The sequence below is a fragment of the Rhopilema esculentum genome, chromosome 10, assembly GCF_057945365.1.
Source record: "Rhopilema esculentum isolate cy_ngs chromosome 10, ASM5794536v1, whole genome shotgun sequence".
Taxonomy (NCBI): domain Eukaryota; kingdom Metazoa; phylum Cnidaria; class Scyphozoa; order Rhizostomeae; family Rhizostomatidae; genus Rhopilema; species Rhopilema esculentum.
In genome coordinates, this window is record NC_142824.1 from 8,263,106 (window position 1) to 8,380,664 (window position 117,559).

Genomic DNA, 117,559 nt, shown 5'->3' on the forward strand with positions numbered 1-117,559 from the left:
ATTTTTTCAAAATATGAGCTTTAAATTCATCATCCGTCTCATTTTTTTCAGATAACACATTGAAGCTCAAAACAAAACTTTCAAGTAAATAAAGAAAGGTATGTATATCACATTGATTATATTTAACTGAATAATTTGTTTCATAACTTTCAAATTTCTGAAATTCTCTACAGGTTCCATGTCATGAGTTTTTTCAAAAAATGTCCTGGTTCGATTTTTTCAAAATATGAGCTAGAAATTCATCGAAAACACTTCGAATGTTGTTCGGAACGTCAATTCACTTATTTCAGGTTGTTTTGAGTCAAAAAAATTTTTTTCACAATTTTCAGATTTTTGAACTTTTTTTACATGTCCGGGGTCATGAGTTTTTTCAAAAAATGACCTGGTTCGATTTTTTCAAAAAATGCGCTAGAAATTCATCGAAAGCATTTCAAATGTTGTTCGGAACATCAATTCACGTATTTCAGGTTGTTTTGAGTCAAAAAAAATTTTTTCAAAATTTTCAGATTTTTTAACTTTTTTACAGGTCCGGGGTCATGAGTTTTTTCAAAAAATGACCTGGTTCGATTTTTTCAAAATATGAGCTAGAAATTCATCGAAAACACTTCGAATGTTGTTCGGAACGTCAATTCACTTATTTCAGGTTGTTTCGAGGCAAAAAAAATTTTTCAAAATTTTCAGATTTTTGAACTTTTTTACAGGTCCGGGGTCATGAGTTTTTTCAAACAATGACCTGGCTCGATTTTTTCAAAACATGAGCTAGAAATTCATCGAAAACACTTCGAATGTTGTTCGGAACGTAAATTCATGTATTTCAGGTTGTTTCGAGTCAAAAAGAATTTTTTCAAAATTTTCAGATTTTTGAACTTTTTTTACAGGTCCGGGGTCATGAGTTTTTTCAAAAAATGACCTGGTTCGATTTTTTCAAAAAATGCGCTAGAAATTCATGGAAAGCACTTCAAATGTTGTTCGGAACATCAATTCACGTATTTCAGGTTGTTTTGAGTCAAAAAAAAATTTTTCAAAATTTTCAGATTTTTTAACTTTTTTACAGGTCCGGGGTCATGAGTTTTTTCAAAAAATGACCTGGTTCGATTTTTTCAAAATATGAGCTAGAAATTCATCGAAAACACTTCGAATGTTGTTCGGAACGTCAATTCACTTATTTCAGGTTGTTTCGAGGCAAAAAAAATTTTTCAAAATTTTCAGATTTTTGAACTTTTTTACAGGTCCGGGGTCATGAGTTTTTTCAAACAATGACCTGGCTCGATTTTTTCAAAACATGAGCTAGAAATTCATCGAAAACACTTCGAATGTTGTTCGGAACGTAAATTCATGTATTTCAGGTTGTTTTGAGTCAAAAAAAATTTTTTCAAAATTTTCAGATTTTTTAACTTTTTTACAGGTCCGGGGTCATGAGTTTTTTCAAAAAATGACCTGGTTCGATTTTTTCAAAATATGAGCTAGAAATTCATCCAAAACACTTCGAATGTTGTTCGGAACGTCAATTCACTTATTTCAGGTTGTTTCGAGGCAAAAAAAAATTTTCAAAATTTTCAGATTTTTGAACTTTTTTACAGGTCCGGGGTCATGAGTTTTTTCAAACAATGACCTGGCTCGATTTTTTCAAAACATGAGCTAGAAATTCATCGAAAACACTTCGAATGTTGTTCGGAACGTAAATTCATGTATTTCAGGTTGTTTGGAGTCAAAAAGAATTTTTTGAAAATTTTCAGATTTTTGAACTTTTTTACAGGTCCGGGGTCATGAGTTTTTTCAAAAAATGACTTGTTCCATTTTTCCAAAATATAAGCTAGAAATTCATCGAAAACACTTCGAATATTGTTCGGAACGTAAATTCACGTCTTTCAGGTTGTTTCGAGTCAAAAAATTTTTTTTCAAAATTTTCAGATTTTTGAACTTTTTTACAGGTGCGGGGTCATGAGTTTTTTCAAAAAAGAACCTGGTTCGATTTTTTCAAAAAATGCGCTAGAAATTCATCGAAAGCACTTCAAATGTTGTTCGGAACATCATTTCACGTATTTCAGGTTGTTTCGCGTCAAAAAAAATTTTTTGAAAATTTTCAGATTTTTGAACTTTTTTACAGGTCCGGGGTCATGAGTTTTTCCAAAAAATGACCTGGTTCGATTTTTTCAAAATATGAGCTAGAAATTCATCGAAAACACTTCAAATGTTGTTCGGAACATCAATTCACTTATTTCAGGTTGTTTCGAGGCAAAAAAAAATTTTCAAAATTTTCAGATTTTTGAACTTTTTTACAGGTCCGGGGTCATGAGTTTTTTCAAACAATGACCTGGCTCGATTTTTTCAAAACATGAGCTAGAAATTCATCGAAAACACTTCGAATGTTGTTCGGAACGTAAATTCATGTATTTCAGGTTGTTTTGAGTCAAAAAAAATTTTTTCAAAATTTTCAGATTTTTTAACTTTTTTACAGGTCCGGGGTCATGAGTTTTTTCAAAAAATGACCTGGTTCGATTTTTTCAAAATATGAGCTAGAAATTCATCGAAAACACTTCGAATATTGTTCGGAACGTAAATTCACGTCTTTCAGGTTGTTTCGAGTCAAAAAAATTTTTTTCAAAATTTTCAGATTTTTGAACTTTTTTACAGGTGCGGGGTCATGAGTTTTTTCAAAAAAGAACCTGGTTCGATTTTTTCAAAAAATGCGCTAGAAATTCATCGAAAGCACTTCAAATGTTGTTCGGAACATCATTTCACGTATTTCAGGTTGTTTCGCGTCAAAAAAAATTTTTTGAAAATTTTCAGATTTTTGAACTTTTTTACAGGTCCGGGGTCATGAGTTTTTCCAAAAAATGACCTGGTTCGATTTTTTCAAAATATGAGCTAGAAATTCATCGAAAACACTTCAAATGTTGTTCGGAACATCAATTCACTTATTTCAGGTTGTTTCGAGGCAAAAAAAATTTTTCAAAATTTTCAGATTTTTGAACTTTTTTACAGGTCCGGGGTCATGAGTTTTTTCAAACAATGACCTGGCTCGATTTTTTCAAAACATGAGCTAGAAATTCATCGAAAACACTTCGAATGTTGTTCGGAACGTAAATTCATGTATTTCAGGTTGTTTTGAGTCAAAAAAAATTTTTTCAAAATTTTCAGATTTTTTAACTTTTTTACAGGTCCGGGGTCATGAGTTTTTTCAAAAAATGACCTGGTTCGATTTTTTCAAAATATGAGCTAGAAATTCATCGAAAACACTTCGAATGTTGTTCGGAACGTCAATTCACTTATTTCAGGTTGTTTCGAGGCAAAAAAAATTTTTCAAAATTTTCAGATTTTTGAACTTTTTTACAGGTCCGGGGTCATGAGTTTTTTCAAACAATGACCTGGCTCGATTTTTTCAAAACATGAGCTAGAAATTCATCGAAAACACTTCGAATGTTGTTCGGAACGTAAATTCATGTATTTCAGGTTGTTTGGAGTCAAAAAGAATTTTTTGAAAATTTTCAGATTTTTGAACTTTTTTACAGGTCCGGGGTCATGAGTTTTTTCAAAAAATGACTTGTTCCATTTTTCCAAAATATAAGCTAGAAATTCATCGAAAACACTTCGAATATTGTTCGGAACGTAAATTCACGTCTTTCAGGTTGTTTCGAGTCAAAAAAATTTTTTTCAAAATTTTCAGATTTTTGAACTTTTTTACAGGTGCGGGGTCATGAGTTTTTTCAAAAAAGAACCTGGTTCGATTTTTTCAAAAAATGCGCTAGAAATTCATCGAAAGCACTTCAAATGTTGTTCGGAACATCATTTCACGTATTTCAGGTTGTTTCGCGTCAAAAAAAATTTTTTGAAAATTTTCAGATTTTTGAACTTTTTTACAGGTCCGGGGTCATGAGTTTTTCCAAAAAATGACCTGGTTCGATTTTTTCAAAATATGAGCTAGAAATTCATCGAAAACACTTCAAATGTTGTTCGGAACATCAATTCACTTATTTCAGGTTGTTTCGAGGCAAAAAAAATTTTTTCAAAATTTTCAGATTTTTGAACTTTTTTTACAGGTCCGGGGTCATGAGTTTTTTCAAAAAATGACCTTGTTCGATTTTTTCAAAATATGAGCTTTAAATTCATCATCCGTCTCATTTTTTTCAGATAACACATTGAAGCACAAAACAAAACTTTCAAGTAAATAAAGAAAGGTATGTATATCACATTGATTATATTTAACTAAATAATTTGTTTCAAAACTTTCAAATTTCTGAAATTCTCTACAGGTTCCATGTCATGAGTTTTTTCGAAAAAATGACCTTGTTCGATTTTTTCAAAATATAGCTAGAAATTCATCGAAAGCATTTCAAATGTTGTTCGGAACATCAATTCACGTATTTCAGGTTGTTTTGAGTCAAAAAAAATTTTTTCAAAATTTTCAGATTTTTTAACTTTTTTACAGGTCCGGGGTCATGAGTTTTTTCAAAAAATGACCTGGTTCGATTTTTTCAAAATATGAGCTAGAAATTCATCGAAAACACTTCGAATGTTGTTCGGAACGTCAATTCACTTATTTCAGGTTGTTTCGAGGCAAAAAAAATTTTTCAAAATTTTCAGATTTTTGAACTTTTTTACAGGTCCGGGGTCATGAGTTTTTTCAAACAATGACCTGGCTCGATTTTTTCAAAACATGAGCTAGAAATTCATCGAAAACACTTCGAATGTTGTTCGGAACGTAAATTCATGTATTTCAGGTTGTTTCGACTCAAAAGGAACTTTTTGAAAATTTTCAGATTTTTGAACTTTTTTACAGGTCCGGGGTCATGAGTTTTTCCAAAAAATGACCTGGTTCGATTTTTTCAAAATATGAGCTAGAAATTCATCGAAAACACTTCAAATGTTGTTCGGAACATCAATTCACTTATTTCAGGTTGTTTCGAGGCAAAAAAATTTTTTTCAAAATTTTCAGATTTTTGAACTTTTTTTACAGGTCCGGGGTCATGAGTTTTTTCAAAAAATGACCTGGTTCGATTTTTTCAAAAAATGCGCTAGAAATTCATTGAAAGCACTTCAAATGTTGTTCGGAACATCAATTCACGTATTTCAGGTTGTTTTGAGTCAAAAAAAAATTTTTCAAAATTTTCAGATTTTTTAACTTTTTTACAGGTCCGGGGTCATGAGTTTTTTCAAAAAATGACCTGGTTCGATTTTTTCAAAATATGAGCTAGAAATTCATCGAAAACACTTCGAATGTTGTTCGGAACGTCAATTCACTTATTTCAGGTTGTTTCGAGTCAAAAAAATTTTTTTCAAAATTTTCAGATTTTTGAACTTTTTTACAGGTGCGGGGTCATGAGTTTTTTCAAAAAAGAACCTGGTTCGATTTTTTCAAAAAATGCGCTAGAAATTCATCGAAAGCACTTCAAATGTTGTTCGGAACATCATTTCACGTATTTCAGGTTGTTTTGCGTCAAAAAAAATTTTTTGAAAATTTTCAGATTTTTGAACTTTTTTACAGGTCCGGGGTCATGAGTTTTTCCAAAAAATGACCTGGTTCGATTTTTTCAAAATATGAGCTAGAAATTCATCGAAAACACTTCAAATGTTGTTCGGAACATCAATTCACTTATTTCAGGTTGTTTCGAGGCAAAAAAAATTTTTTCAAAATTTTCAGATTTTTGAACTTTTTTTACAGGTCCGGGGTCATGAGTTTTTTCAAAAAATGACCTTGTTCGATTTTTTCAAAATATGAGCTTTAAATTCATCATCCGTCTCATTTTTTTCAGATAACACATTGAAGCTCAAAACAAAACTTTCAAGTAAATAAAGAAAGGTATGTATATCACATTGATTATATTTAACTAAATAATTTGTTTCAAAACTTTCAAATTTCTGAAATTCTCTACAGGTTCCATGTCATGAGTTTTTTCGAAAAAATGACCTTGTTCGATTTTTTCAAAATATGAGCTAGAAATTCATCGAAAACACTTCGAATGTTGTTCGGAACGTAAATTCACGTATTTCAGGTTGTTTCGAGTCAAAAAAATTTTTTTCAAAATTTTCAGATTTTTGAACTTTTTTACAGGTCCGGGGTCATGAGTTTTTTCAAAAAATGACCTGGTTCGATTTTTTCAAAATATGGGCTAGAAATTCATCGAAAACACTTCGAATATTGTTCAGAACGTAAATTCACGTATTTGAGGTTGTTTCGCGTCAAAAAAAATTTTTTGAAAATTTTCAGATTTTTGAACTTTTTTACAGGTCATGAGTTTTTTCAAAAAATGACCTGGTTCGATTTTTTCAAAATATGAGCTAGAAATTCATCGAAAACACTTCGAATGTTGTTCGGAACGTCAATTCACTTATTTCAGGTTGTTTCGAGGCAAAAAAAATTTTTCAAAATTTTCAGATTTTTGAACTTTTTTTACAGGTCGGGGGTCATGAGTTTTTCAAAAAATGACCTTGTTCGATTTTTTCAAAATATGAGCTTTAAATTCATCATCCGTCTCATTTTTTTCAGATAACACATTGAAGCTCAAAACAAAACTTTCAAGTAAATAAAGAAAGGTATGTATATCACATTGATTATATTTAACTGAATAATTTGTTTCATAACTTTCAAATTTCTGAAATTCTCTACAGGTTCCATGTCATGAGTTTTTTCAAAAAATGTCCTGGTTCGATTTTTTCAAAATATGAGCTAGAAATTCATCGAAAACACTTCGAATGTTGTTCGGAACGTCAATTCACTTATTTCAGGTTGTTTTGAGTCAAAAAAATTTTTTTCACAATTTTCAGATTTTTGAACTTTTTTTACATGTCCGGGGTCATGAGTTTTTTCAAAAAATGACCTGGTTCGATTTTTTCAAAAAATGCGCTAGAAATTCATCGAAAGCATTTCAAATGTTGTTCGGAACATCAATTCACGTATTTCAGGTTGTTTTGAGTCAAAAAAAATTTTTTCAAAATTTTCAGATTTTTTAACTTTTTTACAGGTCCGGGGTCATGAGTTTTTTCAAAAAATGACCTGGTTCGATTTTTTCAAAATATGAGCTAGAAATTCATCGAAAACACTTCGAATGTTGTTCGGAACGTCAATTCACTATTTTCAGGTTGTTTCGAGGCAAAAAAAATTTTTCAAAATTTTCAGATTTTTGAACTTTTTTACAGGTCCGGGGTCATGAGTTTTTTCAAACAATGACCTGGCTCGATTTTTTCAAAACATGAGCTAGAAATTCATCGAAAACACTTCGAATGTTGTTCGGAACGTAAATTCATGTATTTCAGGTTGTTTCGAGTCAAAAAGAATTTTTTGAAAATTTTCAGATTTTTGAACTTTTTTACAGGTCCGGGGTCATGAGTTTTTCCAAAAAATGACCTGGTTCGATTTTTTCAAAATATGAGCTAGAAATTCATCGAAAACACTTCAAATGTTGTTCGGAACATCAATTCACTTATTTCAGGTTGTTTCGAGGCAAAAAAATTTTTTTCAAAATTTTCAGATTTTTGAACTTTTTTTACAGGTCCGGGGTCATGAGGTTTTCAAAAAATGACCTGGTTCGATTTTTTCAAAAAATGCGCTAGAAATTCATTGAAAGCACTTCAAATGTTGTTCGGAACATCAATTCACGTATTTCAGGTTGTTTTGAGTCAAAAAAAAATTTTTCAAAATTTTCAGATTTTTTAACTTTTTTACAGGTCCGGGGTCATGAGTTTTTTCAAAAAATGACCTGGTTCGATTTTTTCAAAATATGAGCTAGAAATTCATCGAAAACACTTCGAATGTTGTTCGGAACGTCAATTCACTTATTTCAGGTTGTTTCGAGGCAAAAAAAATTTTTCAAAATTTTCAGATTTTTGAACTTTTTTACAGGTCCGGGGTCATGAGTTTTTTCAAACAATGACCTGGCTCGATTTTTTCAAAACATGAGCTAGAAATTCATCGAAAACACTTCGAATGTTGTTCGGAACGTAAATTCATGTATTTCAGGTTGTTTCGAGTCAAAAAGAATTTTTTGAAAATTTTCAGATTTTTGAACTTTTTTACAGGTCCGGGGTCATGAGTTTTTTCAAAAAATGACTTGTTCGATTTTTCCAAAATATAAGCTAGAAATTCATCGAAAACACTTCGAATGTTGTTCGGAACGTAAATTCACGTCTTTCAGGTTGTTTCGAGTCAAAAAAATTTTTTTCAAAATTTTCAGATTTTTGAACTTTTTTACAGGTGCGGGGTCATGAGTTTTTCCAAAAAATAACCTGGTTCGATTTTTTCAAAAAATGCGCTAGAAATTCATCGAAAGCACTTCAGATGTTGTTCGGAACATCAATTCACTTATTTCAGGTTGTTTCGAGGCAAAAAAAATTTTTTCAAAATTTTCAGATTTTTGAACTTTTTTTACAGGTCCAGGGTGATGAGTTTTTTCAAAAAATGACCTTGTTCGATTTTTTCAAATTATGAGCTTTAAATTCATCATCCGTCTCATTTTTTTCAGATAACACATTGAAGCTCAAAACAAAACTTTCAAGTAAATAAAGAAAGGTATGTATATCACATTGATTATATTTAACTAAATAATTTGTTTCAAAACTTTCAAATTTCTGAAATTCTCTACAGGTTCCATGTCATGAGTTTTTTCGAAAAAATGATCTTGTTCGATTTTTTCAAAATATGAGCTAGAAATTCATCGAAAACACTTCGAATGTTGTTCGGAACATCAATTCACGTATTTGAGGTTGTTTCGCGTCAAAAAAAAATTTTTGAAAATTTTCAGATTTTTGAACTTTTTTTACAGGTCCGGGGTCATGAGTTTTTTCAAAAAATGACTTGTTCGATTTTTCCAAAATATAAGCTAGAAATTCATCGAAAACACTTCGAATATTGTTCGGAACGTAAATTCACGTATTTCAGGTTGTTTCGCGTCAAAAAAAATTTTTTGAAAATTTTCAGATTTTTGAACTTTTTTTACAGGTCCGGGGTCATGAGTTTTTTCAAAAAATGACTTGCTCGATTTTTTCAAAATATGAGCTAGAAATTCATCGAAAACACTTCGAATGTTGTTCGGAACATCAATTCACGTATTTCAGGTTGTTTCGAGTCAAAAAGAATTTTTTGAAACTTTTCAGATTTTTGAACTTTTTTACAGGTCCGGGGTCATGAGTTTTTTCAAAAAGTGACTTGTTCGATTTTTCCAAAATATGAGCTAGAAATTCATCGGCAACACTTCAAATATGGTACGGAACCTAATTTCACGTATATCAGGTTGTTTCGAGTTCAAAAAAGTTTTTGAAAATTTTCAGATTTTTGAACTTTTTTACAGGTCCCGGGTCATGAGTTTTTCAGAAAATGACCTGGTTCAATTTTTCCAAAATATGAGCTAGAAATTCGTTGAAAACACTTGAAATGTTGTTCGGAACGTAAATTTACGTATTTCTGCTTGTTTAGAGTTAAACATATCTTTCTTCAATTTTTTAGATTTTTGAACTTTTTTACACGTCTGGGGTCATGAGTTTTTTCAAAAATGACCTTGTTCGATTTTTCCAAAATATGAGCTAGAAATTCATCGGCAACACTTCAAATATTGTACGGAACCTAATTTCACGTATATCAGGTTGTTTCGAGTTAAAAAAAGTTTTTCAAAATTTTCAGACTTTTGAACTTTTTTACAGGTCCGGGGTCATGAGTTTTTTCAGAAAATGACCTTGTTCGATATTTCCGAAATATGAGCTACAAATTCATCGAAAGCACTTCAAATGTTTTTCGGAACCTATTTTTAAGTATATCAGGATGTTTCAAGTCAAAAAAAATTTTCCTTAATTTTCAGATTTTTGATCTTTCTTACAGGTCCAGGGTTATGAGTTTTTTCAAAAAATGACATTGTTCGATTTTTCCAAAATATGAGCTAGAAATTCGTCAAAAACCCTTCAAATGTTGTTCGGAACGTAAATTTACGTATTTCAGGTTGTTTCAAGTAAAAAAAAAATGTCAAAATTTTCAGATTTTTGAACTTTTTTACAGGTTCGGGGTCATGAATTTTTTAAAAAAATGCCCTTGTTTGAACATTCCAAATTACGAGCTCGAAATTCATCATCCGTCTCATTTTTTTCAGATAACACATTGAAGCTCAAAACAAAACTTTCAAGTAAATAAAGAAAGGCATGTATATCACATTGATTATGTTTAACTAAATAATTTTTTTCAAAATTTTCAAATTTCTGAAATTCTCTGCAGGTTTCAGGTCATGAATTTTTTAAGAAAATGACCTTGTTCAATTTTTTCAAAATATAAGCTAGAAATTCGTCCAAAGCACTTAAAATGTTGTTCGGAACGTAAGTTCACGTATTTCAGCTTGTTTCGAATTAAACATATCTTTCTTAAATTTTTGAGATTTTTGAACTTTTTTACAGGTCTGGGGTCATGAGTCTTTTCAGAAAATGACCTTCTTCGATTTTTCCAAAATATGAGCTAGAAATTCATCGGCAACACTTCAAATATTGTACGGAACCTAATTTCACGTATATCAGGTTGTTTCGAGTTAAAAAAAGTTTTTCAAAATTTTCAGATTTTTGAACTTTTTTACAGGTCCGGGGTCATGAGTTTTTTCAGAAAATGACCTTGTTCGATTTTTCCAAAATATGAGCTAGAAATTCATCGGCAACACTTCAAATGTTGTTCAGAACGTAAGTTCACGTATTTCAGCTTGTTTCGAGTTAAACATATCTTTCTTAAATTTTTGAGATTTTTTAACTTTTTTACAGGTCTGGGGTCATGAGTTTTTTCAGAAAATTACCTTGTTCAATTTTTTCAAAATATAAGCTAGAAATTCGTCGGAGCACTTAAAATGTTGTTCGGAACGTAAATTCACGTATTTCAGCTTGTTTCGAATTAAACATATCTTTCTTAAATTTTTGAGATTTTTGAACTTTTTTACAGGTCTGGGGTCATGAGTTCTTTCAAAAATGACCTTGTGCGATTTTTCCAAAATATGAGCTAGAAATTCATCGGCAACACTTCAAATATTGTACGGAACCTAATTTCACGTATATCACGTTGTTTCGAGTTAAAAAATGTTTTTCAAAATTTTCAGACTTTTGAACTTTTTTACAGGTCCGGGGTCATGAGTTTTTTCAGAAAATGACCTTGTTCGATATTTCCGAAATATGAGCTAGAAATTCATCGAAAGCACTTCAAATGTTTTTCGGAACCTATTTTTAAGTATATCAGGATGTTTCAAGTCAAAAAAAATTTTCCTTAATTTTCAGATTTTTGATCTTTCTTACAGGTCCAGGGTTATGAGTTTTTTCAAAAAATGACATTGTTCGATTTTTCCAAAATATGAGCTAGAAATTCGTCAAAAACCCTTCAAATGTTGTTCGGAACGTAAATTTACGTATTTCAGGTTGTTTCAAGTAAAAAAAAAATGTCAAAATTTTCAGATTTTTGAACTTTTTTACAGGTTCGGGGTCATGAATTTTTTAAAAAAATGCCCTTGTTTGAACATTCCAAATTACGAGCTCGAAATTCATCATCCGTCTCATTTTTTTCAGATAACACATTGAAGCTCAAAACAAAACTTTCAAGTAAATAAAGAAAGGCATGTATATCACATTGATTATGTTTAACTAAATAATTTTTTTCAAAATTTTCAAATTTCTGAAATTCTCTGCAGGTTTCAGGTCATGAATTTTTTAAGAAAATGACCTTGTTCAATTTTTTCAAAATATAAGCTAGAAATTCGTCCAAAGCACTTAAAATGTTGTTCGGAACGTAAGTTCACGTATTTCAGCTTGTTTCGAATTAAACATATCTTTCTTAAATTTTTGAGATTTTTGAACTTTTTTACAGGTCTGGGGTCATGAGTCTTTTCAGAAAATGACCTTCTTCGATTTTTCCAAAATATGAGCTAGAAATTCATCGGCAACACTTCAAATATTGTACGGAACCTAATTTCACGTATATCAGGTTGTTTCGAGTTAAAAAAAGTTTTTCAAAATTTTCAGATTTTTGAACTTTTTTACAGGTCCGGGGTCATGAGTTTTTTCAGAAAATGACCTTCTTCGATTTTTCCAAAATATGAGCTAGAAATTCATCGGCAACACTTCAAATATTGTACGGAACCTATTTTCACGTATATCAGGTTGTTTCGAGTTAAAAAAAGTTTTTCAAAATCTTCAGATTTTGGAACTTTTTTGCAGGTTCGGGGTCATGAGTTTTTTCAAAAAATGACTTTGTTCGATTTTTTCAAAATATGAGCTTTAAATTCATCATCCGTCTCAGTTTTTTCAGATAACACATTGAAGCTCGAAAAAACTGTCAAGTAAATAAAGAAAGGTATGTATATCACATTGATTATATCTAACTAACTAATTTTTTTCAAAATTTTCAAATTTCTGAAATTCTCTACAGGTTTCAGGTCATCAGTTTTTCCAAAAAATGACCTTGTTCAATTTTTTCAAAATATAAGCTAGAAATTCATCGAAAGCACTTCAAATGTTGTTCAGAACGTAAGTTCACGTATTTCAGCTTGTTTCGAGTTAAACATATCTTTCTTAAATTTTTGAGATTTTTTAACTTTTTTACAGGTCTGGGGTCATGAGTTTTTTCAGAAAATTACCTTGTTCAATTTTTTCAAAATATAAGCTAGAAATTCGTCGGAGCACTTAAAATGTTGTTCGGAACGTAAATTCACGTATTTCAGCTTGTTTCGAATTAAACATATCTTTCTTAAATTTTTGAGATTTTTGAACTTTTTTACAGGTCTGGGGTCATGAGTTTTTTCAAAAATGACCTTGTGCGATTTTTCCAAAATATGAGCTAGAAATTCATCGGCAACACTTCAAATATTGTACGGAACCTAATTTCACGTATATCACGTTGTTTCGAGTTAAAAAATGTTTTTCAAAATTTTCAGACTTTTGAACTTTTTTACAGGTCCGGGGTCATGAGTTTTTTCAGAAAATGACCTTGTTCGATATTTCCGAAATATGAGCTAGAAATTCATCGAAAGCACTTCAAATGTTTTTCGGAACCTATTTTTAAGTATATCAGGATGTTTCAAGTCAAAAAAAATTTTCCTTAATTTTCAGATTTTTGATCTTTCTTACAGGTCCAGGGTTATGAGTTTTTTCAAAAAATGACATTGTTCGATTTTTCCAAAATATGAGCTAGAAATTCGTCAAAAACCCTTCAAATGTTGTTCGGAACGTAAATTTACGTATTTCAGGTTGTTTCAAGTAAAAAAAAAATGTCAAAATTTTCAGGTTTTTGAACTTTTTTACAGGTTCGGGGTCATGAATTTTTTAAAAAAATGCCCTTGTTTGAACATTCCAAATTACGAGCTCGAAATTCATCATCCGTCTCATTTTTTTCAGATAACACATTGAAGCTCAAAACAAAACTTTCAAGTAAATAAAGAAAGGCATGTATATCACATTGATTATGTTTAACTAAATAATTTTTTTCAAAATTTTCAAATTTCTGAAATTCTCTGCAGGTTTCAGGTCATGAATTTTTTAAGAAAATGACCTCGTTTGAACATTCCAAAATACGAGCTCGAAATTCATCATCCGTCTCTTTTTTTCAGATAACACATTGAAGCTCAAAACAAAACTTTCAAGTTAATAAAGAAAGGTCTGTATATCACATTGATTATATTTAACTAAATAATTTTTTTCAAAATTTTCAAGTTTCTGAAATTCTCTACAGGCTTCAGGTCATGAATTTTTTCAGAAAATGACCCTGTTTGATTGTTCCAAAATATGAGCTAGAAATTCATCGAAAACATTTCAAAGGTTGTTCGGAACGTATTTCCATGTTTTTCAGGTTGTTTCGAGTCAAGAAAAAATTTGCGTGCGTCACTAGCCCCAGACCTCGTTTGCAACACCATAGGTGCAAATAATCCCCTAAAACAGGTATTTCCTAGCACCAAAATGAAAATCTATCCGCACCAATAGACTCAACGATAATTTTTATGGCATAATGTTTATGATATGTAAAATTCATTCTTTTCACCAAATCGGTTCAGTGGGATTTTAACTATTTCAAGCTAAGTCACTCTTTTATAAATTTTAAAATTTAGAAAAATTTTTTACAGGTCTGGGATCATAGATTTTTCAGAAACGACTTTGTTCGATCTTTTCAAACTATGAGCTATAAATTCATCCAAAACACTTGAAGTAGTGTTTATAGCATATCATCTGGATTTTTAGATTGTTTTTGGTGGAAATTAATTTTTGTCAGAATTTTAAAATTTTGTAGTCTTTTTGAATGTGAAGGCTAAAAGCTTAGGTAACTTGAGCGATTTTTTTCAGACAGCACGTTGAAACTCAAAAGAATACCGTCAAGTAAATAAAGAAAGGTATTCATATCGCATTGATTATCTCTAACTAAGTAATTTTTTTCAAAATTTTAAAATTTCTGAAATTCTCTACAGGTTTCAGGTCATGGATTTTTTAATAAATGGCTTCGCTCGATTTTTCTTATGAAATTTGAAAATATGAGCTAGAAATTCATCGAGAACACTTCAAATATTTCACGTATTTCAGGTTGTTCTTTTAAAAAAAAAATTTCAAAATTTTTATTTTTTAGAAGTTTTTTTGAGACCTCTGAGGTCATAGATTTTTTCAAAAATAACTTGCTTCGTTTTTTCACAAATATCAACTAGAAATTGGTCGAAAGTCTTCCAATGGAGATTGGAACACAGTATTGAACGTTTCAGGTTGTTTCGAGTGAAGAAAACTTTTTGAAATTTTCAGATTTTTGATGGTTTTCACAAGTCGGGACTGATTTAGCTTTTCAAGAATGGTTTTGTTCGTTTTTCTTCAAAATATCAGCTGCGGATTCACCGAAAACACTTCAGTTGTGTTCGTTTCCTTACGAAGCATTTTTAAAGAAATTAATCAGATTTTTTTAAAAAAAAATTCTTAAACAATTTTCCAAGTATGAAAATTTCCAAATTTTTTTTCCAAATATTCACCCGTTTTTTTCAAAACTGACGATGACTCTTGAACTAACTTTCTTGTTTATTTTGATCATATGTAAAATATCAACAAGACTATTTAGTAAAGAAATTTCAAAAAAGCTGAAACTTTACTAGGCTTATTGCCCTTTTTATAAAATATTGACCCGACTAAAAGTGTGACTTTTTTCAAAAATTTGACTTGATTTTTGTTTGAACTAAATTTGATTATTGTTTGTAATGATTATATACAGAAAGTTAACCTCTTTTTAGTGGAAGAAAGTTCGAAAAAATTTTCTTAAATCACTAAACCCATGACTTTACTTTTTATCAAACAATATTGACCCGATTAAATGAACGACTTTTTCAAAATGTGGAATTTTAGACTAGAACTAAATTTGCTCCATTTTTCGTCTGACCATATATGAGAAAATAAGCCAGTTTTTTAAAATCAATTAAAAATATTAGATGAATTTATAAAGGCCATGGCCGTATTTTTGGCCGGAAATTCAAGTTGCTATAAATGTGCTGTTTTTTCGAAACTTTGAAGTTCATTCTTGTGTTAAATTGAGTTCTTGTTTGTTCTGATCATATTTAAGAAAATTAACCTGTTTTTAGCAAAGAAATTTGACAAAAGTATGATGACTTTACTAAGCTTAAGGCCTTACTTCTTTATCAAATATTGACCCGCCTAAAACTGCGGTTTCAAAAAAATTGGACTTCTACATTTGAACTAGATTTGTTTCTTGTTTATTCTGATCATGCATGAGGAAATTAACCTTTTTCTAGTAGAAAAAAGTTGTAAAAAAATTTAGCTAAATATACTAAGCCTATAGCCCTGTTTGTTTCTCAAATATTGAACTGACTAAAAGTGGAATTTTTAAAAATCACTTTTGAACTAATTTTATTTTTATTCATATTCATAATATACAAGAATATACAAGAAGAATTACCTCTTTTCAGTAGAAGAAGGTTCGAACAAATTGTCAAAATTTACTTAGCCTATGAACCTACTTTTTATTAGATATTGACCCGATTAAATAAAAGTATGATACTTACTAAGCTTATTGCCTTACTTTTTTAGAAAATATTGTTACGACTAATTTGGACTTTTGCATTTGAACTAAATTTGATTCTTGTTTATTTTGATTATACATAAGGAAATTAACCTCTTTCTAGTAGAAGAAAGTTGTAAAAAACTTTGGCTGATATACTAAGCCTATAACCCTACTTGTTTCTTAAATATTGAACTGACTAAGAGTGAAATTTTTTCAAAATCACTTTTGAACTAATTTTATCTTTATTCATCCTCATAATATACAAGAAAAATTGCCTCTTTTCAGTAGAAGAAGGTTCGAACAAATTTGCAAAATTTACTTAGCCTATGACCCTACTTTTTATCAAATATTGACCCGATTAAATAAAAGTATGATACTTACTAAGCTCGTGGCCTTACTTTTTTAGAAAATATTGTTACGACTTAAAACTGTGGTTTTTAAAAAATTGGACTTTTGCATTTGAACTAAATTTGATTCCTGTTTATTGAACTCTCACACTTGAGCTTAAATCATTCTTTTTTATTCTGTGAGATATGTGAGAAAACTGGCCAGTATTTTCGAAAACTTCTTTGAAAAATTTTGATGAATTTAATAAGCCTATGTATGGCCTTAATTCTTTGTCAAAGCAAATGACCCAAATAGAAATTTGTTATTTTCTTCAAATTTCTTGGCCTAAATTTTTCCTTGTTTATTCCGATCATATGTAAAAAAAATTTGTAGAAAACATAAATAAATTTCGAAAAAATTTAATGACTTTACTAAGCCTTTTGCTTCGAAGTTCATTCTTGAGGTAAATTTATTTCTTGTTTATTCAAATCATATTTAAGAGAATTAGCCAGATATTTTAGAAAGAAATTTCGTAAAAATTTGACGAATTTACTAAGGCTATGACTTAACTTTTTATCATAATTTGACCAAACTGAAATTGTTATTTTTCAAAAATTTGACTTTCACTCTTGATCTAAACTAAACCTTTTTATTATTTTGCATAATTCAGAGTCAAAATAGTATGTTTTAGAAGAAAAAGTTTCCAAAGAATTTAATGAAATTTTAAGTCTATTGATTTACATTTTTGTCAGAAAATCAATTTTCCTGAAAGTTAGAATTTTCAATTCCTACATTTGGAATTCAATCCTGTTTCAAGAAGTAAAAATTCCGGAAGAATCCTTTTTAGCCTTTTGCTTTACTTTTTTCTCAAAAATTGACCCGTTCGAAAAATTGATTTTTTTTCAAAGGTGCCTTTTTTTCAAGAATTCTATCCAAATCCTGCTTATTCTGATCATTTAAAAGAAAGTTTACCCCTTTTAAGAGGAAAATAACTTCCAAAAATTTTGATAAAAACTCAGGAAAGTTGTGATTTTTTCATATATTTCCGTTTTATTAAGAAGTTAATTAAATCCTTTTTTACTCCTTTCCTATCCTTTAAATCCTTTTTCCAAAAGAACGTGTTTTGGAAGAAAAATGTTTTGGGAAAATGTAGAAAAATGAATACCCAAACAATTCAACAGATTTGTAGCATCCTACCTGCATTACATGCACTTACTGGAAATGAATTTACAAGCAAGGTGAGAATGAACCAATCCGCCATGGTAAGTTGTCTGGACATAGACACTGGTAGCACAGGGGGCATGCCTCCCTTCTCAAAAACTCTGGTAAAAAGTCCCTCATAGAGTTACCCTTTTTTCCAACTGTATAGCCAAAAAGGTTTCCCTTAAATGGTTGGGTCCTTCTTAGATGGCTCTAAGAAGTGAGCAAAGAGAACAGTAAGTGACGTTTTCGAGTATTGACCTCAATTGTTTACGTGCTATGCTTTTGAAATATCAAAACGACGAGGGAGAGCAAATTGCTCTAGCGCCTAGGGGATAAAAATGTACTCAGCTTCATTAAATTATCGCTTCATTAATGTTGTTATTTAATTAATTTCCCTTTAATATTTATTTGCTCGGGAGATGAAAGCACTAAACTCGAGGAATCTTGGCCTAGCCCATACAGTAGAGTCAATAGGATGGGTACGAGCGACTATATTTTCTACTGCTGTGGAATTTGCGATTAAGTCTAAGAAAAAAAACGATTTTGAGACAACTGAGGCAAAATCAAAGATTTTCTGAAAACACAAGCACTCTGTTTCTCAAACATTTTAGGTTCCAACAGAGAGTTTGAATTACAAAGATTTGACTGTAGAAAAGGTGAACGAATCTGGCGATAGAACGCAGCCCTGTCGCGCCCCTCTGTGTATATCTACCCATACACCAAACTCACCCTGATGGCAGCATTTTGATCATAATACAAGTTCCTTATTAATATAAAATCTTTCCATCAATCTCGAACCTTTCTAGCAATTCCATCAGCTTCCCATGTTTCACACAGTCGAATGCTTTAAAATACCGATGTAAGATATATGTCTTCACTATTCGACAGATTTTCCTATTATCATTCTCAGGCACAGAATTGCGTTTCTTGTTCCCTATCTAGATTTTATGCAAATCTTTCCTCTGACATCCTTTCCCTCATTAGACCTGACCTGGTCTTTCAATGACACCTCTGGAGGGACCATTAGATCATTCTTTTGCAAAGTTTATAGTAAATTTAACGTTTAATAAATATGGCAAAATTTTACACATATACAAACATACATGGCGTCTTACAACCTGTGGGCCACATCCAGTCTTCTTGACGTTTCTGTCCGACCCGTGTTTGTGAGGTCAATCAGAACATGAAATTTTCTGTAAGTTTTTTTTCCACTTGCTCAAACCACAGTTTCATGCATTTAAATAGACATTTACCTAATAACTATATCTTAAAGTTGACAACTCACATATAGTATGATTTTTGCTTTTTATGTTTTCGGTAATGGTCTCAAATTGTAATATCACTGTGAACTAATGCATTTCAGGTTGTTTGCAAAAATTATTTATGGAAAATCTTGGCTGTAGGCTCAAAAATGTCATCGAGACCAGCTAAAAGTTTCTGACCATGTTTTCATCACCTTCATGAATAGGGGTTGTGTGGATCCTTGTGACGTTTGCATTAACCTTGAAGAAACAACTACAAAAATACTCTGTATGACATATGTTTTGGTATAAGGAACATCTATAATCATTTCACTTTGTTGTTACCACAGAACACGCTCAACTACTGCCAGGATAATACTAACATGCCATCAAAACAATAAAACGACGAACTAAACATCAACATTTAAAACCAATCATAAATTAAGTAAAATAATTCGCGGATCTTCAACGGCAGATTTAATTTTTTTAAGGAAAGTCACAGCCTCTCTTCCATCGATCAATCTATGATCATACGTCAATGCCAGATACATCATAGGCCGAATAACAACCTAAAAATGAAATGTCATTGTCTTTTATATTTAAATCATAAGTAAACTTGACCTCTCGCTATTTTCTCTGAATTGGAGCTATCGAAAAAGCGCCAACATGACAAACGAAACTCTCAGACAGCCTATCGTAAACAATAGGAGCTTCATGGAGAAAACATGATTCTGCATCCAAACAATAATTGATATTTAAAGTTTCACAAAAATTGCTTTTTCCATATTCAACTAATAAATATGGTTATAATTATGTTAATTCTTAAAGGAAGCTATCACAAAAACCTGCCTGAACGATGGAAATGAGGACAAAGATCTAAGTTAAAACTGAAAACTAAATCCTTCAAGTTGCTAAAAATGTGTTGAAAAGTCTTGTTTGCTAAAGAGATCTTTGTGATACATTTCTTTGGTACGCATTCAGCCAGACAGATTGCAAAACCATCTTGTAGTAGCATCTACTTAAGTTTTGTGAAAAAAATTATGGCCAAAATGGGACTTGTTACTTTATCAATATTTAGCACGGACAAGTCTAAATTCGCAATTCGGAATCGAATGAATACATGAAAATCATCCACCAAAGTGTTCAAAGGCAAATGCCCTAACTAGCAGTCGTAGTGCAAAAAAGAATTGAAACCTTTATTACCTGGCCATTAACAGCAACGGGTTTATCGTTTATAGCATGCAATCCAAGAATAGCTGACTGTGGCGGGTTTATTATTGGCGTTCCCATTAGTGATCCAAACACACCGCCGTTTGAGATCGTGAACGTGCCTCCGTCCATGTCTTCAATAGCAAGATCGCCAGTTCGTGCCTGTTAGGAAGAAAAGACAGATAATTTGAACATAGGAATTCAGTAGACTACAGGTCAAAATTCAGGGGGGCACACGTAATATAACGGAACAAATTTGATGCGAAAATAATTAGTGCCTAGGCCGGGCGAGCAGATCGCCCTAAGACGTGGCATGGCATTGAGACAAGAGTGGGTAGAAACAAAGGCAAAAGCCCTATATTCATAAATACACTAACCCTTAGAGTTAAAGATTATAAACTATATATAAAAGACGTACCTTCTCGCCAAGCTCGTTGATACCTTTTTCTATATCAAGGTAATTCATGTTGTGCACGTCTCTCAAAACTGGTACTACAAGTCCCTAAAAATACACAAAATAGGCACAAAATATCGACAAGTTAATTTGAAGCACATACTTGACATTAATTTTGTAATTTGTTGCAAGCTTAGGTTTGGCTTAGTGAAGGCAATAAAGGTTAACGAGAATCGCGTGGAAACTATGGTACAGCTGGACAAGATGCATAGACCAGTAAGAAGTATCACAAAATCTAATGTTTGATTTTTTTCTACTGCCAGGCCACTATCTCGAGAGAAGAATCCCGCGACAAAGCAGCGAGACACCAATGGTTCTAAACATCAAAGGATTGGAGAAAAAGAAGCTCACCTTTGGAGTGGCTACAGCAACACTGATGTCGACATAATCGCGATAAACAATGTGCCCTTCTTCAATCACTGCAGAGCAGAAATAAACGAACATCTTTTATGCACTATAAAGTTTACTGAACACACAAATTTGATTTAGTTAGTTGCTTCTATCAGATAAGAACCCCATTTTTAATTATTACAATGCCTGCCAAAAGTACATGGAACACCCAGCAAGTTACGTTGCATTTGATATCTTTCATTCCTTTCAAGAAAAAAATTACCACTTCCTCCTAAAACAATGTTGATAATTTAGAGAAATATCCTAAAAGAAGCGCAAAAGGAAGTGCTTCCTAAAATCCTAACCCGATTGATAGTAAACCATCATCGTTCTGTAGGGGAGAAGGGGATGATTGATTTTGACCTTAGAAATTGACGTCAGTGTTCCAAGACTTGTAGCAAGCATTGTAGCTTTACAATGAACTAGCTCTGACAATGCTTCACTTCAAACTTTGAAATGTAGAAATAAATAGGTAATTTAAATCCACATACCAGCATTTACCACTGGCATTGACTGCAGCGCGTAACAAGCTGCTTTTGTGAAAGCGGACATGAATCCAAGTTTGAGGCCGTGAGATTTTAAGAAGGCATCTTTGTGTTTTGATCGCATGTCCATGATATTACTAGAAAGTGAACAAAAAACTTTTAACGAAGGGAAGACAATAACAAAAATTCTTTTTGAGCTACATTTTCCTTGTCACCATAGCATACAGTGCCTATTTCGCTAACATGCCTGAAAAGCTAAACTAGTAAAGAATAAAAGGCAATTATTTAAATATTTGGATCTCTGAATGACTGTAAAGCCGATCACTTTGAAGAACAAAGGTGTTCCTGAAATAAGTGACACGAATGACCCAGAAAGAGTAAAAAATTTAACTACCTCATGTCTACTTCATTGAATGTTGTCAGCATCGCGTTTACATTCTGGGCATCCTTCAATCGCTGAGAGATTCGCAGACGCATTCTTGACATTTTAACCTTGATAAAACAAATGTGAATTGCGATATAAAAGATATTCTAAAACACAGGCCATTACAACTCCGCAAGGAGAAGGCAATAGCCGTAACCTAAAAAATTTTGGCAAATCTGACAAATAGAAAATTAAAAAATTAACGTGACACTGGGACATTTGCCGATTATTACGATAGTACACAACTTTGAGAAGAAAAACCTCTAAATTATAAGCCATAGATATGTAAAATGGTGCATTAAATGTGAATCATGGAAAAATCTATAACAGAAGAAGATGCTTTACGGGCAAATATGACAGCCCTATTGAAAATTGACAATGATGCATCATTAACTATCGTACCAATGACATGTCTAGCGGTTCAAACTTACTCTGGTTTCTTTGCGAGACCCACCAAGTGATGTTGGTGCTTCCTTGGCCTCGCTTTGCATAATAGCTTGAGCAGGCTGTTGACTGGCTGGAGGTGGTGGCGGAGGAGATGGTCTCGTTACCATGATAGGACCACCAGTCTTTTCAGCAACTTAAAGAAAATAGTGATGAAAATTAATAAACTATTTATATAGTAATATACTATTAATCTGATACACTATAAATAAACCGATCGATTAACTGTAAACTCAATGAAAAAACTCTTAGCATCGCAGATTTTGTGTCTTCTCGCTTGATACGCTAATCAGCTTGATTAGTGCGACTTGATGAGATAACCTTATAGCTATGTGAGTAATATGACTTACTAATATAGACCTGATCCTTACATATTTTCTTCAATTGTAGTCGCAAAATAAATCATTGATATTAATCATGCAGTACTGTCTTGCTTCCTTTCTCGCAAAATCGGTACTACGCCAAACCAATCGTCGAATTCGTTCGTTCACTTGTAAATAAATGCAATGCTGAATTTTTTAATTCGTTCCATTCTGCTACAGATTGGTTTTGATTACTCGAATCTGCGATCATGCCAAGAGCCGACAGACTGAAGTTTACAGCTACACTTTGGCAAACAAAAAATAAAGCTGGGAAGAAAAGTTATTTCAACATATTTCTACTAGTTTAATACATAAACAGTTTTCAAAAGCAAATCATTTCAGCATGCAGCAGCCGAAACATTACGTGTGATACCAAACACAGGACACTATGACGCATAATGTTGCATGTTTGGAAAAAATAAATATATAATAAAAAATTTTATATATATATATTCTCATAAAGTTTTACAAAACAGACAAACTACAAGACAATGCCATAGGGAGCATGGAAATACATAGCAGCCCTGTGACCGTTACATTAAACATGTTTACTTGAAATAATAGTCACATTAAATGTTGCAAATTACATGTTACAGATTACTAATAACAAAAAAACGCTTTGCAATTTGCAAGTTAGAGAAAAACAAAATACATTGACAAAACATAAGAATAATGAAAGACAAATAACAAAACAAAAATTAGAGCAAAAAAGACAGAGAGAGGTACCTGGTGGCGGAGTTGATGGAGGAGCTGGTGTAACCGGGTCGGGAACTTTTTCTGCAGCAGCAGGTGGGGGTGGCACTTCTTCTGCAACAACATCCTTTGCTTTTGGGGCAGCAGCTCCATCCGTTGCTAAGAGATGAAGAAAATACTACTGATAACCTCACTTTGGACACGCAACTCCTTAAAAAGTAGCTGCCAATTCCTCAGAGCAGTAATTGAAGCAAAATTGTTTGCATTTTCTAGTACCTGGCTTCCGAAGGTAGGTTTTAGCATACTGAAAAACATAAGTACTACCAACACAGAATGGTATTAAAGTTGTATGTGACAGACATCTCCCGGGCTTAGCAAAGTTTTGTGATGCACACAAAAGAATACAAGTGCTGAAAACTTCAAGTATTGAAGAATCTGATGATGCCAAAAAGGCATAGTTTGCCAGCCGGGTAGCTTCTCAGCTTGTGATTTCTGGTACATGGCAAAAATTTCGTTAGGTGCATAAAAACTGAGCACTGCCTAACAATCATAAAATCTACAAAACATTGAGTCCTATAAGATAACAAATTTTAAGAATTTCTAAGCACTGGTACCTCCCACTTGGATTTTGAAAAGTTTGTCTCCCTTTTCTACTTTTTCGCCATCCTCAACGAAGAGTTCTACAATGATGCCAGCGGCAGAAGCAGTGACTGGTATGCTAGTCTGTTAAATCGAAAAAATGTTTTAAGCAAATCATGGCAAAATGCATAATGAAAAAATTAATTTGAAGAAATTAATTAAAATCAGTATCAGTATTTGGAAGCTCCGTATTGAAATTCGCTTGTGAAAATTTTGGACTCAAAACTAAGAAAGTTTTTACATTGTCAGTGATATGGCTGTAATGATGAGATCATAATCGAAATTACAAAAAAATTACAATTTGAAAACCTGAATAAAAAACCCATTTTTACAAACATACATTGGGAATATTGTCTGATTAGATCCAAACACAGTCTTAAGTTGATTTTCTGAATTGATGATTGCTTAAAACTTTCCTAAAGACTTCAAACTATTAGAATTTGAAAATTATAAAACAATAAAACGTTAAGTCGGCATATTTTGGAGTTTTAATCTACTCTGTTCTATATAGCTTTAATACTGAAGAGGCTGAAGTGCTTAAATCCATGAAATCAGTGAGTGTGTCCGTTTGGTTTTAGGAACGCTGTGCCTCTAGTTTCAATGAAATTGATCTGACATTGGTTTAAAATAATTGCTAAACTACATTGTCCACATAATTGTTTATAGCAAGAAACGCAAATCCATTAACAAATAGGAAACTGACTAAAGAAGTGTCAACAAAAATTTTAAAAAAGAGAAAAATCTACAGAGAGAGAAACAAAGGGATTTGAACAGGGTAAACTTACCTTGTCAGTTTCGATTTCTCCGACCACCTCATCTTCAGCAACTACATCGCCAACACCTACACAAGAGTCGAAACAAATGTTTAGAAAATACCATCAGCAAGAATAAACAAAAATATATATAAATTAACAATGTTAATGATATAAATTAACAGATATGGTAGAAATAGAGGTTTAATAGCGAATGAGGTCTATAGAGAGTAATAAAAAATAAAGACATGTTGAGAATTGAAATACAACTGCAATGTGATGTATGGAAATGTTTTATAGGTATCAGTCAGTTTATAAATGAAACAATAGAGTATTTAAGAAAACTAGAAATGTTACAACAAATATTTGTAATCCAGAGGATTCATTTCATCAATTTATGGATTTTTCATAGCAATTAAATTCCTAATAGAAAACATTAAAATATATTTATTTATATATAAATCATAAATCCCTATCAGTGAAAACGAATTACTGTTTACCAGTATGTCATAAACTGCTATATGCTGTAAAGGTAGCACTGCACGAGCTATTTGGTGTATAGAACAGGACGGTTCTAGCTGCTACTCCAAGTTTTAGGCCTAATGCAATCATCAGGCAACTGAAAGCTAACAAGCTGATTTCAAATCTCACAATCAAGTGTCTTTTAGAAACCAAATGATTTGATTGAAGTTTACTTCTCATAGGACGACGCACCCCCTCCCCCTTATATTTTTAAGTGTTTGTAATTACAATCATGCATTTTCCCCCTCTATGTTATGGCCTCCTAGGTAGACAGGGTTGATGCTCCCTGGGTATCTTCTTTATAATGGATGCAAAGTAGTGTGTAGTTAGGGTATTACAGAAATTGTTTATGTTACTTTTTGGAATGTATGAAAAAAAACTTGATTAGTATTCATGCAAATATGAGTTCTAAATCCTATTAAGTACTTCAAAACATTGAGACAACATTTCAAAATAATGCCAGAGCTAAAAATTAGTATATAACATTTGAAAACTGTTATGACACTCCATAAAAAGCCATTTTCGTTTATTTCCCTACCTTTATCCCACCTGACATCTCCTTCTGTGATTGATTCAGCAAATGGAGGTGTGTGAACTATTTCAAAGTCAGCAGCTAAAACAAATTGTTCAAGATACAATAAAATGGGCAAACTCCATTTCTATCAAATATCAACATTATTGCAATAAGCAAAAAGTGATACATCAAGTAAAGAGACTCTTTTACCATGATACTCAAATGGAACTTATAAAAAATCCTGAAATTTCAATGAATATATTTCTACATTCCCAATTGAAGAAATAAATATAATCAAATATCTTTAACGAGGAGTTTGAAGTTGAGCCTGAATAAACAAGACACATAGTCACAAGGCTTGATATGCCCTTATTAACCTTGTGAGTAGTTGCATGCAATCTATACTCAAAGACTGATTTAGAGGGGAAAGAAAAATAGGGAGCTTACTTTTTGTGAGTAGAATTGATGACTTCTAGAATTTATGTATGTCAAAGTTAATTGACAAAATAGGATAGTTCTCAAGAAAAACTTGGTTGAATTCAATTTCAGTTAAGTATGGAAACTATGTATAACTGGGGAAAATAGCATACTTTTCATAAAACTATTATATTTTTTCTCATATTCACTTGCAGGCCTTGCCCGGAAAGGCGCTCGATCGAGCGCGCGCGCCTAGAGCGCACCCAAAAGCAGCCTTGGAGAGCGATTTATAGAGCCCCTCAAAACGTAAAAACAATATTACCACGGAGCAAAATAATTTCTTGGCCTTTGTCTAATAAACTCGATCAAGCATAAACAATCTTCCTAATAGACCGCAATATTATGATTTGCGTAAGATTACCCCTTGAAAAAAAAATTCAGCAAATTCAACGTTGGGTTTTCGATACCATTTTTAATCTAATAACCCTCTAATAACCACCAAGGACACAGGCCATCAAGCGTATTTTCCGGCAGATTTATTTGATTTTCGAGCAAGCGTTAATCTTCTGTTGAAGTATTATTTTCTGTTTTTCTTAATAATTTAAAATCACCTTTGCAAATCAGAGTTCACGTTTCCGTCCAAATTACCGCATTGCTTTTCAGTTTTCATTTGTTTTCGCGAGTAGTAGATGTTCTAGTGTGTCTTATAGAATGAATAGCATAAAAAGGGAAACAAAGCTAATGTTCGACTTAAAGCCATGCGTTTTCCTATATTTCTATATTTGTATTAACATAGTGTTTGCTGCATGTGTTTTTATTTCATATTATGGTGCTTTTTGGTATCACCATTGAATTTCTTATTTAACACTCTTCCAAAGCTTTCGATATGAAGCTCTCGATCTTCCAAACCTCTTGAAGGATGCTCTCAAATATATTTCATTTAAAGGTGCGAAATAGAGCGCCTAGAGTTTCTAAGGGGCTCTTTTTATGGAGCACCTTCATTTTGCTTAGAGCAAGGCCTGCACTTGATTTTCATACCAATGCAATAAGCATAATTTTACAACACAATTTCACACAAGATGTATCTTCATTTGTTCTTCACTGAAAAAGGCAATACTTCACCAAAAGGTAAAAAAATAGTAACACTAGCAGGAAAATTTCAAATCTGGCACCTACATTTGGAAGAGAAAGGAAGATAGCCACAAATGAAAGTTATAGCACAATATTGAAGTTTTCAAAATTAGTAAATGATTTGAACTTGAGTTTTCCTGCATAGTAATAAAGTTGTAAGAATAACTTCAATCAACATACCAAGTATTGGTGAAGTCGTTATTTTCCTTATCCAAGAGTTTGTAATAGACGATGCTACAACAGCTGACCTGAAATTACATGCGTTCATGATAAAGACATGTGGGTATTAAACTTTCATTACAAACATGAAAAATTCAATACTTAAATCACTATAGTAGCATCTTTCAAAGACATTAAAGTTACGATTCAATGGCAAACACATGAGGACAGGACAGGACACTCGTCAAACATAGCAACATATGTATGAAAATAATGTATATCATTCCATTGAAGAGGATTTTCTCTGAAATCTTTGCAGCTGAAGGCTAATATAATTTTCCAATTGGAATTTTTTCACTGCTTGACTGATCCAAGTTACTATTATTGAACATATAAAATTATTTGATCAATGCAGAATATCAGCTGTTGCTGCTTCAGCATTCTCTCAAATTCTTTTGTTGGGTCCAAAATAGCTTTACATTTCTTGATGAATTTTGCATTTTTAAATTAAAAATGTCTGTCTGGCAGGGGATTCATTGGCCTGTTTGCAGGCACACCACATAATAATTCTACCTAAAGATAAACAGTTTTGCTTGGGAGCCCTCTTGTGGTTTCATTTTGGGTCATGCCTACAGCTGGTCAACTGCAGTTCCATTAGATTAAAATCACCTACCTGACAAACTTTTCAACTAGGAAACTCTCATATATGCTATATTCTGAAGACTCTTGTTTTGTTATGTAGGCTTAACATTTCCAGTGCCATAGGATTTCTTACAAAGAACTATTCTGTTTGAAATTTGCAAATTCCTTTTAGTGGTAAAAACTGAAAAATGGCTTTGAAAAAAGCAAACATTTGAGTACACTGAAGCTACTCTTTTCATGAACAAAATACATCAGATTTCAAGCAGCTTCAGATTAACTATCATTCTGTGCTAGGTTGCTCCAGTCCAAAAGCTGGAAAATTCTGAGGCTTGCATTTCACATATATATATCAATATGTTTAAAAAAATACTCCACATTGGTCTTATAGCAAGTTTTTAATGTTTGTACCTGTTTGTAAGTTCTCCAACAGACACTGAAAGATATGCAAAATAATGTATGGCTTTAAAATCAAAATTCAGTAAACATATAAATCAAGGACTGTTTTTTGCAATTTCTACAAAATGAAAACTTCTTATTTAAACATGTCAAATGAACTAGAAACACACGCAACCAGTTAAACTTGAAACCTTGTTACTATGTTGCTATTACTTGAAACCTGTTAAAATAGAATAAATTACTACACTTTACATATTTATAACAGGGTTTTATAGTAAATGTGCGAATAAAGGAGAGGCCACGATAGCAGGCTGCTCGACGGACTCCGGAGGAAATCTTGATAATTGATAAAACATTGATAAAATTGATAAAACAGTAGAATATAAGGAACACCACAACACAACGAGAATAAACGAAAACAAACACACAAATCAGCAATGGCTAATATTTCGCTTCATCTATTTTTGACAATCTTGGTGGCTATTTGTAAATTTGTCTTGTTTATTATTTGGTAATATTTATAGCATGAATTTTACTCAAATCTTGCAACACTCAATAAGCTTATATCCTGTTGTAACAAGCTAAAGGAATTTATTAAGGTCCTCTATTTGGCAAGAAATCAAAATCATTCTTTTAGAATTCATTATGACAATTCCTGGTTTGGTTTACAAATTTAATTTTCTTACTTGCCTTGAAATCATGATAAAATAATACATCTTGTGAAATTAAATCTTGCAATTGTGAATCTTATCAAAAAGCAGAAATGGGCGTCACCCAATTTTGGACGAAAGTCAAGGGCGTTGCCTTAAAAATATGGGACCACGCCTATTTAGGAATCCACTCAATTTTTGTCTAGATCCTCCACTGTCCATAGAGAAGATCGCCCCAGCTTCTATATAAAAATGAATGATGATATCTGTTTTTTAAGACATTAATCAAAATTTCAACTTTGTTAAATGATAATAGTCCTTACATACCTGAATAAGAGGCCACCCTGTGAACTGCTGGGTAATAAATCTATTGATAAAAAGAATAATTAACATTTGCATATATATCATTAATGAAATAATATCTTAAAATACAATGTGGCACAAACTTATTGTTTTTTATATATGTATGTACTTATAATATAACATTGAAGATTAATGATTAGTACCTTCCTGTTAGTTATTGTTTGATGCAATATAAGCAGAATTGTGCATGCATTGGCGTACAGAACAGGGGAGTCCTTGGCTGCAACTCTGAGTTTCATGCTTGATGTAAACAGTTGAATGTCGAGTGTATTGAGCTAAACTCAAATTTGCAACTTTGAATCATCCTGTTCTAAGCCAGGGTGGAATCAATGTGAAGCCCACACCGGATATACACCAATAAACAATAGAAAGACAATGGAAAATTGTTTGTCTGCGCCAGATCTCCAGATCCACGTTGGATTTTAAAAACCATAAAATCCACTTAAAAGTATACCAAAAAGATTATGCACAATAAAAACTATCAATGTTCAAATTTTTTGGGGGAAAGAAAAGCTATTTCATTGACATTTTTGGCAGGTGTCTAGAAACTTCCAGTTTAACTGCCTGGTCTTGTGAAATTATGAAGAGGCACCAGTCTGGCATCCATTTGAAATTGATAGGAGCTCTCTTGTTTATTTTATTGAATGCTGCTTTCGTGAATATTGAGACCTAGGCTTTGCATAAACTTGTTCTCTGTTTTCTGCATGAAATGTTTCAGTTTTTTCTGTGTGTGAAGCCATAGTTTGACCCAAACTATTTTACATGTTTTTTAAGTTTTCCACATTACAACAAAGATTTCGCATGGAACTCAAAAGCTCGTCCACGACATGTCGCGACACGGGTCTTATTAAAACTAGGAAAAGAAAACAGAAAAGGAGTGACATTTCTCTTTGATTTCATGTCTTAGCGACAAAAAGAAACTATGGAAACTTTCGACTTCGACCAAGGAAAGAGGCCTAGATTAAAAATTAGCAGCCAACACGATGAATACGCTCTGTTTTCAAGATGCAGTATTGCTTGTTGCGAAATACAAACCTGGCGACTGCAGACTCGGGAACGAAAGCTGCTGATCAGTTGCCTGAATGCTTTAGAAGTGTTAATACATTTACAGGAAGCCATCTTTTCAAAGTGCAGTTTTGATCAGTCACGGTGCCATTACATCGCCGAAAACGGCAAACCTCCTTCCACTCCCATAATACCTCGCTCTCGATCCAGGTCATCATGTTGCTCGGAACTCACAACAACACTGTTGCTTTTTCGACTGCCACGTAAAAAACCTAATGCAAAATGAATGCATCCTCTTCAGACACCGCGGAGCAGGGGCTGACGGGTTTATCTTTTTGCAATAAATTCAAAATATTAAGAAGTGAATCGCCAGAAAAGCCTTTTTTATTTGGTTTTAGCCCCCGCAATTTTTTAGACACCCACTTTTCGCAACGCCCCGCAGTGCCTGATCTGGAATGAACGAAATTAGATTTGTGTTTTAATTAGATTTTCTTGAAGGGGTCGGATTTTTTTCTCCTCGAAAGAGTTCCACTAAGAGTTCGGCGTAGAACACATGAGAATTCGACGGTTTTGACCATTACCCAACGATTATACCCCGGGGAAAGTGGACAAAATCACTCTACTTAGATTTAATGCTTGCAAAAAGAACAGACCCAGTTCAAATTCTGGCCAATATCAAGTTCTTTGTTCTTAGAAGACAGTTTTTTAAAAAAAGTAGCTTTAAGAAAACGTTTTAAAAATATCACATGTATGGTTAAAAAGAAATTAGAGTTTATTTTTACATGTCACTGGAGGAAGAGCTCTAGCTTCATAGCAAAAAATCAAGTGCCCGTTCATCTTGGCACAGCAGGCACGCCAGAGCCGGATTCTTTCCATTCATTCTTTCTCTCTATTCTGTCTATTTACTGCATACTGGGTGATGTTAATATTTCTAATTTGTATAAGAGATGACTTGCTACCTTATCAAGGCATCATTTATTTTTCTATTAGTTATGATTTTCCTTAAAATTAATGAAACGAAGTAACGCCAAATGGTATCATGACAAGTAAGCAGAGAATACAAACCAATTCTACTTGAGATATTTGCAAGTCAAACCCACAAGAACAGAGCAAAGTTTTCGCTTGGATTTGTTTAAAATAACTTTAATAAAAACTCTTTAAATTACTTTTGATATTTGCTGTCAGTTTGTTCAAGAATCTCATCCTTTTTCAATTTCATTCTTGTTGTATTCTTTATTTCAGTGGCAGAAATTCAGGCTTTCATTTGGTGGGGGGGGGGGGGGGGGAGGACTGCGATTTTCCGACAAGATAACATCTTGGATCATGTCTAACTTTAAAGAAACTGCGCATTTTGATAAAAATAGATGATTTTTGACGGGACCCTTTAGAAATCTTGGCTGACCACGCCATAATTAAGTAGCAAGACGAACAATCAATTTATGATTTTAGATATCAGGATCGATATCTCATCTAAGACAACTGATGATACAAGAGGTCGACCGATTACACTTTTGACAAGTCGTACGTTCATTTAATGCATTTTATCTTGTCTTCGTCAGTGGAGAATACGTTTGAAAATAACTTTTATCCGGAAGAATCCAATGGAAATTGTGGCTAAACTTTGCGGAGCCATAATTACCGCCACCGGTTTACTGGAAATGTTACATTTTGCGCCATATCATTAGCACCCAACTTGTGTTAGGGCAGATTACAGGGGGTTGAGACACTCATGCAATCTCTTTGTGTCATTCGATCAATTTTGTTTTCAGTTTTTTGCTTTGAAACGTAAAAGCTTTTAATTGATATGTGTTAAAATGTTTCCTTTTTTCAAAGCATTTTTGTTTTCATTCGGCAAAGATAATATTTTGGTAGCCAGTAGTAATCAAATGACGCCAAAATTTACCATACTTGAGTCTTCTTATTTATGACCTTGCAGATAAAAATGGAATTCAAAAATGAGTTTCCCACCATTTTCTAAGTATATGAAAATCTATCACCCCTCTCCCCCAAACAAGGCTGCCCACTAATCTATAAAAAGACTTCTTTATGGATCAGTGTAGCTGCCTCATTTTCATCTGATTATCAGGGCATCCTCGTTTTGACTTTAGGCCAATCTTCAGGTTGGTTTGGTTTTGTCAGCACTTTTTAGACAAAAATCTGCAGACGCATTTTGTAAATTGTCTAAAATGAGTTCCATCGGTACAGGGGTGAGTAAATCTTAAGCTTGTATTCAGTCAAATCTTATTCGAAATTTGAAAAATTAAGGATAATATAATTAGCACGGCCATCTTGGCATGAATTTGAATGGAGTGTGCTGCTGTGACAAAAGTACATTTTAGAGAAAGACCTCGGAAATTTATTGCAGTACAACTGTTTGCAGAACTCATAAGTTTATGTATGTACCCAAATAATTGAAAAACAAATGAAAACCATTTCCCCAACCTCATATGAACCACTGGATGCTTGTTGTCCGTCTGGAGTAACACGCAGCAAGTTTCTTTTGAGTTTTATGCCATTGCAAAGTTTCCTGTGAATATTCTTATTTATGGCCACAAGAAATTGCCAACAGGAAGAGAAAAATGGAACATTTTTATAAAAGATCTTTGTCAATCATTTCTGAGACACTGCCAACAAATCTCATTTAGGTATGAAAATCTCATACCTAAAACATGACATTTAACAATATAAATACAGGGAAATGGTTAGTACATACCTCTGGCATCAGGTGCATAGATTCCACGCTGGTTGTCACCTCAGGGCATCTGCTACAGATTTTGTTATAGAGTTAACAGTTTTCTCATAACCAAGGTAAATTTGTTCCCATTTTCTGTAGTATTTACAAGGGCATCAGACTATCAGTATTGCTACGATTTTTAAGCAAAAAGCCCTATAGGGTCACACAAACATATCAGGCAAGCTTTAAGTCTGACCATCTTTTTAAGTTAGACTCAATACTTTTTGCTGGATTGTTTTTATCATTCTCAACTAGGCTGATAGCGAGTTGTTTTTAACTTTTCAGTATGATTTGTCAGCAAATCAGTTTTCTCCTGATGGCAGAGTATTTCAAGTAGAGTATGCCATGAAAGCAGTGGAAAATAGCAGGTATTTACAGTTCATATACTATGAAGTAATTGAAAATTATCTTAACTTAATTAGTTTTAGTTTCATAGTCTTGGCTCTAAGCACAGTATTAAACTTGAACTGTGCAAATTTTGATACCAGCGTGAAAAGGAAAAGAGGTCTTGGCCCCCTACTTTTTCTAGCATCGACCCTGGTGTTAACTGACTACTGAGCTGTAAATAATTTAGGATGCATTTAGAGATCAGTTGCATGCATACTGTATGCCTGTGTGTTGAAACTCAAGGCATGTCTTTGGTTACATATCATTTGGCATGACAAACGAGCAGTTTTCTTTTTATCACCAATGGCATCTTGAATGATGAGCCCCACCCAAAAAAATCATGAAGATCCTTTATTCAAGTCTAGAAATAGCACATAGGTTCATTTTTCATTTTGCATCCATAGCCTATCCTTTTCTGTGTGTCAAACTTTCTTTTGTTTCAGAGTTTCATGTTATTGTACCAAAGTGAGACTGAAAGAACATTAATAACGCCTCGAGAGTCTTGGAGCACATTACCCCAGCTTAAAAATAATTGAAGGGGGAAATTTTCGGTTGGGGTCCATATCCATATCTTTCTCAGTGCATCAAACTGCCCCTGATTGCAAAGTTTCATGCTAGTATCACAATTTTCACAATTCAACCTGATAAGTGACTAAACAGGCCTCAACTCATTCTGTTTTCTGTATAAGAACAAGGGTGAAGAATTCTATAGATTTCTTTAAAAATATTGGAATGCCAAATTGCGCTGCATAGGCACTTTAACAATCTTTCTACACTAATCATAAATTCTTTGCCTTCCAGTACAGCAATTGCAATACGATGCAGAGATGGAGTTATATTTGCTGTTGAAAAACTCATTACCTCAAAACTTCATGAATCTGGGACTGGTCATCGCATTTTTAATGTGGATAAGCATGTTGGAATGGTATTTCCAGTCATCTATCATAATCTTTTTATGCTTTCAAATTATTGGAATTATTGGAATTCACAATTTATGAATGATAATGCTTCTTCTAACAAATGGATTTAACATGATCCATGTAAAAACCAGAATCTCCACCTCATAACTAGAGCCAAAATGCTATGTATACTTTTCAATCTTCATATACCATATCTACCTACTTTGCCATATTTTTGGATTGGACCAATCACAAAGCGGCATTTAAGCTTTTTAGTTGTGTGTCTGTTTAATGTTGGAAACCAATGATGAGAACCTGCTAATCCGCAAAAACACTTCAAGTACTGTCATTTCTTCATAGTCAACCTATACCCAACGATGTAATTTTTTTATATCTTGGTTATCTTAGATTGTTTTTAATGAATCTTAATGTATTTCTGTTTTAATAGGCAGTGGCTGGAGTTCTAGCTGATGCCAGACAGGTACATTTTCAGACTACTCTTTTGTGCAATCTTTTTAAGACTTCTTTATCTTAGATGTCTTTTGTAGATCCTATGAAAGTTTTTCGGGTCACCTGGCTCTTTCCTAACCTTACTTAATGCATTTGCTTGAATTTCGCAATCATCTACATTCCACAAAAATTTGTTAACCTAGATATATAAATTCTTTTCAGTTACTTTATTTTGTTGTGCATTTGTAGGTTGTCAAAATTGCTAGAGAAGAGGCAGCAGATTACAGGGCTGTTTTTGGATCACCTATTCCTCTTAAGGTATATATGATTCCTTTTTTATTTGAAGAATTTAGATATTACCAGTAACTGAAGGTGACATAAAAGCATCACATGCACATATTAGGCCTTTCATCCCACATTTCTTGAAAATGTTTTAAGTAACAACTGTATTTTTTGTTTTAGTATCTGGTTGAAAGGGTAGCAGGGTATATTCATTTATATACACTGTACAGTGCTTATAGACCATTTGGTTGTAGGTAGGTTTGTATTTATACATTTCACTGAGACATCATCTTCCTACTCTCAAGTTCCTAATTTTAGGGGGGTCTAATAAGAAGGGGGGTTGGCATTTTTTAGAAAAGCCTAAAATGGGGGGTCATACAGGCCTTGCCGTTTGAGGCGAGCGATAGCTTGCGCCCGCCTCCACGCTCCCCTCGCAACCTGAGACGAGCTATGAATTGCTCTCCTAAACAGAACATGGAGGAAGAATCGCTCCCCTAAAATTTCCTATTCAGAGAAGTATGAAAACGCACAAGGGTTAATTGGTTTATTTTCGTAACAGCAATTTCTCCCGTCATTGCATTTTTTGCAATTAACTTTTTGCTTGTTGGGCGGTTTTTGTTATGATAGGCATAAACTTCAATCTATTTGGAAAAAGATAGTCAACCGAAAGGTACGTTTGTAGCGATTAGAACCTTTCAATCTTAAGAAAACAGGAATATTTTTGGAAGGAAAGTCAAAGAATTTGGTAGGAAATTGTAGATTGGGGATATAATAAGACAGCAGGTCCCTCCCAGCAATAGAAACAAAACAATCCCTCAAAGAGAACAAGGTACTCTGTCTTGCAGATCAAAAACGACAACCAAAACATGGAATTCCACTATCCAGCGGCATTTACTGAAAAACCCCCAGATTGGGTGAAAACTATAACGGCGACATGTTTCGCATTATTGGCAAAGCCTGATCATCGTTCCATCTAGCAGTTTGTGAATCTATCTACTATATAAACATGACCAACCGCTTTTGTTTAGACATAAGTGAGTTCGATTTCACCTTAGGACTCCGTTGGTAATATTTTCAATAGGAAAGCGGCACTGATTGGACAACCTCAACAGTCATGTGCTCGCGTTTTCTGATTGGCCTATTTCGATCCAAAACTGGGTATTTCAGCGTAGAGTTTTCCATCTATGTCCTGACGTTTTATTCTCTGAAGAGTGCTAGACGTATAACTTCAGCTTGTTTTAAATTTTTTTTTCAAAGCCATTTTCAAATTCTGTGCAACAAAAAGATTTTTTTGCAAGAGAATTGTTGTTTTTGTGTTGTGCCAGCTTTACATGAAACTGAAAGAGTCTGTTCTTTCAAATACTTCAAGTAAAGGGGGTGCCTAAGTCACGGTTAAAGCAAATACAAATTGAAAGAATTAAAACAGCATAATCCTGACTGAGGCTATTGAAGGCAACCGACAGATACTAAAGGGGCTTATTAAATCATCTGTCGATTGTCTTTAAAGTATATTCTATGTGTTACTGATTTAGCTTGCCTCAGCAAATGAGGGGAGCGATTCACAGCTCACCTATAAAAATACAAACGGCTAGGCCTGTCATACTAGATTGAAATTTCTTACATTTTCCGAAATTATGTTTAAATTGGGACGAAATTATGTTAATCATGCATAAAATTATGTTAATCATGCATGAAATACATAATTAGGGAGAGGGTGTTAATAAATGGAAATGAGTATGCAAAATTTCTCAAATATCCCATCTATTCCCATTAATTAAGTTAAATAGGCAAACAGGTTCTAAACAGCACTTTATTAAAGTTATTCTCATTATAAATTTTTAAATTTACTAACAACAAGTTTCAATCTTTTTTAGTATTTTACTTAGCTCATATGAACATGGTAAACCTGGCTTGTACATGATAGATCCATCTGGTGTATTTTATGTAAGTTTTTTCGAAGTTAAGTTTCATTTTCATTGATTATTCATCTCATGTTGAAGCTATGGACTTGTTTAAAATGAAAAGATGTACCAGAAATTTTGTTGCTTTTTAAGATTTGGATAAGGAAAGTTAAACATGTTTTCCTGTGCATTATCTATGCAGACTCTCCTGTGCAGACTCTTTCCTCTGATTATAAGATTCAGAAAGTATACAATTTTGACTTAGATTTTGTCCTTACTGATAGAAACATTTTCATTGGCTATTGGCCAAAAGGTAACCAACCAGTGGCTATTTTTGGCAGCAAAAATTTATAGGGAAACTTAGTTGCAAAATGCAAAGTTGAAACTTAACCACCCATTGTCCCTGATTTCTAAAAAGGTTAACTTGGTAATAGAGTTATAAATACTTTTTATAAAAGCTTATGATAGTACTGTGAAGAGTATTCCTGGATAATGATTCTTTTTCTTAAATCTCTGAAATCAAGACCTGAAAAAAGATAGTTGCAACCTCAAGAACTCCCAAAAATATTCGTTCCCACAATGCAACTATGAGTAACCATATGCCTAAAAAGACTTCTTTATTGAATTAGTTTTTTACCATCTCTTCCAGGGTTACTGGGGTTGTGCCATTGGAAAGGCAAAACAAAATGCACAAACTGAGATTGAAAAATTGAAGGTTGGCCCAATGACTCTTCAGTCTTTTAAAGTTAATTTTATGCTTTTGCTGAATTTTTTAGTCATATTTGATATTTTCTTTTATCTAGTAAAATAGATTGAATGCATTGTACTAATCCTTGCATTGCTAAAGAAACAGTCAACAATAAAAAGTTATTTACTGAATGCAAGCCGATGCATGCATACTAAAGCTTTTTCTAAAAACCAAGACTATCTTAGTTTAGCAAAGATTTTATCAGAAATAGTCCTCTTTTTTTGGAAGTTATAGACTACTTTCAATGTTTTCTTTTCAATTTAGGTTACAGACTATGACTGCAAAGAAGCTGTAAATGTTGCTGCAAAGATGTATGTTACCTTCTTCAGCATTTAAAACATATATGATTACAAAATAAGTAAAACATATAAAACGTACTTTTTGCAGGCCTTGCAACTTGAGCTGAGCAAAAGCTAGCTCTGTTTTGATCAGGTACCCGCTAAACAATCATGGTTCTTATTTTATTACTTTTCCCAAAGTTGCTAAGCACTTCTGGAACTTTGCTCAGCACCGTGAAGGCTTGAGTAATAAACGACCCAATGGTAGTATTTTTTTATTTGTAGCACTTTTCTTGACTTGAAAATTAGTCTATAATTAAATAATTTAATTTTATCAAATGCTGTTGACATTATAGAGAATCCCTGAACATAAATCTGGCTATTTCCACATCTATGAATAGGCAAGCAATCGTAACGAGACTGCTCTTTCTTAACATTCATTCAATACAATTATGATCTTATTAAATACTGCTCAACTCCTATGCATCTTTAAGGGAGTGTGAAATTATTCTGTACGTCGTGATACTTAAGACATTTTTCAAGCCCCCTTCTCTGTCCACCAAAGTTTCTCTGAAGAGCTAATAATGCTTAGGTTGCATCAAAAGAAAGTGTGAAGAAAGCTAAGCTAAATGAAAGTGTGAAAAGGATTTTTCGTTACGAAACATTGAAGTCAAAACTATACTTTTGTTGGTTAGAAACATACAATGTCTCACATACATATTTACATAGAGTGAAGGTAAGTGTGATTCTGTTTCAATGCAAGTCATCTTCAATTTTACAATGAATCTATCTTTCATGACTGTAAAACAAAACACTTTGATTATCATATATTTATGCAGCATTCATATCATCCACGATGAGGTAAAAGACAAGTCCTTTGAGCTAGAGATGAGCTGGGTCGGAGAAGGTAAGTTTCGTGATTTAAAGGAGTCTGCTTTTTAATTTCTAAACGTTACCTAAAAAGAGTTGGCCAGAATTGTATTTTCCAGTTGTTGTATTGAAATTTTTCAAGCAGATTTTTCCTGGAGACAAAAGATGGTTAAAGGGAGAAAATTCGCAGAAAACCTTGCTATACCGACCATTCTCGTAGCTGGAGGAAAGTAACTTTTGATCTCTGGTAGAATCGTCTCTTTATGACTGTTAGCTGTAACGAGATTTAAAAGCAGACTATTGTTGTCACAATAATTTATTATCTACAATCTGTAGCATCTGGTGGTCAACATGAGATTGTCCCTAAAGCCATGATCCAGGAAGCTGAAGATTTGGCAAAGGTATGATAACACGAATTACTTTGTTAAATAATGGTCAAATAACAAATATATATTAATCCGTATCAAATGACCTTAAATAATGATAAAGGCAAACCCCTCCGCAAGGCATTTCTGACATCAACTGGGGTGAGCAATTTTTTGCCTAAGTAAGAGTTGAACATCAATTGGTATCAAAGACTAAAAAGAGAGTCTAAATTGTCTGGTTTTGAAAAAAGTAATTTCCTTTGCAGAAGGCGATGGAAGAAGATTCAGACTCGGACGAAGAGCTATAGTTCTGAGGTGACGCAACAAAAGTTGAAAAAATCACTGTTTTTGCAGAAGAAGCTGTGGGGACACAATTCGATGCCTAGGTGTTCACTGCGATGTATTTCTTCATCCCCATTTAGTAAAAAATATTATTTGAAGTTTTATGAAACATTTCAAAAGCCTTTTATTCAAAAGCGTCAAATATTTAATATGTAGAGCGTTTCCTGCATTACCATTGATCTGATTGCCGGCATGTCATTATTCTGAGTTTTCTTATTAATTTAACTAGAAAAGTGAGTCTGAAGTTAGTATTTCTCACGGATTTTGAGACGGAGATCGACATATTTTTCCATAAATCTAATTAGATTTTCTTGCTAACAAGAATAGTAACAAATATATTTTCAAGCTTGCCGGTTCTTTTTGCTGATATGACAAATTAAGGCATATTTTCCCAGTTACTTTTTCTCTTTGAACCTACGGTTTCTAGTTTCAATCTGTAAAGATCCTTAATGACGGTTGAACAGAGAAAGAGCATTTAAGGTTCTTAAAATGATTCAAAATTTTATTTAAATTAATGATACTCTTAGATCAACATCAAAAAAATTCAGTATGAAGATGGAACATTAAATGTTCAAAGCCTCTTATAAACATTGCATTAAGGCTAAAGTTTTCTAGTTTATTGTTATGGGAAAATAGCAAAAGATTGGTAGAGTTTTTGTTGCATGATGGTTCGTTTTTAATTTGGGCGACCTGCAACTAAGAATGTATTGCAACATTTTAGGTTAAATTTGTTCTTTTTAGATGAGAATCAATTCCAAAAATTTAAGCCTGTTGGCTTGTAATTCACTAGGTTGCAAAACGTGGGTGTTTTTGTTACCTGAAACATAAAAGCGACTGTAGAATTCTGAATTCACAAAGGAAACAACCCCAACGAGTTTAAGCCGTTTTGAGGTGTGCTGTTTTATTAAAGACAATCATTTTGGCTTGCTCTTTCGGTTTTATCTATGAAGCATTTGCTGCACTTTATGTTTCTAGTACCTTAAATGCGAAACTTGTGTGTTGGTCACAGGTGTAGTTGTTTGTTGCCAAACATGGCCAGTCTTGCTAATGGTTCATTGGGCCTCTAATGGAAACAGTAACTTGGAATTGAACTTCAAAGTGTTGCTCAAGTAGGTTCTATTGATTTCAGTGAAAGCAACTGGTAATTTACTGATCCAGTGTATTCCCACAAGCAGAAAGGGAGGAGATTATGTAGTGTAAACATGTGACCTGCTGTAGTTGATTCCCTTTAACGGGTAACTCAGATGTAAAGGGGTTCGGTTCCTTTATGCATTATAATTATTTAACTGAAATGTTTACTTTGGCGGCAGTGACCTAACGTTTTTGAATCGTGTAAAGTTGTGATAAAAACAGAGCTCTTTTTGTCATATTTTCATAAAAATCAAGTCAACTATCCGACTTTTCGATGATCTCGAACGGTACCGGTAAACATCGTGAATATAATACCAGCTACATTTTAGCAAGTGCGCGTCGTTATTGTTCAATGCGCGCTTAGGAAAGAGACGCATGGAAGGAGTAAGCACAACGCCACGTTCACACGAACAACATGGCGTTCGACTGCAAAGGAAACAAGCGAGGAAGATGTTTGGTTTGCATTGAATGTGAGGAGTTCACTCCCTGGGCAAAGAATGTTAGATGTGCTTACTGTGACTGCCCGCCTACTAAGCATCAGCATTTTCCCGGTCATGAGTTGCCAACAAAAGACAGGAGTGTTTCCACAGTTGATGGAGTTCACGGAGACTTGCAAAGCCGGGAGGGTAGCAGGTTCAGTAACGTCTCTGAAAACAACTCGACCCATCAGATGCACTTATCGCTGGTCAATGAAGGTTCTATAGAAAGTTTAAGCCAAGGTAAGCAAATTGGTTGGAGAGATAATCGCAAAGTTACCAAAAGGGGAGAGAAAGGGAATATAACATTTGCTGTAAATTGCATGTAAACCCACGAGAGTCGGTGTGTATTGAGTGGGATGAGGCCAAGCAAGGGATGGTGAACCCCAGGCACCCAGAAGCAGCAGCGGTTTAGGGACTCCGGGCCAAACAATTTGCCCTTGTTCTTTACAATTTCTATCTTTGTTGTTAGGTGTGGGGCCCCTTTTGGCTACCACCCCAGGCCTGATGGCGCCATGCCCCCTGGACCCCCCGCCACTGCCCAGAAGAAGAAAGGATAGCCTAACCATCAGATGCAAATTCCTTCCCACTCTCGATAAATATCCGCTAATTTCGACTTAAAAAACCACGTTTTCCTTAGAAAAAAGTTTAGAAAATATTGTGACTCTAACCATTTTTTTATTCAGACCCCAAAATCAGAACAAAGGGATTTCTTCCTTTCAGCGGTTTCTCAAAGGTGCAGAATTACTTTGTCAAAGTACATCCTATTTTAGTATTTTGAACATGAATAAGATTTACTGTGGGTTTGTTTTTAATTTTTTCTAATGGAAAATAATGCTATTGGGCGAGTGTTGCACTGAAACATGAAATTATGCGATGAAGGTGGGGCTTAATCTATTCTGAAACATCTGTAGAGGGCTATGCCCATTCCCTGTCATGCTGTAGCAGGAGGCACCACAACGTATTCATTATGTTGCTTTTGCCAATAATAGGTGATTTATCAACAGGCACAAGTACTGGGCATGGATCCTTGCACAAGCTTAGCAGCACTGCAACACACATCAAAGAGGAAGAAAGCACTACAAAAGTTGTCTCAGTGACCCATTTTCATAAGTGCCCAGTTTGCAAAAAGAAGTTCAAGAAAATATCAAATCTAAAAAGTCATATACTTTTACATAAAGGGAAGTTGCAGTTTAAGTGTAAGAAATGTTCACATTTCTTTCAAACATTGGAAGAGTTATTGGGTCACAAGAAACATCATGAAAACGAAGATCAAAGGCAAGGTAAAAACTCATATTTGTTATTTCTGCATTTAATGGTTCTCAACAATCAAGCTGTATTGCAGGGATAGTTTATGTTCTTTATACTAAATCCGGATTTTTAAACATTTTTCAACCTTGTGGAAGAAGATGATGTTAAGACCATTGCTAGTATCACTAGAACCAGAGCCAGCAACATGTGGCCCACAGTCCAAATCCAGCCAAGTCAGTAAACATTTCGTGGCACACAGACCTTTGAGTTTTTGCAGAAAAATAGAAAATTCAAAGAGTCAAAATCAGTCTGATGATAAATGATTTCCCACAACTTTTTTCAACCTGCATTCAATATTTCATATCTATTTTGTCAGCAAGCCTTGAAGTGGATTTCTATTTCTGAAAAGATCAAAATCTCTGGGAGTTCCTATTATCAAAACTTTTCCCAAGATAAAGTTCAAGATCAAGATAAAGGCAGCTTTTCCCAAAGATAAAGTCAAAACGTGCATACTCAGACTAACGGCATACAGTTTGTTCTGTTCAAACCTGATCATTGTGGGTAAGCTTGCTAGCCTGATTTAGAGTTAAGATAGAAAACTATTGTTGCCAGCTGTTTCATTCAAAAATTTCAATAATTTGATATTCTTTGGGGGTGTGGTGAATATGCAAGCTCCTACAGAATTCTCTATCCTGCTCTTCTAGATAAGAAACATATTAAATTTGGCCCCATGAAATTTTTTCCCTGTACTGATCTACAACATCTAAAATATAAAATATTTTGCTCTACAGGGAAAGCAAATACATTGTCTAAGATGCTAAACTCTGAAGAAAACCATTGCAGAAAAAGAAAAAATGTGGCAAAGATGACAACCATTGCACCAAAGCAATCTTCTGTTCCATCATATCCCCAAGGAATTAACTTGTGGAATGCTGCCAATCAAAATGCTTATTTGATGAGTCCACTTACTGGGGGTCTTTTCCCACAAGTAACCATGCCTGCCCAGATTCTTCAGAATAATTCCTTGAACCATACAGGAAGAGGTTTTCAAGCAGTACAACAACAGAACACTACCCCTCCACAAGACCAAATGGATAATCATAATAATCAAAGTCAAAAAATTCTTAACCTACTTCATGGCCTAGACAATAAAGCCAGTAGTTTAGCACAGATTGATAGAAAGCTTGATTATATAATTCATGCAGTAAGCACACCAAGAGAGCCTGTCCAGGAAAGCCCAAGTTTTACAGTAGAAACAGACCAAGTAGCACGTTCATTGGAGCAAATAACAGCACAAATAGAAGATCCTACACAGCAGTCGCGCTTGCTTACAGAGCCAATTTCAGAGCCAGTAACATTTAAACGGGGCAGCCTACTTCCAGGTCAACAAATACCTGATGCAGTGGTTGATGAGGCATTCAGATCTAGTGTTTCAAGGAGAAATCTGGCAAAAAATCTTGTTTTTATAGTTTTTAGTGCAGATGAGCTGAGAGGTAGAAACTGCTCTGGCAAAGTTTATGGGAAAGGCCTTCCAAAAGAAAGACTGAATCAACTTAAATTGCATGCTGTCAAGATGGCCACATTTAGAAAATATCCTTGCAACCCTTCAGAAATGGATATTATCTGGCAAAGAGAATGCATTAAAGCAATTGACAAGGCTATACGAAGTAGAGCATTACACAACAAATTGTAAAAAATATTTATCTGATGAAGGTAAAGTAGTAGCATAGGTGTTTAAAACCAAAATCTTATTTCAGTCATCAATATAAATTCATACATTGTGGATATGATTTATCAAGAAAAGCAGTGATTACTTGAAGTCAAAAACTTCTTACAAGAAAACAGGCCCATTATTGACTATATTTGGTATCTTCTAAAAGGAAAGTTTTCTCAATAGAGCAAAAAAAATTCAACTTTTAAGGTTGAATCTAATTGGAGTTTTAGGAGCAAGCCCCCTTCCATGGACAGTAAATAAGAAACATTCATCGCTAGCGTATGAGTCAATGCCTTTACCAGAGGTGGAAAAAGTATCGGAACCTGGGAACGTAGTTCCCAGAAATTTTTCTGGATGGAAATATTAGCAGAAAGTTTCACAGAAAAGTTTTGAAGTGTTAAAGTAAATGTAAAAATCTGGTGACAAGAGTTAAGTCAAATCAGCATTTAATGTTATTTCAACTTGCCTGTAAGCATCTAAATATGAGCTGCCAATGGACTGTTGGGTATAGCCTCTTTCCATTGGAAAGAAATTCTTTGTGCACATTCACCATCTCACAAAAATCTCAACCACTCACCATCAAAATTTTTTTTGGCAGCTGAGCTTTTTAGACAAACCATTGTTTAGACTGAGATTAATATAGGGACTGGAATCTACTTTCACGGAAATTATTTCTTGTACTATGGTGTGAGCAGCATTGATCATAAGTTAATATGCTTGGTTAAAGTAATTTGGTGCATATTAGGACTCCATTTCAACCATATATTTCTTCACACTTGTCAAAGAATAGGCTGTGTTAAGCTTTCTCCGTAAAATGCACCATACAATTCAAATGATTTTGCCCCTGATTCTTCTGAAACTATGTTTAGAAATTATTGCCTTCTGATTTTGGTTTTTCCATCCCGATGATTGACTAAATGCATAAATTTCTGGCTAAAGTTGATTTCCATCTTATGTGCATTTATGCATCAAGTACAGCCATGTCTAATATGTTGAGTTAGGCCTACTCAGAGTCAGTTTCATATAAACGTCTTGAATTTCTTCAGCTAAATACAGTATTGTAGGCACAAACAGAAAGTTTGTTTGTCTACCCCTTGAAATCTTGCCGAAAGTTTTTAGCCAGATACTTAGGTTCCCAGAAAGAAAAAAGTTTTTTCCATCTCTGGCCTTTACATGGTGGGCCAGATTTACAAATAATAATTATATCAGAGAGAAGGTATGAAAAGTCTGAAATTCAAATATACACCTTCTTGAAAACACATTAAAAACTCTCCAATAAAGTGTCACCTTTGCACGACATTAATTCACTGACTGTAAGCTTCTTCTAACCAGAGCTTAAACCTATTTAAAGCACCAGTGTAGCCCCCCTGTCCATCCTTCAACTGATGCAACATGGAAGTGCATTATTTGCTTTTAAAATGCTATAGATACAAAGTGTTTGTTTTGATTTTATAAAAAATTTGTCAGTATGGAGAATTGTCATGGAAAGATTAGAAGTTCGGAGATGCTGTGATTTAGCATAAAACACATTTTATTGCTCTTGCATCAATTTAGGGGAGGGGGCACAACTCATAACCTCATGCAAATAGCAAAAATGCAACATTTGTGAAAGATGTGAAAAACCATTGGTTAAAGTAATAAGTAAATTCATTTTCATTCATTTCATAATGAAAGTCATAATGAAAAGTTTTATTAGGACCAACCAGAATCACTCTGAGATTATCTGCGGCAGTCAAAATCAAAGTCATTGGGGCAAAGATACGGAACCAATCCAAGGGTTGATTGTTACTTTTGATTTAGTATAACTTTCTCAGATATTAAATTCTGTCTTTGAAATAAGCTAAAACTGATGAGAAATTATGAAAGCCAAATCTTTTTCAATTCATCAAGAAAGGGACAACTTCCCAATCAGACTAGTTACTTCAGAAATGTTTTTTTCAAGCCAAATATAGAAAATGCTTGGCATACAATTCACATGCTGTGAGCCAAACTAGCATAATCTTGATACTGATGTTAATTGGAAATTTCTGTATAAAACCTTTTTGCTTTTGAAATTGTATGCCCAGAGATACGCTTCAACACACCAATGCAAAAAACAAGCAAATTGTCGAATCTTACCTCAATTATTATGAAATTAAAATTAACAGTATTTTTACATTTTCTGCCTTGTTTTAGAGGATGAAATAGTATGTGCGAATTTACAAGCTAAAGTTTGTTTATTATTTGCTAACAAAATACTGCTACTAATCCTAAAATAAAAATTTTTCTGCTACAAACAGCAGACGTTTAATGTGTTTTTATGACTAATTACCACAGAATTTACCATGAATATGTACCAACTATTAAGAACCCATGAACTCTAAAATAGCAATTGCAAAAGGATGGTAGCTTCCTTGCCTTTTACCTTCTCGTTTACCTTACTTGCCCTGAGAATTAATACCTTAAAATCGGGCAACAAAGCATATTAGATATTGCAAGCAGCAAATTAATTTAGAACTTTGAGCAAACTAAATGCAGTATGTCTTTGTGCTTTTACTTGCTTCATTTCTGCTTCAAATTTTCAATCTTGATCTGCCAATGAAAAGGAAGTAAATGAGAATTCCAGAAAAAGGTGAAGCTTCAAATCATTTCGTTGGGATTTTTAGGAGGAAAAGGCGCATTTAAATAAACAAATGTTAGCAAAACATTCAAATCTTACACGCATAGGATGAACAAATGTTCATTCGAAAAACGATTCCCCTGTTATTTGGGTATTTTTCGCATCAAATGCCATCAAAATCCTATGCATACAACATTATCAAATTTTAGATACGCAACATTTCTTGCAGCATTTCTTCTGACCTTTTTAAGAGCTGACAATTTTAAAAATCAGCTCAATTAACCCTTCAATAAGCATCCTCTTCAGTACGTGCCCCCTTCCGACAAGCCGCCTGTTGACGGACATGTTGAATATAGGAACCCCTCCCCCCCCTTCCCCATAAGTGCCCATTCAGGGCTGGAGCAAAAAGACTGGAGGCCTTGTCACAATCATGGATGCTGAACATAAAGATCAATTTCAAAATGTTACAGACTCAACGCCTGAAATGATGTAGAAGAGGCAACGCCAGAAATGATGATAATGGAGGAAGATTTCGACAATGATAACGTAATTGAAAAGTGTAAACTTGTTTGAGACTATTCCAATTAAATATATACGTTGTAGTCAATTTGTAATCAGTTGGTTTCTTTTCAGCCACTTGTTAACGAGTACATGTTCGAAACGTCGTGCTTTTAACAATCAAACTATTTTATTTCATTCTGGTACTCAATTTCTTTGCTAACTATATTATCGTTTGTTTGAAACTGACTGGTTTGGTGTTGCGAGAAGCTTTGAATTATATTTTGATTTATACATGCTTCAAAGTTGTAATCGTTCCCTATCTCGAATAAGCTCCTCCTCTAACCAGCGGCCATCTAGAAGTTCTGATATTTAGAAAGGACCTCGGGTGCTTAATCAAGGAATTTGCGGTACGCTGTTCCAGGGGCGGATCCAGAGCAAATTTGAAGGAGGGGCAGTTGGTAATGGGGGCGCTGAAAAATTTTCAGAAATTGATGACGAGTGTACGCTGTATTCACTTTGTAAGGAAATTGTTCACAATAATTGTTGTATACTTTCAGGAAATCCTTGAAGTAAATTAACCTGAAGGTCTCAGAAACTTTTTCACCTGATTCCCATTCATCTAAAGAGGCGCACAATTTCCAAGAAAGAGGCGCCAGACTTTCTTCAACTCGGTGAGGGAGGGGCAACTGCCCCTAGCCCCCCTTAAATCCGTCACTGCGCTGTTCAAAAGTTTAGAAATTGCAGAAATGATAAAGATATGTGTACGCACTTTTTCAGCATTTTTTAACATTTTCTAGTTCATTACGACTATTACGACGTTTTCATTAAAACACAATCTTTTCTTTCAGATTGCACTTCAGTGTAGTTAACCTCATATCACTATTTGTTCGTTTTGTTTGTGACTTTTGTTAGATTGATAGAGGAAAATTGTGATTATCTGCAGAATATAATATTAGTGAAGCACATAAAACAAAGGAAGTCCACTGTCTGGTTGCATACTAAAAAAACATCTCACAACCTTTGACTGACTTAACATCTTAACATTTCTCAAGATTAATCAGCTTTGGTCTCGAATTATCAACAAACCTTTTCCAAAAAAGTCAAAAAAGTAATTGGTATATGCAAAAAGAAGGATTAGAAAAATGCCCCTTTAAACACTGGCCGCTTGCTACGTCGACCTTTCGAAAAATGGCTAAAAACGCTTAAGTTATAAAAGCCGGCGTAAAACGAAGGGCTGATAAGATGATGACAGTTTCTGCTCCTTTTAGGACTCTAGACGGTGGTGGCATTCGAAGTAGGTCTTGAAAGAGTATGTTTGTTATCCTGTTCGTTAGATCGAAGTACATATCAATACCAAAGTTCAGAACTGTACTGCTATTTGTAGAACAGTTATACCAATGCAATTTTGACTGACTGTACTCCTGCAACCCAGTCTAAAAATACCATCCATGGGCATATCCCAAAAGGGTTTGATATTGATCTTATCTTAAATCAGCTTTATCTCTTTATGAAGCTCAGATCTCTGCCAATATTTGTGACAATGGTGTGATTGATGCCTCTCCAGTGCCCCAGTGAAGTCTGATTCTTTTTCATCGTATCAAACTGGGTACGTGTTCGCTGCTATCACGACTTGCTTAATTGACCTCATACGTTCAACCACTTAAACAAAACTTAGGTTAACAGGAATCTTTACCTAAACATGTATAATCTAGACCTTTTTGTAATGAAATAAACGTTGCCTGAAGATTTCATTAGGCGTGAAACTCAGAGAAGCAACTTAGAACCTCCATGCTCTATACGCCAAAAGCGCACGAACTTTGTGTTATTTACACAAAAACTAACAAATGACTTACTTCTATGCCTTTATCTGCTGCTTCAAAGTCGAGCAACTTTGAGAAAAAGTAGAATTCACCATCCAGGGCTTTTTGCTTGCTTTCTGATTTTGCAAATCCGTGATATTCACCTAACAGGAACAAGATACAAAAGGTTAGGCACTGGCTATGTGCTGACGTGTAGATTAGAGGGACAAAAAGAGCATGTCTTTAAGGGAAACAATGATGATACCACAAAACCAAGCAAATATACCCTTGTTAGTCAAGAGCTGAACAGAGAAAAGTATAATAGGCAGTAGTATCATAGAAGGTTTTACAAGAAATTTAATGCTATTGTTTTATCTACGTTCAAGAATGAAAGATTTTCAAGGCGAATTAAGTCTAGAATTATAATAGCAAAGATTGATTGCCTAACAGTTATTCATACCTTTGAAAAGAACAAAAGCACAGGGCAGCCCTTTGGCTTTGATTGCATCAAACATCTTGTGAGCTTGATTCGGTGGAACAACCTTAGAAAAGAAATATGAAGCTAGAAATAACTTTCCCTTTTACTGTAAACCTTCGAATTAGCCGCTCCCCGCAAAGAAGCCCCAATCTTAAAACTACCCAAAACGATAAGCTCCCGGAGGCAGCAGCCCAAAGCGAAGGTAGATTATAACGGAAAATTACAGACAAAAAACTGAGTAGGATGTCAAAATTTTGGTTTCAAACTCTTCTGAAGACTAAATCCTTTGATTAGGCCTAATAGTTTCATGGTTCTGCCTATGAACCAGAAATACAATTTAAGGCTTGCAACTGAAAAACCTGCTTTATCAATAGAAAACCTAATTTGTCTATATGTATAGGGGGATGTTGAAAAAATCTACCATCACTGTAACGTGGTAGGCTGCCAGTGCTGAAAATTACATTGTGTATGAGCAACAAATATAACCATAACTAGGGTCCATCCTAGAATATATTTCCTATGAAAGTAAAAACCGGAAAAAATTTCCTAAACAAAGAGACAGGTTCTAGAATAACACCAAAGCAACTGCAACGGGAATCCATTGTTATATTGGATTGATAGCAACATACATTAAAAAGATAAACTAATAAAGCCATAGAATCTAACAGAACTACTATAAAGTATAGTGATTTTGCAAACAATTTTTTTGTGGTATAAAATTTAAAAATGGCTTTGAAAAAAGCAAACATTTGAGTATACTAAAGCTTTATATTTCCTAGCGTAGAGTTTTCGATCTATTTTCTGACGTTTTATACTCTAAAGAGTGTCAGACGAAAAGCTTTAGTATACTCAAACGCTTGCTTATTCAAAGCCATCAGTAATTTTGTACTAAATATATACTATCGATTGGGCAGATTGTGTGTAAAACATGTTATCAAGCAATACCTTATCAAGTTCTCCTTGGAAGAAAGCAATTGGCTTCTTCAGGCTATCGAGATGGTAAATCGGAGACCTCTCACGAGCCAATTTCAAGCCCTTGTCACCAGGTAGTAGCAAATTATCAATGTATCTGCTCTCAAACTTATGAGTTTCCTTGATAAGTACTACAATATCTGAGATCCCATAGTGACTGGATCCTGCAGCAAAAACGTCTGTAAATGTAAGTGATGCCAATACAACATATCCACCGGCAGATCCGCCACTGATTACCAGCTTTTTTGGATCAACAATCTTCTTTTCGTGTGCAAGATATGATGCACCTTTTGCGCAGTCCTCCATATCATAAACACCCCAGCTATAATAGAATAGAAAAGGAATTGCTTTCATAAAAAACATTTCAAATAAACAAACAACAAACAAACAGAAAAAAGTTGAAATGATGTTTATGCTCTTCATTGTGGTCCTCTTAACAGCAAAATTTTTGATGAATTCATCGGTGTCACACCTAAGATAATCGCCATCGGTTTTCGATCAAAACAAATCTTAACTGTAATAAATGTAAGCTTGTCAACATAAAAGAATTGAAAAGGAAAAAAATTAACTTTTGTTTTGATAGAATGGAGAGTGCAACAGTCAAACGGAACAAATATTAGCGAAGAACATAATATAAATCAGCTAAGCTTTTTTATCAATCACTTGGGAGTTAATAGTAAAAAGTTTCACTTGCTGGTTTAACGGAATATAAAAGTATTCTTTAGAGTTTACAATAATTGAATGCTGTTGAGACGGTCTGAAACTGAAATAAAACGGAGGGAATGAAATAATATTGGTAGATAGGGATTTTTCAATCAAAGAGAATAGTAAATCTTCTAAGAGAAAGAGGGAATCATACAAGAAAAAAAGGACAAAAAAGGTTAAATCTTACTTTCCATAGAGCGAGGTCCTAAACTTCCGTCCATAGCCAGTACTGCCTCTGTAATCAACATCAAGTACTGCAAAACCACGTGACGTATAATATTGAATATTGTAATCGAGGGCAAGACTGGCTGCAGCAGTAGGTCCACCATGAACTTGTATCAGCAAAGGAGGTAAGGCTCCTTTCGGTGCACTGTAATCCTTATTCTACGGAAAACAATTTACATTTGTAATTGAAGATAGAAACAAAACAAGATGAAGCTTTGACAGATATGTTAACAAAACACGTAAACATTAAAGAGACCGAGTATCTGCAGGAAAAAAGGAGCAACTTTTTAGTTTTACAACACTTAGAATTGAAAATTAAATATGAAAAAGGAGAATTCATCAGTTGATAAGTAGTTAGGTGAGAGCGCTCTGTCTCATAACATCAAATTGCTGTAGTGAAACAAAAGTTGGGAATGGTGTCTACTCTACAAGGTTAAAAAGTCTTCGAAAAAAGCAAACATGTGAAAACATGGTTAAGCTTTTCCTTTGACCCTATCTTCACTGCATAAATTGTCATATAATCTCAAACTTTAAGCTAGGATATGTTTATATACTCAGCTAAGGACCGAAATAGGCCAATCAGAAAACACAAGCACATCACAACAAAAGCACAAGTCATGTCAAAACTTTCCTACCATAGAAAAACTTTCCTATCATGTCAAACCCTATACGAGGGATTGTTGAGCCACATTTTCAGTATTGCTACTTTGGGGCTATGCCGGTTCGACTGAGCTTACTAACAAGACCAGTTAACAGTTATATTCACTGAAAAACAAATGTATGTAAATGCTAATGATACATTACAAATTCATTTAAAAGCATAATGTATTGCGAAATAGTATGCCCACCTTTACAACGTAGGCTGCCTTACCTCTGGCATATAAAGATATCCATATGCTTTTGACTTGTTATCTTTTCCAGTGGGAAATGTGATCTTTTCTGGCTTGGATAAGTAGGCTTCATCAATGAGCGAATTTGAAGCGTTTTTCAAGATCTCCACATTTCCAGATGCCAATTCTACACTTAATATGGCACTGTGTGCTATAGGACTATCTCCAAACAGATATACGGATTTTCCATCAGGAGAAAATAGTACAGTTTTAGGGTGATAGCCGTTTGAGGGTAAATTTTCAACTTTTCCACTATTCTTGTAAATAATCGCAGGTTTCTAAAATAAAGCAAAGTTGACAACAATCATGAAAACAAATGTTTTTGGCAGTACAAAATGGCTTGGAAAAAGCGAGGATTTAAAAACATTTTCAAGTTTGTCGTCTCACACTTTTACGAGCATAAAACGTCAGAATATTGATTGACAAAACTCTAAGCTACAAAATAAATATTAACAATAGGTCAACAAACAGGAAATGCGAGCATTGGAAACTAAAGGTCATGTCCAATCAGTGCTGCTTGCCTATTGAAAAGGTTACCAATGAAGTCCAAGGGTAAAAACTCCTTATGTCTACACAATAGCAGTTATTTCAATAATCAAGCACATCATAGTTGACAGGGTTTTTTCAATCATTAAAGCAAAATCGATCAAAGAAACTGGCTACAGAATTGGATATATTGATTGCAAATTGACAGATATAAGCACTGGGGCCAACCTACCCTATCATTAATGAAAACAATATTGCCATTATTAGAAACAGAGAACAGATCGCAACCAAGCCTCCATTGTGGTTGGCCCAAGTCTGTGTCTACTTTATACAAGTTTTTCCCTTCTTCGTAAATGTTCCACCAATTGGTTTCATCAGAAATATAGAGGACAGTCCCATCTGGGCTCCACCTGGGATGCATAACATTCAGCCCTGCACGACCTTCCACCTAATAATTGTAAAGCAAAAATCAGATAAGGCTGCCCTCTAATGCAAAAAACTTGTGATTGATAATTCTTATAAATTAGTAATATTTTCATATGTCATTTATACTTTATTGACAAATCTACCATTGCTTCAATACCTTGGCTCTATTAATGTTTTAATACTGGTGGGGCAATGAGCTTGTGTTGATATTTGCAAACCAAAAAGAAATCAATAAAGAACAGACAAGAGTAAAAATTTTGTAAATTGCATCTTGCAAAAACTATAAACAAGGAAAAAAAAAGAACCTTACATAAAGTACCACTGATTTTCCTGCAACAGACAAACATTTTCCAAAAGTAAGTGATATCAAAATAAATAAATATAAAAATATAAAATGGCCATACACAAACAATAATACCTTTTTGATTGATGACTGCATCAGTGATGTCACCTGGTCATCAAAGCTACCTTTATATATCTGAGTGTCATCCCAAGGCTGAAAATAAATCAAAGCTACATACAAATCCAAACAAGCTTAATGCAACATATCTGAAAATACAAAGTCTTAGCATTCATGCATCCATGAAACTTTTTGCCTTCTTTGCTGTGGCTATTAAGAAGGATGCACAAAGGGTTACACAAAATTCCAAAAAGAACAGTGTTCTTCAAAATAGGTACAGATATAAAAAAATTTATCATCAAAAAGGAAATTGATGACCCCTTGTTTCAAACAAATGCCTAACATCAGTGCCAAGTCAAAGTAAATGAGGATGAGGGCTTTGTTCGTCATAGTACATATATAAGCAGTTGCCAAAAAAGTTGCCAGTAGTGGCTACAGCCCCTCAATAATTGCAAAACTGTGTAATATTTCCTTTCTGGTGGCATTGATTATGGCACTTAAGACATTAATTGATATCAGATGCACCAACTCATGAACAGAAATGGCCTAAAATGTTTAGCTTAATAGCTTAAGAAAACTTAGTGCAAATAAATGATCATGAAGTGACAAGCTTACCATATTGGGGTGTGACCATTGCATCCATACCAGCTCTTTTCCATTGGGAGATATTTTCGGTGAGGCGTAAAAATCTGCTCCTTTTACCTGAAAATTGACTAACTGTCTAATTCATCGTTAACTAACTCAATCTTACAGACATCAAAATGACTCATAGTATACAAATTACCAGACAAATAATCATTTGCTTCATCAATATTTTTTCTGTCTTTAACAAATGAACAACTTCTATTAAAGATTGTCATGACACATTCATAAAATAATATGCACTTTGGCAATGTTTGTTTATAATATATGTAGCCATCAGTTTTTCTCTACTAAACATACAATGTTATGAATATTACCTTAATTCTAAATCAATGTTGTAAATAATTTAGATTTCCTTATGGCAATTTTTTCTGATTTCCTCATGGCAATTGCATGATTTTTCTGAACATCACCTCAATAGTGATGTCCCTCATAAATGTTGTTATGCAGTTTAGTGAAAAGAGACAATAACAATACTTACATACATACATACATACATTACTTTTATATTTACTTTTATAGCAGCTCAGAAGAAGTCAGCATAAAGCTGATGTGGACCTGCTTACACTAAACCAAGGATAAAAATTTAAAAGTTACAATTTGTTAAAACGAAAATAATAATGTTGAATTTGCTGTAGTTAAAATAACTTCTAGTAGTATTTAAGATTATCCAAATCTTTCTATTTGATTGTTATTGAGCTAATGAAAATTGCTGCATCTATTTCTTTAGAATGTTTTGAGAGGGTCTCTTTGAAATGTTCGTAGTTTTTTGCACTCTTTACACTCTCAGGCAGTAAGTTTCACAGTAGCCCTGATCTGTATTTAAATGTCTTTTTTCCTTCTTCTGACTTTGGTTATGGTACATTGAGTTTCAGGTTGTCTCTCATGTTCTGTGAATTTCCACTTTTTTCAACAATGTTGCTAATCACGTCTGGACAGTTACCATAATATGCTTTATGTGTTAAGCAAATTACCTTTCTTTTGTACATGTACTGTATTGACTTCCAATTTGCTTTTTTTAACACATCTTCACTATCTGTTCCCCTAGGTATCTTGTGTATTATGCGTGCCACCCTTCTATGTACTTTTTCTAAGTGCTCCGTTTTTGTAGAGGAGCAATTACCCCATAAAGATATTCCATAAGTCGATCCTGGAAGGATTCCTTTGAAGTATATTGTTTCAAGGACTTCAGTTGGCAGACTTTTCATTCTTTTCAGTTGTTTGATTTTACTGTTCATAATGGATGCAGAATTCTTGATATGTGTTTCCCAATTCAACTTGCTATCAACTATCATTCCTAAACAGTTTGATTCTGATACATAGTTAATGATCTGGTCTTCTATCTTGATTGGTTTCCCAGGTCCAATAAAGGGCTTTTTTGACAGTAACATTACCTCTGTTTAGTATGCAGCTAGGTTTTAATGAAGTAAAAAACAAACACTTTATAATTCTTGATCACAACCTGTAGTAAATTTGTTTTGTTACAACCTCATCCACTTAAAAGCATGCTCCTTGATGCTACTTTCTTTCAAAAAAGTCTTGAAGCTACAAGGCATTTCCATTTTAGACAAATAGCAATCAGTTGGTCTCAAACAGTTAATCTAAACAAATTATTCAAATTAATAGGTAGGATTACTTTTTTCAGTATCTTGCCTATTTCTTATTATAAAAATTCCTGGAAAGACTTACCAGAACTGTTTCGGTCTGCGAAGCTAGATCAATCATAACAATTGTATTTTGTGCCTCTTTATTTGTTCCACTTTTCACAACACTGTGGTCTTCTCTAACACATATTAGTTTATTAGCAGTTGCATGGAAAGCACAGTCTCCATACCTCATGTCATCAGTTTTAGTAATTGCAACAGGATTTTGAAGGGGTGCATTCATCATATACAATTTTTGATCAGAATGGTTAACGAAGTACACCACTCCGTTGTAGACAATGAATGCAGCTCCACCATATTCATGCACTCTTGAACTTAGACTAACTGAGCTTGCTGTCCATCTTGTCAGTTGCTGGTCTTTAATTTTAAATGAGTACAGTACATTTATGCCACCTTCATCTGGGTGAAGTTCGGTCCAGTAAATAGTTCCTTAATTCAAGAAAAGTCAAAAAAGGTTATTTTACCTAATGTATAACCTCTAGCTGCTTTTGAAAATCTCAAATAGGGACAATGAGATTTGTCCCTATTTGAGATTTGTAGATACAATGCGGACAAAATAATTAATTTACTAGTCTTGTATGTCTCAAAATAAACACTTTCATAGTCTTGCATGACAATCTTGGAATTTTCAAATGCACCCCTAAGATCTCCGGCAAACGTGCCCTAATTTCCAATGATCAATGATGCCTATATAAAAACATTAGTTGCTTATTTACTATCGGCCTTAGAACTTGTTATGACAATTTGTACGCAAACCGGTCTGATCATAGAAAAAAATTAACTCGAAATTCCTCAATATAAGCAAGAATGTGCGATTTCAGAAGACAACACTCCAGTTTTTCTTTAAAAACTCATTTTGGAACAATATAAAAATCATTTAAAGTTTAACTGATAGATCATTTCTCACCTGGATTTCGAGGGTCGACTCTCAAATCGTGAAATGAAATAGAGCTACTGCTCACGACTTTGCTGCTCAAAGGGCTTTTCCAGCTTCCATAAGGTGCTGTCTTGTCGTCTGAAGAAGACATTGCAACTTAAATTCTTAAAAACTAAATAATATCTAAAAATGTAAAACTAATTCTACTTGGGCAAAACTCCTCAGTCACAACTGTGACTCTGGCCTTTTGACCCGGAACCTGAACGAGGTTCCTTTTCAATAGGATAAAGGTGTGGTTAGATGAAAAATACGAAAAGAACAAGAAGTTTTTCTTGGTATTCATTGAGGGGGAGTTAGCCTATATTTGGACATGGGAAAGAGGGGGCTCTCAAGTTTTAGATGATGCCCAACGAGGTGAAGGTGACAAAAATAACAGTCCCTAGCCTCAAATTAAAAATGTTCTTTATATGCTACCTCCTACTTCAAAAGAACTAGCACCAGTAAAGGCAGCGACTAGTTCCTTTTAGGACTAGTTCCTTTTGTAATTCACTTTTGCATTTTGACATATGTATTTGAGCAGAAACCTTTTGAAGCAGGCCTGGAAGAATAACGGGGCGGCCTTCCGCCTTTCCAAAAGCAACTTTCTAATGAGATTTTTGTTCCTTTTTTCGTTTCAACCGTGTATAAACAGTTACTGTTGGTGCTTCTCTTTCACTTGCCCTTTTCGTTTCTTAAAAATTCCATTTACACCTTACGATGTCTTATACGTTTCAATAGACAAAAATTATATACTTTTGTTTTGAGTTTCAATTATTATTCAATGTCTTTTTTTATTTAGCTTTTCGACAAAGCTCAAAATAAGGGGGCAAAATTAATTTTAATGATTTAACCAGGGTATTTTATAAGGATTTGGAGTGGTGAGGCATTTTTCAAAAGGGCATACACGCTCACCTTAAGAAATTGTACGTGGTTTAAGGACGGGTGCTTCCAGGGATATAGTGATGGGGGGTCCAAGGGGCTACTCCCTCCCCTTGTTAATGCAAAAATATAACCAATTTATACTTTTGCTATCGTTTCAGCAACATTATGAGCAAGAGCCCTCGTTGCTATTTTGATAGCACTACACCACTGTATGCTTCGGATTGTTATGTGCTTCCGCTTACGCTAAAAATCCTTGCTTGTTGCAAGGGCCAGATTCAGGGTCTTTTTGAACATACTAACTAGAGGGGGCAATAACCCCTAAATCTGCAGTGACTTTTCATTTCTTAAACAATAGGCTATTGACCTACTCTTTATTTAAACAATGGTTTGCCCCCATAGCTAAATTCTCTTGAAAAAGGCTATGACCAGATTTCTTTGTCCTGCAGTAAATTTCGCTTCCATTACTTATCTTGTTATCTTCTTTACCGTAAAGTTAAAAACTGAATATTGAAAATGGGGGTTTCAATAATTTTCAAGTGACCTGAAGGGTGTGGCACCAAAATAAAATTAGTATCTTGTACCCCACCTCAATCATTGTTGCTTAAATCTGTCTTTGACAAAGGAGCATAGGATTATAAAATTCTTTACACAAGAATTACTAGAGAGATATAGCTACACGTTTTTCTAACATAACAAATAGCGGGAAGCCAAAAGAAGACAGTGGCTGCCCCATTATTTGCAGGATCGCAATTTCCAACTGAACTATGATGGTCAAGTCACCAGAACTTTCCGTTTTAAAATTTTGCCATAAAATCTTTCTCTTACCTTTACTTCTGTCAAAGAATAAGTTTCCTAAAATTCGTTTACGTTATTTTTGAGGCATTTTGAAGGAATTTTTAGCGGTAAGGACATTTTTCAAAAGAACCCAAGCTTGTTCAAGGGATAGAAGTTAATAATTTAGTTAATGGTATAGAATTTACATCTTTTCGTTGCTTGCAATTTATTAGATTTAAGTGATCAGCGAATCTCTGACTGATCACATGATTCAAATAGACAGGCAATAGGCAAAATGTCGATAAAATTTGAGCCTTGCTATTATTCTCAGTTAATTCAAATTTGAGCCTTAATATCCTTACACTGTCATCTTTGCCAAATTCCTCTTTGTGACTGAGCCACACCAATCTAGGAAAGTAACTGATTTTCCCTTGTCCCTGGACTCATTTGTTTATTATCCACAGAAAATATGCTGGTGTCTGTTTGCGAGCAATGTTTTCGCTGCACATTTTCAAAATTTTCAAAAATTTGGGTGTTTCTCTTTGAAAACTTTGGTGACCACACCTATTGAACTAACTGTATGTGAAATTATCGAATTAAACCAGCTCTCACTCAAGCTTTACAAAAGATTTCGACGAGGAAAAGTTATCTAGGTCTAAACAGGTTTTCGAGAACAAAGATCTCAAAGGAGAAAATGAAAAACAAAACAAATCAGATAGTTTCTAGATATTGAATTATATTGATTTTATAGATTATGATCATTGTTACTGTTATGCTCTCGTTTTTAATATTATAATGCCCTTTCATAAGCTTTATGTGTCTACTGGTAGCTGCTGCAATTTGACTTATTCACTACCAAATCTCCTTTTAAGCTTTCTCACTGCACAAAATTTGAGTTTATCATTGCCCAATTGCGATTTATCACTGTACAAATTGGTTGTCATTGCACGTTAAAATAAACACTTGCTTTATATTTCATGTAAAAACATTAAAAAATATAGGCCACGCCCCACTACTGTCAGGACAGGCCGTTTTACCAACAGGGAACGCTGATTTTACTGATTGCGAACGATTTACTGATAGAAATGAAGGATTGTTTGGGTTGAATAGACTGACTTCAAAAAGGTTGGATGAGGGGAACTTTTTGCGATTTTTACTTTGCAAAATAATATCCCAACTTTCCAAAGCTTTTTAATCTTTTTTATGTTCATATTTTGTTGTTATACTGTGTTCGATTCTTGCACTTAATATTCTATGCTAAAACCTTGAAAGACTTTTCAAACGTCCTCAAATTCTAGCCAAATTTATGTGGCATAAGCACAGTAACGTGTTCTTGAATATCGTCTGGAGGCCTCTAGAGAAACGGGGGGCTCCTTACTTAGTTTGCCACCATCATCTTTGATGGCACAACCTGTATACTGCAGCACTCCAATAAGGAAGGCATTTCAGTCCGCCCCTGCGCACGACTGGAGGCAGTTTCAAAACTACAGAGCCACATCACAAAAAATACTTGGCCAAAATTGTAAATCGTTCCTTTCGAGAAGAGGGACGAGTTTCCCTCAGTCTCCCCACCGCCGTGGCGCCCCTATTGCTTTTTGATAAAACAACGCATTGGTGTGTCTGATGCCAGAAATACAAAACATTAATAATTTACCCCTGTTTACAACACACTTGTTTAGAAGGTACGTCCGGTTATTGCGTACTTAGTCTTTGACCCCTCTAAACAAATTCCCTCGACTGAAACGTACTTTTTGCATCTTCTTTGTTTAAAAATAGTTGCGTCTTTGTGCCAGTCAACTGGGATTTACATCATACTATTGTTTCATCGTTTCTTCATTAATTCAAAAACTAATATGTTGTCAACTTCTAGAAAAACTACAAAACAGCTCACGCAGGCAGTACAGTAGCCCCTTTGTCGAAAAATCCCTGCATTGTCGGGAATTTTGCAGAATACTTCGTCTATGATCCCTCTAAAAAAATTCCCCCGGCTACAAAGTACTTTTTGCGTCTTCATTGTTTAAAAATTGTTTCGTCTTTGTACAAGTCAATTGGGATTCATATCATACGTTTTTCATTGTTCAAAACTTATATAGTTCCAGCTTCTAGAGAAACAATAAAACGGCTCACACAGTCAGTAGGGAGCCCTTTGAAGCTTTGTCAAAAAAAATATTTACCTTAGCATGGGCTCCGACACATTTTGGAAAGTCGAGGGGGGGGGGCAAGACCAAAATTAACACCTATAACTATAAATTTTGAAAAAAGCTCTATTCTTTTGCAAAAAAGTGGGAGGCCCCCGGCGCCCCTTCATCCATGGTCATGCTTAGCAACCCTCTCCCCCGCCTACTTCAAAAATTCAACTCCTGCTGGAATCCTGATGGCAATTTTCTTCGGACTAGGATTCGGTACGTAGTTAATCGCTTCCGGTAACACAAACACAAATGACCCCTCCTACAGTAGATTGATTACTTCCCCTATAGTATTGTTTTTGGTCATACACCATTGAGCACAGACAAAGGGATGTGATTTATCATCGCAGGTATCTGACATTTGCAGTTAGGTGTTAAGCATGACATCGGCCTAACTGTTGGATTTCAAAACATCCCCAGCAGAGAGATGTGACTGCAGATGCAATTCTTCTTAGTAAAAGTAAAATGAAGGAAAATAAAGTTTAAGAGAAAATTCCTTCACCCACTTCCCAATTACAAAAAAGCGAAAATAATATATTTGGGCATCTTTTTTATAAACATCCTGTAAAATCAGGAGTTCTCTGTTGTTCAGAATAACATGCTATTCTGCATTTATGTGACAGTTGAAGAACAGAGATCTGCAAAATTATAGCTTTATCGCCTCTCCAGTACAACCTGTTCAACAAACCTGATCTTCTTTTATGCTGCAAAGATTCAATGTTTTCCTTTCTTGTTAACCCAACGCTCAAGCCAATTGCTGTAGATGCAACAACTAACAATAAAATTCCAGCAATTATCAATCTAGTTTTCTTCTTCCGTGGTGTGAATGAGTTTTCTTCGTTTTCAAACTCTTCCGTAACTGGGACACTTTTTGCTTTAACAGTCATACCGCCGAAGACTAGGGTCTTATAGCAAAGAAACGTCTGCACTCACAACACGGCTGTAAACTGTGAATGCACTCTACACTTGCCGCTGTCTTTCCTTTTTGCTGTTTCTCTGGTTAAAGTGAAGTCTCAGCGGGTGAAATACAGCCAAAAAATAGATGCATCGATCGAAAAGATGATTTACTGTCTGTTTTGAATATATTCTGAAGCGGCCTCGTTTGCATCAGGCGGTTCTTCGGCAGATTGGCATGCCGATACAGGAAACAAGTGCAAACTTTGAACGTTTTTCCATTCATGATCTATTTACGATTGATTACACACGAACTTTGGCAGCTGACGATGACGAGCAAAAAACTAATTGATTGAATCTACTACTGTTTACTTAAACTTGGAAACAGGGGGCTACAAAATCTTGGCTACACCAGTTCGTTGCAAGCAATTAGTGTCCAATTCGTAAAGCCGTTTTGCAGCTCACTCCTGTGACTGTTTCTATAGACATGAAATAAGCTGCTGTAATCGCGATTGTAAACAATTTTAAAGGATTTTTAGCCTTAAGTTACAAAATTCTGAAAAACGAATTACTGATCTTGGCGAATTTACTGGATTCTGTTAACCGCTGCAACCTAGTCGGTAGCACTGCATTCCATAAGTTTGCCATTAACAATTAATCACCTTCAACATCGACACAATTTTAAAAATAAACAAATCTTTTTTACCTTTATTTCGCTAACAAGATAATCGTTCTGTCGCGAGATTGGCTGGGCACTGGCAACACAATAACAGAACTTGAATTAATTTCAAAAACGTAGGTCATCAGTCTTCCGTATTCATATCTTTCGTTTTGCTAATAAAAAAGTGGCCCGTTCATATTGCTCAGCCTTTATATAAACGTACTGTGAAAAAGAGAACACAGAAGGGGGAGCACAGGGTGCTGCACCCCCAATTATCAATCAAAGTATTTTAAAACCATCTACTAAATCGCTCCATCCCCCTCCCAAAGCCCCCCAGTCTGCAGTACGCTCCAAAGTCCCGGATATGAATAAGATTAGTATCCACACTTCTGTAGATGAAGCAAGCGAGCTTTGTAGATAGATTTACACGGGGATTCAAGTCAGAACCAAGATACTTCTGTCCTACTATCTCAGGTTCCTGATAAACGCCCCCTATTAATCTTTAAAACATTTTCCAATTTAGGGCCTCCCACTCTAGTAAGGACCACCCCCAACTTAAAAATTTCTTGGTTATTGACCTTGAAAGTCTACTGGACATATTACCGGATTTTTGTTGACCAAAACGAAAACGTATAGTCATTCGAGTAAATACAGCAGGGAAGCATCAACCTTCTCGCAGTCTTGTCAGAAATGATTGCCAGTGGTTCTAATCCGACTATGACTTTCTCAAACCTCACAGTTCAAACGCAACCAACCTGCAGGAACTCTGCTTGAAACAATGAGCTGGTTTTTAAACAGGGGCAGTTGACCTCTAACGAAGCAACAAATCTTGTATGAAAAACATTGGCATACTATTTTAATTCATAATAATTTTATTTACAAATGAATTGTTCTGAAAATCATATGAAACTTTTGGCTAATTTTGCACTTTTGTAGTCGGCACGCAGCTGTATGAATTGTTGTAGAATAGCTTTGTCAAGACCAGCCTGGATAAAAAAATAAAGACACTGAGAAATTTTCGAGCACACAGAGAACACAAAATAGCTAAGAGTTCCAAAAAGAAGTTAGGTAGCGAAAAGAAAATACAATGATGATATCTAGAAAGTAAAAGTAGCTCTGTAATGCATTTAAACTTTTCATAAAACTTTTAGAGGTTCATAAAAAACCATTTAAATTGGCTACAACAATGGCGGATGTTTAAGATTGTAGTACAGAATATTACCTTTGCCAAACCCATCAACATTTTATCAAAATTTCTTGTAAAATGGGCAAGAGTGAGGATGCATCAATAGTTTGTTTATTGCAGCTTAACGGGAAAAAGGTATTTCCATCAGCGAAGAAATTTTCCAGCAACAGACTTTTCATTTCCACTGCCGTCTTCTGACAGGCACACCAAAAGCAAAGTTTTTTGATCGATTCGAGGAAGGGAACACAGTAAAATTTAGACATGTTCGAATGACTATCATTGAAAATGCTTGTTACTATATTTTCTGGTTTAACCATCACAGCGAAGACAAAAACGTGAAAAAGTGATAATTTAGAGGCATCGATCAGAGCCTTAGAAAAGAGTTTAATCAGCCGAACTTACAAACTGTTCATTTGTGCAAACATCTTTGAGGTTTTCAGGACGAACAATGCAGAGATCCATGAGTGAATACATAGTGGCAAATAAGCGATCAAGAAGTTGGATTTTGAAGTCTTTTACAACATGTCGATATTCGTTGATGTCAAAAAGGGCTGTCATTGCACCTGCAAAAATCGATTATTTAAAAAAAAGCACACAAATGCAATGTCAGCTACGAATGAGGGACATAAATTAAATTTGATAACAGGGCTAAATAAGTCTTATATCCTTTTTTCAGACACATTATTGTCATGAAAAGTACAAAAACTTCTCACATCCTCCATTTCTGTTGCAGCATTTTGAATGGGAAGCCCTGCTTTAAATCTTTCCATTCAAATACAATTGACAATCGCAGATATTCAATATCAGACATCTCCTATGGTAATCCCACATGTAACTTCCTACTAAAGACTCACGATCAACTGTCAGCGTCAGATAACAGCATAAGCAGAATTCTGGTCAAATTTAATCTCCTCTTTAAGTTCAAAGACGTAAGTTGCATATTTATATCAAGTCAATAGGGGTGGATTAATCTCATGTTGATAGGAAACAACAAAAATTCTGGAATAATAAATTCACGACAAAAAATAGATGATTATTTTCGGATTAAAAGCATCTTGCTCCCCCCACTGGCAATGACATTCCTTTTCTATTAGGTATTTCTCTCAAAAAAAGACTTCTGGTTGCTGGCAACTAGATTCTGATACGAGTGGCGTAGTGCTTTTAAAATAAGAAGGGATGTTCATGCACAAAACGTTGCAAAGAACAACTGCAAAAGTAGAAATTTGACGATTTTCTGCATCAACAAGAGGGGCTCAGCCCCCCTAAGCCTCCTAGCACTACACCCCTGTCTGGTCAGCAGCTAAAGTTTCGAACACGTAAGATCTGAATCAAAATTGCCAGTTACTATTTTGCTGAAAAATAAAAAGTTATTGATTTTTTAATTGAGGTACGTACCACTACTCGTGTAAACAAACTGGCTAAAGTGATCAAGCAACACTCTATGGAATCTGACCCCAAACTCAGTAAGAACAACTTCGCGGTTCTTGCCGTCAAGGGAATCTTTAATGCCAGGAACGGTACCTTTGAGGTAGCTGCACACTTTCTTGCAAGCCTGCAACGATTTAAGTTGTATACGACTTGAAAGGTATCATCATTTTACAAAATTAATATATTATCTATTCAATAAGCATTTGCTGAATTCTTGTGCGTTCTTGTGCGTATATGCACCGCACTCCAGCCAATGGCAATTCATAATTTAAAAAATACTATTTCAACTGACACTTTATCTATCACAGCTGTCAACAGAGCAATGAAATATTTCAATGAAATACTTGAACAGGAAATTCTCTAAGCTTCGAAGCTAAACACACCTATAACTCGCAGTTTACGCCCCATGTTTGGTACAAATGTATCTTTTCACCTCACTTGTATGAAGAATATAAATTTTAAGATGTAAAATAGATCCCAAACACACTCAAATATACCAATTTCTGTTCACTAAAATCACACAAATATTTAATTTTCAATCTACTTTGAAATAAACAATAACTTTCTCTTGAAACTGTTTCATCATCCTGCCCTTTGCGCAGAAAACATTTCTACATCTAGATAGAATAACCATTAGAGAGTGGTAAAAGATATGACAATAAATGACAGGAGGAAGAAATTTAATGCAGATGATACCGTTGTCTGACCCGCCATAAAATTACCATCGGATTCGTCACTCTTGAAGTCCGTTTTCTTCTGCTCGCTGTTCAATACGTGTTTTGTGTAGCCAGCGATGCAAAGCAAAATTCTGTCAAAATAAAGCAAAATTGCTTCACAGTCAAAGGATCATGCGCGAAAATAAATCAAGCTGAAAGCGTAACATAGTAATTATATTCGAAATCAGATAGTTCTTTGGCTAAATTGCAGTAGCTAAAGACAATGAGCAACAGATAGGATCACTACAATTTGCAAAAATCTATCTTAGCAAACATTATATCTTTAATCGTTAGAAACAATCGAAATTGACTTATAAATGCATTGATCAGTTGTTTTAAGAGAATGGCTCACTTTTCAGTCCCTTGATCCAATTTACTCTCCAGTTTTTCGATTAAAAGCTTCTTCTTTTGGGCACACTCACTGTATACTGGGGAAGATCTGAAAAGGAAACATCACTTTTTAACATTTTTGATTTAATTATAAGTTGCCTGATGATCGCATTAAATTTCAAACTAGCAACTTAGAACCCTCTCGTTCTTTACACCAAAAATGTGTACAGCTCTGCCTATGCTGATCGAGCACTTTTTGACAGACCTGTAAACAGCAATTTTTATTTCATGAAATCGATCTCTTATGGTTTAAGATATCTTGAAATTAGGTTCCGGGGTTTTATCGTCAGCAGGCAAAGATTTGCTCAGGCAAAATGAGACACTTCAACATATAAAGGCATCATGACACATCAAGGAAAAGAGAGGACTAGATATCTAGTTTTGAGGTTTTGCTGCCTTTTGTAGCTTCATTAGCCTGCGTGCAGACTTTACTTTCCGTTGCGAAGGAGAGCCAATACTGCCCGTTACAAGTTTCGTCCTGGCTCTCCTTCGCAACGGAAAGTAAAGTTTGCACGCAGGCTATAGCTTCACGTGACTGGAATCAAATGCAGCTATTTTCATTTGGTCAAAACAGAAACCTTGTTATGTGTCACAGGTATTACAAAGGTAAAACCAATCTTCAGCAAAAACTGAAATGGTTAACCTGAAACTTTTGCACAATTTCCATCATGTTGTTTGATTGATCTAAGATATCTGGAAACCATGATCAGAGATCGCCCTAACCATCCACAATAATTCTTAAGAAGTATTTCCTGGAAACGTCCCATATGCGCTGCCGTTGGACTACATTGACAGAGAGCAAGGACCTGTTCTTACAAAATCTACTATTATCTTCAAAAACTACAACACGTGATTAAAGAGACTATGCGTCGAGCAAAGAAATATAACATCACAAGAAATACTTTTCAAGATCTTCTCATTAGTAGATTGGTTCATTTTTCAGATTATTTACTTATCTATTGACGCGCTAAGCTCCTCAGTTGCTAAAACTTCATTCCTCTATTGACATAAAATATATATTGAGTAGCTTCAGAAACACATCATTTCTTGCCTGGCTTCCGAATAAATTTTAAAACTACTTGCTACCATATATCTAAAAGATTCTTAACTTCCCTTGACCTTCTTTAATTTGAATGTAGCATCTAATTAAAAAAATGGATCTTACCCAATAGGCCTCAGAACAAAATCTGTGAAATGCTTCTCCATTAGATGAAATATGGTGTTGGCCTCATGCAACACTTTCAGAAACAGCAGGTCAGGTGGCGATTTTGGTTCCGAAACAGGTAGAACTAAAAAAACAAGTGAATCGGATATGATTCTATTTCTCATAAAAACATTGCCTAGATATACGTTGTATGACTCGCTATACTGAAATTAAAGGACACCATAATTAGGCCGTTCGCCGGATGACCTGAATCTTGCAGGTCAACTACAAGAGCTTCTACCATTATAGATTTAGATGGACAAAAGTAAAATGTGTTTAGATGTTATTTGCAAGAAAGATGTTAGATGTATTCGCAAGAAAGGTTTCTACAAAGACGAGGGCTGATTAAAGCACCAATTATCGAAATTATCCTTTACGATTAGTGATAACGCCCTAACAATCTTATCGAGCAAGACCGTTTAGACAGAAATCAGGGGAGGATAGCTTTCAAGCAGAATGGAGAGGTGTCATTAAAAATTGTTCCTGCAAACAGTTCTTTTGCGTTTAATGTCGATAGCTTAAAACGCAGCTCTTGCAACAAAATCGATCATTTATGTGTATATTTTAATAATAACAAATTATTTAGTCTTATGTATTTACAGTTTAGCAATTGCAGAAAAATGTTCTTCGGTTGATTTGGCCTAATTCACGATTTGGCTAAAAAATGAATCATTTCTGAAACATGTAGATGCATGCATTTTGTGTCCAAAATAATCAAGGTAAAAGTGCCGTTATAAATATGAATAACTTTAATCCAATTTAAAACTTGATATCCGAATAAATCTATGTAAATGTGATTGTATTGGAAGTGGCCATATTGATACCACCAGAAATTATCTCTATTCAGAATACAAGGTGTAATTTCTAGCATCAAGTACGTTTTTTAAAGATTTATTTGAATCTAGAATTCATGTAATAATTTGATAAGAAGTATATTTTGCCGCCCGGACACATGTAAAATTTCATACTGAAAGAAAAACCTTTTGAATACCTTGCAATGTCATGTCAATCGCATACTCAAAGTGATCCTCGCCGAGATATTTCAGAAGAATCTTGAAAATTTTGCTGATGTTGTTGGGTAATTCAGATGGATTAGAAATCTGCAATACAATATCAAACGAAGTTAGCATTTCACTTTCGAAACCCGTTTGATAAAGTTTTCATTTACATGCAGATAGGATGGGTTTAGGTATAAAAAATAACAATCACTGTGTTACATGCAAGCAAGGCAATCTCGATGGCATTTGAAACAGAGCCATTTTAAAGAAACGTATCCTTAGGTTTGCGAATTATAAAACCGATTAAGTGCAAATTTACGTCCTTTTTTAATAACACCTTGATTTTTGAAAGAATTTTTTTACCAATTCACATCTGCGAATTGAAATTTTGTTTTCTTGCAGCAAGTTTATGGCCACATCCTGAGACAGGAGACTTTCTTTCAACAGTCCATGCTGTGAGCGACCCGGTATTTTTCGCTGTAATTCTTGCAGCGATGCAGGCATATCTGCCATTATCCCTTCCGGAATTATTCTGAAACGATAAATACGTCATGAGATAAAAAGCACTCAGATGCTATGAAGAGGCATAAGTTGAAAAGAGAGTTAAAATAAAATTCTGCTCATTTTTTGAAGCTTATAAATAAAAAAATATAAAAAATATGTTTTTAACAAAACATTTATGCAACATTAAATGGACTGCTACGAACACCTTAAATAGAGCGTTCTTCGAATATTAACTGATTACATCAAACATAATGAATATAAAAAGAATCATTAACAGCATAGACCATTTACTGAATCAGGTATCAATCTCTTGAGATGAGAAACACAACAACGTACTTAATTCATGAAATAGAAATAATTAAATTCATTTGTTTAAATTTTTGTGCTTATGGAGATGCAGTGAGAAATTTTGTGAAAATGATATTCGACTTTTTTTGGTAAATAATACATAAAAAATGATGAATGAATTATTAATAGAAAAGTATGACTTATATCATAACAAAAGAATGACAATTAGGGAAGATTAAAAGGAAGCTAATAAAATTGAAGATCAGAAACAAAAATGATCCCCTTTGATGCTTTTTCGCACCTCTGAATTCTATAAATTAATTTCGTACATACCTCTTCGTTTCCGTTTTTTCCTTTTTCTGGTGTCCAATCGATCCATAGAATTTATCCAATATAGCTCTGGAGCGTGCATCTAGAAACTTAACTTCGTCGCTGTTGAAAAAGTATTTCGGTGAGTTTTCTGGTACGATCATCCAGAGTTTGAGGTTTTCACGATACCGAAAAAGAAACACAAGATCTCAGAAGGCTTTGTGCAGGATCATCTCCAAATAAACGGCGATATTTGCAGACATCAAGGAAGTACGAACGGTGTTTAGAAAGCATGGTATCCAAGAAATGAGGTGAGGATCACAACTAACTTAAGTAGGAAATTTGTATCTCAAGTAAAGGTATGTGACCATCAAAAGTTTAGAAGGTGTCGTGCAAAGAATTGTTCAATAACAATATAAACACAACAGTTGCAATTAGATTAAAAAGAGAAACTTTGAAGAAGAAGTTTGAAGAACAGCAATGCAAATTTCACGTGCACGGAACACTGAGGAAAACAATGCAAAGTATTGTAATGAGAAACATACCTTATGTATGTCGACATGTACTTTGAAAAGGCATTTTTCTTCAAACGATCTAAGAATGTTGAATCAGATCCAAGTCTGAACTCAGACAGCTTTTTTGTTACGTCTTTTGCCCTGTCAAATAATACTCCATCATTTATAAATTCCATTTTTTCAATCAATTTTTCTGTTTCAATTATTCTGTATTACCAGAAAAGGTATGGCGCAACAAATGGAAGCAAATGTTGGTCTTGTTACATCACAAGAAAAGTCAATTGTATACAATTCAAATTGAACCGCGCATGCAATTAAAATTCAATTGACCTTTCATGAAACTGAAGAAAGTTTACATTAGCTATTCCTTTTAAAAGAGTTCTGAGCAATTTAGTTAACACAATGGATAAAAACAGAAATTATATTCTGATGAAATATCTAGATGATGAAATGATGATGAAAAGTTACAAAGAAAGTTTTATAGTCTAGGAAGACGACTGATTAATCGGGAATCATGCTGTCATTAAGTCATTACAATACAAGTTGAACAGGAACGCCGTACCCTAGTGCAAATACCATGCATTTTCTAACTCACTAGATTTGTCAAACTGTGGGCCAAATCAGCCACCTGTTTTTGCCACTTTGGTGTCCCAATTGTTTTAAAAAATGATTAAAAGTGCCAAAATCTTGGATCATGTTAAGGGGGTGTTTTAAGACCTTTCAAGAAGTTTATCATTCATTTATAAATGTACAATAACAAGGTATGATAATGATAATAAAAACAACCAGAAGCTCACCTTTTGTACAAATTTGCAAATGTCTGCAAGTATAACTCGATATCTTCCTCCTTTTTGCTCAGTTGCTTGTAAACGTAGCCCTATAACGAGATATCAAAAAGAACTTTGAAAAAAGCAAACATTCTGAAATATACTATAGCTTGATAATGGCTGGCTTTTACAAAGCCATTTTGAATGTCAATACCGCCATAAAGAGAAATACTAGTATTCCATGTTCCCGCTTAAACTTAACGAAACGTCTGTGCACTGATGAAAATTGTGATTCAATTTCAAAACAGTAGCTTTAAAATCATACTAAAATACGTTTCATCTACGTTTCCAAATTCCTTTCTATTAGAAAGGCGCTCAAAGAATTGGTACAGATAGATTACTTCAGAACTTTTAGAAAATTATGTTAATTGGAAAGAAACAGAAGCATTTGCTTGAATAAACAAGTTTACATACGAAGCCGTTGGCCTTAACGAAGCCAATAATGAAGTTGAAAGTCCCTTAGTTCAAACAAAGAAAAATTCCTATAAGGAAGTGTAGTAATCGGAATTCACAGAACTAGAAAAATAGTTGTAAAAAGATAAGCTAATGACTTCTTAACTCACATATCTTAATGCTATAGGGTGTCGTATGTATTTTAAACCAGATAACAATTGATATCATTACTTTTTGTTCATACCTTTTTCACAGACTTCATATAGGACTAGATTAGAATGCATCTAGCAAAGATACGTTAAGGAGGTAACTTTACACAGACTGTTATTTTTGTGGAATTTTGAAGCCTTAATTTTGCTGTCATAATAACCTTAAAAATTACTGCAGAAATTAGAATTTCTAGGCATTTCCTCCCGGTAACATAAATAAGATTCCATGTCACAACCCTTTTGACAACCATGTTGTCAACTTTCCATAACGTATTGAACATAAATCTTCTTAGAGACGAAATATGATGGTGCAATTCTGCATCCCTAGTAAGTGTCTAAAGGAGTGACCCTAAATCCACATAGACAATAGTGCCCCCAGTTCTCGGCAGGATCAATTTTGCATTTCGTCCACATTTGCTGAGAAAATGTTGGGGTAGGGCAACGTACTCTTGTGATATAATCCTATGATTATAAAACTGCCTTTACGAAAACAAAAGTTAGTAAAGGGCGTTCCCTTGAGATAAAATTTGCGTTCCTTGTGTCACTTGTTTTGCTTTGTTTTGCTTTGCTTTGCTTTGCTTTGCTTTGCTTTGCTTTGCTTTGCTTTGCTTTGCTTTGCTTTGCTTTGCTTTGCTTTGCTTTGCTTTGCTTTGCTTTGCTTTGCTTTGCTTTGCTTTGCTTTATTTGCCCCCCAAAGTCTGGCTGGCGCCGCCCCTGCATACCAACAACTGCATTGATATGTTAGAAATATTTTGGTTATCGAATGCTACCGCAAAAGGGGGCAGACAAGCTTATAAGTTTTAACTTCTGTTCTTGCATTTCAACCTTAGGTAACCGCTAAAAGAAATTGAACACCAAGAGGATTGATGTTGATGATGGGTTTTCAAAGATTAATCCCTTTTCTTAATCTCAGACCGTATCATAAATCAAATAGTAACAGAATAGAAGTAAATGGTTTAAACTATGGCAACAAGGCTTTGAATTAAATTCCAAGTTTAATTCACTGAAGCGCTAATTTCGAAACGACTATATAACTGAACTGCTTTATCAATTGGTTTTATAAAAAGTAAAGCACCAAAATATCTGAACATTCCAGTGAACTAATGTATTAAGTTTTGAAAATCCAAATCTGAAGCTTTTGGGTGTACTTTGGAAAAACCACAAGCTATATGCAACAGTAACATAATTTTAGAAGGGGTTTGAGTTCGGGAAGTTCGACAAACCATAAAAAGACAAAAGATTACTTTGTACAGCCAAAAACAAAGAAATCACATGAAAGTTACACAAAAGGATCAAGCTTTGAATCGCCAAATAAAATAGAAATTACCAAGGCTTTTTTGTCGTAATAGCTGGAGCTTGAATGTAAAAGCTTTTGAACGCAAGATTCAAGATATCTCACAAAGCTACGAATTTTATTGATGGATACATTTGTAATAAAACAATTTTCCTACTTTGTTTACAAAAGTACCGCACTTCTGCAATTTACAAGAATTAAAAAAGAATTACAAATGAGCTGCTGAGACATGGAAATATTAAGAAACGACCCAATCTCGTTCTCAAAAAAGAATTGCGAGACAACCTCGTTTGAAGATAGAAATAAGCCTGGCATTTGCTTCTAACAGATTACTCATACCTCGCATAACATTCTATGAGAAATCCCGCGACAACAGCTCATAATAAGACACCCTTCTATATCAAGACTATAGCTATACTGGGATAAACCTACTCTTACCCAAAATCACCATCTATCTAACAACTCACGACCGCTTGTCTACAACATTGCGAAGCAGCGTTATGATCAAATGTTTGAAAGGTTATGATCAAATGACAGAAGTCTAAAGCCGTGAAAGCGAATTAAGGCTGAAATTTGAAACTCAATTAGTTAAAAGATGGTTCGGTTATAGCTATGATGTAGAAACAAAGACAGCATCTATGAAATAGCCAAGGTATGAGAAAGACAGTCCAATGCCAAACGTCTTTACATCACTTCTTTTACTAAGAAGCACAAAGCTAACAACTAAGAAATCTCAACACGAAACCTTGGAGTCGAGGGCAGGATTAAAACCCTGACACGTAGTTGAATGGTCAGGGAGATGACATACCTGTACTTTTTTATCAAAGACTGTTTGGATAAACTGGCTCATGATCATCTCAGCGTTGTTCTCAAAAACTTTGATGATAATGTCTTGAAGAGTCTTGCAAGCAGGTATGATGTTCTCGAACACATCATCTTTCAAAAAGTTGTTCTGAAAAAAATTATTAAAGGCTTACAGAGAAACAATATTTTTCTTAGAAGCAAGCAATGCATTTCAATAGCTGCTAGCAGAAGCGACATTCTATTTTATCGTCTGGGCCTGAACTCAAATGATCACCAAAGATCGAGCCATCTGCATATATGATAAGGTATAGCCAAACTTTGAAATGTAGAGACAAGGTACATATTTCAACATAGTTCTATATAAGCTAAACTATGACATAAGCAACCATGCAGCAAACAGACAAAAACCAGTAACACATTCTCAGGGGAATTTCACACTATTGTTCAAAGCGTATATAATCCATTAGTAATAAAATGTTTACTGCTAAAATTTTAATCGCAGTGCACTTTGGAACCTTATTGCACTTTCATTCTGACTTCAGAATTTTTTCTACATTTTGACACAGCCTTTTAAAGGGCAAGCGACTGTGCAGTCTTCGCACTACAGACCCCCCTTCTTTTCAAGTTTCATTTGGTTTTCACTTTCTCGACACAGGCTTTTAAAGCTTCTTTGATTCTATTTCATTTCAAAATGCACGTAGCCAAATTTACAAGCAGCCTGCCCAAATTAAAATACTCCAATGTAAACTATAAACTGAAACAAAACTTGAAACATAGAGTTTATTTTAAATGCCTACGGGAAAAGTGATTGAAAAGAAAATGTTTTTGAGAAATGTTTCTCCGCTCAAAATGGTCTCCATGGTAAATAAAAATAATGTATCCAAATATTGATTTACATAAAAAAGTTTATATAGTCGCATGAAAACAGATCCTTTTATAATTGGAACGAGAAGCATATGACGCAAATCACAGACCCACACCCACAGCTCCCAAGAGTTGAAGACATTTCATGACTGATCACAACGACTCCCAATCAGTCATCTCATAATCTGCATTCCCGTAGAGTAGAAAATGCCAAATCAAATTGCTGTTGGCCATAGGCCCTATATTTAAAGCCTGGGGAATGGCGCTTTGGTGTTACTTCAAGGCTATCCAAACACATTCCAAATATTCCAGATAAAAAATATCAAGCATTCTGGCTCTAGAAATATCATCAGATTGATTGATTCATCAGATTGAGTGGGCTACATAATGAAATTTTGCGTGATAAAAACTTTATCCACTTTTCAAAATAAGAAGCCACTCAAAAATTCTTTGGCTTTCATCTGCAGAAGAGGCTGGAAACGTCAACTTCTTCAACTACAAAACACAAGCTCTGTTATTAGGGTGTCTGCCTCGATATCGGATTAATTTACTTCCTTTTCTTTATAATAACAACAATTTGACAACCATATCCAGTCAGCGAGCAAAAGAAAAATTCTCACCGCTAGCGTCAAATCAATCAACTCTTCATAGCATTGTTGATATCTCTACAAACAAGAGCAGATAAACAAATTAACTACAGAAAGTTAAAAAACTAGATAAAAAAACAGTTTAAAGCGGGAAAGCTAAAGTAACAATGAATCATCAGAACTAGCATATTCCAGGCATATATTCGGCCACAACTTGCGATGTATGTGAAAAAGAAGTTCTACGAAAATGAGTATTATGGAGTGCAGATGGTGTATTAAAAAAAAGCGGCAACAATTTTTTGGATACAAATTCGTAGAAAGAACTTTTTAAGATATCTAATCACATGAGACAGAGTAAATGTCCAACAGTCATGTAACAAAAGTTTACATCCAGTATAACGTCTTTGAAAAACTGCGATCAGGGTTAATATATGAGCCTCAATAGGGAACTCATTTCCCGTTCTGTTCTCTTTCTACACTAGTAAAGTTCCTGTCAACTTTTCAGATATAAGCGAGCCTTGAATTTTCAAACAAGAACAATGGTGAATTAGTGAAATGATATTGAGTTAGCCGACTGCTTTTTATGTCTTAAAACATTGTAATCAACATTACACGGATAGATCTAGACAAAAATGTAAACATACCAAAACATAAGCTAAATTAAAATAAATACGCTAGCTGGTGGCCCACAACTTGCATTAGGCAAATTCTTTTCTGGATGCATGAGTAGCCAAGGTGATAGATAGCTCATTCATAAACACATTGATACAAAAAATGTCTATACTTACTTGCCAGTATAGATTATAAATACCGTTACAATTATTTAAAATTTTATTAGACAGAAAATGATGAAGCTTTAGGCACAAAGAGTCGGTGAGTAATGTGTAGGGCGTCGCAAATGAGTGAAATATTCTAACATATCACGTCAGATAAAGTGCGTTATTAGTATTTTTGTTATTCTAGTAATTCATTCCATTCATGACCTGAAGACTATCAGTATTTTTGCTGCAGCAGTTAGCGTTGTTGTTGCTGTTCCTATTGGTTTTGTTGGCATGATTATTATTATTGTTGTTGTTGCAAAGAAGATGGCCAACGATCTTGATCATATCAATCTCTTAGGTAGTGTTTACGGAAAATCGACAACAATGGCAATCGAACTATTCTGATTTTTCATCAATTTCAACACTCCAGCTTATATTGTGCGACGATTCTGTATTATAAAGCGAATATCTACCTGACATATCTGTAAGATACAATTTGAATACCTGTTCTGTACCACTGACGTACCTTAAACGGCAGCAGTGTGTTGGCACATTTGGCCATAGTCTCAATGTCCCCATCTTTGTATGCGTTCTTAAATTTGTTCAGCAAATCTCCTTCAATGGCATAGTACTTCTCTAGAATAGAAACCACGACAAGGTTATTTTATTTTCAAGAACAACAGGGAAGAGTATTAAGTGAAAAATATTCCTAATCTTGTTTCATTGACAAGACATTAAAAAACATTGATGATTTAGACGAAAATGGTCAAAATAATAAAACAATCGTTCAAGCACATACCTGCAATATGATACTTCACCTCTGAGAACCTAAATAAGCAATAGAAGATGATTTTACTGTGACATGATACCAGGACAAAAGCTATAGGTTATCAGGAAGCTAGGTTTTGTATTTACAATCTACAAATATGTGAAAAGCTATTAGTAATTTAGTTGAATCATAAGCAAATATTTTAGGACTGATATATAGCTGAAATAAAAAAACAAGGAATTATTTTCTAAAGTCCATTAATAAAATTTAAATCAACCTACTTTTCTGTTTGCAGCTCCTGTGCGACCATGAATAGCTGGCAGATGATTGCAGCAGCCTCGTGAATCTAATCGAAAAAAGCCAATATTTTTAAAAAATGCAAGAAAAAGCAAAACTACAAAAATATGAAATAAAGCGTTTCATTGGACCAACAAAACGGCATGGACAGTTAAGCTAAGATTTCAGGTCATGTTTTATGCATGGGCTACTCTTATCTCACAATGTTGATATGAAGCTTTAACTTTATAAAACGCATCAAAGGCTTTTGGATATGCTAATAATAAGGAAGTATTTATCACTTTCGTTTCTCTGAATGAAAACCTTTTATTATGACTAAGGGCAAGCATAAATTCATCATCCATTCAGTTTGCATTTGGATATAAATTTCTGTTAACTGTCAGTCTTTAACAGACGTTTATGCCCCTAAGGACAGTTGAATTCTAACTATCTACAAATCCAACTAGAACACTTTTCCATAGGCTATTTGTCAATGCCTTCCCCCAAATCATGGCTATGAAAAACATTTCATTTTTAATTTTTCCTTGCACAGCTAATGAGGTTGCAATTGTTTTTCTAGAATGCCAGAATCTTTTTGGTGTGTTGCATTCCAGCAAATAGGTAATAGTGTCAACCATACTCCAAATACATAAATCTATATATATGCCAAAGGATGAATTTGCTCAGACAGCCATTACCCTATTGTGTAGTACAGTAACCCCCTGATAACTCAAACAGTCGCTAAGTCAAACTGATAAAGATTACCCTTGCCCAATACCTTCATTTGAAAATCTGCTGATAATTCAAAGATTCCCCATCTCAAACCATTTTGTTTCGTTTTCAAACTATTTAATGGGAATTTACTGTATCTCTGAATGGTTTCAAGGGAGGTAAGGAAATGGTCTTACTTGAAAAAGATTTTAAAAGTCCAACAGGAATTGAAAATCAGTCTTACTCGGTGAAAGTCAGAGTTATCCAGTACCTCTTAATAGGATTCAACTGTGAACGGATATGTGCTTCTTTTGATGAAAGAGTGCTACATTCAAAATAGCACTTGATGTTTAATATGCACGTACCTGACTTGGGTCATTAAAGATAGGTGATATTGTTTCCACTGAATGAAATTCTTCAAAATACTTCATCACTTGCTGGGCTTCCTTTATTCTCTGTCTTGGAGTGCTTATATTCTCTAGCTGGTCTCCAAGGTGTACAACTTTAGTAGCTACATAATTTATTCTGTCATCCAGTTCATAAAATCTCTGCATTGAGTCCTAAAAATACAACATCGACATCAAAATTAAAGTTTTCTTTAAAGTAAAACCCCCAAAACTAGCTTTGACATTGAGCAGCATACATATACTCCAATGTCTCCAATCCTATGACAGTCTGGAAGAATTTACGTTAATGGCAAGAATACCGCAATTGAGGCTGGTAAGGCAGGGCTTTTGTGAATCTGGACACCCTTCTTCCAGCATTGCTGATTAATATTGAATCTTTACATTATGTATGTCAGTTTCATCTGGTAATAAGAGTACTGTTGTTTGCGGTTTATCAAACTGCTATTAGAGGAAATTTTTGCAGTGATAGCTCTTCAGACAAAGTACTATTTTCTGTAAATGGCTGGATTTCAAAGCTGCAAATCTAACTGCATACCTTTTAGAAACTTAGCCCTTTCTAAGGTACACAGTAATTATTCTACAAAAAAACTCGAAAACCTCAATTCTAAGTACACTATCCAGAGACATCATATTCAGACTATTCATACTAGTTCAATGCAGTTCAAAATGTATGGTTATAGTTACTGAATACAGTGGCAAACACCTAGAGAGGTAAGGGAGGTGGTTGCCTGCCAATACTTCTGAGGACAGTGGTCTTTTGTTCTGAAACAATAGGGAAATGTGACATCATCTTATTAAAACAATAGGCTTGCCCCTCCAATATTTGACCAAATTTCCTCCCCTGATTGAACATGTCAGGTAAATGTTCTTAATATTACCATTGATTAGAAGTTGTTCAATATGATTAAGCATGCTTAAACAATAATAAATTATATCTATCAAGTCAAAAAAAGCATAATCAGCATTTAAGATACACATTTGGCATCATGAAATGCAAAACAAAAGGGTCCCATGAATTCAGTATAGGAAATAAGCAACAATTTAAAGATAAGAGCCTTTCTCTTTGAATCTCTCCCTTGGAAAACCTATCTTTTAGAATTGATTTAAAAAGGTTGTCTTTTTAAGATATAAAATGCAAATGATTAAGACATTTTATGATAATAGTTTATTACTGGTTATACAAATAATCTAGCTTTTACTACTGATCTGAATAATCTTTTGATTACCTTGAACTGATTCTCAACAGATTTTGAGTTTTTCTTGTGTTTGGTTTCTTCTTCGGTGCATTCCTTTTCTAAAAATGACATTTTAGCTTCTGTTTCTTTCATTAAACCCTGCAGTGACCGTATTGTGTCTTCAAAACTTTCTTTAAGCTTCACTGGGTCAAATGCATCTGATCCGCCTTTTGAGCCACCTCCATGAACTTTTGCTGCAACTCTCTCCACAAAGTTGACCGAGTTATATGGCTCCTGTGAAATATTTTGGTAAACATCTTTTAAACTTCACCCAAATGACATCAGAAAATAACAGTTTTATGTAGTATGCATAGCATTTTAGACTTTCTCAAATAACGCATAGGTGAAAATATTCACCTATACCCATATTAATCTATTGTTATATTTTTCAAACATTTTGGATAAACCTTTACAATTTACAAACAAGAATATTAACTTAGATGTTTTCATACTTATGAAGAATCAGTATAAGTCAGAAAAGAGCCCTTTACTTGATATTATTTGTGATGCCATGATGAAATTCTAAATTGAATTCCAATCCCTCAGGCAGGACAAACCAGCAAAAATTCATGGTGGATAGAGGCCACTCTGTTATTTTTTGGGCACGAATTTGTGCGGCCTAGACAAATTACCATAAAATACAGTATGTAGCCTTTGGTTATATATTTCAGAGAAAAACAGCTGGATGAATCATTTCGGCTTAAGGTATCATTTTAATAGGATCTGCGCAGCTGCAACCGCTGCTGATAGTCAATGTGCTTGGGAGATTTATCCCCCACACCAGACTACAAAGCTTGGGTATGCATGGGGAACGCGTTCCCAGCGCAATAATTTTTGCTCCAATCCCATCCGCGCATTTTTGCAAATTTAGATTAATCCGCGCAGTTGGAACATGGAATTTTGTGTGAATTCCATGCATAGACTAATCTCGAGCCTTAAAAATGCTATTTAAAAATGAAAACCGGCAGCTTTTAATTTGTCATTTTGCAACATGATTTGTTCCAGAAATAAGCGACAGAAAATAATTCCCCGCGCACAAAAAAAAATACTTTGCACTCTGGCCCCCCATGCAAGGCAAAATCTTACCATTACTGGAGGTTTAAATAAAAATAACTTGGCACTATTTCAGGTAGTGACATTTGTTTTCTTTTCTAGGATGCACAAACTTGAGCTTGGCTTGCAAATTAAACTTGACTTATATTTCTCTAAAGGAGGTTGGGTCCAGTAGATGTGTAAAATGCAAAGGACTACCTTTGACTGATGACGAAGCAAAAAATGACATTCAAAACTAAGGCATAAAACACTCAAGCGACAAAATAAGAAGAAACAAGTATTTTTTGTAATCTTATTTTAAATCGAATACATATATATAAATTTTAAGCGACACAACTGTCACTTGTCTATTTCGATTGTTTACAAAATATGCAAATTAAATTAACAATTTTTAATAATTTTTTAATACAAATTTATAATAAAAGCATTAAGTTTTGCATATGTTGCATGTACAGGTTGCCCTGTCCCAGTTTTTAGTTAATCTTCTGAATTGGATCAGATTTTCTGCAGATTTTATTTCCTGTGGTAAGCCATTCCAATATTGTGGTCCGAGGGACCTGAGGCTGTTTGTACCGAAAGTTGTTTGGTTGGGCCTGTAGTGCTGCAAGTCTTGTGGACGACGTGAGGATCGATCAGAGGCTCTTTGTTCGAAAATATTTTGCATGAATTCAGGATTTAACCTTTTTACAGTTTTGAAAATTTCAATACAGAGGTTCCTTTGCCGATTTACATGCATTGTGCATTTTTGTGATTTGCAAAGAAGTCTCTTTCCTGTATTTTTCGATCTTCTCCATAGATCTAGCCGAGCAGAACAACTACACTAAAGGGCAGTAGTTAAAGTGAGAGAAAACAAAGCTTTTTGGACCAATACCTTTTTCTCATCAAAGCCAATGAAATATTTTGAGCACATTTAGCTGGGTTGCTGCCTTTTTACAAAGTTCGGATATGTGAATGTCAAAATTAAGTTTGTCATCTATAGTTACGCCAAGCAACTTTACTGAAGCTTCAGAATTTATAGTTTTCCCTTGAACAGAAATGCTATGTCCAATGGTACTTTTTTTATCCTTTCTGACGAGAAGAGCATGAAATTTTTCTGTAGATTTTAAGTTAATAATGATAGCAAATATAAGACATCATACTTACTTCAAAATCATCTTCTGCAAACATTTCGAATGATATCGAACGCTAAAGGCTATATAGTATTGATCAATAATATTCACAAAAGGCCAGCCTTTCTCTAAAGACCTTCCTTGTTTTCCAGCCTCATATCCACATATTCCTTCGCAGAGACAGATGCGCACGATAGATACGCGCGGAGAAAAACTACTTGAGATATATCTGAGTCGGTGGGTAGCCAGTTTTGACCTAATCCTACGAGGCTACGAGCCCTGCCTAATGCATTATGACCAACCCCCTAACCCTACCTAATGCATTTCTATACATTTTTGGAAGAATTATATGGACAATTTTTGACAAAAGTGAGGGCAAACTACGCACATACTCCCTCTTGGTTTCAGTGGCGGAAATTATGGGGGTTTGATGGCCCCCCAATCAGCGATGTCGTCGGAAAAATCGGGCTTTCAACGAATAATTGACAACCGTTTATCGTGTCGAACCTGCTCCAAAAATCGGAATTTTAAACTAATTTAAGGGGCTTAATTGCCAAATTTTTTGCTCGCATCGCTCGCAGGTGATGTGCATTTTTCCTCTTTAACCCAGGGACCTCGATAACCTCTCTGTGCCCTTTTTACAAAACTTGAACATAGCATAGCTGATGAAACATTAGTAAGTTCTAGATAATCAATCAAACAATATATGTCCAAAATCAAAACTGCTTGCGAATCGTTTCAATTCCGTAAATATTAGCCGAAATTTCCATCGGATTCTTCTGAATAAAAGTTATTTTCAAACGTATTTCCCACTGACGAAAACAAGATAAAATGCATGAAATGAACGTACGGCTTGTCAAGAGTGTAATTGGTCGACTTCTTGTATCATCAATTGTCTTAGATGAGATATCGATCTTAATATTAAAAATCATAAATGGGTTGTTCTTCTTGCTATTCAATTATGGCGTGGTCAGCAAAGATTTCGAAAGGGTCCCGTCAGAAAATTTTTTTTTGATCAAAATGTGCAGTTCCTTTAAAATTAGACATGATCCAAGATGTTATTTTGTCGGAAAATCAAAATTTTGTCGCCATGGTTGCCGATACCAAGCAGTGGCGGAAATTTCGGCTTTCATTTGGAGGGGGGCAGGCCTACGATTTTACGAAAAAAGTCATTTCATTAGCTAGAAGCCCGAGGCTAAACAATCAGTTACTCATTAGAGCAAATATTAACGAAGAAAACTTTCTTTGATGAGCAGGCTGTCGTTTGAGTTTATCATATAAATCAGGAACTCGAGGATATTTTAATCAAACCAATGAAATATGGCAATGAATGAACTCGCATAAGCACTGAAGATGAAAAATGGCACCAGTTGATTTACACAACTCACAAAACTCGGTCGTACAGTCGTGTTTTCAGTTGTTTCAATGTTTGATTTACCACGAATGAATTGACCTGAACCCGTTTCTTTGACTTGATCTGATTCATGAAAAACATCATTCAGGAAAAGCACTATGAAAAATAATTTCGTGTCGAGGGTAGATGCTGATTTGAATACGAGGCTGCCCTCGAACCTTCTAGCTTCCATACTGCTAGTATGAATATGTGCTTACTAACCATTGTTACTAACTTACTAACCACATTTATAAACGACAACGTTTTTGCTGAATTTCTTGCTCGATTTTATGTGAATTAGCGTTTAGATATTGAGGAGCTTTTGGAATTGAACGTCGTTATGTTAGGGTGTTTTTTTGACATAAACGAATGATTTTGATGTTCATGGTTGCGTTTGAAATAAAGATGTATCGGAATGATGCCAATAAATATTATCCTGGTATTTCATAATAGTTTGAATTTCAGTCTGATCCTTTTCACGACAATGCAGACTTGCTACGAAACCTTCTAACGAACGAGAAAAAGTAGTTCGTGTTGCTACGACAGGAACAAGTGGCGTTAGTTTTTTCTTTCAAATGTTTTGATTAGCGTTGCATACAAAATCTACCTTAATACTAGGTTTGTATACCCAGCTGATAAAAACTAACACAAAATACAAAATAAAATGTTTTCATAACTATAGAATGCGTAAAATAACATACAGTCTATCTATGCAATACATCCTATACTTTGCATAGCATAGCCTGTGTGTATCACTTCATTTAGAAACATAAAAGGAACATGAATTTGCAGGAGCATGAGGCTTTCATTTGTCGTTTTAAAGATTTCTACATTGGTTGAATTTCTTGATTCAACGGGAATGCTGTTGAAAAACTGACTGCATCTTAAAAACAGTTCCTGTCGTCACTTGTACTTCTAGAAAGGGGGCTGCACCCCCTCCTCTATTTTTCTGGATAATCCTAAAATATCATGCCTTTTTTCTGCCAGGGTCAAATCTTTGATTGAACCGATGTTATTTTTTACATTTGCATTTATGTGTGACCTCAAAAGCCATCTTGATAACTAAAAACTCGATAAATGCTGGCAGAATTTTTCTACTTTGCAATGATTATTTTTACGATTTTTCTACTCAAGTAGCAGGTAGACATTGGGAGATGATTTAACCTAGAAAAAATGAAAAAGTAAATGAATGGATATTGAGGAGCCATACAAATCAAAGCAACTGAAACATTAATTTTGAATACAATATGGAGAAAGCTCTATGGCCCCCCTCTACATTTTTGGTTCTATACTACTGGTACAGGGTCAGGTACTGGCACAAAACCAAAAGCTTTTCCGACAAAGGCTTTGATTGAGCTCTTATCTCCCTATTTCTCCTACTGCCAGGTAAATTTACGGACCAGATTAAAATGGCAAGTAAATATCTCACCTCCCCATCTTATAAGACCTTTCTCCCTTCCTTTATTAGGTCTTTGCTGCAGGCTTCTCTTCTGTTGTGTCTTCTCCGAACACCAACAACTAAAAACACAGAAATATGGCCCATAGTCTTTTCGAAAGGTGCTAGGGGTAAGAAGTAAGCGATCTGTATGCACCCCGCTCCCACGTCAAAATCTTCGGGAATCACAAAAAGCGAAAAAAGACCATATGAGCAAATACTGGGAGAAAGGAGACTGAGCCAAAAACCGCAGAATTCCTTATGCGCAGACAAGAAAGTTTTCGACAAAGCAGGGCCTACGCCACCGGGGGGCGGGATGGCCATGCCCCCAACTTTTTGCGAAGCAAGTAGTTTTAAAGCTGCAGTAAAATACATTTTAGCCTACATTTTAGCCTATATTCTTTAAATTTGATTTACTTTGAAAATTTTATTTCGTGACATTGGATTCTCGTCGTCGTATTGCTTTGTTCCTGTATATCTTTCATTTTAAAATCACATTGCAAGATTCACAGAATCCGGCGGACAGCCTATCCTGCGGTTCTTCCTTCTCGCACATTTTAGCCTTACCCGCACGGGCCCTACAAAGGGAATTTCCCCCGTGCTTCCCCTAGATATCTCCACTTTGTTTACACTAGGTGGAGAACAACAGCCAATGGCTTTCAACAATGGAAGGTTATGGGCCCTGGAGGGGCAATCGCTCTTAAAAGAAGTAAAAAAACCCTGATACAGTCTTCTTGATGTAGTCCGGGGGTTGCGAGAAGTTAGCCTTAATTAGAATACGATTAGTTAAGAATTATTATATAAAAACTACATGTCGAAAAACTATCATCGGTGCAAACAGATATGGGGCCCCATTACTTTCCAAGAGGTCTCACCCACCAAAGATTTCTAGTTTAACAAGCCTGTGAAATTAAAAGTAAATATAGGTTCCTTGGCTTTCATAATAGCCGAAACTGTTGCATTTCACAACATGACTGCGGCATTCAAGTAAAAGCGATGATTGCTATTTTGTCAAGGAGAGCTTTCTTTGTTTACAAGTTACGCGGGAGACAATAGCGTACAACATATTTCCTTCGTATGTTTCATCGCTTGGACACGGACGAGCGGCTGTGTTGTTATGCAAATAAGTTTAACTTTCCTATGCACTTTACTTTTGATGACGAAAGTGTGAGGACGACTTACGGAGCTGATCGTTTCTTGTCGTTTAGAAGATCATCCACACTTTTTGGTGAATCAAGAACACATTCAATATTATGGTTATACATCAATCTTAGAGTAAAAGACATATACACGTGATTTAAAGCAACGTGATTGCAAAAGGAGCAGTTGTATTGAGCGAAACCACGGTACTTGCCCCGCCACTCAACTGCGGGCCACTGATTTGTTCTAATTTTGCTGCCCTCGTTTAATGGCACAACTATCATTGATAGTAGGCCAGCTGTAATCTGCAGTACCATATGGATTATGTATGAACAGAATCCGGACCTTCGCCTGAAAATATGCCGTTACCATGTAAGTTATGATTTAATAACAACATTGTGGGGCCTATCGTGAGTTTTCTCTCCCAACCAAACAAAGCAGGAAAAACACCCGATTCGCGTTTCACAACATTTTGTCCACGAACAGAACATTAGAAAGTTATTGATGATAATGAACTCTGTAATATGTGATAATTAATTCATGACAAACATATTTCAAACTAAGCTAAAATGAAAGGGACACCCATTTGAGGAATGATGATGATGAGTAAACAGGCAAATTGTACGTCCATATCATCCAGAGATTCAATTTAATAGGTTTTTTTGCCCTTTTGTGGCATTTAACTCGAAATATTCCCAATCAAAACACTTAGTATTGAATGAATATGTTCAAAAGCGGCAGTTACTATATATATTTGTTATTAGCCATTTTTGTATTTATTTTTCATATTCATTGATCCCCTAATTTCAGATAATGCTCTCCCTGAAGTGTCCTGATAGTGCTATTGACAATGGATGTTTTAATCCCGAAAATTTTCTACTAGCGATAACGTCACATTTCCCGCCAGGTTGAAATTGCCACATTCATATTTTGCCCTGTTAGGTCGTTGCGTTGTATTACCATCGGGTCAAAAGCCGTTTTCCTTCGATCTTAGCCTTTTTTGAAGAGACTTCCAGTGGGGGTAAAGCTTTTGTTCTTAGAGAAAGGGACCAATGTCCTAGACGCAGGGGCGTACCTACTGGGGGGATGTGGGGGTGGTACACTTTTGGAAAGTTGGTCGGTAAATTTTTACAGATGGTCGGTAAATGTTATAGATTGTCGGTAGCTGCGTATCTTGAAAGTGATTGAAAGAATTTGAAAGTGAGAGGGCCAAAGTTAGCAAAAGTAGGGGGCCAAGGCTTCCTTCCCCGTTTACTGCAGCTTTAAAACTACTTGCTTCACAAAAAAGTTGGGGGGACATGGCAACCCTGCCCCCTGGTTACGTGGGCCCTTGGGCATTTCCCCCTTGTTAGTTTGTCAAAGAACCCTGCTGATCATGTCTTCACATTATGACTTTTGAATGCTGTTGAGTATCAGTGCGTATCTGTCGCGAAGAAAAATAATGGAATTTAACGAAGACTGTAACTTTGTGTCATAGACCCCTATCCCCTCGCTTTGTCAGTGCCTGTAAAGTTAGCCTGCTTGACAAGGACATGGTTAAACTTCAAAGGCATTTGCACTCCTGAACGACGGGGTTTATAGCCCCTGCCTAACAGGGGCAGGCGGAGAAAGATATGTCAAACTCGAAGATATAAAGACAGAAGTTGCTGACTTTTTACAGAGAACAGTTGTGGTGACCACATAACAGACACTGTCCTTCATGATCAGCCAGTTCTCCAACCTAAATGTTGGCACCCATTTCTCTTTTGCCCCATAGCCTAAATTTCTGACCACCCTCCCTAACTGCAGCACCCTTTATTCGAATTTCTTTATCCATCGGCCTTTTGACTCGTGCTATCCACATTCTGAATACCAAAATCTTTAGCCCTCCCTCTAACCTCTAACAAAGAATTTTGCCTACGCCCACGGCTCAGCAAACAGGCTTGCACTCCGATTTCACATCCCACTGGATATCGATGTCACAAATGGTATCCACACGCCAAGGAGCCATGTGTATGTTGGGAAACGAAAAACTACAGTCTCTTGTGAGGGAGAGCCCCCACCCTTTCTTTCTGTTAAAAGGAATAATTATACTCTTTCATCAAAAGATTGACTCTCGTATTGTATCCCAAACAAGTACCTGAAATCGGATGCACTGCGTAAACTGTTCAAATTTGTGGTCAGTTCTAACAAGCAGAATAAGACAATGGTTGTTGCTTTACTTTGCTACTAGGCAACAAAAGAAACGTTGGTTTCCGAATTACAACTAATGCGTTGTTGTAGCACTATCCAGACAGAAGGAGTAGAGGTCAAACTCATTTTTATAAAAGAAAATGCCTATAAGAAACGAGTACTGGACAGTCAGAAAAATTAAGAAACTTCAGTACTCGAAGCAAAAAAATTAAGAAACTATTAAATCGTGATAGAACTGAGAACAACGAATTTTGCAAACTCCAGAAATCTCTTGACGTGATAAACGTCATTGTTCGTGAAGGTCACGAACATTTCATAACATCATTCAAGACATCATAATTAAGAAACTCTTAGGAAACAAGGAGTATTTAAATTTCCATAACATTAAGAAACTAGAGTACTAAACATGGACCTTTCTTTCTTATAAAAAAATGAGTGTACATTCGCTCGAGTAATTTACTTGACCTCCGCGAGAATCTTTCGTTGCCCCGATCTTAATGACTAATCTGCTTTTGTTGTAAACTATTCAATTTAAATGTAAAGACGAGGAACATCCTATGATGCCTGTTTGCAAATGGTTATTTCAATGGTAACAATCTGAGGACCCATTGCACGATTTTCAAATAAGAAAGTTTTTTTCAGCCCAGCCTTCAGACTTTCTTAGCTATTTCCTAATTTCAGCACTAAAATGTTCTTAACATTTTCTTAACGTAAAGTTGCAAAGTTTACGTTACTTAGCATGCGCAGTGATGGAGAAGATGAAATGCTTTAAATATGCTATATTTCTCAAAAATCTTCAATGTCATACTGTATTCGTCGTTTCCTGTTCAACACATTACTGTATTGTTGAAATATTTCACTCTTACACATAATTTCCTTTGAAACTTTGAATGTCTAAATTTATCTACTTTCTTGGGTTTAAAAGATCCAACCCTGAACTTTCTTAACTTTTTGAAGAACCGAGCACAACTTTCTTATAAAATACTTTCTTATTAAGAAACGTGTATTGCTCCAATTTCGTATGTGTCTCATTTTGCCCCACATTACCCTATACAAGTATTTTTTTTTAAGAAACTAAGTAAGGTCTGGTGCTGGTAGGCAGTTTCTTCAATTTTCTGGCCATTTTGCTATCAAAAGTTTCTTCCATGTTTCTTAAATTTCTAAGGTAATGAATTTTTTAAACGTGCTTCCATGGTAAAGTAAATAGTTCACCCACATTCAGAGATAAACTAACAAAGTGATCAAGCAATTTTGTTTTTCTAGAATGACTAGTTCTTTTGAGATCTGTAAACAGTTGAGCTCATTGACTTTCATCAATGTCAAGTTGAAGTCAAAGCAAATTTTTAAAGAAATTTTCTTCAGTTTGCAATGTACTGAGAATGAATGCAAACTGTATGTCAAGTGTTCAATGTCAAGACTGTTTCGAGTGTCAACTCTGAAAATTAAAACTGCAAATTATAAAAGTTTTCTAGCTTTTTCGATTTGGGTAGGATTGTTTCTTAACTTTCGAAAAATTGAGCCTACCATTTTTCTATAACCTGTTTCTTATAAAAAAGAGTGTATTTTTTACTGTTAGGGGCTATTTAGAATGTTTTTTTTGTGTAATTTAAGGGGTCTAAGGACTGCCCTGATATAAGCCTTGACTTTTCAGTCTGCAAGAGAAAAGCTATCTCTATTGTAATTGATTATATGCCTACGTTACATCGAGACACGTACCATCCTTTCGAAACAGCGCACAAATTTTCTTGGAACTAAATTATTTTTATGGAATTTTTGAGGATCATTTTCGAATTCAAAAGAGTTTTTGGCAAAGGTGTGCGGTGTACGAGAAATTTAAACCAACTCAGTAGGCTTGGATGAAATATTAATTGTACAACTGATCAAACTCAGACACAAATAGTAGTCTTTATTCACCTGCTTTGGTACACATTGATCGAATATGGAGTATTTAGTTGTGTATACATGAAAGATTACCGATGCTTCAGTGATTAATGAACTGCTTCGGTAGTGATGGTGATCAAGAGCTAATAAAGTACACTAATCAGCAGTATACGCAAGCATATCTACACGGCAAATGAAACAATGTCCAAAACAAATACACGCATTTTTAACAAGAAATAAGCTCCGGACAATTACTCACTTTTTTAGTTCTTTTGTTTTTTAATTATACTTTTTGACAACACAAAGACGTAACGTAAGTTAATACGAAAAAGAACATTAAATAAATCAAAAGGAGCTCTTCTTTCTGTTTTCTTCGTCAATTGAACAGAAAATAGGTGTCTAATCGTAAAAGCATCAAATTTTTAGCGATGGTGAACTTGCGAAGTAATTTCTTTTTCAAGCCGAGGGCAAAATATCTAACATGTTTGATATTTTTGGAACTCTTGCCATTTTGTTTTGCCACAATGCCATTTTCAAAGGCTGAATCAATCGGGACAAAACTTGGCCAACCATTTTTACGCTTTTCTGTCTTTTGCGACGTTTTCTTTGGAATGCAAACCGCATAAGCATAAATAATAGTTTCATCCTTTTCAAAAAGCCTGGGTTTCATTACAAATGATATGATATTTTTTATGAAATGGACTTGAATTTGCTTTGAATGGAAACTGATTGAATTTTTAGCGTTAATAACGTGTTTTTGTGTTTTACAGGGTTTGAGCCTGCTGTTATCTTCCTCGGTGTGATCGGCGGAACAGCACTTATTCTTGTTCTCGTATACTTCCTTATCAAAAGTGGCAAATGTTTCTGTGAAGTAAACAAGGATGGTTCACCGGACCCCGAATACGCTGAAGTTGCAACGGAGGACTCTGGGACGGAAATAAGCGACAACACATGCCCCGTGAATCTAAAGGAGGCGACCTATGTTATGAGCACAGGCGACCTATCTGATAAGAAATATATTTCATCAGAGGATGAAGACAATGCACCAGGGGTATCACAGATTGGCCCAATGATTTCCAGCTCTGACACCAAAAAACAAGAGCTAATGCCACCAAAGCAAAAGGGTAGCCGAAAGAAACGCAGGAGCCGTAGCATGGAAGATCCTGCCAAGGGACTGGGCAACCTGCATATCACGTTACAATATTCAAAAAAGGATTTATTTTTGTTTGCTGTCATTCACAAAATTACGGATTTGCTACCTGGCGAAGTCACCGGAATCGATCACGTGAGAATAAGTATGGTCCTGCTGCCTGCTAAAAAATATCGAAGTAAAACGAAACTTGTGTCAACGAGTGACCCAGAATTTGGAGCATCCTTCAAATTTTCAAATGTTTCAAGAGAGGACTTATTTAAATCAGCGATGCGTTTTCGTCTATACGGCAGGCACGTTAGACTGGGGATGCATTTTGGAAAAGAGAAACTACTGGGTGAAGTAACTATTCATTTGGCGGATGTGGCACAGAGAGAAAGGATGTCAACAATTAGGCCTTTTAAAGTCATTCGAAAATAAACTTTTCTTTAAATTCAGTATATAGATGGCTTAAGCTAACTGTTATTATGCTTTATAATAAATTCTCACTATAAACTTCCCCCTCTGGTCTGACACCCCATCCCCCCTGGAAGACACCCCCACCCCCACCCCCCTGGAAGACACCCCACCCCCTCTGGTGACACCCCACTAGATGAGACCCCACCCCCTCCGGAAGGTCAAGCTACGCCACTGGTTTCAAATCACGTTGCCAGCAGAAGTGCGACGCGTTCACAACAGGATCTAGTAGTAACAGCTAAAAGATTACGTACGATGCTTTATCTTGTATACGCGTACTTGCAAATTATAGAACATATTATTTTAACTATAACTTAATGTCACCCTTGCCATACCTTTATAGATGACAGTGTGAAAATAATTGAGTTTGTAGTTGCATTCAGTCGCACAGTTGAATTGGGAATATGACGTTATTTGTATAAAATGATCAGCTATTTTTTCAGGCGAGGCGAGTATCTAAAGAAAGTCATGAAAAGAGGGAAATACTCTACAGTTTTTATCATTGTAATGTATGTAGACTTCTCGTTATCCTGACCTCTGAATACCACTGACTGGACCTTTTTATTCAATTCTTCCACAAATCATCTTATTTAACGAATCTTCTTTAAATCGAATCCACCTGAAATTAACCTACCATTACTCTATAAATCTGATTTTAGGATTAACCTAGAGATTAAATGAATTCTTTTATTAAGAATATTTAATCCTGTTATAACGACAAACCAAAAAGTAGTATTTGTCGTAAGTTTTCCTTTGAAAGTGATTTTTCTTCTCAAAGCACAATTTTTCGTTGCTGGAAACCAAACACATATCCAATCAATATGACATAAAACATAAATTTTTTTCGAAAGAAGAATTCTTGCCTTTCTATTTAGAAATTTTTATCTACATGACATAAATAATAGAAATTCCACTTCAACCAAGAAGGAACAGGGGTTATTCTAACGTGGTTTTGTTACCGTTATGTGGTGTTGTAGATTTGATTCTTGGTGTTGTGATTTAAATTTTGTGTTGTTGTAAAAATTTTACCAATTGGAAAAATATTTCGCAAAATATAAGGAATCGTTGGGTAAAACTATGCGAATTTAAAATCAAAACACAAAAACTTAACACAACAGAAGAATTATAGTAAATAGTCAGCTGGGACGGATTTAAGCAACAATGATTGAGTGTTAGATATTAATTGAACTTCTGTGCCACACCCTTCAGGTCACTGGTAAATGATGGAAACGCCCATTTTTAAAATTCGCCTTTTAACTTTAAGGTAAAGAAGCTAAGAAGCAGTGGCGTAGCCAGGGTTGGAAGATTGGATGGGCAAAGAGGATATAATTTTTGCTGACCACAGCCTTAAAGATTTGGGAAAACACCCTTTTTTGCGTTTGGAAATCATTTTAGCTCAAATTTGGAATTAAAGCTCTTATTCCAGGATAGGCCTCATGTTTACATAATTTTTTTGCAGAACAGGGTCAACAAATAATTGCAGAATACACGTCCTTGTGATTTTTCTCCAAGGTAGACCCCCCGGGGATAAGGGTTCCACATTTCGAGCACTGGCAAATTAAAATGCACCCCTAGGTACAGTTTTTGTGTGTTACATTTAATAATCTAATGATGATTAAACTTCACGTGGATTAGCCTCCTAACATCTCATGAGTTTGGAACTGCAGCTAGCACCCTAGCCAATGCTTGCATAAGATACGGGTATACTATAGAACGGTAAATTACGACAAGGGTAGAAAAAAGCCACTGCCCGAGGCGGCACCATGGTTGCTGCCGAATGGGAAAATTTTTCATAACATTAATGCTTCAAGTTTGCTGGAAATTGCATTCTTTGGAGCATATGTTGATAATAAAATTTTATTCTCAAAATGAATATCCACTGGTGGAAAGCGATGGTATTGATCGACCTCTTCCTTGTTTTACCTTATGCAACATAACTGCATAAATTTTCGAATCGGGGACAAAATTTCAAATCTGGTGAAAGGCTCAAAATCGGCACTGTTCCGGTCACCACGGCCCCCCTGCCCCCCGGCCATGACGCCCCTGTATTATCATTGTTTTTGGTTTTTTCTCAACAGTAGAGTTGAAGCGTTTAGCGAAAAAGATACCAGTGATTGATTTGCGGTGCTGGAAATTTTTCTTAGAATAAACCCTGACAAGGTATTACAGTCAAAAATATAGTAAAACCAAAAAAGCCAGTGAGAAACGTAAAGTGAAACTAATGAATTAAAGAACAACAATAGTTGAGTTGGAAAAGGTTGCCTAAATTGAACAGTAACAAGAAATCAAATTGATTTTTTGTAAATAAACCAAATGCTTGGGAAGGGATCTAATAGCAGATCTTCATAGGCCCCCACCCTGCCAATTTGGCCGATTCAGACGTGCTAATTGGGGTTTTCTAGTAGCTAAATGCAACTGCTACGAAGAGAAGAAGCTGCTGCTGCAATAGTAGACAATTATTTTCGTGATTCCGAGTTTTTTGATAAGAGAATAAGCATTTAAGGTGTTTTTTAAAGACGTAATAAAAACTCAGTCAATGGCTTCAGGCTCTAGGTTTAGGCCAAAAGATATAACACAAGCCGACTCCTTCATTAGCACTTGTAACTAGCATATTGGTGTTGCAGATAATGCAAAATATTGGAAGTAAATAGTAAAAACTTTATGCTGTAATGAAAGACAAGTTATTCATTGGCCTAAACCTTTCTTGCTTTTATTAAGCGTATTCACACTTATGCCCTTCATTATAATTTCTCAAATTATACAGGCAATTTCACATTTACTATTTTTTTCCTGGAAAACTATTCCACTCATTCATTACTCTGCTCTGTATGAGAAATAGTTCTTTCTCAGGTTGTCCATAACCTTTTTAACGTGCTAACAAGGAAGCCATTGCCCTTGAAGCCCTGACTGTATTTCTTTATCTAAGTCAATAAAATTTGTTCCCTTTTTACAAAAAACAAAGAATTGAGCCCTCAGCAGAAGTTCCTTATAAAGTGACTGTATGATTTGCACAGTTTATGCAAACATGTAATACAATCTGATAATGGGGAAATCCAACCCACATAACCAGCTTAGTCATTTCAATGAAACCACGTTGTTCTTGATAATTCTGTTTGCATTCTTCTCTAATAATATGACTTGACAAAAATCGTTCTTATTATTTTGGCCAACCTGCGTAAATGGGTACCAACTTTGGAACATGGTGTTACAATGCATATACGTAAGTTCACGTTTTCAAATACTTCACAGGGTTGTCTAGCCGACATTGTTCGTGTTCCTATTTGATAAGCTGCAAAAAAGTCATAAAGAAGAAACAGGTGCCTGTTTCTGATTGGCACATGCTATTTGCCACACATGGAATGCGCACTCAGATAAGTCTCGGAGCCGGCCAAGGTGTGCTGTTTGTTAGATAGATAATTTTCGGTGTACAAACCATAATTTGGAGTTTGTATTGACAAATATCCTTTGTAATATTTGCCTGCTCTGATCCTTGCTCTACTGTAGACCATTATCTTGGCGCTTCCCAGCTCCAAGTTCCAGTTTTCATCCAATAGTCGACGATGTCCCATATTACTTACATCAATCAAGTTTAGATAATATCACTTTGTAGCTGAAGTCCACATGTATCTAGCATGCAATGCAAACCCTAAGTCAAAACTCAAGATTCCACACCACGTAATTGGACAGCATGAAAAAACTTTAACCATGAAGTTTTGATTCTATGCCAAAAAAACGCTAGCAAACATTATTGATTCTAAGCAGACTCAAAATTCTTAATTACAAGCTTGAAGGTGTCGATTTTCCAAAACAGGATCAAGAATGGATAAATTTGGATAGTATTGGGTTGAAACGGTGCCAATATCTTCTTAGGCAAAAGTGCATAGTATAATTTTCTGGCTTTTGTACGAATTGCAGATTTTACATTGTTACCTCCAATTTTCCACAGACCCGTGCACGGCAAACATACCTATGCCTTCTGTCCCTGTTTTGATAAGAGGGAAGGATATTGTGAGATTCAATAGAGGGTAAACGCTACAGTTTTTCCAAATGATATTTTGAAAATTTGGCATATTTATAATTCCATGACATTGATTTTGTCCAAATATATTTGTTTGTTATATATCTGTTTTCTTGTTTTGAAGCCTGCCCCCCCTATGTATGGTTCTTGCTCGAGTTTGCCCCCCCCCCTAGCCGACACCTACAGCTACGTGGTTGAATGGAAGATGTCAATGGCAAAGAAACGATGAAGGACATGATTACAGTTCGACAATATTTCCTAACCCACTTCCACTCCTTGATGTTTTGTGGACTAGCCGGCTCATCTAGACATCAATGAAAAAACTTAATTCATTATACTGTTAGTTTCAAAATGTCTTCATGCCTTTTTCCAAAACCTCAGGAGTGTAAAATTACAATTAATGAACATGATGTATTTTCTCCATTAATGAACATGGACTAAAACCCCATACCCTGGATGCCAGAGCCTCAGTGAATGAGCCCTGGTACCTTAAGGTAAAAAGCAACATGCATTTAGTGGTTTTGGCAAATCATTTGCTTGCGTCTCCATCCAAACCCTTTATTCGGTAGCGAAGAAAACAGATTCTTTTGCCCATTAGTTCACCCTTGTATCATTCAGCTCTTTCTGTTAACCTCCTCCTCAGGGACGTGGTGGAAATTTTTATGGGCCGGCAAAATCAAGTTTTTAGGGGCACAAAATTTTGATGATGATTGTTTCTTGTTGTCGTCAATTAATATGTTGTTGGAAATGAGTGTTGCGGAGACAGCGTAGACTCGTTTTTTCTCACAAATTTGATGTTACAAATGATAACATCCCCTGCGCTTCTCCTTATATTCAGGAACACCTTCTAACAGCGTGAGGGACAAGGAACTGGTTAAAAAGCGGAGTATACCCCTATCGTTTAAGATAAATGCAGAAACGGAAGGGGGTTTTGCAGAGGAAAACAAATTCCAAAATCTTGTGTTGTCTTCTTTTCTTTAAACACGTCACGGCGCATCCGCAGAGAACAGAAAGCCTCTTTCTAGACGGAAAATAATGTCCCATACTACCTTATTGTCTGGTAACAAATTAATCCCGCATGGACTGCGTGGTATTAACCAATTATTCGTTCATCTTATTGTTTATGGAACCGAAAAACAATGTGATAAAAAAAAGTCTTTGTATTGTTGTGGCAACAAAACTAGCGGTCTTAATTGATGTCAATTTTTGAAAAGGCGCTAGTTTCCAAAACAATAGTTGTAGTAGGCTCTGGCCTAGCTTGTGCCTTTAACCAACGTTTTAACTGGATTTTATCAAGTATCCTAGCAGCAAGTTAGCTAAAACCATGAACTCAGCACAATATCGCCTTGAATTCAACCGGAAAAATAGAATCTTTTCTGCTATTTGAAAAGTGCTGACTAGTGAAGTTTCGCTTTTGCAACACATTCCTTTGAATGAGGCATGGCCTAAGGAAGCGGTGTATGCTGTCGCGGAATGGAGAGCACAGGCATACCTTGTAAGTATTAATTTAAATTTAAAAGGTCTAATTTCTATCAGTTTCAACCTTATCTGCTAAAGAGTGGGAAAGACACAAGAGTTTGTCCTGAACAAGAATGAAACCAGCCTATATTTCAGTTGCCAGGGTAAACCTGTTTACAGCCACTGGCAAGACTTCAATCACGCTGTGGAAGTGCGTGTAGATATCCTCTGCTAGTGGACTAGACGAGGCCAAATAACATCGCATTTCTCACGTTCCTAGAGATTTTCACATATGCTAGCTATAACATCGTTCATTTCAGATGTTCCTCTGCATTCAGCAGTGTCCTCTGAGGCTATAAAGTAGCTAATAATTTTATATGGTTGTTTACATTTATAAATTTCAAGGCAAATTTATAATGTTTACAAGTTCATTGTAACTAGGCAATAATGAAAATGTCTCCATTGAAAAATCCTTTATAAAAGAAATCTAATTACCGTCAAAAGAGGGCAGGAACTTTTATTGGCCGCTCTCGGGAGTAGTTAAAGAGGTGGCCTACTTCATGGGCCTTCGTGGTGAATGGAAATCTAATCCGGATATCAGAAGAATTGATAATAATATTAATAATATCAAGCCATTGTTTCTCTGTTGCAGGATAGAAAATAAAATTTGTGAATATCTTTATGAACCAAGTCAGAATAACAGGAATCCGCGAGACATCGAATCACTCACTGGCCATTTCTCACCTAAAATTAAGATCGCGTTAAAGGACAAGTGACACACTTTTCACCCTATCTTTTCTTTTCATTAACTAATAGATCATCATTTAGAAGTAAGTTTTATCTGGTTTAGAACAAAAAATTCTAATCAGGGGGCACAGGGAACGCGATTTTGCTTTTTATCACGTGACCCGATGACGTACATTGTGATAACTCGGAATTTTCCTGTCACTAATAGAGAGTTTACGAAATACGACGCGACAGGTCCAGACGAACTGTATTCGTTTAGAACTGTGTTGTAAATGTTAATATTGCACTGTATACCAGTAGCAGCAATAACAAATTATCACAATCTACGTCATGGTGTCACGTGACTCATTTCCCGCCATAATTTGAAAAGGGTTTTTAAGTAGGAAAATGAAATCAGAAAGGAAAAATATTTCAACAACACTCTCATACAGCATTTTACTTTAAGTTAAAAGAAGAAAAAAATTTGGCGCCAAAAGCGTGTCACTTGTCCTTTAAATCGGTGTTCATCGATTTTAGCTGCGAAGGTATGTGATCAAAAGTCAACAATTCTTAGGGGTCGCAAACCAGTGACGTAAATTGGCAGATATTTTCGGGGGGGGGGGGGGTGAAGGGCTCAAAATTTCCGGCTGACAAAGGTCAATTCTAATTTTGCATGAGGGCCTTAACTTTAATAGTTTTTTACCAACAAAACCTTATAAATTGCCTCGTAAATAATTATTCAGCTGTATGATAAAGTTTCTAGATTTCGTAAATTTGGAAGATCGAGCATAAAGACTGTTAGTTTAATTAGTGCATCAAAACATACGTAGTCCAAAAATCAGGTGTTAATTTTTCTTCTTCTACGACTTGCCCAATCTAGAATTATTAGATTAAAGAACCATCTTTTGAAGAACGCACTAAAACTCTTCCCTTTTTTATCCTTTTATTTTATGGGGTACTCATTATGCTAGCGGTACGTTTGAAGGGGCCGGCGGGAGGTTAGCGGAGGCCTAAGGGGTATTCGAAAGAAGTGGCTTCCCTGCGAGTAAAGCTCTCCAGAAGTGGCTCTCCACCGTGGATCGAAAACGGCGAAGAGAGCGCTGGTATGAAATAGCTCAAAAACAACAGCTATATGTACAAACTGTCACTTTTCAAAACCAATAAGGGGCGGTTAAGCCCCTAGCTCTTAGAACTAGGGCAATTTACAAAAAAGAACACAACAAAACTAAAGGCGGACACTGTATAAAAATCCACAATAAATCGCTTCGAAGGGAACAAGAATCACCTTGCAACATACCAGCTCTTTTTTCTTACTAACTTTGATGTATCGTCAAACACCATCCCGAGATCTGTGGGCTGGCAATCAACATGCAATTCTTACTTATAAGAAACTAAGTTTTTGAATTAAGAATTCACATCATGACAAAAAATTGTCTATAATCTGTTTCTTAAAGTTTATCAGCGAGCTCTAACGATTTTTTAGCTACACAGCATTTTCTTTGAAAGCAGCTCGCTTGAAGGCAAAGACAAAAGTACTAGACAATCTGAAATGATTTAAAAACTTCAACATTCGAAGTAAAAAATAAGAAACAACTAAATTTTGAGAAATCCAATAACTCCGAAATTTTGAGAGAATTCCTCAATGTTATTGGCTCATTGCAACAATCTGGTAGAACAATACGCTTCCTTTGTCTAAGTATAACTCAAAGGAAGACATTTTCTGTGTCTTCCTTTGTGTAAGACGTGAATCTCACAACAAAGATGTCATTTTAAAGATTGACGAGTGAAAGATTGACTATTTGCAGCTGCGAGCACCTTCTCCAAAAAGTTTTTGCTGTGAAATACACTCTTTTTTTAAAAGAACCAGTAAATTTAGGTTCAGGCTGACTGTTCTTAATTTTTTTGAAAATCTGAGGCTGGATTGTTCTTAATTTGTTTATAAATTAAGAGGGTGTAAGCAGTGCTATTGCTAGCTTTTTCGCTCTAAGGAGGTGTTCAGGCCTCATTTGCCAACAAAGTGAGTGAGACAGCCTTAATTTGCTGACAAATTTGAATATCCACCGAAAAAGCACCCACACATCGCTAAAAATCCTCGATTTTGAGAAAAAACGTTATTCAAAATTGCATTTTGCAGAAGCTCAGCCTCAGCTTGTTCTTAATTTGTTTTTAGCTTTTGACAAGTTTTGAGGCCCGTGTTTTTATAAAATTGTTCTTATAAAAAAAAGACTGTAACCTTGCATGGAAAATTAGATATAGGACCCCGAATGCCAATATTATTGACATCATGATTGAGAAACTCTTAAGAAACAATGATGATTGCAATTTTCCATAACATTAGGGGTTGAAGATATCTAGGGGACGAGAGGTTAAATATCGAGCCATGGGGCCAATGGTCCCTGAAAAAGTTTTGGTACTTTTTGGGCACGAGAGAAAAATATATAACGGTTTGGCTTTCGTATTTAACCAATTTAGTAATGTTCCCGTCGCGTGTTCAAGTCACATGTTCTGTTAAGTCCTATTGTGTTAGTGAACGTCTCTTTATGACAATGTGTTTATCTTTCAACATGTAATGTGACGCTCGTATTGTCCTGTTAATTAGCTCCGTTTATGTTATTAGGTTATTAGTATGTGTTGGTCACGTCACGTTATAAGTTAGTCTTCTAATTGAAGCATTAGAGAAAACATCAGAGAACGAGTATCTTTTGTGCGTTACCTATTCGGGGCTTAGGTCCTTTGGCCTAGCCCATCGCTCCACCCACGAGCGCGGTTATTAACTGGTTCTTCACCGTCATGACAAGAACCCTTATCGTTACAAATAAAAAAAATAGTTTTATGCAGAGAGATACTAAAAACCAGAAAGAAAGAATCTACACAAAGTCAAGAAAGAGTATGATAAAAGAATATTGATAAATTAGTCAGCAATACCCTAGCCAGCAATGACTAATCAATCGTAATATCAATAATGGTAGAGGTATCAAGGAGAAAGTGTTATCAACTAGTTGCTGCATGATTAGGGTATCCATGTATTTATTGTCTACAGTAGTCAAATGCTTATAGGCTCAAATTATATATGGCACTGCGGGGTTTGTTTGTAGCACAGAAGTCCTATTTCTTTAACTGCATTCCCAGTTAGAAAATATTTTTCCACCCCTGAGTAGTATGTAAATTTTGTTTTTGGCTTACTCATACCATTTCATGTTTTTGTTTTTTACAGGGTATTATGGTCCTGTCATATTCCTCGGGGCTCTGATGATAGTGTTGTCTGTTTTGGTATTCCTACACTGGCTAGTGCAGTTCTGGCTGGATAATCAAGAGAAAGAGAACCCGGACGACATTATAGAATCAGATAACAGTGAATTTGAGTCGCCATATGAAAAGCATTTGATGATTAAAAAAAACAAAGTAAAGAAGAAAAGAAAGTTTATGAGAGCGAACCATGAAGAAATTAAGCGTGGCAGCATTCCGAAAATCGACATAATCAAAGCAGCGAGTGAAACGTCATCAGTGTCAGACAAAAGTGTCAAAATTCGAAGCAAAAAGAGACTTGCTGTCAGTTTATGTATGAAACATTCAATTGTTAATATGCGTTTATCTGGAATGATAAAGGGCGTTATTGGTCTGCAGTTTCCTAATCACGGTGGACCAGATAAAATTCGATTTAAATTGGAGCTGCAGCCGTCATCAACCAAAAAGTTTTTTAAGACTCCCTTCCACATTCCTTTAGATTCAAGCCTAATTATTCCATTCCAATTTTTGCTTATTCCCAAAACTGAACTGCAAACGTCCGTTATCCATCTTCGACTTTTTGGTAAAAAAGAGAAATTCGGTCTTCCAATTGGACCGGAGCATTGTTTTGGAGAAGCATTTGTTTCACTCAAGGACCTTGCTTCGGGTGTAGATGAAATAAACGTTGTGCAAGAAATAATTCCGCTTGGTAGTAAGCCGTTTCATAGGGAATCGCTGAACATTCGTGTTTCTGCACCCAAGATAAGAACAAAGCAGTTTGCGAATCAGCAGATTGAAGTTGCCCCAGAGGAAATAAATATATTCTTCAATGATGGAGACAACGACTCGGCCAAAGACGAGAAGAGGGACCGTTCTACCAGTTATCTTGTAGACAAAAGTTGACATACATCGTGGTCATCATCATATGTATCAAATATATAGTCATAATTGAATGCTACGACTATAATAATCATTATCATCGACATGAAAATATCATCATGATCTTCAGGTTGATATCGAATGTCTTGAAAACATCTTAATTTATCATTACCCTTACTCATAATAATAATTGTTGCCGTACATAGGCCACCAACAGCCCTTGAAGACTTTTTTCGATGTTTTTCATGATCAAATAGGTTTCACCATAACCTTCAACAACTAACCCAATGGTGGTTTTTCACTGGATTGTAACTAATGCTGTTTGATGATTTATATTTTGTATAAGGTATTGTATCATTTTTCATCAATTCACTTTTGCAAATGGCATACGAGATTTCCACCAAAACAAAAGGATTTATACGGATTTTCTATAAACAACAGGATTTCTACCAAAGGTGTTGGGGATTTTCACAGAGTGATTTGCGCCTCGATTTTTATGGCCTTCCTCGGTCCATAGGTACATCTAAAAAAATTTCTCACCTAGTCATTATTTGTCTAGTATCATAAAAGTCCCAACAAATTTTTGATGGGCAAAAAAACAAAATGAGTAAACTGAGTAAGTGGACAGCACTGTGGTAAATTACTCTGGACCCATGTTCTCCCCGGAATCGCACTTTCTGAAATGTATCATATGTTAATCTGGATATGCTAGTGTGTATATTCGTTTTGTTTAGAATATTGCGAATTTCAGTGTTATTTTGCACTTTGAAGTTTGTATGACGTTGTATTTATCGACAAAATTTGTTTTTATCAAGTAATCAATTAATCAAACTATCATTGCAGGCTTATATCCTAGCAAGGAAGACGAGAAAATCCCAAGGTGTTTGGTTGTCCCGTTATTTGTCTCACTTTCAATGTTTCTTTGTTTTGTGTTTTGTGGAACTTTTGTTATTTTGTATAGTAAAACATAAAGTAGTTGATATTGTCATTTGATGAACATTCGTTCCGATTTGTGCTTGTACTACAGTGATATCTGCCCAGCCGTTTGTCAAAGGCACAGGAACCGACTTACCGGCCGGTACGGGAAAACGACAGCCCGAATGTTTCGGTCACTTTCTAGGCCCCCCCACCCCCCCCCCCACCCCCCTTCCCCACACCAGCAACAATCCTTGCTGTGAAAATCCTTCCCAGCTTCTTTCTATATGATAATATGCTGTTCTGTAATATGAAAATGCAATTGGCAGTGGCTTTTCTATCTAAAAGCTGATGTATCACTCCAGTTGGCCATCCCTACCCAATAGTCAACCCCGGCCTGTTAGTTAGGTGGCTGTTGTTGGGAACTTATCTACCAAAGGAGGTGGTCGAAAATCGAAGGATTTTCCCAATTAAAAATCAGCCTTTGTCAATTTATTTTTCTTTGGACAGCAATCACTACCTCATTTTCACTCTTCTTGTGAAGTAACTACGCCAAAAAGCTAAGAAACAATGTTTTTGGTGAAAGCAGCACATTTTGAAATGTGTGAAAATGACTTTGTCTCAAATTTTTCACCGGGGGAGGGGAGGGGGGCAGCTTCAGCGGTACTGCTTGGGTGCAAAGTAAAGAATGACTCGACCTGCACTGTGTAATCTCCAAGATGGTGGACATGCAAGAGTGGCAGGGCGAGGGGCCATGACCTCCACTTTTTTGCAGAGCACGCGAAACTTTTTAGGGGAATGTAGAAAGAATTTTAATGCTCTTAATATTCCTTCAAATATGGTCTTAGCTTTCGTTTCTTTGGTTTGTCTTTACTATCAAGATTTTTAGGAGAAATAGAGAATCTATAACATAGAATTTTGATCAAAGAGACCAAGTCATTGTCTAAGTTGTGCGTTTCGCATTGCACTGAACGAATAACAGCTTTTCAAAATGAGATTGCTCACTACAAACCATTATACAATCTTCTGAATGCATGCTTGGCTTACAAAGGTGTCCAATTACGATCCGCAAGCCAAATGTGGCCAGCGATGGCATTTTCTGTGTCGATTTCTGAAAATTTAGCCCATGAGCTATGTGTATATGGTGTGCCATTCCCACTCACCAAGACGCATTCTAATCATGGGCATACTTATTTGATCTGAAAGTAGACGTTTTCTCTTATGAAGCTAAGCATGTCCAAGCTACCAGTTTAGTAAGTGATGTGAATAAACTTTTTGCGACCAGAAAATATTAAATTTCACACTGGTTCTTTCTTCATCCTTCATTCCACATTGGTTCTTTCTTCTAAATTTCACTTTGAAGCAAGTCTCGCGCCCCTATTTGGGAAATTGTCCGCCCTTTTAGAAGAATGACAGTCAGGTGAAAAAGTTTCTGAAACCCATAGGTTCAGGCACGTAAATAATAGGGGGGCGTGGGGGGCGTAACGCCCCCCCAAAGTTTGGAAAATCCAGTTACAGTTGGAAAACGTAACGGTTGACTTGGAATTTTTTTCTTAAGACCAAACTTGTGAATTTTATATTTTAAGAAGTTTTTTTATTTTAAATATAAAAATTCTAAACATTAAAATTCACAGGCTGAAGCTGACCCATCCAATCGTTTTCTATTGTGAATCCCGTCTCCACTGGATCCAAATTGCACACTTGCCCCGTTTTCTTTTTCTTTCTTTCTGACGGGAGTTGAATCAAATTACGAACAGGCAAGGTGAACTTACGGATAAGAAACTTGAAACTTACAGTTTGGAATAATAATACCCGCATTGATCAGAAAATATTAGAGTGGGAATTTTTTTAGAAACTACGAGTAGTTAATTCAATAAAAGATTAAGAATCTTTCAGTACTAAATATTCTCAACGCTTCTTATAAAAAACGAGTTTATGCTAAACTCCCCCTGTTATTTGTTAATGTCCTTGAGTCCTTATCATAAATTCCTATGACAAAACTGCTGTGGAGCAAGAACACATTGCAAAAACTGCAGTAGAAGTATTTGATCAAAGAAGAGTATTTCATCTTTCGAATCAGGCATATGCATAAGTTTGTTCTCAAATCATCATTTCAATTGTAAAGAATGAAAAGGCATTTGGCCCTCTGAAAAGTTTAAAGGTAGTTTTCTTCGATCAAGAACGAAAATAAAAGGCCCAAATTCTTGGTGCTTCTATATCGTGAAAAAATGTATTTTAGATAAAATTGATCAATTGATCTGAAAGAATACTACTAATCATTAAGTATATCTAATACTGGTTTTGCTTAAATGTTGCTTTACTTCTTACAGTATGTTTAATGTTTGTTTCATGTTAATCAAAATTTAGAGATTTAGGCTTTTATGCTTTAGGCTAATTATTGAGTAAAGATTTGGTAATTATAAAGAAAATAGAACTATGGTGCTCGGGCTATTTACAAATATCAATTTGGTAGGTACAACAGATCTACTGGTCGAATGAAAAATTTATCACTTGAAGTTGGAATTTTCATACTTCCACGCCCCCCCCAAAATTAGCAACTTGTTTTCGTCCCTGCATAGGTTAATTTACTTCAAGGATTACCTTAAAGTTGACTTGCTTATTCCGAAACTGGATAATGTTTTTCTAGAAAAGTCATGTGTTGAAAGACAACAGGAGATATCTATAAAGTTGTTTTCTTTAATTTCTGCCATCATTCAAACATTTTCTTGCGCTTATAAATTGTCCTCTTCATATCATTATCAAACCAAAAAGAACTATGGAGCATAATTATGATCCGTGGAATATTTGTCTGTTGTGCCTAGGATCCGTGGTTCTCAGTCAATGTTGTTTCCTAGACCCATTTTCTGGCTATCTCTAGAATGTCATATTTGCAAAACTTTTTCTGCTGCTTATCATACTGGGTCGCCTTCATCAAACCCAGAATAATCACTCTTACCTTTTGCAATAATGAAGTACCACGGAATTTTAGGTGCATTCCTTACAGTACTGTCTAGCTATACAGCCATGAAAATTGAACCAAAGTCAAAGTCTTGTCATTATGGCCCGTCCACAATCAATTTTGATTCGCGTGCCCTATTTAGGGGCACCACCCCCACAAACCCTGCCTCTTTTAACTGTCCTCTTTTTCTAAGTCTTTAAACAATATTTGCGATACAGTTGTTCTTTGTGTGCGGTTTTAATGCAACTATTGGAGTGAATCGTTTTTTCAAACATAACATGAAACCATGTGGAACATTCTACCCTTATCAAATTACGATGTGCGCTCATGTCAATCGACTGGCTAAATACACAGCAGCAATCAGTGGAGAAGATTGAACAGTTTCTGAATGTGTGCGCTTTGTATCTGACATGACGATTCCTTGTAAGTATGAATTATATAGACAGTCACAGATTGACTGTTAGTTCTCAAACCAAGTAAAAGTGTGATCAATCTATCTGAATCTTGTTGCTACAATTATGAGTGAAGTTGTGAGCGAGAATGTTGATCTGGCCTTGGAACAGCTATAAATTCAAGCACTGCGATGAGTTTGAGCCAAACAACTAACATGCCTTACAGATTTCGTATTGGATGTCAACGAATGCTCTAATGAGACGCTGAAACGGACGGGAGAGACGAATCTCACATTAAGGGCTCAAGTCACGAATTTCTTAATTGTAGAGCTCTGTATAACAAATTTAATTTCAATGTTATGGCCCTGGCCCCCAAAGCAAGGCTGGCTCTGACACAAAAAAAGAGCTGAAATAATATTTTTGACAATGACTCATTATTTGACATTGGCATGTAATTCATAAGTCTTCATTTTGATTAAAGTAGACTTGAAGCAATTATCTGTAAATGTTAGCTTTATTTGGTGATAAAAAGTAATTTCTTCCTTGGAGAAATTTGACAGGAAGTTTTGCCTTTTATAAAATTCAAAAGGTCTGGCAGCGTCCGCGTAAGCCCTTAAAGTCACCAGAGGTGGATCCAGAGCTAAATTGAAGGAGGGGCAGTTGGTAGTGGGGGCGCTGAAAAATTTTCAAAAATTGATGACGAGAGAACGCTCTATACAACAATTTCAGATCCATTTTCGGAATAAACAACATAACTTTGAAGTAATCCTTGAAGCAAATTAACCTATTGGTCTCAGAAACTTTTTCACCTGATTCTCATGCTTCAAAAGGGGCGCACAATTTCCAAAAAAAGGGAGCCATACTTGCTTCAATTCGTCCAGGGAGGGGCAACTGCCCCTAGTTGCCCCCCCTTAAATCCGCTACTGAAAGTCACTCCCTAATTAAATCTTTGCGAATTGAGGCTGTAGAGAAAATAAAAATGAGGTTGTAGCGAATTTCCCACAACACCAAAGACAAACCTCTCTATGAGACAAACAGTTTGCAAATTACTCTTTTCTTGTCTTTCTTACGTTGCTCCATTAACTATTAACTATTACGTTGCTAAATTTTGGCTACGCAAAGCAAGTTTTGAAACCATAAGATTACATCACAGGGAAATTTTCACCAAAATATTACCCCTCCCCCAATACTTTCTGGTCGAATTCAGACGAATTACCAAACTGATCCTGCTGAGATCTTGGGGGACGTGTCCCCCCAGTTCCTTCGTGGCGCTATTGGACACTTAAGATAAAAAGGATAGAAATTTGTACACAATGCTCTGTGATACTTCAAAATACCGTGGCGTGCAAGCCGAGCCACAAACACGATCATTGGTCGCTAATCGTTAGCAGGATATGTCGGGCTGGAAAGTACGAGTTGCGCAGAGCTCATTCTTAGGAAAAGCATTATTCACCAATACAAGCCAATCCACTCAATATTTTTATCAAATTGTAACAGGTGTAGGCAGGATCGCCGAAAGTTTCGGAGGCCCCGGGGCAGAGCCAAAAGCGGAGGCCCCTGCAAGCGAAGCGAGCAGAAAATTTTTGCAACCACGCCCTTTTCCTGCTCTCTTTTTATTTTAATTTTTTAGAACATTTTAATATTTTTAAGCACACTTGTTACGCTTGATTAATCCCATTCTTAAAATAGAATTTATTGCTTTATGAGGTCCCTTAGACCTCGAGGCCCTGGGGAATTTTGCCCCCTCTGCCCCTGCTCTCTGCGGCTCTGGATGCTTGTTGACTATATGCTGCTACATGACGTATCCTAGATGAATTGCCTTTGCTCCCCTTTGCTCCTATTTACAAACCGAGATCTTCATGTCCTACCATTCAATTCAATAGAAAAAACTGCAACTCAAGTCTTCTATATAACTATTATATTCTATAACAGGAAGTTGAATCTGCCACTCAGCTGATCGGCATAGTTTTCATCATCAACACAGTAGAACTGTTTCATCTGGATTGAATGTGATAAAAAATAGTTGAAAAACAAAGCATTTCTTTTTTGCTTTGTTTCAATTTTTCAGCTCCACAGAACTTCATATCCAGCTCCAAGTACAAGGGCCCAAATCCAGCGTAGAAAAAGCTCTGGAGTTGCGGTGGCGCATATGTGATAAACTTCAGTTTTGTTGACATGCAACACAATTTTAGAGGTGATCTTCAAGAATGAACTAAAGTTTCGTTTTTGTACTAAGTAGCCTTGTTAGTTAGTTTTTGTACTAAGTAGCCTTGTTAGTTAGTTTTTGTACTAAGTAGCCTTGTTAGTTTTCAATTGTGTCTCTAGTTCCGGCACTCAGTAGAAAGCTTAGCTACTATGTAAATGAAGCTCTCCTAACTACTGTTTTATTTTCTCTTTAGGGTATTTTCCAGGGACAATGTTCCTTGTCTTCATACTAGTTAGTTTGGTATTCCTTGTCTTGATGTATTGGAAAGCAAATGTTTTTCTGCGCAACAATCAAAGAGAACAAACGGATGTAGACATTCAGGAATCGGATGAAGAAATTGACGAAATAGAACAGATGAAACCAAGTACAAAGATGAGAGAAATTGCTTCAATTAAAACAGAGGATTCCTCTGTCGAGAAGCAGGCAAAAGAAGGATTTGAAATAATCGATCTTTATTCAATGGAGGTTTTAATGACGTATATCAAAGAAAAAAATCACCTTTCTTGTCGCATACAAAACATTGTTGGCATGTCCAATCTCAAAAATAGAAACACCAACAAGTTCCGATTCCATGCCACTATACTACCATCAAAAAAATTAAAATCTCGCACTGCATATCGTTCACTGGAAGAGCTTGCGATACAGCTTGTTGTTGGCATAAACAATGTAAATCTCGAAATAATGAAAGTTAGTACACTCCGTTTGCGTTTATATGGCAGACACTTCGAGCTCGGAGTGCCAGTCACAAAAGAGAAGTGCCTTGGTGAGACAAACATCGTTCTAGCCAAATATCTTAGTGAGCTTGAAAAAGGCAAAGAAGCTGCCACTAAACAAGCAATTTCACCCATAGCAGAGCAGTTCCCAAGTCCCAGAGATCTTTTTACTTCAGACGATTGAATCTTTTTAGCTTAAACCTTTTATACATAAATGTTTTCTATTCCCTAAAAAAGACCAAATGTAAGTATTTTTTTACCGTTCAAAATTTTTTTAATAATGTAACTTTATAATGCAAATTTTTTAATAGTGGATATCATTTCAAAAAGTATTACTATTTTGCAAAGGTTACGGGGTTTTGCTGCACGAGACAACATCATTGCATGCGCTGAAAAGGTATTGTTAGCTAAACCTAGGCCAGACACACCAGACGAAACATCCTCAAAAGTTTCTATTTACGAAAAACCAAATGGCTTGAAAAAAAGAAAGAAGAGACTTGCTGCTTTCTTTCAAGAAACTTTGCCAAGTGCCCAGAAATTGTTATGAACATTTACATAAGAATTGTCTACATATTCCACAATACTTAGCAGTGATACTTAGCAGCACTAACCGTTCAAAAAGATTAACCAACTTTGCTTTTTTGGCCGAGCATTTCTCCAACTAAACCTTTTAACCAACTGAAAGTGTATTAGCCATGAAATGAACTATCATATAGACACTTAATAATAACAAAGTAAGAGCAAATAATGACATGAAAGTAGAGGGAAATTAAGTTTGAAACAAAAGTATTTCTAGATTTGTTGGTGAGCCCATGAGCATCTTTTGCAAAAAAACCAATTATAGGTTAGTTTGCAAAAATGAACTACAGCTTACTTTTGCTCCTCATAACAATAATTTCAGTTTTGAAAACTTTCCTCTAATCTATGAGCATTTATAAGACTAGCGTGCAAAAATATTTGTGACCACACCCTTCAGAATGAATCTCAGAAAATTTCTTGCAGGCATTTCTTGCAATCGTTTAACATCCCTGTACATTAGAAAGGGTAGAATCATTGGAGGCACTGTATTGAAAACAATAGGAACAAAAGATTTCTCGTTGGAAATGGAGGGTTTTTAAAGTTTAGGGGGGGCAGGTATAACTTCTAGAAAACCACCTTTTATTTTAAGGTACTGGATATCGTTAGATTGAAAATCCTGGATGTCTATTTTCTTGTAGAATGAAAGGAAAAAGATTCACATTCATACAAGCGTATCATGTCTTCTTTTCAATAACATAAAAGTAAAAGGGAATTGCAAATGAACATCAATGGCGGTCAAAAATCTGTTTTTAGTCAAGAAAACAAGAAATCCTAGGATATTGGATTATTGAATGCCGCGATTGATTGAAAATGCACCTTAAAAAATGCGTGACATATTATGATTGCTTGATTTCTATCATTGCATGCGAACCTAAAACCCAATTAAATGTTTCTATGCATTGTACGTATGCGGTTGCGCTTTTTTTCTTCTCTTTCGCCACACTATCTCAGCATTTAATCGTGTTATGAGACATGCTTCATGAAACTTTATCATTCCACTATCCCATTTTGTGATGTTGCTTAACCCTCTCAATTTCTGTTTTATTTTCAATCACTCCACACTTTATTAATATGATTTCCGTGGCTTTTTTAGGATGCAAATATGTTTAGTTACTTTCAATTTGCTTGTGTTTATTGATGTTTGTTCTCGGTGCGTTGCGGTGTTTCTTATTTCTACTCTATATGTTTATTAATTTGATATTAGCTGCTATAACAAGTTGATATTATGAACCAGGCCCTACTTTAATATGCAGTGATAACAAACCTACGCTGCGATAAATCTATAATGCGCAGTGACAACTAAACTTAACAGTGAAAACAACCACACATTGTTATTTCAGAATTCGAAACAGAAAAGACAAACCACACTGAAATGATTAAAATATCTTTGCTAGTTCTCATAATAAAATCGTATTACTTAAAAGCAGCGTTTACACTGTTTACTTTCAAATTCATATTGTAGGGCATTAAGACTTTATTAAGGTCTGTTTATATTGAGAAAATCATCCCATCTTCCAGTCTGCGAGCTTAGAGAAAAAATCCCACCCTCCTATAGAATCTTTTGTATTTTTCGTCTTGCGTCTGTATACCAAACGAGCCAACCTGGTTAGGTGAGATCACACTGTGTGAGAGATCGCCTCTTAGTGGTTCCTACTGTTAAAAATTTATTTAACTTACAACTCTTGTTTTTCACTATTGTCATTCAAATATTGTTTTCAATGAGTCTCCAGGATGGATGACTGAAAATTAACCATACAAATCCCATGTGATTTGATGTGTACAATATTGTAAAATGTATCCATTAATAAAAATAGGTGCAGAAAATGTTTAACAAAGGCAGTTTTACATCGCTGATTTTTACCAGAAACAAAACCTTTTCTGAAAATTTTAGTTTTATTGTTACTCCCTAATGTTATGGATCATTTTTTTCCACAAAATTCCTGCTGTGCATCAATTAGCATAAGTTATTTTAAAAATGTGCAGTGATAAAAGTCCTTGAATCTAAGGGGCATCTAACATCTAAGTGGTCCTGCAAAGTTTTTTAATAAAGCTACTTATGCAGGACAGAACTTCATTAAGAAAACAGGTCCGATAAATGAGGTTTTAGATTAAGGAAGGTGTAAAGTTCTAAAAGAAAACAAAGAACTGAAATCATCTTAGATAGAAAAATATAAAGGGATATTGCGTCGATCGTGGGCTCCGCCCCTCTTAACTGTTAGCTGTGTTGAATTTTTGCTCCCTCTTCGTTCTAAAGCTAGATAAACCCATGGTGAAGGAATAACATCCGTCCGAAGAAAAGGTCTTGGACTCATATCTGTAAATCCAAAGCTAAAGGTCTTAGATTAAAGTTTCTCGAGAGTTGAATATTATTCTCAGTGTTAAATTGATAATCTAGAAAGATAGCAGAAAGTATACAAACATCCGCATTACACGAATATTCACTTTCACTACACGTTTTTCTATAATCATTCTAATTATTAGTTGATTATATAGATTTTTCGCTGTAAAATAGCTTTTTGATATTGCGTATATTTAATTTTTTCGTGCTTTCGTAATAAAAAAATTGTACTATTTAACATTGAGTTGATATTAACGTTTGACAAGTTGTTGTAGAAGTAGTTCTATTAACTTTTATTGCTATTTTTATGTTGTAATTAGGTTAGAGGCCATCTTGGCCTAGATACCTTTTTAATAAAAAAAAATAAAGATCTTGAAGTTCCTAATTACTGGAAGAATATGAATTACAATTTTATCATGATGTTCTTAAGAAAAGGATGATGCCAAGCCTGAATATTCTTACAAACAGTAAAAAATGTATTAGAAAGAGAGACAGCAAAGACAGAAATTACTCAATGAAGCGCGTGATGGATGCATAGCACACTTTAAGCGGGTTAAACAAGGATTCGAAGAAGCGCAGCATGCTTTATACCAAAAGGGGAGGGAGGAATGGGAAGAGAGAAATGCATGGAAATAGCATTCCCAACAGGCACGATAGATCATACAAACAACCTCATCTGAGTCAAGGGACAAACTTTTGTGCAAAAAGCCCAAACTACAGCACTCCTATTATTCCCAAGGCATGAAAAGCAGCGCATAAACTCTTGATACAAGAATGAAAACATGAACCTTATTGCCAAAATGCGAATAATACAATTCAATCAAGCAAAGTAAGAACACTATAGAGGAATCAAATTCTACAACATCCTCGAGAAATTTTAACTCTGATAAAATTTCATTTGCTCAGCACCTAAATTATAGCATTTGTTATTTTGTTGCACAAAAACTTTATTGCAAAGTTTGTTAAAGAAAACTTCTAAAGCATGAAGCAAAGCTTTTATCTGTTTTTGACTGACAGTTTTCAGTTTTTCAAAAACCGATGACCTTCCACACGATCAGTTTTATCAGATTTTGTTTGACAGCTTTCAGTCTTTCAAAACCGATGTCGTCCATACATGATCAGTTTACTTCACTTTTTGGCTAACAGGCTTAATATCTCAACTGTTAAAAAATTAGAGCATTCATCTTGGTCCAAGTGCATGATGATCAAAGTGGCAGCTAATCTTTGGATTTGCGCAAGGGTGTGATATGGAAAATTCTGGGCACATTTTGTGCCCAAGTCCGTGAAGAGAATTACAAGAAATGACGACATTTGGCGAGCAGCTGATCATATTCTTTCTTTTATCATCCGTGCAGTCTTTTCAAGCTAAACTTTACTTTTCAGCTAAATCTATAATACACATCCTCGGTTGTCCGCGAACCCAAATTTATTGACGAGGCACAGCACAGTCTTTCTCAAGTACTGTCTGTCCTTAACGTACAACGACGAGGCCCAGCGCAGTCTTTTACAAGCACTGCCATTCCCGAATAAACCTAAGTTACAATATAATATCGACGAGCTACAAGAGCTTTCTCAAGCCTCTTGAGCTGAGCAGTTAGCATCCTTAAATTGTCATAGCCTAAATTCTTACAAGTGTATCTTCACATATTTCTCTATGTCTGTGCCTGCTCGTACCTCTATGTATCTCTCCAGAGCTCACTTGCCAACTTACATATATCAGAGACGGCGGCACGAAATTGAACCTGGGGGGGGGGGGGGTCTTCTAGAATGGCTAAAAATACATCTCCCAGCCTAAATTTTAACAAATTACTGTACCGCTCAGAATAGACCATTCGACGATTCTCAGAATAACATTATTGATTTTTAGAAAAAATTAGGAAGGGGGAATTCATGCGTTGGGGAATGAAAGAAAGAAATGGTGACCTTTGTTCAGAGTGCACATCCATGCAAATAGCAAGACGCTGTTATATTGATTGCCAGGGTGCATTCCATGTACTTAAGTCCGAAGATCTTCGGACACTCAGGTTTTTTTGGCGTTCCCAGTGCAAACTAATAAAAACATTTTTGACATGACCTTCGAGGGGGGGGGGGGAATTGGGGTGGTGTTGCGTACAGTTGACGTGAAATCCATCATGGATTGAGAGAAGACTTTACTTCCTGAACAGAAATGTGCATCTTCTTTGTCTCGAGTATTTTCAGTAGGCCATGTTTACACATCCAAAATGGAGACATTGCAAAGATATAGAATGTTATCTACTGAAAGCTAATCGACAAATAATAGAAATACATCGAAGTAAGTTAGTAAATAAATCGAATAAAAGCAAGCAGTATATAAACAGTTTGTTTCCTTTTTATTTCATACTCTGTTTCCAAAAATAATAAAAAAGACGGTCAAAAAATTTTTATCTCCGAAAAAACTGGGGGGGGCTTCAGCCCCCCAGTAGCGTCGTGCCTGTATATACGTTTATCTACATCCTGTTGTTGCCATAGCGGCTTCTTATGGTAACGCAATTTAATACGATAACGGGAAGTAAGCCAATACATCAATGCATATAACGGTTATACAAATACATAAGGTTATGTCAATGACAGTGTTCGAATCTTAACATGAATACAGGGTGTGTCTAATTATCCAAGATGCGGTTACATGTGTGGGGCAATCTTACAAGGAAATACTGAAAAAAACTATGACTGACATGAGAAAATAGAATGAATGAAATAAATGAAAGTCTTAACACGAGACAAATAGCAGTATTACAAGAGTTTCCAATAAAATACGCTTCGAAGTGCTTGCTTTTGTCAAAGGCACTTCAAAGGAAACGTTTACTATCCCTGTTCATAACATCGATTACATTGGAGTACCATTAACACTATGCAAAGAAACGTCGAATGCCTGGAAATCACATGCCACTTAATCACCACATCATCACTTACGAGACATTTTGTGTATGGAGTAGGTTTGTTTCAGACTATATTCCAGTTCTTTTTCCATACACCAATTTTCGTTACCTTCTCCAGCAGCTTCGATTTTTGTACCACATTTTAGTACCAAATCTTAATACCAGCATTTGTAAGCTTATGATACCAAGCCTTCATTCTGGTTGCAATTGGAGATTTTAGCAAAATGAGAATAGAATGACATCCAGAGGGTAAAGTAATAGATCAAAGAAGAACACAATGATCTTGGAGGCTCGAGCAATCAAAAGAACGCAAGTTTTTTTCAAAGAACTAGTCACATCGTAGTCATACGTGTCTAAAAGGAAACGACTTTTCTGATCTAAGATTTTTCATTCTGTGGATCAAGAGTGATTAATATTGGGTTTCGTATGTATTATAGAATCAAAGGGTATAAATCAGTTATGTCAAACAGGGGGGGGGGGGGTTCAGCAAAGCAAAGGAATATTTTGTATTATTACCTACCGTTGCAGAGGTTTTTGTAGCCATGAAGTAGAAAATATCGTTGAGAAAAATGTTGATTAATAGTGGAGCAAGAAATGATCTCTGTGGAACTCCTTGTACTATATTCTTCCACATGCTTGTCTGAGATGCTTGTTTCATTATTCCAATTGCTTTTTCAGTGTCCTACTTGCCTTTCCCATTGCTTCACTTGCTCGTTAAGTCTGTTCCCTTTTCATAATTTGAGCAACGGCTATTTGAAAATTAAAATTTACCCAGGCTCACTTTGTAGAGCACATTTCAAAAATACCAAAATCATTTTCCAAAACAAGGTCTACTCAAATCTGTCGTAGGGCCGTAGATTTCGACCCAAGTTTTTTATTTTCATGTATACTAATATCTATACTCGAATATATCTATACTTCTGAGTGGACAGTCAGCCTTTAGACATTTATTGAAATAGAAAAAGAGTTTTGAAGAATCAACGGTATAAACTTCAAAATGGAGGGAAAAGGGGTTGGTGCTTCACTGTCCTCGTGACTTTGAATTCTCCTTTTCTTGATCATTATTAGCGATATTCCCTGTGCAGTCATAAATTCAGTCACATCAATGTTTGCCTGCGTGCAGACCCTGTAGTCTGGAGAATAGTGAGTCTGCGCGCAGGCTACATCAATGTATGCTTACGACGCGATTCAGTTCTTGGATAATAAAAATCATAAAAGGTCTGGTTTAGGCTATCAATAGTGGACTTGGATTTGGCTTCGTGGCTAAGTGGTAACAAATTATCTCAAAATGTAGCAGATACACAGGGAATGCTTATTTTCACAAACAATGAGCACAAGACACTTGAGGGTTTGTTGCCATTCTGCAGTTGAAAATTAGAGATAATTATTTAGCTTCAGTTGCAGTGGCGGCTCGTGACTTTCACAGTTGGGAGGGCAGACCATCAATATTGCGATAATCGATAGAAAGGTCGAGTTTGCAAATTTTTCCCTGTATTCATGGCTCGATGTTGATCGTCATGGCGCGCAGAAGAAAAAGCATATATAGATGTGGTTGTTGTTTAGCGATGATGTCATTTTATGGGCAAAATTTTTCTTGCCCCGAATTCCTCCAAATAAGCCAATCACAGGCCACGTTTCGCAATGCTCGAGGTCAAAAATTAGCTTGTACGCATGTCGGCTAGGGGCAAAAAAAACTTTGCCCGTAAAATGACATCATCGCTCAAGGCACTAGCGGGCCAGAAGCGAGGCTAAGGATGAGACGGGATGGCAAGGAGCTTTTTCTAGAAGAGATACAAACTTATATAATTAACCACAGTAAGACTATCTTCAAAATTAAATATGAATATCATAGATTTCCTTTGAATCTTTTTGAGGGGGCATTGCCCCAGCCGCCACTGTTCAGTTAATAAACAAAAAATATGTATTGTAGGACAATAGCATTAAAAGTCTATCAACAATCTAGCCCCCAATTTTTTAGCGAAATGTTCACAGGAAATTTAAAAGGTTTAAAAGCTGTCAAAGGATGAATAGAAATACTTTAAGAGATCTGCTGGTCAATGAAATATAATCTTGCTTTCAAAACTATTGAGTAAGTGAGGATAGATGAAAATGGCTTATGAAAATGACTGGAACCTACATGATTTAGAATTTGCGGAAAAACTTGCTTACGGAGGCATCCAAGCCGTTTTAAACAAAAATTGATAGGTTAATGTATGTAATTTGGGCTTGCAGAGATTACAATATAACAGAGCGAAAAGCTTGCTGACAGAAACGCAATATAATGCTGAGTCATATTCAATGCCACTGAATTCAAATGGGCAAAAAGTGAACAAGTAAATTAAACCTTCCCGGAAAAATTTAGCGCTACTTTCGTGTTGGGTATAAATTAGGCCAGTTCTAAAGGAATGTCAATATTAGTTACAAGTTAGAAGCAAAAATTCATTAAACTATTACGGCAACAGCAAACAGAAATATGTAAGTTTAAAAGTATAGCATTCTTTGTTCTTTTCAACGATTGACAATGACATAACTTAGCTATAAGTATACAATGATATATTATTGTGCCAGACAACATAAAAATACACCCCTTTAACTAAAGAGCGACTCCTTAAAACCAAGCTTTTGACATAGTCTAGAATAGGGTATGAAAGTAGAAGCCTTTTTTCAGTTTCAGTTAAAATTTTCAAAGTTTATTTTTCAGCCAGTAAGCTACCATTCAGTTCACCTTCTCCAAGTTTTGACAGCAAACACTGTTAAATTTTTCTTTACTGTTAACTTATTGCTTGTTGAAAAAAATCAGTAAATTTCAAGCATGGAATAGCAAACAAAAACAATAATAAACTGATAACGATTCTTAAATTTGTACTCCAAGGTCCTTAATAGAAGGGGGGACGCTTATAAATTTTTTGATTTTTTTCTGACCCCCCCCCGAAGCTTAGTTGGCCCCCCCGTTTATCAATTTTTATATGCAGTCATTCATATCCCTTATTTCATTTGTCCTTTGATCTTGCAGGTGTGAAATTTCTGTAAAGTTTCTCTTAAATGAAGAGGTTGCATTGTACAAAAGTTTTAACATAGAAAAGTAGTGATATCCTAAAAAAAATTTCATAGGCCTGACTGATGTACACAATGATAATTAGTCTGCTCATTTTAGTAATACAATAATACATTATTACATGGTGATAATTGTCATTTTGCTATCGATTGTATTCAGAAGAAAATCTCTTTGACCCCAAAAAAGAATCATAGCGTGATTTTTCAGATTTTTCACATTTCCGCCCCCCACTTACTAAGACCCCCCCGCTTATTTATTTTCTGAAAAATTTCTGACCCCCCAACTATCAAGACCCCCCTTCTATCAGGACCTTAGAGTATGCAGGAATATTTTGTTTTTATTTACTGTCAGAAACGTAAAACTGACTTCCTCAGTGTGGCCTTCGCCATTTGTATATTTATTT

At 35.1% G+C, this 117,559-nt stretch overlaps 8 protein-coding genes and 1 long non-coding RNA gene across 12 annotated transcripts; 6 read left to right on the forward strand and 3 right to left on the reverse strand.

Annotated features, from left to right (window-relative positions):
- The first annotated feature begins 9,003 nt into the window (after positions 1-9,003).
- On the forward strand, positions 9,004-20,807 carry LOC148959275 (uncharacterized). 2 transcript variants are annotated; one of them, XR_016144159.1, is made up of 5 exons: positions 9,004-10,897; positions 11,072-12,295; positions 13,548-13,594; positions 14,275-14,321; positions 20,677-20,807. It is a non-coding gene; the product is annotated as an uncharacterized LOC148959275 (long non-coding RNA). The 2 variants fall into 2 exon arrangements; XR_016144158.1 differs by having other exon boundaries at positions 9,007-12,295.
- Positions 19,043-30,705, reverse strand: LOC135692143 (dihydrolipoyllysine-residue succinyltransferase component of 2-oxoglutarate dehydrogenase complex, mitochondrial-like). Its single transcript, XM_065210190.2, has 15 exons — positions 30,432-30,705; positions 29,361-29,400; positions 28,396-28,420; positions 27,367-27,434; positions 25,663-25,737; positions 24,636-24,691; positions 23,826-23,934; positions 23,245-23,370; positions 22,144-22,292; positions 21,683-21,780; positions 21,295-21,425; positions 20,765-20,832; positions 20,378-20,461; positions 19,954-20,121; positions 19,043-19,319 (listed from the first exon to the last, which is right to left on the reverse strand). The coding sequence occupies exons 1-15, from the start codon at positions 30,513-30,515 to the stop codon at positions 19,185-19,187; spliced, it is 1,416 nt and encodes a 471-aa protein (XP_065066262.2). The 5' UTR covers positions 30,516-30,705; the 3' UTR covers positions 19,043-19,184.
- Positions 30,706-32,455: 1,750 nt separating this feature from the next.
- On the forward strand, positions 32,456-39,845 carry LOC135692169 (proteasome subunit alpha type-3). The gene is made up of 12 exons (XM_065210233.2): positions 32,456-32,608; positions 33,421-33,503; positions 34,324-34,447; positions 34,870-34,902; positions 35,121-35,189; positions 35,334-35,407; positions 37,028-37,097; positions 37,704-37,769; positions 38,067-38,113; positions 38,920-38,987; positions 39,287-39,351; positions 39,582-39,845. Exons 1-12 carry the CDS (start codon positions 32,588-32,590, stop codon positions 39,621-39,623), a joined length of 762 nt encoding a protein of 253 aa, XP_065066305.1. The 5' UTR covers positions 32,456-32,587; the 3' UTR covers positions 39,624-39,845.
- Positions 39,846-39,988: 143 nt separating this feature from the next.
- Positions 39,989-44,357, forward strand: LOC135692134 (uncharacterized). Of its 2 annotated transcripts, none has more exons than XM_089110823.1 (3): positions 39,989-41,507; positions 42,257-42,547; positions 43,307-44,357. In XM_089110823.1, exons 1-3 carry the CDS (start codon positions 41,204-41,206, stop codon positions 44,206-44,208), a joined length of 1,497 nt encoding a protein of 498 aa, XP_088966949.1. In that variant the 5' UTR covers positions 39,989-41,203; the 3' UTR covers positions 44,209-44,357. The 2 variants fall into 2 exon arrangements, with proteins under 2 accessions (XP_088966949.1, XP_065066250.2); XM_065210178.2 differs by having other exon boundaries at positions 42,272-42,547.
- Positions 44,358-46,333: 1,976 nt separating this feature from the next.
- Positions 46,334-63,010, reverse strand: LOC135692115 (uncharacterized). Its single transcript, XM_065210154.2, has 12 exons — positions 61,463-63,010; positions 56,924-57,031; positions 56,042-56,445; positions 54,326-54,412; positions 53,729-53,806; positions 53,117-53,332; positions 52,380-52,676; positions 51,471-51,667; positions 50,552-50,900; positions 49,589-49,670; positions 49,183-49,292; positions 46,334-46,800 (listed from the first exon to the last, which is right to left on the reverse strand). The coding sequence occupies exons 1-12, from the start codon at positions 61,659-61,661 to the stop codon at positions 46,771-46,773; spliced, it is 2,157 nt and encodes a 718-aa protein (XP_065066226.2). The 5' UTR covers positions 61,662-63,010; the 3' UTR covers positions 46,334-46,770.
- Positions 63,011-63,158: 148 nt separating this feature from the next.
- LOC135692125 (exocyst complex component 5) lies at positions 63,159-81,358 on the reverse strand. The gene is made up of 19 exons (XM_065210166.2): positions 81,201-81,358; positions 78,996-79,238; positions 77,728-77,922; positions 76,657-76,721; positions 76,406-76,434; positions 76,133-76,242; positions 74,879-74,923; positions 73,399-73,542; positions 70,665-70,744; positions 69,898-70,008; positions 69,377-69,475; positions 68,615-68,783; positions 68,245-68,353; positions 67,215-67,338; positions 66,012-66,098; positions 65,640-65,751; positions 64,911-65,067; positions 63,918-64,078; positions 63,159-63,315 (listed from the first exon to the last, which is right to left on the reverse strand). The coding sequence occupies exons 1-19, from the start codon at positions 81,222-81,224 to the stop codon at positions 63,229-63,231; spliced, it is 2,151 nt and encodes a 716-aa protein (XP_065066238.1). The 5' UTR covers positions 81,225-81,358; the 3' UTR covers positions 63,159-63,228.
- Positions 81,359-85,075: 3,717 nt separating this feature from the next.
- LOC148959276 (uncharacterized) lies at positions 85,076-91,344 on the forward strand. The gene is made up of 2 exons (XM_089110825.1): positions 85,076-85,506; positions 89,958-91,344. Exons 1-2 carry the CDS (start codon positions 85,494-85,496, stop codon positions 90,755-90,757), a joined length of 813 nt encoding a protein of 270 aa, XP_088966951.1. The 5' UTR covers positions 85,076-85,493; the 3' UTR covers positions 90,758-91,344.
- A 139-nt stretch (positions 91,345-91,483) lies between these two features.
- Positions 91,484-102,096, forward strand: LOC135692150 (uncharacterized). Of its 2 annotated transcripts, none has more exons than XM_065210212.2 (2): positions 91,484-94,013; positions 100,210-102,096. In XM_065210212.2, the coding sequence occupies exons 1-2, from the start codon at positions 94,004-94,006 to the stop codon at positions 101,121-101,123; spliced, it is 924 nt and encodes a 307-aa protein (XP_065066284.2). In that variant the 5' UTR covers positions 91,484-94,003; the 3' UTR covers positions 101,124-102,096. The 2 variants fall into 2 exon arrangements, with proteins under 2 accessions (XP_065066284.2, XP_065066275.2); XM_065210203.2 differs by lacking the exon at positions 91,484-94,013 and adding an exon at positions 95,091-96,306.
- A 138-nt stretch (positions 102,097-102,234) lies between these two features.
- Positions 102,235-112,916, forward strand: LOC135692179 (uncharacterized). The gene is made up of 3 exons (XM_089110827.1): positions 102,235-103,459; positions 104,594-105,396; positions 107,765-112,916. The coding sequence occupies exons 2-3, from the start codon at positions 105,384-105,386 to the stop codon at positions 108,466-108,468; spliced, it is 717 nt and encodes a 238-aa protein (XP_088966953.1). The 5' UTR covers positions 102,235-103,459; positions 104,594-105,383; the 3' UTR covers positions 108,469-112,916.
- Positions 112,917-117,559: the final 4,643 nt, after the last annotated feature.

Bases quoted from the DNA above. Each gene is read 5' to 3' on its own strand.
- LOC135692143 (XM_065210190.2), bottom strand. From the start codon at position 30,515: ATGGCTTCCTGTAAATGTATTAACACTTCTAAAGCATTCAGGCAACTG. The intron at 28,421-29,360 runs GTATGTAAGGAC...CATATCTTTCAG, and splicing joins CAGGGTGGCCTCTTATTCAG to TGTCTGTTGGAGAACTTACA. The intron at 19,320-19,953 runs GTAATAAAGGTT...TTTCATTTTTAG, and splicing joins CCGTTGCTGTTAATGGCCAG to GTTGTTATTCGGCCTATGAT.
- LOC135692169 (XM_065210233.2), top strand. From the start codon at position 32,588: ATGAGTTCCATCGGTACAGGG. The intron at 33,504-34,323 runs GTATTTACAGTT...TTTGCCTTCCAG, and splicing joins AAAGCAGTGGAAAATAGCAG to TACAGCAATTGCAATACGAT. The intron at 35,408-37,027 runs GTAGGTTTGTAT...AATCTTTTTTAG, and splicing joins TATAGACCATTTGGTTGTAG to TATTTTACTTAGCTCATATG.
- LOC135692134 (XM_089110823.1), top strand. From the start codon at position 41,204: ATGGCGTTCGACTGCAAAGGAAACAAGCGAGGAAGATGTTTGGTTTGC. The intron at 41,508-42,256 runs GTAAGCAAATTG...TGCCAATAATAG, and splicing joins TATAGAAAGTTTAAGCCAAG to GTGATTTATCAACAGGCACA. The intron at 42,548-43,306 runs GTAAAAACTCAT...TTTGCTCTACAG, and splicing joins AAACGAAGATCAAAGGCAAG to GGAAAGCAAATACATTGTCT.
- LOC135692115 (XM_065210154.2), bottom strand. From the start codon at position 61,661: ATGACTGTTAAAGCAAAAAGTGTCCCAGTTACGGAAGAGTTTGAAAAC. The intron at 56,446-56,923 runs GTGAGAAATGAT...TCTTGAATTAAG, and splicing joins AGTCGACCCTCGAAATCCAG to GAACTATTTACTGGACCGAA. The intron at 49,293-49,588 runs GTATGAATAACT...TGTTCCTGTTAG, and splicing joins TGCTTTTGTTCTTTTCAAAG to GTGAATATCACGGATTTGCA.
- LOC135692125 (XM_065210166.2), bottom strand. From the start codon at position 81,224: ATGTTTGCAGAAGATGATTTTGAA. The intron at 76,243-76,405 runs GTATGTGCTTGA...TTTCTATTCTAG, and splicing joins GGTGAAGTATCATATTGCAG to AGAAGTACTATGCCATTGAA. The intron at 69,476-69,897 runs GTATGTTTCTCA...CTTTTTCAACAG, and splicing joins TACATGTCGACATACATAAG to CGACGAAGTTAAGTTTCTAG.
- LOC135692150 (XM_065210203.2), top strand. From the start codon at position 96,285: ATGGAGAGCACAGGCATACCTT. The intron at 96,307-100,209 runs GTAAGTATTAAT...TGTTTTTTACAG, and splicing joins GGAGAGCACAGGCATACCTT to GGTATTATGGTCCTGTCATA.